We start from the raw sequence: 144,179 nt of genomic DNA, 5'->3' as shown, positions 1-144,179 counted from the left end.
ACAGAACTGAACAACAGAACTTGGTATTTCTAAGTGTTTTCTCTGATTTAGTATGTCCTTACTTGACGGTGTAATTGAAGGCAGATATAGATAATATGAATAAAGTTATTTTATTTCACACAAAGGTAATCTCAGTTACAGAAAGTTTACAGATCTCCCCTTCAGGTGACACTGTCTTCCGCTAAGGTTAGCACAGCCTCAGGTAGGATGTGCCAGTCAGCGCTCCCTTGGCACAGCTGAAAGTAAAGACTCAGCAGAACTGCCTAAAAGTTAGAAATATCGAGCAACACAGTCTCATTTGCACCTGCTTATGATATTTCAAGAAGTCTCAGGAAAAAAATCTTTAATATATTTTTATAATTTAAATGTTACATTTAAAATAGAAAGCTACACAACAGCTTTGGCCAAAAGTCAGGCTGACAGCTGTAGCCAGCTGCCCATGACTGGTGGGTCTCTCCACTCACTCTCAGAGGTGAATACAGTACCCAGAAAGTCAGAATTCCCTAATACTGGACCAAATATAGTTTGACCAGGATGAATGAGATGTGCTAGCGCAAACGATCCCAACCTCCATTTTATATCATGGTTGCTTTAGTCAGCTGGAAGAGGAACAGGGCCTCAGTTAGGGGCTGTAAACAGCACTTCTGAGCCACTTCACTGGCTGAAGGATGTTTCGGGTAGTGCTGCATAATCACGGTCAAGCAGCAGAGTTGAGAAGAGCAGTCATAATATTCAAGTATTTGTTTTCACTATGAATAAGACATAGATGAAATATGCCAAAGTAAAAAAAAAGTAAATAAAAATATTTAGAACAATATCTAGAGGGTACTTATGCTTACACACAAACCAAAGAAAGCACTTTTTCTGATTACTTTGAGAGTACAAATAAAAATGCAAAAAGCTTGGAGTAAGATATAAAAATGCAAAAAGCTTGCAGTAAGATACAAAAATGCAGAGGGAAAAAAAAAACAACACGGAAGTTAAAATAATTTTTAAATGGATTAGGTGACACCAAAGAATTTTTTTTTTTTCTTTAAACCAGAACTAACAAAATGGATGCCGACCCTCAGGCCAAGAGCTGTCCTGCATGTCCCCCAGGGCCCCCACCCTTGCCTACATTTTGCCATCAGACTCGGGCTGTGCCCACCCATGGGGTGGCCAGGCAAAGGGCATGGTGGGCCCAGGGCCAGCAGCAAAGCCCAAGCTGCCATGGCCCCTCTGCTGTTGATGGCCCCTCTGCCATTGGCAGCTCCTCAGCGACATGGCCGTGGCCCACGCAGGGACGCACAGGGTGCCAGCTGCGTGTGGCCTGGGGCTTCCAGGGGAAAGACTGGGTATTCACGGGGATGGGGCAGCCCCAAAGAGGCCCCTGCTCATTGCAGGGCGTTGGACTAGCTGACCTTTAAAGGTCCCTTCCAACCCGAACCATTCTATGATTCTGTAACAGTCCAGTGACCGCCAGCAGCTGCAGGGCTGCCCCGGGCCTTCACGGGTGCCCGAGAACGCAGCACCTGTGGGCTCGGGGAGGTGCTGAGGCGAGAGCCAGGACCGCGCTCCGGGAAGCTCCGTGGGAGCACGGCTATCTCCGCCGAGTGAAAGGGGAGAGGAGGGAGCCGTCCTGCCCGCCGACGCTTGCCCCAGCCCAGCCGCACAACCGCCTCCCGCGGCGACGGGGCAGGGCTGCGCCGGGCGTGCCGCCTCCCCGCCCTCAGGCGCTGGGGCCCCGCCGGCGGCGCGGTAGCCTGTGGCGCAGCGCCCCCCGGCGGCCGCGGCGCTGCAGGGGGCCTGGCGGCGGCGCGAGGCCGGAGGTGGCGGGCTCAGCGCCCCGCGCCGCGGCGGCCCCTCGGCGGAGCGGGCGGCTCCGCTTCCCCTCCGTGGAGAAGTAACGGTGTCCCCGCTGCTGCCTCCCAGGCTGTGCTCACAGGCAGCTTGCGTGTGGGGTACTTAAGTGCGAGCAGTTGCTTTGAATTGTCAGTTTTGTAATGTAGTCGATCTGTAGAGGTGCTTAATAAACCTTTGCCATTTTCTGACTTAGATCACCCTGAGGACTGCTGCTCCCTCAGGCTCGGGAGGCCCCGGTGCCCCGCTCACACCGCTGTCAGTCGGCCATAGAATCATAGAATCGTTTTGGTTGGAAAGGACCTTTAAGATCAAGTCCAACCATTAACCTAGCACTGCCAGGTCCACCACTAAACCATGTCCCTAAGCACCACATCTACATGTCTTTTAAATACCTCCAGGGATGGTGACTCCAGCACTTCCCTGGGCAGCCTGTTCCAATGCTTGACAACCCTTTCTGTGAAGAAATGTTTCCTGATATCCAATCTAAACCTCCCCTGGCGCAACTTGAGGCCGTTTCCTCTCACCCTGTCACTTGTTACTTGGGAGAAGAGACCTACAGCCACCTCGCTGCAGCCTCCTTTCAAGTAGCTGTGGAGAGCAATAAGGTCTCCCCTGAGCCTCCTTTTCTCCAGGCTAAACAACCCCAGTTCCCTCTGCTGCTCCTCATCAGACTTGTTCTCCAGATCCTTCATCAGCTTCATTGCCCTTCTTCGGACTCGCTACAGCACCTCAATGTCTTTCTTGTAGTGAGGGGCCCAAAACTGAACCCAGTATTCGAGGTGTGGCCTCACCAGTGCTGCCTACAGAGACATGATCTCTTCCCTAGTCCAGAGCCACCACATTGACCACAACTTCTCCTGGCTGGGGCCTGTCCCATCCCACACAGTTCTTCAGTGCCGAGCATGAGGGGACACGAGGGTCAGAGACTCTTAACGCTGCTCTGTGTCTGTCTTCCCATCTCTGGAGGCAATAAGTACCTCAGTAATTTTAAATAATGAACATAATAGTGCACTGACCCTGAAGTGCAACTAGCAGGTGTCCCGCTGATCCAGAGATGTAACACTGAGTATTCTTACTTAAATATTTGCTATAAAACACAGTTCATATTTGTCATTATAAATAAACCAAGGGTTTCTGAGAGGCTGAAAATGTGACTTTTGTCAGGGAAAAACAGCCGTCTTGAAGCAAAGTTACTGGTGTGCATTTCTGGTGAAAAAATAACTTTTATCCGATAGGCTATGACCAGTTTCCTCTGTTTTACTGTGGAAAAAGTCATGGCTTACTTTCATGAATATAAAAATTGAGGAGCTGCAGAAAATCAAATAACGAAATTGGGGGACAACTTCTTTTAAAATCTGTGGACTTTACTACATTTTAATCACTACAAAATAAACTTGCCCTTAATCTGTAAACCAGGTCACTTATCAGATGGTAACACTTCTGTAATTATTATGCAAACCCAATACAGGGGCAACTCAAAGGAGAACCATGCAGAAAAAGTTGGGAAAATGAAAAGATGTGATGATATCCCACCTTACACCTACTGAACATTTGAAGGTTAAATTCTCCTTGTGAATGTCAGTCATTTCAGGAGAACAGCGTTACCCCTGAGATTTACTTAGTGTCTGCTGCTTAGCTGTACACGAGCTGCATCAATTGGTCCATTTCATACTGGCAGTCTCTACTTTGTTACTGCACAAATTAACAGCCATTGCTGAAGGCATAGTAAGAAATACATATTCATTACATTTGTTTAAATCAAAGACATTGGCTTTTGGTGCTTATTCCTACCTGAAAATAATGAGTTGTAGTTCTACTACAGCAGACGTTTTGGGGCTGGCTATTACAAAGAAGGATGTCACAATGAGCTGAAATGATTTTACTTGTCAGTCATGATTTTTAAATTTGTTCCTATAGTGTATGCTAAATATATCTACTATATCTTGAGATACCTTTAAAAAATAGATAAAATTTTAGGGAGTTTTCAGCATATGTGAATTGTTAAGCAACATAAGGAATACCTTAAGTGGCAGTAGGCTTATTGATCACTTTTTGCATTCTCCATCCTCATTGTACATCACAGGTTATTATAGTTATGGAATAGGCAAAATGTTGGGAATAAACAAGAAAAGGTGCTAATAAATACAAAATACACTGTATTTTGTGTAGAAACCCAGGCTCTAGAATTCCAGGAAGCTGTTGAGGAAAGTGAAGTATGTCAGGCCTTTTCAAAAGGAAAGAAGCAATAACCCCATTGCCACTGACATCATTGGAGTCATCTATTGAGCCATTAGGGCACTGTCAGCTCTTCCAAAGTGCTCCAGGAATCATACAGAGAACCACAATGTGATGTGACAGAGGAGTCATCAATGGGAGCTTCTCAAACCCACCATGTACTTCTGAGTATAGTCATCCAAGAATAAGCATTAGTTCCTGTTTACTTCATCGAAAGATCCTTTTGCCCACTTCACATAACTTGATTATTGTACTAGTTAGGAGCTGAGGCCGAGGCTGACTCTAATAGTGCAAACAGTGGTCACTCTCCAGCGTGCAGTGGAAGGCTGGTGGTCACAGTAACCATTTGTCCTGCTGCACTAAGAGGCAGCTCTGACATCACATCTGCAAATCATTCAGATAAGTGACTTTGGTTCCACATAAAATAATCTCTTACAACTGTCCAGTTCTGGAATTTATATGTAGTTAGTGTGATAAATGTTAAATGACCTTTTATATATACACAAGAGAGAAGGGATAATCATAGGGTCAATGAAAAATGATAGTGAGGAATAGATATTGGGTGATAGGAAACAGCACATTTGTTGAACAGCTCATTTGTAGCTGTCTGCAGAAAGGAAAGGGAGGGTGAGAGTCTGCCCACGTGTTAGAGATAACAGCAGTATCGGCTATAAAAATTCTAGACGCACTAAAAGCAGATAGAGCTTAAAGTCCAGATAATGTATATCCATAAGTTTTTAGGAGAGGCACATCTGCAGTCCTTTTACCGTCATTTTCAAGAAGTTCACAAGAGATTCCTGAAGATTAAGAAGTAGCAGATTTGAATCCCACATTTTAAAGAGGGCAAAGGACAGGAAACTATGAACTAGCAAATGGAACATTGTTTGTAGAGAAACCTGGACACTGCTTAAGTGATTTGGCTAAAGAACACCTGGAAAGGTTCACTCTGATTAAGGAAAGCTAGAATGGTTTATAATTCATTATATTGCTTGAGGTCTTTAGAGAGATTAATCCCATTGGAGTTCTTCATAGATACAATGGCTGCTGTGAATCAGATACATTACTTTGTATCATGATAATGGGAGTATGGTTAGTGTGAAGCACATACCACAGCTTTTCAATGCTCCAGCTGAAGTTTCTGTGGAGGTGCAAAAAAGGTTAAATGCTAGACAGAGGCTGCTGTTTTCAGTGGTAGACAAGGAGTTAAAAACCAGAGGCTATTAGAATACCTTTTTTCTATGTTTTTTTTTCCATTCTCTTTTTAAAATTCTGTTTTTATGAACATTTGTGAACATTACATTAAATAATTTTTTAAATAAGTATTTTATTCTTCCCTTGGTATTTTTTTACAGCAACACAATGAATCCTACTATCTTTCAGAGCAAAATTAATCTTAATGGCAAAGTCCGCTGACATGGCGATGCATCCCCTTCCAGCCAGAACTGAGAAGTTGGGGCAGGGAGGTGAATACATAGTGAACACACTTGTGCCCCACGCAGACCTTCTGCAAAGCCAGTTCTGCATTTGTTGTTGCTCTCAAGCATGCAGGGTAAAGGAGAGCTGCACCAGGAACAGGTGTTTCTCCACCTGTCCTCCTTGCTGAGGTGAGGTTTTCTGCTAGGCTTTGCCATCTCAAACAGAGGCAATTCTTCAGTGGGACTCTCTTCTTACAGACTTTCCCCCTTCTCTCCTGAGAGTTGTTCTCCAGCCATATCTCGTTCAAGTAATACGTACTGCATTAGGGAGCTATCCCTTTCCACTCTTCTTTCAGGACATCAGTTTTGCTTTCTCCACCAACCCCAGACTTTTGGAAACAGCAGAGGGAGAGGCAGGATACTGCTGTGCAAAGCAGACTTGTCAGGGGAGGCTGCTCTTCTGGTGCATCACAGGTGCACACACAGTCAGATTTTCTAGCCTTACAAGATACTGTGTTCAAGGAGCAAAGAGCAACTAGGATTTCTGGACACTTCCCACCTTCTTGCAGTCTGATTAAACAGGGCTGGCTGCCAATAAAGAAGGAAAACAATTTCCTCATTGAAATTTATTACCACTGTGTATTGGAACTTACTGGAAAATTACTTACTGCTCAGCATTGTCATTAACTCAGCAATAGATTTTCATAAGGTTTCTATTTTCACAGGCTAAGGGCCAAAGTCATCCCAGATGTAACTTCATTAGTGCCAATACAGTGCTCAGCTACACTGAGAATAAATTTGGCCCCATGATTTTAGGATCACTGTGTGTGGGGACTCTTCCGTAGTCCATGTCACTACTTGTGTCAAACCATGAAAAGGACAATCTCTTGGAGTCACCTAACTGTTCTTCAGCAGAGATTTTATTTAAAACTAAACAGCTCAAGGCCAAGTACCTCTCCAGTGACCAAAGCTCCACAGCCGAGAGCACTTTTCCTGGTACAGTGTGAGCCAGGGACAGATGAGGCTGTCATGTAGCTGGGAGAAGGCTGCACAGCCCCGTCGCTATGTCCCCCCATCCCTCCCTCAGGACTAGCACATGGCTAAAGCCTACTCAGATTGTGTGATAATTCACTGTTTCTCAACTTCATATGTGGTAACCACAGTTATATAGAAGGGGTAGAGAGATCAAATAGGTGATCCTAAGAGGAGGAGCGGGATTGAGATGTAGAAATGATTTTGAAGCAGAGCTCTCATAAGGGCAGTCAAGAATATGGAGCACCAAATGTTCCCAGAATTCTCCTTACTGGTAATTTACTGTGTTAAATTTAAATAGCGTATCTTTCAGGCATTGTACAAATGGAAGAAAATCTGATTTGTGTGTCCAGACCAGTGAGGCTTTTTAAAAGTACAATGATGTCTCTGACACTGCACACTACTCTGAGTATCCTCAGGTTAGCCAAGGTTTCATTCAGGTACCTGCCAATGAAAAGAGTGCTGCTAACTTTTTATGAAGAGTTAAATTTCTGAAGCCAGAAACTGCACTCAGTACAGGCCTCAGTACACTCAGTACCCACCATTCCTTCTAATGAGAGCTCGAACGGCTTCTATAAAAACACCATTGATCAGGTATTTCTATCCATAGCTCAGACATGTCTTTCAACACCCTATTGTGCTTTGGTATTACCAGTGATGAGGATAACTTCATACCCATGTTTAGTCAATGCTCACATTGACAAGCAAAGCCAGAAAGCGCTTCCTCAATTTCTCTTCTGAGGCAGTTAAATGATCTCCACACAGTCTTTTAATTTCAGTGTTACACACACATTAACGACATCTATTCACTTCATTAGAGTTTTATGTGTGTGTTTGAACACAGAATCAAGCTCAGATATGGATTTAATTTAATTTCAAAATATTGGTCTTTCTTTCCTTTCCTTTTAAAAATTTGTTCTTTGCCAGAGTTTGTACCAAAACAAGACGTTGGTTTTATCTGTTGCACAAAGGGTTACATTTCACTCTGCACACTCATTTTTGTGTTACTGCTCTGGGCCCCATCTGAGTTTAAATGCTTAAAGTTAAGCAAGTGCTTAAGTATTTTGTGAGGTGCGAGCCTCAGGCCTCAGAGAACTACTGAAGAGACATATAAAGGTTGTTTCTCTTTTAAAGAAAGGTGAGTGAGTGATGCTGAGGTTGTTTAGTGTCATGAAAGAGCTTAGGGCTTATTCCAGGACAGGAACTTTCTGTAGTTAATTTTGAAGACATAAAGTTATGGAGGAAAAAACAAAGAATTATGTAAGAGGAGAAAATATATGTTTGGTTTGGGGATTTTTTTTTCTGTTCTTGTTTTAAGTCCAACATCTGAAGCTGGAAATTCCAGGCAGTTTCTGGAGTAGTTCAGAGGTAGCTTCAGTGCACCATCATGACTGGTGGTAGGTCCATGATGCTGGGACCTCTCTTTCATAGGAGGTTTTCTGCATGCAGTTTACAATGCTAAGCAGATTGGTAGCTTACCCTTGTCTTAGGAGCCTCAGCAGCCTTAGGAGCTGGAAAGACTTCCTGCCTGCTGAGGGTACTATGATCTGTTGCCACCTGGTCCCAATCTCTTGTAGTCTTGAATTCTTATCAGACATTTTCTGGATCAGACTATCCCTCTTCCAGCTTTGCAGCTTACAGGTTAAGGCAGGGAAAAGAACAAAGAGTAAGATGGGGCTAAGGGACATGACAGTGCCCTTCAGGTGGTGACACCTTTCTTGAGGTATCTCTTTCCTTTGGAGATAGGGCATCATGGGACTGGTTCATCCTGTAAAGATTGCTTCTCTGTGTGCTGTGACAGTGACACATCCCTGAAGAACAGGCTAGCAGGCTGGGGGGAGAGTGGGTACCAGGGCTCACTTTGCAAGGGAGAAAACCTTCATGTTTTCTCATTTCTTTCTTTTCAGAATGACAGAGGTGGAACACCCCAGGGAGGTTTCATGGTGTTTCTTTCTCATGAGTTTTAGCACTGGATGGCGTCTGCATTGGCCCCAATAACTGCTTTCCCCCTCTCCTACACATTGTCATAAGACAGCATCTTAGAGGACTTTTCTGTCTGTCCTCACATTCTGTGTCAGAGATGTTTAGTTATGTCCCATTTGATCCATGATTTGTAATTTTTTGCCTCTATCCTCTGTCTTCTCCCTTTTTTTAAAGGTTTATTTTATTTTTTGTGTTTTTCTCAAATGGCCCTTGTTTAAATGTTAAGAGGCTGTTTTCATATTAGTGTGTTTATATTTTCAGCATATGTTTATTTTGCTGCAGAACACTCCAAATGACATGGCAAAAGAAGTGGCAGCTTTTGTAAATAAAGCCATTACAGTAATTATTCTGATTTTTAACTTACAGTGTATTTTTATGTGATTTTTAGAGATGCAAACAAAAAAAAATTCCAGGCCACACTTAATCAAATAAGTATTACTTTGTTTAACTGTATTATCAGCAAGAAAGTCTGGTCTTGGCTCACTGCAAGCTGACTTTCATATTTAACACCAGAGGGTTTCAATTTCAGTCTGCTTTTTTCAGGTAACTACACTCAAATATCCCGGCTTTCACTAAGAATGTAGTAAGACATTCTTTTTGCCTTTTCAACTTCGGTGATTTTAATTACAGAAGGTTTTACTGAGAATATAGCTCCTTTATGATTTGGATCCAGATTGTAACTTCCATGACTTCTATAAAATATTTCCCTCTCCCTAGATCCTTTACCTAGTGTGACTCTCACCTCAGGCTGTCCTGGTGCAGCAAACACTCTCTGCAATGATGTGTTTCCAGTGCTTTGCCCCCTCTGTCCAAAGCATACTGGATCCAGCCCTATTTTTGCAGCAGAGTTCAATGAGTGAAGAATTAATTGAGCTTCTAAGTTTATGAGTTTATATGGAATCAAATACCTTTCAAACTCTTGTTTTAGCTTTCTCTTGCTAGTGCTGGAAAAATGTGCAATGGTACAGCAGTGGGTGTTACACACACTGCAGTTCATTTCAGCAGTATGGCTTCTCAGAGCAGCCACACACTTTGTTTTAATAGAGAAATAAAGAAAAACACAGAGCTAGGAAAGAGCATTCAAGTAAAAGCAGCCCATTCATGTGATGTAGATTTTGTAATGAACATTGCATTGTGTATCCATCAGATTTATGCTCATAAAAGCCCAATGTTATGCTGTATATGAGAACTACCTTTCAGCAGTGTCTTAGTGTAAAGCACTTGTCACTCAAGTATAAAAGTGCTTTCGTTGACCTTTTGCTCTCACGTCCTTTGATGGATTTAGCATCTGTATGGAAGTAAAAAGGCTATTGCAATGATGGTCTCAAAAACCAGCAGAGAAGAAATTCAGCACAAGCATTTGATATACTTTGTGGTTATCCTGCTGTGTAACTTTGAATCCCTGACTACAATATCAGCGTTTTTCTGCTGGTGGCCCAGTGTGCCACCAGCACCTTCTTTCTGTATCATTCTTCTCCCTTTCATTCTTTGTCATCAATTTTTCCATGTCTGGTAGAAAATAATAGACACTCTTTAGCACCGCATCTAGCTATATCTTTCATAGGACTCAGTATATGCAAATTTACTCCTCTACTTACTACCTGAGGCTTTCTCATTTGGACTCAGAGCTGTTCCTCAGAAGAGGTTTATACAGTAATGAAAGACCCTCTTCTTTGCTCTTTCCATTCAGGTTTTCTCCTATAGACTTGACTTCCTTAGGGACCTATTATTAGCATTCTTAACACAAAAATTCTTGTGAATGGGAGATCCATAAGAATGTTATTAAGATCTCATAAGGCAAGAAAAATGTGGCCCCCACTGAAAACTGTACTATTACATGCCTCCTGTGGGAGAAAAGATGGAAATTTTGGTAGTTTCACACATGATCTCACAAAACTACAGGTTTTGGGGTAAAGAGTATTAGGTTTTATGTTAAATTTTGTGTGTAGCCCATTTTTATTTGCTTTGGTTTGGCTTATTTGTCTAAGAAGGATTTTTGTTGCCTAGACCTGTCATAGTAATTTGTGTGGAACATTTCAAGAGGGAAAAAATGAGGTGGTGGCAGCTAGACTTTTTCTTTTGGGACTATTCTATAAAAAGCCACAATGCTTAAAGTGAGCTTAATTATGGCTGTTCTGATACAGCTGAACACAGTTCTCTGCTCAGTGAGGGAGAGCTGGCCACAACTGAGTCTTTCTTAAGAGCAGGGCCCAAATAAAGTCACTTATTGAACTGGAACTAGAGCTGGGATTGTTCTGCAAACAGCCAAGGAAACTATAGGTGCTGGTAAGCCAGCGGGAACATTATCAGGAATAGTATGCCAGTCTAGCTCCAACCCCATAAATTATTTCACAGTGGCAGGAGGTCTGTGGGAGTGTTTATATTTGCTGTCTGACATCCCTCTATTTCATTTTTATGATGTGTGATAGATGGCATGTTTTTATTAAGCAGAGAGCTTTCAGGACAGTTTCCCTCTAGATAAGGAATCGTTAAGCCAGCGAGCAGTGTCCATCCCTTGTGAGCTGCAGCCAGGAGCGCTGGCTGCAGGATTTTCAAGGACTGATTGAAATTTGTTGATGCAGGGGAAAATGAGGAATTTGGAAGAAACAGCAGGGCTCTATACTCCTTAGGCAACATCTGAACAATTAGACTTTAAAAAGTTCCTGCATCCAGACGTAAATCTCTTACCAGTGTGAGCCATGGACGCATGTCCTACCAGTCCTCTTTTTCCTGCCACACATCATGTTTTTTGCAAGAAGGAAAACTGAAGCCCATGTTGGAGCACACCAGCCAATTCCACAGTCAGGGAGTAATATCCCCCACACAGACATCTCTCCTGGTCTAGCCTTGGATCATACAATAGCTACCAAAACCAAGCTCTTCTCATACTGCTGGTAGGCTTCCTATGTCAAAGAGCCATTCACAGACTTGGCAGTGTTTGGCCCAGCTGGGAGCAAGGTCTGTCCAACCAGCCCTGTGGTCCCAGTAGCCCACGGCCTTAAGCTCAACCAGGTCTTCTTGTTCCCCAGGCTCCCACAGGGTTCCCAAAGCACAATGCTGTCGTGAAGGGCTACAGGTCTTTTTACAGGCCTTTCTAAATCAGCTGTAAAGTTGTTTACAAAAATATGGTTAACATACTTTAAATAACTAAAAAATCACTAATTTCTTGAAGAAAAAATTGAAATCCAATTTTTTATGTGCTAAAACATGAATATATCCAATTATATGCCCAAATTATACAGTTGTATGTTGTAGGGAAAAAATAGAACGGAAAGCTGTGAATTGTTTTGCAAGAGAAATATCCAATAAAGAACTCAGTTATTGAAACAACACATTCTTTTGAAAATGTAATAATTAGATGATTGAACTATATTAGATAAGCAATAAGGTCTCAGGAAAAATTTTACTACATAGGAAATTACAGTTTCTCCTTTATAGTCACTCTATATGCTGAGGATTCATAGCTTATTCTGTAAGACATTAATCAATAAATGACAGGCTTTAAAATAGGTTTTTAATTAATGCTCTGTATTTAAACACAAAATAACATGAACATTGAATTTTTTTACATTTACAAGGATGCTATTACAACTGGCAGATGTGAAATTTAACACAGACAAACCACCTCCTGCGAAGATTGCATTTCATTTTATGGCATTCACCGGACAGTTTGCAATTCTCAGTTTGGACTTCTTTCAGCAGTGTTAAAAACCCAGCTCCCGAGCCTGAGTGCCCAAAAACCCCAAACGTGTAAAATCACACCCGTGATCTCTCAGAGCTCATTTTCCACTCCCTCACTGTAAACCCTTAGGGTTTGAAAATGAAACAACTCTCAAGCCTTAAAAGTGAAATTCACATCACCTGCATGAAATCATAATAATCAGGTTTTTTATGGGTGAAGTATGGCAAGGGAGAGGGAGGAAAAAATTACACTACAGAAGTGTGGGGTCAAGTCAGGAGGTCCTACGCAGTCCTTCTCCCTTCCTCTCTCTCTTGCCGCTGCTCCTTTTTCTGGCCTATTGACAGTATCAGCAGCTGCAATTCTTCAACAAGCACGAAAAGCCGGGGCTCCAGGAGCTGCAGACAGCCTACAACCAGGAGCTCTTTCTACAATGCACTGTGGCCTCTGCTGTAGTCTTCCCTGCACAGCTGTCCCCTGGGATCCCATGTATTCATCCTTACCTTGAGACTTGCTTGGTATTAGCTGCCTGATTACTTGAACCATTCAGGTCCTAACACAGAGCTCCTGAAGGTATTAAGAGCTTTGCCAATGAATTTGAGATTTAAACTCAAGGTGGGTCCCTTAAAACAAGCAGGATGATATGAAGTGGCAAAATGACAGTAATTGTGGAAAATCTGGGACTGGTGCTTGACAAAATTGTTGGGATTCACCAGCAATGGTAAGGGCAAACCCAGATTGTCTAAAGTAGCCTCCAACAAACCTTATTAACACAGACCTCCTACAGCAATAGAGTAAAAACTGGACGTTAACAGTACGTATAACAGAGGTGCTATCAGCAATTAAATAAGTAGAAGTTGGTCTATGGGTATAAAAATGTCATGTCTTTATAGGAAAGTATCATTAGATGAAACTGACTGTTGCCATTGCCACAAGGGGCATTGCAAACACTGTAACTAAAATACAGAGATACTTTTTATCTATCTGCAAATGCATGGCTTTCAAACAAGGTATGAACTTCTGAGAGCTGCCTCTGCTATGAGAGAGAAATTGCAGCAAAGCCAAGCAAAAAACCTAGATTATATGTGCATGAATCTCATTTTAGAATACTCCCTAAATGAGACAGCAAGATTTGCAAAGGCTACAACTGATGGTGAAACCCTGCAGAAAGAAATTCAGACTATTAGGATGGGAAGGATTGTACTGGATTGTCAGTCTAGTTTAGCAGGGTGGTGGTTCCTGAATTGTTGTAGAAAACTGTGCTACGAAGAATATGCGAATGTAATCAGGGGATGAAATAAGCTAGAAGTGATGTTTTATAACAGCCTCAGGTGAACAGTGACACTAGGGAAGCAATGTTAAATATATGCCAAAATTCAGGCCAAATGGAGCAACAATGTTCATGATGTAGTACAGGAAAATTGGCCCCTGGGAACAAAGTAACCCTAGATTTGTGTATGTTGGCTGGAAAAAAGTCTCTTAAATCTTTCCTGGACTATTATTCTTGCTTCTCTGAGTTGGCCTTGCCTGAAGAAACTGCAGGTGATTGTGCATACCCAGTTTTGTTTTGCTACATATGTTTTACTTGACCTGGGAGTATTTGAAAGCAGCTATAGGGCACCGGGCATGATTTAAAGTGCTTCATAAAGAAACAGGCTTTTAGATCACAGAATCATAGAATAGTTTTGGTTGGAAAGGACCTTTAAGATAATCAAGCCCAACCATTAACCTAACACTGTCAAGTCCACCACTAAACCATGTCCCTAAGCACCACATCTACTCATCTTTTAAATACCTTCAGGGAAGGTGACTCAGCCACTTCCCTGGGCAGCCTGTTCCAATGCTTGACAACCCTTTTGGTGAAGAAATTTTTCCTGATATCCAATCTAAACGTCCCCTGGTGCAACTTGTGGCCATTTCCTCTCGTCCTATCACTTGTTACCTGGGACAAGAGACCAACACTCACCTCACTACAACCTCCTTTCAGGTAGCTGTACAGAGCGATAAGGTCTCCCCTGAGAGCCTCCTTTTCTCCAGACTAACAAAGCTAGATACATCTTCTCTTTTCCATGACCACCATATGACAGGTTCTTGGGGGAACTATGCCTGAATTATAAAACTTCCATTAAAATAGTTATAGAGTCAGACACTGATCATTGTTTAGCCCTTTGAAGATACAGAAAAGTGTGAAAGCTGGTTCCGCAGATGCCCCCATGGGAGAGCTGTTTCCCTCCAATCACCAGCATTGGTTTTTAGAAGTTTTGGTCTGGACAACGTACTTCCAAGGCCAGGAATTGGTATTGCTGGTGGTCCTTCTGGTTGTACAAGGAGATCATGGCTGAAAGATCAGGAGGACAGTGACATCTCTAAAGCCACAACCATTTAACATGCTTACCCTGGCACTGCTTGGGGTAAGAGGTGAGACTCTGACATAGTGGTATTTCAAGATGTGTTGTGCGTTGTTAGTGCACCCTCATACTGACTTTTAATCGATATCCTGGGAAAACTACCAAATGAAACAATGGTTTTAAAGTCTCAGGGGACTAATATCAAGTGTTGGATTTAGATTTTAATTTTCTGAATTTACATCTTTTTTCCATGTGTTTTTTTCTTCTGTCATTTTTAACAAACACTTGACCCTGTGACAAAATCCCCGGTGCCCAAGTTTCAGTTACATAAAGGATTAGCAGCTAACCTGGATGCTTGCATGACTTGCAACAATTTGAAGGACTGTTGGTGTATTTCCAGTAACTAAAGAGCACATTGCAGAGTTCTGCAACTGATGGTGCTTATCATCAATTTACATTACAGATTTAAATAAGAAAAAGTTAATAGTATCAGAGAGGAATTAACTGAAACATTTTGCACCTAAGTTATCATAAAATCATAGAATGGTTTGAGTTGGAAGGGACCTTAAAGATCATCTAGTTCCAACTCCCCTGCCTTGGGCAGGAACACCTTTCCACTAGACCAGGTTGCTCAAAACCCCATCCAACCTGGCCTTGAACACTTCCAGGGAGGAGGGAAAGAAATTATATTCTTTAATAACCAAATAGAAATATAGCTATCTGTGAAGGTAAAGGAGAGGTTCCAAATCATTTGTAAAAATACCATGAATGCTAAAAAATCAATACAGTCAACAGCTTTTTTCTGTTTAATGTTATCAATAAGATTTAAACTAAAGTTTTCCCACCTGCAGGCTATGAAACAAATTACTATGTGAAACCAGAGTACTGCTGCCTACTCCAGACATTACCAGTATCCGCAGTACCAATTACTCAGTCTTGGACCAAAGGCTCCACAGTTACACATTTCTCATTTCTTCCCTCACAATAGTGTTGCAGAGAGAGTGTGGGGGACCTGCCTCACAGCTGTGCTGTTCTCGTCACCTGTACCTTATTAGAGGAAAAAGGCTCCAGCACTAGATGCCAATATTTTAAGGAATGTAACAGACCTTTCCATCCGCGGGAGTATTTCCTGCTCTGCTTTCTCTGATACAGCCTGTGGTTCAGAGAGAGTCCTGGGTAAAGACTGCATTTGTAATAATTTCTAGCTATATTCCCAATGTAGAAACTTCAACACCTAGCCTCCAACCTAGCTGGAGCAGCTGATGGTCAGTCCATATAGCAATTCTTACATCTTTTCGCAGCTGAAATTTCTGACAATTGGATTTTTAGTTATGGCAGAGTGGGCTTTTTTCTGGTTTTTGTTTAGTACACTTCCATCTCAAAGCCATTGCTGTTTTCCCAGTAACTTGTTTTCTGCTTAGTCTTGCTGCATACTTGGGAAGTTAAGAGAAAGATGTTATAACACTGTTGGCCCCAAATACAGTGGGTCTCATTTTCAGGTATCTTCAAAAGCACATACCCACTCTGGTGACTGCTGGTATCTCCAGAGGATAGCAACACACCAATAATCACACACTGTAGTGTTTTTCACTGCGGAGCCTTATTGAAGGCTGTCTGTGTGGCCCTGCACCCCTTTCCTTGCCCTGCCTGGCACCCTTCAGCCCGTATGCACACTGCATGCCAGTCATGGTGCCAAGCATGGATGCCAATGCATCCTTACCTTGATGCACAGCCAAAGGGGTGAGGCAAGCGCCCTTGGCCGCACTGCTGTGCATCTGTCCATGGGGGCACTTAGGGCTGCAACCTGTCCCAGCAGGTCTGTCAGTTTGGGTCACAGGCTGTCTCGACTGCTCAGGGCTGTCTTGAACACACTCTCTATATGGGGGCATCTGAATGCCTTCACATAGCTCATCTGCTTTTCAGGAACAACTTTTTTTTCCTAATAGTGCTCTTGCAAGATTAAATAAGTGTGAAATAGGCATTTATATGATCGCTGTCTATTAAAGATGTTATCTGCCTGCTGAGCTTCCCTCCCCTGTTTGCTAATGGGAGTCAAGTCCTTCAATTCATGGTGCTAAATTTACTGTATTAATTATATCTCTGTTCCAGTGCTGTCTTCATAATGGGTAATAATTGTATGCTCTGTACACATAGATTTTCCTACAGTACTGTCACAGGTGCGCCTGGGCTGGGATATGAATAAACTCACAGAGGTGACTGAAGACTGAAGTTTCAGCTTTGTATTGCAGCAAGGAATCAGACCACTACTATTTTTTTTTTTTTTTTTAGGAACTTAATTCTTTTTTTGTAAGTTTTTCATAGGCTAAGAAACACAAGTTGCAACAAAAGACAATTTCACACATGGCACATTCCTGTATGAAGTGCACAATGCTTATACTCAATAGATGCTGTACAAGAAAGCTTTACAAAGCTATTACCATTAGAGGTATTCAGGGGAAGGATAATGCTGGTTGATTTTGTTCCCTGCTTTGTTTTTCAAGGGGACAAGCAGGTACTGAATTTCTGTATCACTAAAAACTGTAGGTTTAATATCCAGATCTCTAGGTATTTCAGACAATTGCAAAAGCTGTATCTAAACCTGTTTCTTAGGGTACCATAACTATATAATAATTATCTCCTGTTACTGTTAAAGAAAAATACCAGCATGGTGTGCTCCAAAGCACATGGATGACAGATGCTTGGTCCCCCTGACAGGCACATTAAACCCTCCCTGGAGCCATGTAGGGCTGTTGATCACACTCTGCCAGAGCAAGCCACGGTTTTGCCCACAACTGGACCTGCGTAATTGAGCAGGCTGTGTTACAGACCTGACTCTAATACACTGTTCGTGTGTGTAGACTGTGCATCATACTTTTTACTGCACACGTAACTTGCTTTCTGGAGAGCAGGTTCAGTTAGGATGAATGATCCCTTGATCTTTTTCCTAGCTTGGTTGCTAGTCTAGTAGATCAGTTTATATGTCACTTAACTTGTTTCTTCATTTCTTTGATAGTAGATCAGGGGTCTCAAACCTGACTTCTTCTGGAAACCTGCTGGTAAAAAGTACTGCACAGAACTAGGTGTTCATCTAATTAACATGGGGTATGACATCTGACTTCTTGAAATATACTGGTGAAAACTAGGTGCTTGTATAATTAACATTGCTTATTCAATTTGTACAAATAAAACTAACTATTTGTATTCTATGGCTTACAACTGTTCCCACCCTGGTAGAACTGTAGCATTATTTTTAAATGCTGCAAATCTATTTAAAGATTTTTTTTTCCCTTAACCTGAACCATACTTGCTGAAATGGAAGGATTTCTGGGCTGAATCTTGTATACCAAAGAGAAGTCTGGAGAACAGTTGTTAACATTTTACAACTGAGTTCTGAACTCTTGAAAATATAAGCTTTCTCTCAAGTTTGGCAGGAGAGCATACTCTCTTACTAATCTGGCTTGCAGGTGATGCTGGGCTTATTAAACTCAAACACACTATTTTTTTGAACCTTTTGAGTGGTGCAATGCCTGTGTCTGTTGCTCTGTAGCTATACTTCCCAAGATTTATTTATTCACAGAGATTTCTTTTTCCATTTCAAAAATGTAATGTAACCTACATTTTTAAACGTGCTAAAAGTAGAATTTCAACATGGTATTTAGGGGAGAAAATACATCTTAGAGTAGCTCTGAGTGAGATTTAGAAGTTTAAATTTGTTTAGCCTCTCAAGGGAAGCCGCAGCAGGCTTGTATATTTGCCAAATATATTTGTACGTGAAAGACTACTGTTGTATCTTTTCTCTCGTTGTGTTCTGGGGAGGCTAGGCGTGAGCCTGCTGCAGTACAGACGCTGAACATTTTGGATATGGTATTGTCCAATACCTAATGAAATTTTCAACCTGTCCATATGGACATAATCTGTCGTTCAGGTATACATTTTCCTGTTGGCCAAGAGTCATTAGCAAGAAGTAAATAACAAAACTTCTCATTTGGGAAGCATAAAATCTGTGGATGGTGTCAGAGAGATCAAAAATGGGATTTTTCCAAGTCTCATATCAAAACACTTGGGAGATACTTGGATTAAATATGTGCTTAAGTGATGCAGGCACCAAGGAACCATGCCAGCATGAAGATGAAGTCTCTAAGTCTCCAACAGTGATTCATGGAGCATTAAAGCTGTACTTTGGAGTTTTGTGGCCCCTCTAGCAGACTTATGGTTGAAAGCTAGAGAAAATGGCAAAACAAATAGTGAACAGACAGCAGTGAAATGTAACATATTAATTAAATTATTGAAACGTAACATAATAATATATGTTTCTTTTTTAAGAAGTATGGAGGTTGGCTAATTTTTCTTGGTATTCATGTGGCATTGATTAACTCAAAGAATGATGGGACACACTCTGAAGACTACGTTGTGAAATTTTTGCTTCTACCTACCCTGTCAGTACCTTTTCTCCTCATGTTACTGTTCTGTTTTGCTGCAGCTTTTTTTTATTTGAGAATTTTGGCTCATTTCAATAAGCTGTTTAAGCTCTATGGCAACTGGAGAGGTAGTGAAATGATGAATTCATAAGAAAATCAGGTAATCAAGAAGAGAAAGTAATTTTAAGTCATGCTGCTTAGCAATCTCTGCAGAGCATGATTTAACCTTACTTAACATTTAACAAGAGCTTAATTTACGTAAAAATGATGCAATTAAGGTGCCAGAATGCCTAATAAAAATCCCCGAGGCCTCCTGCAAATCTTGCAGCAAAATCAAAGAATATTAATTTCAACCTTCTTGATCTTTCTGAGGCAAACATTTTTGACTCTTCAGGAAAAACTGAAAACTTATTTAGAAGAAAATACTTCACTTTGTTGAAAACAGTTTCTGTGAAAGTTTTATGTTTCCTTTGAAAATATAAAAGTTTCCATTAAAAATGTGTGAAGTAAAAGCACAATTTATCCAGTTTTCTGCAAGTCCATCTAGAAAAAAAAAACCCCTTAGGGCACAGAATGTCTTTAATTTCCCCTCACAAAACTTCAATGATAGTGTTAAACAGCAAACAACCTTAAATAACTACACATATATTGGCAGATAATTAAGTACTGATCTGCTTTTCAAAATAGTACATCATTTCTTTATGACCTGTTGTATTTTAGAAACCACTATGGATAGGGCTATTTTTCTAACAATGAGCTTACTGCAAGATACAATTATAGTAACAAAATATACATGCCAAAAGTAGATCTACAGATTACTTACGTTGAAAAAGCCCAATAACAGCATACCAATCGTGTAGTTCTCAATCTCTAAATAGCCTAACAGCCCTTTTTTAATACCCCCTTTAAATATTTCAGGGAAACAAAGCTAGGAAGGCAGATAAACTTGGAGGGTGGGGCAAATCTGAAGCCTACTGTACTAATCTCAAAAACATAATGTAAGTAGTTTGTGCAGTGCTGTGTTTTTTAATTATTTTTAAACTGAATTGCCATGTTTCCGCCTTTTTCTACAGCTTACTTTGTACTAACAAAATAGTTTTGTGATCCCACTATGTAGATCCATCACTATCACAGTGAAATGTACTCCAAAATTAAAAGAAGTAGAAAAGGAAATTAGTTTGGAGTGATTTTCTCTGGAAATCTAATGTTCAACAAAAGAAGGCGATTTGCATTTTTTTTTCCAAACATCCCCAGCAGGACAGTATTTCATAAAAATGGAGCTGTTCATTTCAGGCAAATGTCAAGGTACATCTAAGGATCAAAATAAATATTGTCTGTCTTGGTGAGAAATAGGTCTTGGTAAAAACCCCAGAGAGCAGCTGACTCCCTTCTGTGTAGTTCAGGCAGTGGTAGCAGTAAGGCTACCCTTGGACACTGAGTCAATAGCCACTGGATACATTCTCCTGCAATACAATTACGATGATTAAACACTTTTCCCTGTCAATAAGAAGCAGAGAAAAGGAGGCTCTAAGCAGCTTGGAAATTTCCTTAATCCTGTTAAGTGAAGCTCCTTCCTTTAGTCAAACACAATCACATCCCCGGCGGGTTTTTATGATGTAAAGTATCTCAAAGCTTGTTTGTGAATTTTTTGTCCCACAAAATAAAGCAGAAAAGCCATGCACAGAGGGGCAGGCAGGGCAGTGGCTGCCCAGCCAGCTGGACGGGAGGCACGGCAGGAAGTCCAGTAAATGTTTCTAAAGTGAGTTAAGGTATGTCCCTGAAACAGTAATCTCCCCCTTTCATTCAGAAATCCTCACAGGATAAGCTTTGCTGACTGGAGTGGAAAAAAAGGAAAACTTTTTCTTCTTGTAAATACTTAAGCAGAAGGGAAATTTCGCAGGGGAAAATGATCATCGTAAAGGTCATAAATCTTTAAGGAGCTTAGTAATACAAAGCATCTGGAGTGAAAGAATCTTTTAACATCACCTTAGAGAAACTAGAGATCCCAATCCTCAGCCTTCCTGCTCTTCAAGCTCCCTTCCCTCTGACACTGTGAGAAAAATGTGGGAATTATTACATCCTTGCATCATTGCAAAGAAAAACCACCCCATGACGTTCACATGTCTGGCCACACAAGCACATAACAGTCCTGTAAATGGTCCCTGAGTGCGTATAAATCCTGTGAGCCCATGTTCTATCAGCATAGGCTATACATTTCATATCTTTCCAGTCACCTCCATTCTCACTATTGGTTGGTGCATGGTATAAATCACCCTCTCCATTTTCAACAGGAATTTTCTTTTTTTAATGGTCTGACAAATAATGGCAATTAGTTTAGAAGTTAGAAATTAAGTTGGAAATAGCATAAGTGAGTGAAGTGAACTTTAAAACTTACTATGGGTTGCTTTTCTTCCCTCCCTTCCACACACTTTTGTCATCAGAAGCTTTGCATTGGGACTGAATTACCTAGAAGTATATTCCTGGTCCTGCCAAGATGTCCAGACTGGATAAGGATGACCTTATCCTGATTTCACCTTGTGGAATGGCAGAGTTTGCCACTGCCTGCAAGGTCTCATTGACAAAAATAGAAAGGACAGCTGCACCAGTTACAAAGCCTCCTTTTACACTGAAATGTCATCTGTCTGAGTACTGGGGAAAAAAATCAAGTTAGGCTCAAATCTTTCCCAAATGCCAAGTCCCACTCCTCTGATAGCCCCCAGGTTGGAAAGATTCATACATATTCATAGAAAAGTACGGAAAGAATCCATCTAAAGCTGTTCATAAAGTAAGAGATCCCAGGCCTTTTGATGACGTTGAAGGAAATACTTCTCATGCAGATGGGGTCTGCCGGTAAGAGCAAAAAACAGTTTAAATTTTCAGAAGTGATGGACGCTGCTGCAGTTGAATGTCACAGATCTTACAGGCTGCAAAAGGCAATTATAATTTCTCTCTTGTATTATCAAGGTGCCTAGGGACTCCCAGACAAACCATTCGTATTTGTTGTAGTAGATGTTTTGCAGAGGACAGTCTTAGCGCTAGGGCATTCTCAGCTCTGAGAGGAAATGGTTCCTTTTGGGTTGATCTGATCTTCTGCTCCAGCTAGATCTGCACTCATGTCTATGAAACAGTGCTTCTGCTGCAGCAGAGAGGGCTGAGGATGCTCAGGCTGCCTCTCCAGTCTTTCCTTCCAGAGACAAGAGCTGTTACTGGCTTCTACAAGCAACACAGTAATTCCGTACATCTGGAAGTGGAAGAAGCAAACTCATACCTCTGTGTTGCATCATATCCAGGGAAATGGTGCCTGTGGAGGAGAGTCTGTTCTGCTCCTGACTTGCTCCAAATAACAGAGCAGGTGATTCTCTGTTGAAATTAAAGATACATCAGATACAGTTCAAAGGGCTGTCCAAGATCTGGTTCTAGGGGTTTTTTTTAATAATTTGTATGCTTGAAAGGAGAGTAGGCTTATTAAATTCACAGATGACACCAGGCTGGAAGAAACAGCAAGAGTAATGGAGGACAGGACTAAAAGTCAGAATGATCTTGACAAATTAAAAAAGTGTTCTGATAAGAAAAAGATGAAGTTCAGTAAAGACAAGGTACTTAGGTAATCAGGTATAAGCGACCGAACAAACATAGGAGAGAGCATGACTGGCTGGGTAGCATTTTGCAGAGGAGATAGCATAAAGAATCCCAAGTCAAACATAAGTCATGGACCTAAAATGTCATTTCCTGAGCTGTATAAACAAAAGCATTGCCTACAAAACACAGGAATATTTCTTCTCTTATCAGGTTGATGAGTCCTTGGCAGGAGGATTACATGTGATGTGGGGCAGCATATGAGAGTTGCTGGGTTCTGAATTTTAAAACACCGATGCACCTTCCCGGTGTGCATTGTCGTTCGGACCTCCCCAGCTCCTTTAGGGATGCTCGGGCTTCCACTTCTGTCACAGCCACATCCAAGTCATGGCTCTATGCTGACAAAGGTGTCTTTGAAGAATGGGGTAGGAAAGCAGCTGCAGGTTTTTCTGTTTCAACCTCAAAACCCATGTCCCCTATTAAAATAAAGAGGAAATACAAGAGCAGGCAATATATCACATGTTTTTAATAAGGCATGTGAGATTTGAGGCTTAATCATGGGAAATCCCACATTATAAGGGATGTCTGGCAACTCCAGTTACTTTAAGAAAAACGTGGATTATCTGGAAGGAGTCCAAAGGAGGGCAGTAAGAATGATTAGCTGTCTGAAAAGACTGACAGCCAAAAGAAGAGAAGACCGAGTAAGGAGACAGCAATAAGCTTCAAACATGTAAAAAGTTGTTGCTGCAAAGAGGAAGGAAGTAATCTGTTTGCATGTTCATGTTAGATAGGACAAAAAATAAGAGGCTTATGTGTTACTGAGGGAGATTTAGGTTAGGTGTTAGAAAGCATTTCTGAACAGGCAGGGTAGTGAAGCATTGAAATCACATTGCCTGGGTAGTGATTTGGGATACATGGTCCCGATCACTGATCACCAGTGCTGGTTGAGAATGGGCTGCAGAGACTGAGCATGGCCTACAGCAGAAGAACAGCGAGAGCAACCTCGCAGAGTCCTTCTCAGTACTGGAAGTCTTCCCAGTACTGTTTATAAATCTATAAACAGAAGCAGAAAGGGGTAATCGGCTGAGTGACCATTTTGAAGCATTGTCTTGAAAGATTCATTAGCTCTTCAGGCAACAGGAAAATTCCCATAGTGTGTCTTGGAAAGTACAAAACTTCCCTTTAATACTCAATGTTGCTTTCTTTGAAACATTCTCAGTTAGGGAATAGTCTGCACAAAATAAATTACTAAATTCAAGTCAAAGAAAGATCAAATTTTGGCTTTTATTGTCTGCCTTTCTTTACAGATAGGAATCATCTACAGGAACAGGGAGTGCAGTACTGTGCCTTATAACATGGTAAGGAACAGATGGAGCTTGGTATTTTTTATTGCAATGTTGACAATTATATTTTTCTTTAGGTAGTGCCTTGTCCCCGAATCCTTTGTCATGCATCTGTCCCAGAAAAACAAATTTCATGTGAAATGGACAGGCGTGATAACTAACGTTCAGACTACATCAAATATATATATATATACACATTGAATATATATTTATTCTCTTTCTGACATATTCATGACTTTCATATTCGTTAGAGGACTATTTGCTCAATCCAGTTACTGGAGATATTTAAATGTAGACAGGTAAATTTTCTTCAGTCTTTGTATGGTTAGAAATTCTATTTGCATGAAAAACCTTGTGACTCCATACAAAGGTTCTAGGCCCAATTTACCAACAGTTCATGACTCTAAGATTGAAAACCACCGGACTATAAGAATAATATACATTAATCAAGGAAGAACTGTCATGACTATGGTTAACTTATTGTCACGGTTTAATTATACTGCATGATGAAACAGCTATATTAAATAACTTCACTAATGACTAAGCCTTACAGTACAAGCTGTGGTATGATTTTTCTCTAAGATATTAATTTTATCTTAAGACTTGATTTTTTTCTGACATGGAAAATGTTTCTGCACTGATACCTTCATAGGGCAAAATTAATTATGTCTGGGCAATCAGAGATGAGTTTCTGAATTCCTTTGTATTTTATTGTATTCCCTATTTAATATTTGAAGGTACCATGAAAAATTATTTAAATTTCTCACTCTTTCACTGCTTTGCTTTCTTTTGAAGCAATGCACATTTTTCCAGGACCTAATAAAGGAGAAACTGTTCATAAAATATTATTTTTATCGTTTTCCATTTTCTGTATTCAGTCATATAAAGGTGATATCATTACCCTGTGGGGATTGTGGTTTTCCTTTGCAGTGGCACCCCAGAGATAGTATAAGGATGTATTTACATAGCCATTGCCCTCAGAAATGTCATATTATCAAGTTTAACTTACTGAGCAATAAATTCTTACCAGCTTTCAAATCCAAAAGGGGCAGCATGGGAATTACTCTTTATATTACATCTTTAAACGAGTATTTCTTAAATTTTCTAGGTGATAGAAAAATTACAGTAAAGTAGGGAGGGAGGAAAGGGGAAAAGACAATAATCTGACTCGGTGAGAATATTTGAAAAGGCCATTTCTTGTTTCTGGCCTGCTAGCCTTGGGGCACATTTTTCTCTGTTTCACTGCCCAACTTTTACTAGTGCGTCTTCATTTAACACGCACCCAGGGCTAAACAATAAACAGTTTTTCTATCACCCAATGTCCCTTCCCCAAATGAGGAGGGGAATTGGGAAAAGGAAGGAAACTCACGGGTTAGGAGTTAAACAGATTTAATGAAATAAAGAATCCAATAACAGTAACAACACAAAACACACAAAATTATACTTATCTATAGAGCACTTGCAAGTTGCTCCAGGAATAGCAGTCACCAAGAATGAGTAAAAGGGAGGAGAGGACAGAGGAAAGGAGAGGAAAAAGAACCCCCCACTCCTCCCCAGCAGCTTTCCCATTTATAGTGAACCTGACGTTAACATTACAGAACACACCAGTGGGCCACCCTGGGTCAGCTGCCCTGGCTTTAACTGCTAAGGGCCTTGATCACCATACGACAGCTGGCCACAAACAAAATCCCAGTGAAACCAGGACATAGTGCTTTTGAGATGAGGCAAAGAGTCATCCACCTTCGCAATGCAGTTCTCTTTCTGGGTGAAGATAGGACCGAAAACAAATCCGAATAGGAACAAAAACTGTGGGAAAACGCTTTCAGCCAAGTCCTCTGGACTTGCCCCTTCAATTCTCTTTTCTGACACCAGATTCTTCTTCTGACACCAGATGCTTGAGGAAAAGGAACAGTTTGGATCAGCTTCCTCACCCTGTTCCCAACTACTAGTTCAACTTTGACTTATACCTGTTTTTACCTCCATAATAGGTTTTATGCACAGCCCAAATGAAATTGCCCTTTTAGCTTTGATTATTCATGCACATAATCTGTCACTTAGGCAGCCTCTCTCTCTCCCTCTTCTTAGTCAGTGTGACCTAGGGACTGAAAAAGTATTGCTTTTGATGGCATATGTGAACCCCAAATTAAAGGTATTCACAGAATCACAGAATGTTAGGGATTGGAAGGGACCTCGAAAGATCATCTAGTCCAATCCCCCGCCGGAGCAGGATTGCCTAGACCATCTCACACAGGAACGCGTCCAGGCGGGTTTTGAATGTCTCCAGAGAAGGAGACTCCACAACCTCTCTGGGCAGCCTGTTCCAGTGTTCGGTTACCCTCACCGTAAAGAAGTTTTTCCTCATATTTATGTGGAACCTCCTGTGTTCCAGCTTGCACCCATTGCCCCTTGTCCTGTCAAGGGATGTCACTGAGAAGAGTCTGGCTCCATCCTCATGACACTTGCCCTTTACATATTTATAAACATTAATGAGGTCACCCCTCAGTTTCCTCTTCTCTAATCTAAAGAGACCCAGCTCCCTCAGCCTCTCCTTGTAAGGGAGATGTTCCACCCCCTTAATCATCTTTGTGGCTCTGCGCTGGACTCTCTATAGCAGTACCCTATCCTTCTTGAACTGAGGGGCCCAGAACTGGACACAATATTCCAGATGCGGCCTCACCAGGACAGAGTAGAGGGGGAGGAGAACCTCTCTTGACCTGCTAACCACACCCCTTCTAATCCACCCCAGGATGCCATTGGCCTTCTTGGCCACAAGGGCACATTGCTGGCTCATGGTCATCCTGCTGTCCACTACGACCCCGAGGTCCCTTTCCCCTACGCTGCTCTCCAACAGGTCTGTCCCCAACTTGTACTCATACATGGGGTTGTTCTTGCCCAGATGCAGGACTCTACACTTGCCCTTGTTATATTTCATTAAATTTCTCCCCGCCCAACTCTCCAGCCTGTCTAGGTCTCTCTGAATGGCTGCGCAGCCTTCCGGTGCATCAGCCACTCCTCACAGTTTTGTGTCATCAGCGAACTTGCTGACAGTGCACTCTATTCCCTCATCCAAGCCATTAATGAATATATTGAATAGTACTGGTCCCAGTACCGACCCTTGAGGGACTCCGCTAGACACAGGCCTCCAACTGGACTCTGTCCCATTGACCACCACTCTCTGGCTTCTTTCCTTCAGCCAGTTCACAATCCACCTCACTACCCGATCATCCAGACCACACTTCCTCAGTTTAGCTGCGAGGATGCTGTGGGAGACTGTGTCAAACGCTTTACTGAAATCGAGATAGACCACATCCACAGCTTTACCATCATCTATCCACCGGGTTACATCCTCATAAAAGGCTATCAAGTTGGTTAAGCATGACTTCCCCTTGGTGAAGCCATGTTGACTGCCCCTAATGATCCCCTTATCCTTGATGTGCCTAGAGACAGCACCAAGGACAAGTTGTTCCATTACCTTTCCAGGGATGGAGGTGAGGCTGACCGGTCTATAGTTACCCGGATCCTCCTTCTTGCCCTTTTTGAAGACTGGAGCGACATTTGCTTTCCTCCAGTCCTCAGGCACCTCTCCCGATGCCCACGACTTAGCAAAGATGATGGAGAGTGGCCTAGCAATGACTTCCGCCAGCTCCCTCAGCACCCGCGGGTGCATCCCATCAGGGCCCATGGATTTGTGGATGTCCAGATTGCTTAATTGGTCCCTGACCCAGCCCTCATCAACCAAGACAGATTCCTCCTCTATCCTGACTTCTTCTGGGGCCTCAGGGGTCCGGGGCTCCTCAGGACAGCCTCCAGCAGTATAGACAGAGGCAAAGAAGGCATTCAGTAACTCCGCCTTCTTTTTATCCTCTGTCTTCAGGGCCCCCACCTCATTCATCAGTGGGCCTACATTGCCTCTAGTGTTGGCTTTACCTGCAATGTATTTGAAGAAGCCCTTTCTGTTGTCCTTGACCTCTCTTGCAAGGTTTAATTCCAAGGAGGCCTTAGCTTTCCTAGTTGCCTCCCTACATCCTCTGACAACAGACTTATATTCCTCCCAAGTGGCCAGCCCCTCCTTCCGTGATCTGTACACTCTCTTCTTCCACTTGAGTTTGCCCAGCAGTTCCCTGTTTAACCATGCAGGTTTAACAGGGTATTAGTATGGTCCTGTCACTGCCCAGTTCTGGAGTCATTACATTTAAAATTGTGAATAACCAAAAGCCTAGAAATAATCAAATATACTCTACTGTTAAACTATGCTTTCTACATCCTAATAATCCATCATATGTAAATATTTGTAACTACAAGCTGCAGATTCCCATTGCAGCGGCAGGCAAACCTGCAGCCTGGCCAGTGGATGGCAAACATATTTAACTGGAAATCCGTTCTGCCTCTGCTATGTGGCCCCTAGTCTACAATATTTTACAGAATCACAGAATCACAGAATCATTTTGTTTGGAAAGGACCTTTAAGATCATCGAGTCCAACCATTAACCTAACTCTACCAAGTCAACCACTAAACAATATCCCTAAGCACCACATCTGCTCATCTTCTAAACACCTCCAGGGATGGTGACTCCACCATTTCCACGATTTTAGATATCGCTTTCAGTATGTCGCTCCCATCAGAGGTCCTGCTATAAAGCTTCAGCGCCTGTACTGATCAGAAAGGCAGCTCTAATCCACTCATTGGTGGTCCTAGTCCAAGACCTCACTTCTTCTACTCTCAGCAGAGACCCCAAGATCAACACAGTCCATCATCACGACAAACACACTGGCTTCAGATGCATAATGCCATATATATCCCTAGAAGGGAGCTCTGAAGTACCCACAGCAGTGAAAACAGATCAAACCCTTGAGATAAAGGCATGCCAGAATCCTGTACATGAACCAGCTGCTATAAAACAGGTGAAAGATGTCCCCAGTGCTCCTCCTCTCCATCCTACCTGCCCAGGAGGAGGAGATTGAAACCAGCTCCTTCACTCCCTTCTTCACCTCCAGACAGCTGCCACTGCGACAAAGTCAATGTGGGAGGGGAAGTAGCAAATAACCATGTTGGCAGGATTTCTGCAGTTTGACAATAGCATTAGGTATCTTCCCACTCTTTATAATATTTCTCCTTGCTTCGTTCATTTTGATTAGTATATGAAAAGAGCTGAAGGACTCTCTTCCCACAAAATAAAAATACAGAATGATGGAAAAGGAAGTTTAGATGTTTCCTGAAAATCTAGGGGAAAAAAAAAAAAAGAAAATACATTCAAAAGAGGCAGATATTTCGCATTTCTTATTTCTTAATGTTCTAATATATTAAAAAACCAGTCATCTCCAAGACCGTTACTGGTCTGCTCTAAAATAAAGATGGTTTAACAGCTAGGTGCTGTCCTTGGCCAACTGCATCAGGTGACAGTGCACCACCACCATCTACTGATCAACTGCCTGTACTACCAACACAGGCCCCCACTCAGGCCGCTTTGGATTTGCAGAGATTTTAATTCACACATTAAACTTCTTGTACTGAGCCAGTTTGTCACATGTTGCATATGCCTGAAAAGGAGAGCAAGGGCAGCTAAATGCAATAGTCTAGAAGAATCACAGAATCACAGAATCACAGAATCACAGAATGTTAGGGATTGGAAGGGACCTCGAAAGATCATCTAGTCCAATCCCCCTGCCGGAGCAAGATTACCTAGATCATATCACACAGGAACGCATCCAGGCGGGTTTTGAATGTCTCCAGAGAAGGAGACTCCACAACCTCTCTGGGCAGCCTGTTCCAGTGTTCAGTTACCCTCACCGTAAAGAAGTTTTTCCTCATATTTATGTGGAACCTCCTGTGTTCCAGCTTGCACCCATTGCCCCTTGTCCTGTCAAGGGATGTCACTGAGAAGAGTCTGGCTCCATCCTCATGACACTTGCCCTTTACATATTTATAAACATTAATGAGGTCACCCCTCAGTCTCCTCTTCTCTAAGCTAAAGAGACCCAGCTCCCTCAGCCTCTCCTCATAAGGGAGGTGTTCCACCTCCTTAATCATCTTTGTGGCTCTGCGCTGGACTCTCTCTAGCAGTTCCCTGTCCTTCTTGAACTGAGGGGCTCAGAACTGGACACAATATTCCAGATGCAGCCTCACCAGGACAGAGTAGAGGGGGAGGAGAACCTCTCTTGACCTGCTAACCACACCCCTTCTAATCCACCCCAGGATGCCATTGGCCTTCTTGGCCACAAGGGCACATTGCTGGCTCATGGTCATCCTGCTGTCCACTACGACCCCCAGGTCCCTTTCCCCTACGCTGCTCTCCAACAGGTCTGTCCCCAACTTGTACTCATACAGGGGGTTGTTCTTGCCCAGATGCAGGACTCTACACTTGCAACTCTCCAGCCTGTCCAGGTCTCTCTGAATGGCTGCGCAGCCTTCCTGTGTGTCAGCCACTCCTCCCAGTTTGGTGTCATCAGTGAACTTGCTGACAGTGCACTCTATTCCCTCATCCAAGCCATTAATGAATATATTGAATAGTACTGGTCCCAGTACCAACCCTTGCGGGACTCCGCTAGACACAGGCCTCCAACTGGACTCTGTCCCATTGACCACCACTCTCTGGCTTCTTTCCTTCAGCCAGTTCACAATCCACCTCACTACCCGATCATCCAGACCACACTTCCTCAGTTTAGCTGCGAGGATGCTGTGGGAAACTGTGTCAAACGTTTTACTGAAATCAAGATAGACCACATCCACAGCTTTAGCATCATCTATCCACCAGGTTATGTCCTCATAAAAGGCTATCAAGTTGGTTAAGCATGACTTCCCCTTGGTGAAGCCATGTTGACTGCCCCTAATGATCCCCTTATCCTTGATGTGCCTAGAGACAGCACCAAGGACAAGTTGTTCCATTACCATTCCAGGGATGGAGGTGAGGCTGACCGGTCTATAGTTACCCGGATCCTCCTTCTTGCCCTTTTTGAAGACTGGAGCGACATTTGCTTTCCTCCAGTCCTCAGGCACCTCTCCCGTTGCCCACGACTTAGCAAAGATGATGGAGAGTGGCCTAGCAATGACTTCCGCCAGCTCCCTCAGCACCCGCGGGTGCATCCCATCAGGGCCCATGGATTTGTGGATGTCCAGATTGCTTAATTGGTCCCTGACCCAGCCCTCATCAACCAAGACAGACTCCTCCTCTATCCTGACTTCTTCTGGGGCCTCAGGGGTGCGGGGCTCCTCAGGACAGCCTCCAGCAGTATAGACAGAGGCAAAGAAGGCATTCAGTAACTCCGCCTTCTTTTTATCCTCTGTCTCCAGGACCCCCACCTCATTCATCAGTGGGCCTACATTGCCTCTAGTGTTGGCTTTACCTGCAATGTATTTGAAGAAGCCCTTTCTGTTGTCCTTGATCTCTCTTGCAAGGTTTAATTCCAAGGAGGCCTTAGCTTTCCTAGTTGCCTCCCTACATCCTCTGACAACAGACTTATATTCCTCCCAAGTGGCCAGCCCCTCCTTCCGTGATCTGTACACTCTCTTCTTCCACTTGAGTTTGCCCAGCAGTTCCCTGTTTAACCATGTAGGTTTCCTGGTACCCTTATCATGAAACTGAAAAATTTCAGGGAGCAGCTATAGTTTTTTTGGATAATGTTGAGCTAGTGCTGGAAAAAGATACATGTTATTCAAACAGCATTTTGCTTTGACTTACAACTCATGAAAAACTGGTGACAGTAGGGTAGGCAACACTGATTAATTTTGCACTGGAAGGATTAAAAACTCTTTTCTCTTCTTGCACTTTTACTCATGCTAATGAAAATAATCAGAAATATTGTGTAAATGATCCTTGACAATTTCTCCAAGGTATGCAGCTATCTACATCCATTTAAAGAGCTCAGTAATGTAACGCATGACGTTGCATAGGACACGCACTTGATTCTTTGTGCTAAGATCAGAGCATACTCTTTAGGAGAAGCTAATCTGTCGCTTCTCAGTATGTCTTCTTGAATTTTACTGTATAAATTAAAAATTATTTCATGGCAAGGCATTTTCTTAGTTATGAAAGGGCTAAATCAATGTCAAATTTATTTGCTTAAAAAGGATTATTTCGGTTCATATTCTTTATAATATCAGTTGTTATTTTTCTAACTTTTCCGGGTCTCTATGTACTTAGACCAGCTATTCCCTTTTTAAAGAGGCTGCATAGAGTCTTTGCCTCTGTAGCGAATGGAAAAATTTTACTGGAAAGGTTACTGATATTGAAAGTGTGATCTCTCAGCTTTTATTATTTTATTGAGTCCTTTTGGTCTCATACTGCTGTAAACCAAGTTGATGTGAATGAGGATTAGCCTGGTGGAGTCAAAGTTGTGTAGAAGTGAGAGACTATTAACAAGAATCCTGCTGGGTAGTTTGTGCAGTATCTACACCTCTGCAAAGGCATCTATCAAAAACACACAGAGCACAGAATGACACATCTATTCCGTGTTGGTGTCAATGTCTGTGCATTGTGTATGAAGACACAGACTGATGCTCAGAGCCATCCTTTCCACCTCAGGTCCACTGCCTTTTGTTGAAGTGCTCCATATGGCTACCTCTTCAATCCACATATCTTCTTTTGTCTGTGTGGATGGAGTTGTGCCAACTTACAGCAATGGATAACAAGGCATTATGTTCTGTACAAGTGTTACCTCTGTGTTTCACTTTGCTGCGTCTGTCCTCTAACTTAGAGGATAGGTGTTTGAGGCCAGACAGCTTTGATTTACTGTTGAGAGTGCTGTGCACGCCTCTGTCACTGCAGAAACAATAAATAATGTGATAATAACAACTTACTTCCGTTTAATAAGAAAGCAGACACATTACCTAGTGGGATCTCTTGTCTTTGACTGCAACCAAGGGAATTTACAGGTGTTCAGTTGGCCACAGGGGGGCTCTCATATTGTTCCCTACATTCAGTAAGGAATACAACGTGAACAAAGGCCACATATTTCAGATTGGATAAATTCTATCTTTTCCTAGATTACACTCATAGCTTATGAAAAATGAAGTTCTTAAACAAAGCCTTTTCATCAGGCTTAAGGCCAACTGGGACTATTAGATCATTTTACAGAATATGAATCCCTTGTTCCCAACATTTTTGTAGCCAGAACTCCCTGTAGCCGCCTTCTTCACTTTCCCAGTCCCTAGACTTCATCTTTGTCTGTCTGGTCCTTTCCACTTCTGTTTTCCTCCTTGTGCTCTCCCTCGGTTTAATGTCTCTTAATGGCAATAGCAGGGAGGTCATGCTAATTATCCCAGCAGGGTTTATTAGCCTGGACTCCAGTCACTGCCATGCTTTGCCTCTGATGTCGTGACTCTATTCTGAAGCACACCTTAGTGACTGGAAAGTAAGAACATGAGCTGTAAGATTTTACCAATGTGCTTTTGTTTTGTCAAGATGTTTTTGCTGAATGCATAATGTTTTTGTGCCTTTACAAAGTACAGTCTTTTTTAAAGAATTATACTAACTACAGAGACTTTAAAGTGAACAAGGAATGAAAGCCTTTTACTCAGTTAATACTTTTCTTATATATATATATAGGCCTACCAGAGGCATGCACAGATACAGTTGTATGCATACATATATGTATTTGTGTGTCTTGATATAAATCTATGTATGCATTAACAATATGTACATAAAGATTGAAAAAGGACAGTATTCCACAGTGACACTGCAAACACATGAACAAATGCTTTTCATGGAGGGGAAATACAAGAAAAGCATGCTTGAATTGTACAACTTCCATGTTGGTACTACTGGATTTCCATTTTCAATACTTTGTGTGTATCCACATGCATGTGCATGCATACATGGTTAAGCCTAACATTTGAAGAGTTCCAGTTTCCTACAGTCAACATTCCAGTAGTGTTTATGTAGGTTACGACTACCCTGAGTCCTTAATTTTAATGGAAATTGTGTGTCTAAACATTCCTGAGAACACTGTGCCTGACAGTCGGAGATACTGAAGACTTTCAACCCAAAGCCAGCACATCTCAAAAGTAGACTGGCATGCGCTAAGCCAGTCTGAAACAGAGGCAGACAAATTCAGTGCACATTTGGACAGCATAGCTTTTGGTACTACTCTGAGTCACTTTCACACTGAAATAATGTCCCTGCAACCAGGCCAAACACAAGGCTTCCAGAGCACCTCTCACACTCTGGAAGTATGTGATCCAGTTCTGGGCCTGTCTACTTTTCTTGGGCCAAACCCACTGACTTTTATCTTCATTTTCTCAAGCTAGATAAAATCACAGCATCATAAGATACATATAATGAGTTTACATCTCATTTTCTGGGTTTCCCCAGAAAAGTTACATTCATCGTGCTCTGGAAAACATGTTGCAATGGATGTCTTTCAGTTGGCATAATGTTTTCAGTTGAAAGCAGAAACAGCCTGCATCTCAGTTTTTGTGGCACACTGGTTCTGTACTCTTTGATGGCTCTTTGTCAATGAGTGAGCTCAATATATTTTCCTGGTTCCTGTCTCCCATATTGTTCTTTTGCAGTGGACAGGGGTTGTAAGAGAAGCTGAGTAGTTGTTGTGTCCTTGAGCACTGCACTATGGGGATAGCCTGGCTCTTATCTATGGACATTACTCCACAATCGCACTCTCAGCAGTCCCATAAGTTTCTTCCCTCTTGAGGAAAAAAAAAAAAAGAGATTTTTAGATTTCTTATTGGCCTCTACACTGTCTTCCCAACATATGGCCACAAACTGTCTTGCCTTCAGTAGTTTTCTGTGTTGGACGCAGGGGCTGATAATAACAGTTCTTTCTTTTTTTTTTCCTTTACAGAAGGCATACATTCAGCTGGAGGACTGTTCCTGGAGCAGCATAGGGTGTAGGAGTGCTCAGTGAGGGGCTGTGAATATTCTTCAGGAAGCAGCACAGGGTTTGGTGTAAGATTAAACTGGGTAATCCATAACTAGAGCAGGCATATGATGTGTCAGCATGGTGGGAAACACCAACAGATCAGGCAGAGGCTGTAAGCAGAGCTAAAGGGAAGGGCCTGGGAAAGCCAGAGGTTTGCCGCCTTTCCTAGAAGCAGCTGATCCCTGCTTCAGTGACAGCAGCATTTTATTGCTCCCAGGAGTCTGCTCCGATAGGCAACTATCCACTTTGCCTTTCTCAGAGCCAGTCCTGCCCACATCAGTCTTCAAAGTGTTCAGAATGCCAGACACAAAAGCGATTTCACAATGCTTCAGCCCTCATCTCCTGAGGCTTGTGCCTCTTGAGAAGCCTCAGTGTTTTCCAAAGTAATCATGAAACAAGTCTCTCCCAGCCAGTTACATTTATGATGAATTACAATGCTTGGCCTCATTCACTCATGAGACAAACAGTACAGTCCTGCCCATCATTTCAGTATTTCACATTTCACCATGTTTATCTTGCACACAACTTAAGCTCTGTCTTTTACAGATGACGAGTAATTCAGGCAAAACCACCTGCATATGCTCCTTCTCTCATTCATGCTTCTCTCCCTTGGAAATCTGTGGCGGCATCTGTTTCAGCCAGACACTCCTCCAAAAGAATGGGAAGAGATGATTCTCAGATAGCAACTGAGACAATAACCTCTCTCCTATCTTTTTAATGTCATTTAACAAAAATTTCAGAAAATGTTTAATTCTGGTACATTTGTAATCAACAGCACAGATGTCAGGTTTAATTAGCAGTCAGTGATGGCTTCTGTATTTGTGCTTCAGTGGATATGATCTACTGTATGTCAAGTATAACGCAAACTTACAGTAAAAAGTATTGCAGTTCAAATGAACAGACTGTTCAGCCATATCTACAAGCTCTGGACAAATATAGGGATAAAATGTAAAGGAGAGAACAGTGCAGACATGTTTCTGTGCATTTCTAATAAGTATACAGGGAAATACAAGAGAAGATATGCAAAACCTGACTTGAAAAAGTCCTGGCACAAGTGTATAAATATTTGCCAGTATGGTAATTAACTTCTTGGCTGAATCTAGATTACATAATATGTTCAGCCTCAGTGCACTCAGAAAAGAAAAGCAGTGAACCACAAAAAAAGGAAGAGTATTTAAATATAATAATGAAATGCCTTTTAATTTTTTAGTCTCCAGGTGAACCCCTTCATTTTCAATTCTACCATTTGTACTTTAAATGCATAGTGAAAGAGCTGCTATCTCCTTTTCATTAAAGCGAGGACTAAGGTAGCTCTTTCCTAAACTCTGCCATAGAGAACACTGCCATCTCTTCTTCCCCTAGCTGGCAAACACACTTGCATTGTTCATCAGTCCTTTGGTGACCTTCCTCCAACTGGTTTCTGACATTGCCTTCCTTCCTTCCCTGCCAGAAGCACCTTTGACCCTTTGCTTCACATGTACTCTCTCATTTCCATCACTTCCTCCCACTGTGCTATGCACAGAGAATGGGGGTGCTCAGGGTCTTCAGGGGCAACCTGAAAACAGCATGACTGTGACTATCTTTACTTCCCTGCATAACGGTTGCAGGGAAAATCTTAAGGGTCACGGGTTTGGCTTTTGGTTACTTCCAAAATAAGGGGAGATGGCAGGACAAGGAAAAGGCATGAGTATACCAAGATGCTTCCCAAGACAATGAGCTCTGGAAATCATAAGACTCAGAATAATAGCAAGTAAACCATCAGAACCATTTATAAGCATAAATACATGTGAAAAAAACAAGCAGTTTCCACATACTAATATTGTAGAATTTAATACTTATGTATCATATGAAACAACTTGGTAGCAAACTCTTATGTGAGCTTGAAGACATTAATAATGAGCTTGAGTTTAGTGACAGAAGGAAAAAAAAACCAGCTTTGCAATGTGCATCACATTGATTGAGGTGGGAAGGACACTGTTTAGCACTAGCTAATTCAAAGCTGGGCCCTTGGGAGCTAAGAAACTAGTTGCACTTGCTGGCACAGCTGTAGCTGTCTAAGAGATTACTAAACTGTGATGGGATGTGTGTGGCAACCAGATGCAGCAGACCAGTCACTGGAGAAAAATTACATCAATAATTGCCTCAATATTTTGTTTTTAACTAGGTAGATAAAATTAAAATATTCCAAAAATCATTTCCATTAAGGACTGGTGGCATAATATGGTGAAATGAATACCTGAAATATTTTAAAGGTCAAGCTTAGACAGACTCTGGAAGGCTATACTTTACAGAAGTTCCAGGATTACAATATAATTCTCTGTCTTTGTAAATTACCAGTAACTGTGAATTATTTTTAAGCTGCTGCATAACTGCATTTGAAAAAAACCTGATCTTTAACTTTAAAAATGGTAAGTGTCCAGTTCTTATGAAGAAACAACAAATCAAACCAATGCAGCGTTGTCTATTTGAGTCAGCAGGCGTATTGACACCAAACAAAGATAAGGGGTGAATTCCAATCGGTCAAAAACAACCATTCCTCAATTTAGATTAAAGAAGGAAATAGGTTGAAGTAGGAAGGTGGGCATGGATGGGGAGCGACCTGTAGTAACTGAGATCAGGTAAAACTGCTTGAAAAAGACTGTGGAAGTAGGCATGTTTAGGATAAAGTTAAGTTTAGGAAGATAAACTGGGATAAGTATATGAGATAGATAAAACAGATGGGAAGAAAGAGAAAGAAAAAAATGGAAGTGCTGTTTAGAAGTATGGGCAAGAGGTAACAGTAAGCAGTTTTTAAATAATAAAAGAAAAGAAAGGACAAGGTTTTTGAGGAGAAGCTTATAATTTCCAGTTGTAAAGTTGATGTGCTTGAATCCAAAAGGTTGAAGTAACAAAAAAGAAATATAAATGAGATTTTGGTAATGTAGGCAGTAGCTGAAACTGTGAGAATAAGTGAGGTGTCCTGGGTGAGAGGAGGTCTGAGAGCAGAGGTAACAGGCAGATGGGAGGAAGGGAGCCACAGAATTGACACAACTAACTGGAGAACTTTAGTGAAAATCAGTTTTTAAAATCTTGCTAAGATTATGGCTTCTGAGAACAATGTGTGCCAGTTTTGTATTGATTTATAAAGTGGTTTTTTTTTTCTAAAAGACTACAGTCTGTACAGAACTTCTTAATGACAGCTCAAGGCCATTAAGCAAGACGCTCTTGCATTTTATTTTTGCTGACTCAGCGGGAGAGAACAGAAGGAACTGTCATAAGGAGGCAGAGGGAAGCACAGGCACTCACAAACTCCCCAAAGAGACCTGTGCCTGGACAGGTGTTTGTATCTCCTTCAACTTCCAGAAGAGCTGTACTGCTGTGGTGGCATGGTGAGAGACAACTGAGAGCAACGCTGTGATTCAGGGGTGAGGAACTCGGATCTAAACTGCTTTGAGTGTATTTCATCAATGCAGTTAAATAGAGAGTGGAGGCTCTTAAATTTAATCAAAAGCCATTAAGAGCTTTAGGGAAGACAGTGGTTTTAGTAAAGCATCACACCGAAATGACACTGTAGAAAACTGCTGTTTTGCTGGTGTGCTTTTGCCATCCTTTGATGTAGCACAAAGATAGTTCAGTTTATTTAAATCTGACATATTTTTTGTTGTATCATAAGAGTTTTGTGGCAGTTCAGACAATCACATCAGTAGTGTCCAGCAGAGTGTAAATCAAGCCTTCTCCAGAGAAATTGTTAAGTTCTCCTAGCTCATATCCGAATGATAGAGTCATCCCTTCAGCTAATGGAGCCATAAATAACAGAAAAGGGAAAAGAAGGATTTTTGAGCTGAATAACAACTTCCTCTTAATTATAGTCTGTGTTGACCTTATAACAATCCTTAGTATGAATTTTCTCACCTTTTATTATTTTATTGAGAATTTTTTTGATGTTCTTACTAAATCCTTAGTTCTCAGAGCCAGGGGCTCATCAGATACTCTCAGATATTTGTTGTTTGTTTTAAATTGAGCTTTCAGAAATGCAGGAAAAAGATGGAAAACATTACTACCCTAGAGGTTAAAATAAAACCTTGCCAGTCACAAAATGTGCAAAATAATTCCATTTGGGGATGTGAGGAGGTGAGGTGTCTGGTTTTTAATTGGACATTTAGGATTACTGATACTGAAAATCTGAAAGTAATGCAGTAAAGAGTAAGAAAAACAATCTTCTGTGTGGCTGTGCACTTGATGCATTATACATGGTGCTATGTTTTTGGGTATACAAGAACTGAATCTTAAGACCAGGACATGCTTAGCCTCTCAGCATTCAGCAAGACTAAAGTTTTGCATGTTTGTATGAGAGCTGGAGCAGGAACTGGCAGAGGTTAAAAAGAATCATAACTACAGTTCTGTTTTAGAGCATCTGTGGTCAGATACTGAGACCTTGATTTGCTTGTCAGTGTTCTAATTTTGGATTACTTTAATGTTTTGTCTTTCAAAACAGCACTAGTGGGTTCTTGCTTGTTTGTTGTTAGTAAGCTGTCCACAAGGCTATATGCCCTCTCTGGCCTGTCCACTGCTCTTATAAAACTCCTTAGTTTATAAAACAATGATCTGATTGTATCACCATGTGTGGATTTTAGCATCTCCCCATGTTTCACAGAGAGACTTCCAGCTGCTGCACACTTGAATATATTCTGCCCTAACTCAGTGGCTGCAAACTGAAGTATCCATGCCTGGCTTGCCAAGACATGTATTATCACTGGGAAATATCTTGGTACCAGGACTAGCATTTCTGCATTGGACTGGCAGACTAATGTCTGGAAGCCTTTTTCACTGTATGCTTCCACCAAATGTTTTTTCCAGCAGAAGTACGTGTCGGTTCAAAAAAGTGATAGGTTATTGGACAGTATTTCTGAATTTGCATTTTCTCCTCTGGGAAATGCTGAACAGCAGTATATGGAGCATTTTTCTGAAAACCTCTGCCCTAGACTCCTTAGAGTCCTTGGGGTCAGTCCAGACCTTTTCTTACAAGATAGAGTATCATTCAGCTAGTTGTTTCAGTCTTCAGGGAAATACAAACTGTGCCTCAGCTATTCTAAGGAGGCTTTGCAAAAACAGTGTTGACATAGAAAAGTAGTTTTTGATGTAGGAAGCTGCCCAGGGCAGCAATCCACAGGAGCTGCCATTCACCCCAGTAAGGGACAGATGTTTCCTCACAGCTTACCTGTCAATGGGGTTAAGCAGAGCTCACTGCTCCCAGAAGTGGACTTTGGTTTTTGTAGCTACGCACAGGACCAGACTTGCTGCCCTTCCTGCTAAGGTAAGGGCTGGGGTGTGAGGGACAGTGGCCACTTTGAAGGGGAGTATGCGATCTGCTGGTAGTGACAGTCACTACTCTCTCACTTCTTCCCTGGTGCTGCTCTCCCTTTCCATTGCTATCGGCCCTGAGCTTGCTCTTTGCTTTCATGTGTTGTCTCCCTTGGCAGGAGCAGAGGCTGCTCTTTCTGCTAAGAGGGAGAAGGTATCTGGGAAGGAAGACAGTGAGGATCTGTTCATCTTCTGAGCAGATCATGCTGGAGGGAGAGGCACAAGCTCACAGATGCTGATATCTCCTATAGTTCCCAAAAGCTCCACAGACCCCATGCAGTCCTTCCTTCATCCTTCCTTCCCCTGTCCCAAAGCCCACCGACTCCTTGGTCATCCTTTCATCCCTGCTTCAGATCTACCATTGTTTCCTAGTCCTTTCTCAGCTCTGGAGCTTAGCCTCCTAAAACCTTCATTTTGAGTTCAAGACTCCTTCCTAGCCTCTGCTGTGCAACCTCAGGCAATGCTTACAGATCTTTTCTTTAATCTCAGCCTAGTTCTGTTCTGGTAGCTCCCACAAGATAAATATTATTTTATTTAATATAGAAATAGGGCAGTGAAACCTACTTCTGGCTCTAATATTTATTGAAGCCTTGAGCTGGTCCACATCCAGTTGTCTACCAAGGGATTTAGTGTGCAGTCAGATATGAGGATGTATTTCCCACATAACTGTTCCACACTGACTTCCCTATGTAAACAAGTACTTAGGTCTTGCTTAGGCAAACATTTATGAGCATGTATTGGCACTAGTTGACTTTCATATTAATAGCACAGCATGTGTATGTCAATATTGAAATGATCTGAGATCTTCAGGGTAAAAAATATTTATGCCAAAGATAGCATTATGTTTTGGTATCCACTCTCAGCATGGCTACAACTAAAACAACAGTCATACTCAAACACTGCTAGATTTCTGGTAAGGGTAGGAAGTTATTGTTGTCCTTGCCATAAAACTCTGCTTTTCTCTTTGAAAGATCCAGGATGAAATAGCTTCTATATTTTTCATGTGAAATGTTGAATACCACATAATCAGTAGCTGGCTCAGCTTAGCAGGAGCATTGCAAAATAATCTTCAGGGCTTTGTACTCTTGACATTCAGGGTTTTTTTTTTTTAGATTTAGTTTTGTGTGATCTTCCATATGTAAAGTAACTTGTGCACTGGTAAACAAGGACTCTGCTAGAAATGGTAAAAGTACTTCAAACCCATTCTCAAATGCACAGACTGGTGCTACAACCAGAAAGGCTAGATAACAGCTTGCTAGAGATATGTCTTTATTACAAATATTTGCACCTCTTGGTTTACTGAATTCACTTGCTATGTAGGAAATACTGAACTGTTAATCAATTATAATTTGTCATTGGCTGTCTGAGCACTGCTTTCATAATTTACATTTGTGTACATGGAAATAATACCACATGAAAAACTGTACTAGAAGTTGTAAGAGAGAATAGAAAAGAACTAATTAGACCCAATTTTTATGTAAGCATATTCAGCATACCATTCAAAAGTGTCTGTGAAACTACTCATAGAATACTGAAAATTTTAACTATAAGCCTAACCTCAAAGTAAGCCCTATACTCTTCAAGGCACTCTTTGAAGTGAAGAATCTATCTACTAATGATTGGTACAGAGAGCCTGATTAATAGCTAATCATGTTGTAAGTACATTAGTATGCAAGAATTGAATGGTCAACTGTTTGGAAATGTTTGTACAATTTAAAATGTAATTTACATTGTTTGTACAATGTAAAAATGAACAGTGTGTAGCCTCAGTGTGGACTGGACAAATAGGAATTGCTGTAGAAAGGAAAAATTTCCTTTCCCACCTTGGGGTAGGAATAGGTCCAGCCATCTAGTTCCCACTGCGCTATAAGTGCTAGGGCTCAAGTGTTCTTTCAAATAGAAATCACAGAATCACAGAAGGGTTGAGATTGGAAGACTCCTCTGGAGGTGATGTGATCCAACTCCTGCTCAAGCAGGGCCACCCAGAGACGGTGGCCCAGGATTGTGCCCAGATAGCTTTTGAGTATCTCCATGGATAGAGACTCCACAACCTCTCTGGGCAACTGTGCCAGTGCCTCACAGTAAAAAAGTGTTTCCTGATGTTCAGAGGGAACCTCTTGTGTTTCTGTTTGTGCCTGTTGCCTCTGGTCCTGTCACTGGGCACCACTGAGAAAAGCCTGGCTCTGTCCTCTTTGCACCCTCCCTTCATGTGTTTGTATACATTACTAAGATTCCCCTTGAGCCTTCTCTTCTCCAGACTGAATAGACCCAGCTCTCTCAGCCTTTCCTCATAGGACAGATGCTCCAGTCCCTTCATCAACTTCATGACCCTTCGTTGCACTCTCTCCAGTATGTCCAGGTCTCTGTTGTACTGAGGAGCCCAGAACTGGACACAGCACTCCAGGTGTGGCCTCACCAGTGCCAAGTGGAGAGGAAGGATCACTTTCCTTGACTTGCTGGTAATACTTTGTCTAATGCAGCTACAGATACCATTCACCTTCTTTGCTGCAAGGGCACACTGCTGGCTCATGTATGACCAGAGTCAGAGCTGAGCTCTCACTAAAGCCTGACTTAGGTCATGTTATTGTATTAATACTATTTACTGACACCTCTCCTGTGGTGTTTATTCAGGCTGCAGTAAATTGGCTCCTTTTTTTTTTTAAAGGTGTCTAAAGGTGTCAATGGGTATCAGCAAACAAGGCATGAAAGTGCAACTGGAGTATAACTGGTATTTGCTTGTTTGCAGAGGATTTGAATCGAGCTCTAAGGCATGAACTATCCCATGTGTCACAGGGAGTGTTCATCCAGGAATCAATGGCATTACCAGTATGTCAGTGTTAGATACTTCAGTGCTCACGGAAGCACAGGAGAAAAGATCATTTCAAGAGAAGTTATTTGGAGGAATAGCTCAGTTTCATGACATGAATGGGTGCATTTATGAGAATGCTACCATATAATTATGTGTATATATACATAAATTTAGCTTATTCAGGAAGGAGACAAGCCCTGTGTGCCCAGCATAGTCTATAAGTACATCTGGGTTGTAATAAAGAGGGCTAATGCAGGGAGTGTGTGGTATTATATATAGCTTGTGTTTTCAAAATCTGCATAGACTATTTAGGATCAGGTATCCACATCTCACTTAGGTAGGTCAAAATATTTATGGGAATATGATTTAAAAAATACAGGTCTTCTTTTCATCCTCTGCCATGTTATTGTTAGATGGGATACTGTAATATCAAGATCTAGATATTAACTTATACATAATTTGAAAATATGAGATTTGTGAATAACCACTTCCAGAAAAGCCTTTATCCTTTCTTCGTGTCTAACTGGCTTTTATGAAATGGTAGATGTAATATGATGACATCTCTTAGTCATGGAATCCGTATAGATGAGCTATATTTCCCAGACTAAATAAAACCCCAAAACTATGAGACCACCAACCTAATAAAGTTGAATTGTATAACTTTAAGGTTGCTTATTCAAGTTAGGTAGCAAAACAACATAGGAAGGCCAAAGCAGTCTGTAATTCCAATGAGTTGTGGTAGTTCCCAATGCACAGCCACAGGAGAAGGGAAAGTGCTACCTCGAGTGGCCCCAAGCAGTATTCTTTCTTCTTTGATGGAAGAAGGCAATGATGAAAAGTTAACCTTTCATATGCCTGTAGCTTGTAGTATGAATTAGGAAATACCCTTTGCTTGAACTGTAAATACATTGCATAATGGGTCAAGTGAGCAAATGCAGCCAAAACTGAGTCTTGAAACAGACCTTTTGTTTACCAGTGATAAAGCAAAATTTTCTATTTTTGTAAAAGATGATTAAGGGAAGGGCCTATATAAATGGCTTTCTGCTTTCTTAAATGTAACTTCTAGACAAAATTCATTGCAATATCCTATTTCTCACTGTAATACCTAATTTTTTTTTCCAGTCCCAATCATTATGTGTTATCCACTGATGTTGCAAGGACTGTGGTATCTGTTTTCTGTGAAAATAATGCAACTATATTCAGGAAAATGCATATTCCTCTTTGTAACAAATTGCTCTAGCTTTCCTTACAGACAGAAATAGGTTTTATATAAGTTTCTAGCTATGAGCTCATCTTATTCATACTAATTTAAATCCGTGGACATCCAGGGAAAGGGAAATAGGATCTCAAAAAAGATGCTATATGTGTGATTACCACCTGGCCAACCTTCTTTCTTTAGGAAGGAGTCGCCTCACAGTCACTAACAGCCCCTAAACTTTGATCAGTTTTGGTACATGATAACTGTTTAGACATGACATGAGTTTACAATATTGAAATCTTTGTTTTATGATAAGCAGGAGTAAGATCAGATGATCTGTATTTGCTCATTTGGTCTCTTCTGTGAACTGAATAGCCTTTTTGTACCTACTTTTCTTATAGGACTGAGCTTCACAAATAAATCCTCCAAATTCTCAGGAGAAAAAGATAAAGTTGCAACGTCTACATCATATTTATCAACTCTCAGAAAATGTATCTGAACAACTTAACAGCAAAACCAGAGTGAAATATATTGTAATCAATTGGAGTGTCTCTAAAAAGGAATCAGAAAATCAGTTTTAACACTTCTGGGGCACAATAATTTCATAAAATTCATAAAAGGAACAACCTGTAGCTTGTGGTATAGCTACTCTGGTCAAATACTGAAGTGACAAAGTAAACAACTGTAATGCTTTCTAAAAATAAATGTATAACACATTGCATTATTATGGCAGATTTTATTTCAAAATAGACTTTACAAATAAAACCTAAAGTTTTAAGACACCTCTGTGAGAGATTAAACTTTTAGATATACAAACTTCAGTCTTACAGGCAAACTGAAGCATTGGGAGTGTTTGGGAGCAGATCGTGGGAAATCCGTGAGCTGGTGGGGCAGAGGCTTTGCTTTGCACAGCTGTGTAAAGACTTGCCGTAATAGCTGTCTGTAGCAGCAGTCTCTGCGTTAGAGGAAACATGAGGAGTGCCGGTTCTCCCTCCCCTCGGAAGCATAAAGCTCAGCAGAGCCCAGGAAGGGAGGAGTGAGTGCTGTGGCCTTGTATTCTGTCACCACTGGCCTGGAGAAAAGTACACCAAGAGATGCTCTTATGGATGGTGCAAAATATACCAGTGAGAAAGCCCCCCGGGAGACTGTCCCTGCCCTTGCTACAATTTCCACAGTGCCGCTTCTGTCATGCCCTGTACAGTGCAGTGGCGGAGGCCACCACAGAGCTACGTCCTGGGGGATTCTGCGAGCCCGTGGCAGAGCCGTGGCTGACCTCAGCCTTCAAAGCCAGCATTTCAACCCCAAACTTTGCATTTCTTGTGCAGTTTGCAATAGCATTTTTTAAACAATTTTGTATAAAAAACTGTAGATGGATGCATTTTCTGTTGTTCTTTCGTTGTATTTTTTAAAAAACAAACAAACAAACAAACTCCAGGGAACGAGGCCGGCGGGCCATACGCGGCGGCTGGGCCGCGGGGGGCCTTGTGCCTCCGCACGCCTCAGCCGCGCCGTTAGGAGCCACCGCGGCCTTCTTCCCCCCCGTCCCTCGTGCTGGGCTGCGGCTGAAGGCGCGCGAGCCGCCGCGGCGCCACTCGCCTGCCCCCCATCGGCAGCGGGTCTCGCGGGGCAAGGAGGCTCGGCGGGGTCCGGGGAGGCCGCCCAGCAGGCCCCGCTGCTCGCCGGGGAGCCGCCGTCCCTCGCCCAGCGGCGGACCGGGAAGGGCAGGGCGGGGCGGGGCGGGGCGGGGCAGGGGGCGGTGTCCTCCCGGGCCCGCCGCGCGGGGCAGGGGGTGCTGCAAAGGGTTAAGGAGCGGACGGCGGAGCCCGGTTGCCCCTGCCGGGGGAGCGGGGAGAGAAATAAACGGGGGAAAAAAATTAATAAATAAAACCAGACAGGCAGCTGGGGCGGCGGAGCACGCGCGCCTCTCCTTCACCCCGCCTCCGCCGCCCGCCTGGGGGGACAGCGCGGGACGCGGAGGTCGGGGCGTAGCGGCGGGACGACAATGCAGCAGCCGGAGAAAGCAGGAGGGGCAGCGCACGGCAACATGGAGGGAGGCGCGGAGCGGGCCAGCCCCTGATGCGGCTCTTTCTCCTCCTCCTCCTCCGGGCAGCAGCTCCGGCGGCGATTCTCTCCCTGGCGGCGGCTGGCGGCGACGGGTGGAAATGAGCAGGTCGGCGGCGCTTCTCCTCTGCCTGCTGGGCTGCAACGTGTGGAAGGCGGTGACCAAAACCTTAGGGGCGCCCGAGGCGGCTCAAGGTCGGTGCGGAAAGGGCGGCGGGACTGGTCCGCTTTGTGCGGCGGCCCCCGGGGCGGCGGGGGGCTGCATTGTGCGGGCGGCGGCAAACTTGGCGGGGGGGCGCGCCGGGGGTTTGGCGGCGGGCGGTGCGAGACCTCTCCCAGCTTCCACCGCCCGCCGGCTGCGGGGCGCAGCGGGAGAGCCGCCCGCTGCAGCCCCCCCCCAGGTCCGGGGTGGTGAAGGCAGCCCTGCGGCGGAGGCGGGTGCAAGCCCCGCGACTGGGGAGCTTTTGTTAACGGAAGGGGCAGGGGCTGCCGCTGGCCTCATTGTGCTGCCCCCTCTCTCTCTCAGCGCCGCCGAAGCTGTTGCATTGCGTCCTTCTCCCCCGGTTCCCCCTCTCCCCGCCGTGCTCGCTGCAGGGCCCGACGCGGCGGTGAGAGGCAGGCTGAGGGGTACCGGCGGCCGCAGGCCCTGTCCCCGGCTGTGCAGGGCCGCCGAGCTGGGGGTTCGCCCCCTGGGCTGGCGGCGAGGCTCGGCCCGCCGCCCCGGGACGTTTCCGGGCCTCGGCCGGGCCTTTTGTTCGGCGCGGTGGGCTGCCCGCCGGCCGGGCGGGGGCCTGTCACGGCGCTGGGCGGCCGCTGCGCCCCTCGGCAGGCGGGGAGAGACGCTTTCCCGTCTTCCTCCTCCGCTCTTGCCCGAGCGGGAGCAGAAGCTGTAGCGGGGACAGTGCCCGAGCCTCCTGGGAGACCGCGGCGGCTCCCCGGCACCAGGGGCAGCTCCTGGGCCGGGCCGGGGTCCTGCCGTGGGCTGCTCAGCCCTGGTCCTCACAGGTGCCGCGGTGAGGCGTCCCCTCGGCGGCGAGGTGCACCTGCCCTCCAGCCCTCACCCGTGTAGAGACTTGGCGGGGACAGACACTCGCCCGTGCCCAGCTTGCTGTCGGCCTTGCGTTTGGTGGCAGGAGGGCAGCCACTCCATCGGCCTCCTCCCGCCGGGCTCCGACAGGGCTCCTGTGTCAGCATCGCGCCTGCTGGGACTGTGGCTATGTTAGAAAGCAGAAAACTTGTCTACCTAAGGGTACGAAACGTGCTTACGAGGAAACATGTCCTCCCCCATAGTCAGTGTTAGCCTTGTGGCATGTGTTGTCAAGTGGCTAAATGTATCATCTGGGATGAGAGATCGTAATGCCGGCTTAGGTTTTGTGGTGATGGGTCGGCAGCATCCTTTCCCCTGCGGTGGGGTGGAAGCACACCACGCGAAGAGTGCGCTTATGTCCTGTTCTCTAAGCTTTCCTGTCTCACATGTCAGTAAGAATCAGTAAGCGATGCTTGCCACAAGAAGGAAAATGTTAAAAGTAACCTTTTTGAACTCTTCTTTCGTGGTTGTATTTGCGATATACTAAAGATCTGGGGGCCTGTGCTCTGGTACAGAGTATTCAAAAGGTATTGGTATCTTGTAGCAAACCCTACCCCGCTAGGCAATATGACATCGAGTGTACTGTCAGATTCTGGGGGTTTTTTTGAGGACGAAACAATAGCAGTTCTGGAATAAGTACTAAACTATAAGTCAAAGGACAGTAAACTCAGGAGTGTACTGAGTTTATTGGTAAGCGTGCCAGAAAAACAGAACTGTGTTCATCCCTTGAAGCTAGAACTTCAGATACCAAGGTAATATCAAAATCTATTGTAATTTCTGTATCACGTGGAAAATCTTTTATATATGTGATCAAAGTAGCGAAGTATTGGAAAAATTAGTGCCTTTCAACTGCTCTGTCAATCTCATCTTCTACTGTCAAGCTCAATTCATGGTATGTGGAAAGACTTGTCTCTGTAGCTGCTACATCCACATCAAGCCTGATAGCTGATTATTTAGGTAATAGCAGCTATGTCAGTGAGTAGAGAACATTTATATCTAAATAGAATGGTCTAATTTTATCTTCTGTGTAAGAACATCTGAGTTTTCATGGATAGTATAATTTTTCCAAAGTCTATTTATGAGCCCAATCTTTGCCCTTTGGACATGTACATTGGTAAGTGGGTGTGTAGAGCTAATGTCATATTGAAGTGTGTTCTGCTCACTAGCTACCAGCTACTTACCATGAGTCTTTTTTTGAAAGTTTATGCGATGCCAGCTTGTAGCCTTGAATAAGTTCCTAATCATCAGGTGTGGGCATCTTGTGGGGAAAAGAGTTTTGGTACCAGGCACATTCCTTGTTAGTATACAGAGCGCACTAAGTGCTAAATGGTTGTAAAACCTAAACCAACTGTTGTTACCTCCTGTGCTTTTAGCACTGTGGTGATATTTGTAGCTACAGGTGAAGGGCCATTGCCAAAGTTTGGGAATGTTCGTAGATGACTGACTTTCCCCTTGAGGTTGGGGAGAAAGTAGTGAAAAACCAAGGGATTGGAATAAAGGTGGAGGTGAGAAAGCCAGAGGATGCCATCAGAGAGTAATTGCTGCAGCTGCAGTATTTATTTTTGGACAGGTTGCAGGAGACTCGGGCAGAGAGCCCTCCTCATGGTGGGACAGACTAGATGAGACTCAGTTAAGATATTCCATGCCTGTGTTAACAGACCAAATAAATAGGTCTTGGATTTGGAGCATTTAAAGGTGGGATTTGTAGTTGGTGTTCTGGTTAAGGAAGGGATGAGGAGCGATGCTTTGCATCGCACATTTCTCTCTTTTGCGGCTCCCAGCTGTATGTTCAGACAGTCCCAGCTTCAAATTCTGCTCGGCCAGACAGATTACATAATTCATGAATATGGAAAGTCCTGGTAATTAAGCTCTGCATTTAGCACCCTGTTTAGAAAATCGGATGACTTTGGCATGCTGTTACCTTATTTGACTCATTATGCAGATCTGTTGCGGCCTCTGAAGGTCACAGAGGTACCCTCTAAGTTTCAGTAACTCATTTTCTTTAATATGGCAAAATCCATACAGATAAGTTGTTCATTTTTGTCAGTGTTGATGCTTAGAGCCCCAGCAGTGAGGTTGTTAGAAGTCCATGAAGGAACACTTTAGGATTGATGAGGCTTTAGCTACAACTTCTTTCAAATACTTAAAACCCGGCAAGTGTTTCAGATGAGGACTAAATTATGGTTTTGAGGTTTTTTGGTGGGTTTGTTTGTTTTTTAATTGTTCTATCAGGTATTCCAGAATTTAAACTGGTTTGAATGCTGAAATGGATGTGTAGAAATTTTATTGAAACAAAAAAAACCCAACCCTTAAGCTGCATTCCTGTTGGGAATTGGTGATTTGTCTGATGAGTACAGACAAAATACCCAGTGAGTTTTCTGCATATGAACAGATCCCTTTTAAACTTGGGGCGCCTTGACAAGTAGGAAATAAGAGTTATATGAAGAGGTAACACTAACCCAGGGAGAATGTGAGCAAAATCAGTGTAATCTGAGAAGGGGTTAGATTTCTTTGTCGCCTGTAAACTTTACTTTGCAGGAGATGATGAGGGTGATTCATTTGTAGATGCTAGGGAGGATCTTTTGAGATAAATCCTAGAATATTGTGTTGTAGTGCAGAAGTCCAGTACTTCTGCAAAAGAAGTACTTCTTTTTTGCAAAAGAAGTACTTCCAGTACTTCTGGACAAAAGTCCAGACTTTTGTCTGCTGCAGTGAGTATCGGTTTTAATTCATGTCTTCATTGGTCTTCGTATTTTATTAGTTGTTCAAAACAAAGAAGTTATGAATAATAAAATAACATTTGAGTAATAAATAGCACCCTGTTCAAGAACTAGTCTACTAGTAGATGGGTATGCTCAGGATATCACACCTTCGTAATCCCAGAATGAGATCAGGCAGATGCTTTTTTCCCTAATATGATGGTGAATAAAAGTTCAGCTGTTGCTGCTTAGTGAGAATCTTCTCACTAAGTATCTTCTCCTGTGTGCATGGAGGACAGGAGGGTTGATGCTTGAATGCTACTGTTTGGAACTGCCTGCCTGCCTGCAAACAGCCATTATGTTACTTGACATTGTGAAAGCTAATTTCACCACCATTTCAGCTGGACATTTTGTAAAGGCTTCTTTTCTGGACAGCACAATAGCAGCTGTGTGGAGACCCTTGAGTTCTAGGCTTGTTTGTTTGTTTGTTTGTTTTTTTTAAGCCAGTTATCCCGAGCTTGCAGTTTTAGCCATGATGATGAAGTTTAGATGATGCAGAAATAAAGTCTTTCTCCCTTTCGTCTTGCACTGCTGTACTCTCCCTTCACAATCAACTGGAAATTACTAATGACCTTCAAATGCAAACATGTACTTCACCGAGACCACAAATGGACTCATAAGAGTAGAAGCTAAATTGCTGTAAAGCAGTACAAAAGATGTTTTATTTTAGTGGAGGAACAAATTGTTTACTTAGTACTAGATAGTATTGTAAAATCTTAATGAGGATGAGGTATTTGTTGGTTTTATCAGTTTTCAGATCCAGGTAAGCACTAGGTATTTTTTTTTCATGTTTACCTTGAACTACTAATGCCTGCAAGTGCCTAGTAACTGATTTCTGTCAGTCAGATAACAAGTTACCTAGGTGAGCTGAGGGTTTAAAACTGCAGGGTTTTTCTGCTAAACATTTGTGTTCACCTTTAGGCTTGTAATTCCTTGCTGTAGGTAATTCAACTTACCTTAAATAGTATATGTAGGCACTTGTCAAGCAACAGCAAATTCACATGCTGGCTTTCCCTGTGGTCATTTGTCCACTTGTGTCTTGAGACGGTGTTAATTGCCATGTGTTACCTAACACAAAGGTTAAAACGAACTTCTCCCTCCCCCCTCTCTTTTGTCTTTTTTTCTTTAAAGCTCACACTGACACCTCTTACTGCTTGAGACTAGAACATGGTTCATGAAATTTTTAGGGATGGCTGCTTTCTGTGCCAACTTCTGGCCAAGTGAATGGTTTCAAATAGCAGCCCCCTCTCTACGGGAGAGGTTTCTGGTAGCAAGGAAATGCAATTTTACCATATGCTTGTTAATTTAACAGAAGCCTGGGTATATGTATTTGTGTGCTGGGCAGGAAGAAGGATTGTGCTTTTAGGTTTGTTGGAAAAGTTAAGAAATCTATGATAGTTTTGGCACATTGAGCAGAAATGTCACTCTGCCTTCTGTTAGTACAAACTTCGAATTAGTTTTTTATTCTTGTCTTCTGTGGGCAATGACTAGCCACAGTCTTGGTACATGAAGAAAACTGAGAGGAAAACGCATGGCAAGGAAACTCGATGCGTAGGTCGTGGCAGTATAGGTATGCACGGTACCTGGCAGCTTGGTGGTTCAGCTTTAATGGCATTTCTTAACAACCCTATTAAGACAGAATCATATTTGAAAGTGAAAGATTCAATGCACTTATTAAAAGCAACAATAAATTACCATATGTTCACATTCTTATGGCTCTGTATTAACAAATATATACGTATCTTTCCAGTTTCCAATAAAACTAAAGATGGTGTTTGTAAAAAGCACATGTATAGTGTTTATTACCCATGCACAACAAGCCAGATATCACATTATCTTGGCTTATCCAACCCAAGTTTGGCCGTTGGGTAGCAGTATGGTTGGGAATGATGCTTCTTTTCCACGTATCTCAAATTAGTCCTTTTGATCAACACAGTTGTGTCATGTACCCTGAGCTTATAATTTAGGGAGATAGTTATTTTTCCAGACAGCCAAAGGCAAACTAAATTATTTCTCCAAAGTACCTGCAACTTGAAATCCAAGTGTGCACTTTGAGTATTTCTGTTACCTTATACACTGATTACCTTATGCAAGCTGCATTTTTTGTAGGATTAATTTCCTTTTGCTCCAGTATGTATCAGTTCTGCATTGAAGAACTGGTATAAAGAAAGGCAACTTCTGAGAGAACCGCACTGTCGGTATTCTGCCTCTCCCACAGGTCTCAGCAGTTTTACCATTTACCTATCAGGGAGCACAAATAAGGGAGGCGGGAAGCCTGTGTAAAGGGTTGTATTTACTAGAACAAATGGGTGTTATAATACTAAATATAATGCATGCTAATAACAATAAAACATTTGGGATTGGGAAATAACAAAGAGAACTGACTGCTGCTTTTTTTTTTCTTCAGAAATTCCAGAAACATTTTTCTGTAAGCTGGTTTACATTACGTTTTCAGTTAATGTGATATCTGGCTTGTTGTGCATGGGTAATAAACATTATACGTGTGCTTTTTACAAACACCATCTTTAGTTTTATTGGAAACTGGAAAGATACGTATATATTTGTTAATACAGAGCCATAAGAATGTGAACATATGGTAATTTATTGTTGCTTTTAATAAGTGCATTGAATCTTTCACTTTCAAATATGATTCTGTCTTAATATTTTACATAATGGCAAGCCTGAGCCCTTGAAAGTAGTATTTAAGTGTGTTTCAACATAGAGCTACATTTTCATTTCATGTAAAATGTCAATGTTCTGGTTCAGATGTACCTCTGTCACTTTTTTTTCTAGCTTGAAGAGCAACAGATCTTGAGATGATCTGGAGGAAAAATTAATACGTGTACAGTATAGTCTGTAAATTTGGCTCCCTCACTAGTTACTTGGGGGACTGGGTATATTTAAACAGAGCTGCGGTGGATATAAAGTATGTTTTGAATAGAAGCAGTCTCTCCAGACAGGGCACAAAAGTCCCTGGAAATCCAACACTGAAGCTATCTTTTAGTTGTTCCTGCTCTTAGCTTTTGCAGTTCTGTGAGCTGTCACTGTCTGTGCCATGCTGTGGAGGCATACTGGGGAGTGAAATCCTGTCATTACCTATTATCTGTACTTCTCACACACCAGGAGGTGAAGCCTCCCTGTCACTGTGAGTAGGAACCTGCACCATGGAAAACTCTGCTATGCTGCTGTAATGGTTGTTTTTCAGATGGGGAGGCAAGAGCGGGTAACAGTAGAGGGGACCCCACATACACCTTGCTGGGCTTGGAGTGACTCTTGTAGGGGCCAAGCTGAGTCTCTCTGCCCTGTGGGAACCAGGCTTTGAGGAGACACAGAGGCCTGGTTAGCGGGGAGGGGAAGCCAAGGGGAAGCAAGTAGCAGCATCCTTTTCTCCTGGGGACAACAAAGGAGCTGAATCCAAGAACGTGCAAAATGCTTCCAGTTTTCTTAAGTTCTAGCCACAAAATTGCAGAGAACTACCGTACTGCATAGTAAGTGAGAGTAATACAATAGCAGTGTTTAACAGTAAAGGCGAGTTTACCTTGACAGTCAGTAAATGCTGAGATAAATAAGAGGTAGAGGCATAAGGTACTCCTGCTTTGTTAGGAAGAAATTCTTTACTGTGAGGGTGGTGAGACACTGGAACAGGTTGCCCAGAGAAGCTGTGGCTGCCCCCTCTCTGGCAGTGTTCAAGGCCAGGTTGGATGGGGCTTTGAGCAACCTGTTCTAGTGGAAAGGTGTCCCTGCCTGTGGCAGGGGGATTGGAACTAGATGATCTTTAAGGTCCCTTCCAACCAAAACCATTCTATGATATGATTCTGTGAACTCTTAGCTGAAACAACAGACTATTAAATCCTTGATATATAGGCATTTTATTTATTTTTAGAAAAAAAAAATGATCAAGAATTCTATGGCATCCTCAAGTTAAATTCTCTTTTGTCCCTGCCCATGGCAGAGGGGTTGGAACTAGATGATCTTTAAGGTCCCTTCCAAACCAAACCATTCTATAATTCTTTGTGCGGTAATTAACAGAAGTGATAGCAGTGTTGGGAGCTCCCTCTTGTTTCATCCCACCTTTGAGATTGTCATTACTGAAAAAATGGTGTCTTTCATCCTTTATAAGCAAGGGCGTATACTAATACAGCCACAAGTATTTCTCAGATGATGTTGTGAGACTTGCTGATAATAAACCAACAACAAATTAAGGTAAATGCTGGATTTGGACTGCTGCTGGGAGGAAATTAATGTATCAGCAGTTTTGTCCAGCCCTCTTGCTCTCCACCATACCATGAATGGTTGTGCAAAGTGAAAGGTTACGATCCAAACATCTCATCTTTCAGTCTGTACTTGATGTGTGCATGTAATACTTCTCATGCAAGGGATATGTAGTTGTCATCCAGGGCAGGAGGCATCTCACCTAACTCAGGTGTCTGCAGTCTGCAAGTGTCTACATCTTAGCTAGTCATCCACGGTCCTTTTACAGACATGAAGATCTAATCTTTTCAGCTAATGGAGCTGAGTGTTATTCCTGTCACCCGGCATAAGCACATTTGGTCAGATGAATCGTGCTATGAGAATCTCCCCTGACTAGCATGGCAGCATAGACAACGCGGGTTATACTCCCATTTAGTGAGATGAATCCTCCCTCAGATACTGTAACTGGAAGTTTCGTCAGTGCAGTGTTGCCCTCTGGCTCAGCCTTAGAGCTACTGAATATAGACCATGTAATAAGCTATGTGGAGGGACACACACTCGTGCATTACCTGGCTGGGTTATTGTACATTTTTCAAGACTCAAACAAGAGTTATTGTCTATTTACGGTTCTAAACCATTTGTCTTTGTAGCATTATGCCTATGAGCCTAAGTGTTTCTTTCCCAAGAGTAAGTAAACAAAAAGAAAGGTTTAGAAACAGGTAAGGAGGCTTGCAGAGTTGTTTGGGCTTGTCTACGTGTTTTTTCCATGTTTTTAATTAGCTTTGTATTCCCAAGAGTTGATTTATTCTGGATTAAGCTGCATTGTTGCTCTCACTTTTGTCTGTTTTCTCTTACTGGCATTTGTATAGCAATGTGGTAAACCGGATCGAGGAAGTTATCCAACTGAAAACTCCTGTGGGCACCAGTTCAGTCTTCACCTGGATCACTTCCCCAGTTGGATTCATCGGGAATTACACAAATGCTGTTGCTGGTGCAGAGGAAAGGGCTGAGAGGAGCTGATAAGGGAAAACAAGGACTTCATGGCAGCAGTGCCAGTTGATGCAGGATTAAATTGTTTGTAGGTAGAGCACAACATTTAGCAAGTTAATTGTTTTAAAAGTTACTGCTCAAAGGAGATGGCTATTGTCTAAAAATGTGATACCACCCCATTGCTCAAAGAAAAAGCATAAAGACTTTCTTGAAAACTAATTTGTCTACAGTAGATGAAAAAACTGCATTAGAGCAGTGAATACTGACAGATGATTTGAGATGCTTTCAGGTGCAACTGTCTCTGTCTCCATCAGGGCAGGTTTTTGTCCCTGCCTCAGATACTCCACTTCGTACCCTGCACAGTAGTTTAAAAAGAGCTTCATCCACAGTTTCAACTCAAGTGAACTGTGAGATGTAGTGCTCGTGAGTGTTTCTCCCACTTGTAGGGTAACGGTAGGTTAGTACCCGAATCATCTTTTCTCTCCTCTCTGAATGTCCCAAGTGGTTTGAGAGGAAATGATGCACTTTGGCCAATTTAAACACCGAAGAAATGTGGAGGGTGGTACTGGGCACTTAGCATAGCATTCTGGTAGAGTAACTTTTGTCAGCTGCCTGTGAATGTACGATTTGGTATAATTAGTGCATGATGCCTGATAGTGTCTGGTCACTCTTCTCTGAACTGTCTGTCAGCCAGAGCAATTCTCACTTTCCTCCAGATAATTACCTTGCTTCCCTTAGTTACTGTACTTCTTCATTGATGCCTCCTTGATTAGGGTGTCTGCTGAGAGATAAGAAGTTTTCACTGCTTATCCTACCCTTCCTCCTTCTGTCCCTATGTTGGCCCTCTCATATCTTGAAAGGCTTGGAGTGCTTTTGCTGCAGACCGCAGGGAAGTCTGCTAGGGAGCGTTCATGGCCGTTTCTTGTTTCTGTTTGAGTTAGGCAAGCATTGCTAGGGAAATAAATGGGTCCAGGAGCTCTGGAGACAGGACTGATGGTCTGGAGGGGGTGAGGCAGACAAGGGTGGGAACGCGCTGCTGGGCAGCAGGGTGATAAACTTGTCCAGGCGCCGCGTTGTGTTTGCAGAATGGGTGGCATCAGCTCAAGATGGGAGCAACAGTTGCTCTCTCTGTTTCCCTCTGAATTGTGCGCCTGGCAAGTTCTGAAACCTGCTGAGTAGCATGCTGACCTGGACAAATATTACAGTAGTTTAAAAAGCTACTTGTGGTAATAATGTTGACAGACACAGTGAAGCACAGCACTATACTTGTTCTTTCAGCTTTACTGCTAGTACCCAGAGTATTCTTGCAACTCAGCTGATTTCAGCATGTGGTGAGGTCCTGATTTACAGGAGCCAGGAACACAGATGGTTGAAATGAGAGCTGTATTTTTGTTGTTTTGCAGAGTGCCTGTGTGTGGGGACTGTTACTTTTTTTCCCTGCTATTAAAACTTTAATATGAAGAAGCTCGTTTTCTTCAAAAGTTAAAATTTCTTTGTTCTTAGAGGATAGTTATTTCATTTTTTAGTATACTGCTAATTAAAACTTTTTAGAGGTAACTATGGCATTAAACTTACTCGATGTAAATATTGTTGTTAGCAGTCTATGTGAAAATTAAGAATAAGTCCAACTGGCGTCCGGTCACTAGCGGTGTTCCCCAGGGCTCAGTTCTGGGGCTGGTGCTGTTCAATATCTTTATAGATGATCTAGACGTAGGGATTGAGTGCACCTTCAGTAAATTTGCAGATGACACCAAGCTGGGTGGGAGTGTCGATCTGCTGGAGGGTAGGAAAGCCCTACAGAGGGATCTGGACAGGTTAGATAGATGGGCTGAGACCAACAGCATGAGGTTCAACAAGAACAAGTGCCGGGTCTTACACTTTGGCCACAACAACCCCATGCAGCTCTACAGGCTGGGGGAAGAGTGGTTAGAAAGCGGCCCAGCAGAAAGAGACCTGGGGGTGCTGATTGACAGCCGGCTAAACATGAGCCAGCAGTGTGCCCAGGTGGCCAAGAAGGCCAATGGCATCCTGGCCTCTATTAAGAATAGTGTAGCCAGCCGGTCTAGGGAAGTGATCGTCCCTCTGTACTCGGCACTGGTGAGGCCGCATCTTGAGTACTGTGTCCAGTTCTGTGCCCCGCACTTCAAGAAAGATGTTGAGGTGTTGGAGCGAGTCCAGAGGAGGGCCACCAAGCTGGTGAAGGGTCTGGAGGGTCTGACCTATCTACGAGGAACGGCTGAGGGAGCTGGGGTTGTTTAGCCTGGAGAAGAGGAGGCTCAGAGGTGACCTTATTGCAGTCTACAACTACCTGAAGGGAGGTTGTAGTGAAGTGGGAGTCGGCCTCTTCTCCCGGGCAACTAGCGATAGGACAAGAGGACACAGCCTCAAGCTTCACCAGGGGAGGTTCGGGTTGGACATTAGGAAGCATTTCTTCTCAGAAAGGGTTATTAGACATTGGAACGGGCTGCCCAGGGAGGTGGTGGAGTCACCATCTCTGGCTGTGTTTAAGAAAAGACTGGACATGGCACTTAGTGCCATGGTCTAGTTGACAGGGTGGTGTCAGGGCAACGGTTGGACTTGATGATCCCTGAGGTCTCTTCCAACCTGATTGATTCTGTGAATACACTTGCTTCAAGCAGCCTGAAGCAGTAGGAGCAAGAGCTTCTAATAGGATGAATTTCAAGTTTACTTATTACTACAAGCTATTGAGTTATAACTGCGGCAGGCTTTGGAATATTAAACTAGTAGAAGTACTTTAAAAATCAGTTGTTGAAGGAAGAGAACCTGATGTACTAAAATTCTTGTTGAAAACTATTAGATTTTCCAGACATTTAATTAGATAAGGACTTCCTCCTTCAGATCAGATATGAATAGCTATCTGCTCTGTGAAGCTTTACCTCAGCAAAAACTACTTGGCACTCTTTAGCTATGTTCAGAATCTTGATAGAGATCTTGTTTTAATTAGTAATTTTACCTGTGAGTATGTAGTTAATCTTTCATTAACATTCTCCTTTTTTTTTTTTCTTTAAAGCATGATTTACTGTTGTTGCCAAAAGAGCTGAGTGAGCTGTCTCGGCAGATGTTGTCATTAGAAGGGGGATTGAAGCAGTGTCATGTCACAAGCTAACATTCTGCACAGAAAAAATCCTTGGGTTTTGAGGGGTCAGGGTCTAGGTAACAGAGTAGAGCAGTTTTTGTGGTGGTGTCCTAGAAAAGTAATAGTTAGTCCCATGTGCAAGTTAATGCATGCTTTTAACTGAATGCTCCATACTTTCATAAGTTCTTCTGTGGTAAAGAAAAATCAAAAAAGAGTGTATATAAGCTCTCAAGATCAAACTCTTGTAAATAAGTGGTAGCTCTGTAGATTCCTTCAGAGCAACAGAGAATCTTTGTTTGCCGTGGATGATTGCACATGAACAAAAATGCTTTTTAATATCTCATGCATTTGAGTATGAAGTCTTGCATCAATTAGCCACTTAGAATGATCAAGTGTCAACTTCCCTTACCCCTAGCCTAATTGCGTGGTGGAAAATACTAAAGCTCAAATTCTTGCAGCCAAACTCAGGTGTTTCTTCAGTCCAGGTACTATTTAATCCACGTGCCGGTGCCTTACAAAACTGATGATTTTAGCATTTCAAAGAAAGTATGTATTGAATTGGAGGAGAGCAAATTCACAGCAGTGTCTCCCAACCACGATGCTGACTTGGGGCAGAAATTTCATTGCCTCACTGTTACTTTATAAGATTCTGTCTACTACTATACATGTTAACAGCTAGTAGGAATATACTCTAAATAGTACATCATGAAAGAGCTTTGGTACATCTCGGGGCTGGCTATAGACAAACAGTATCTGACAGTATTGGGTTGCAGGGCTGATCGTTGCTTACTTTCTGGTGTGTCTTTGTGGAGATAGTGAAGTGCAGCCTTCCTTACTCCAAATCTTGTTAAAATTCAGAAGAGCTTTTAACAGCCCAAAGGCTTTGAAGGAGATGCATACGTTTGTGAAAAGGAATAGCGCTTTCTCTTGCTGAGTTGCATCTCTAAGTTATTCTTACAGCATCTTGAGGGTATAATAAAAGTTAGTGTTAATAAAAGGACGTATCTTCCTTGGAGAAGAAACACTTGTTACTTACTCTCTAGTCCCAGGATGAGGAAGATACTTCTATTGTGCAGAAGATAAGGTCAGGAGTAAAGAGAAAGTGCAGTGACCAAGACTGCACACTGTCTAGGTCACAGCTGGGAAGTAAACCAAGGTCACACAAGAGTCGGGTCTTAATTCATGCCATTTTTACTTTAATGATTAGGGAGCTTTTAATGAATTTACTGATACTCATCATTGCAGTTTCTTTTTGGACCCTTGTGAAATAATCTTCAGACTTAGTCACCCTTTTCTTGCCATTCCATGTTTTTCTTTGTCACACTTGCATGAGCGTAAAGGGTAAAGCCAGAAAGCTGCCTGGCAATGGGCAGCGCAGTGGTATGTATATATATATTAGAGGGATCTGGACAGGTTAGATAGATGGGCCGAGACCAACAGCATGAGGTTCAACAAGAACAAGTGCCGGGTCTTACACTTCGGCCACAACAACCCCATGCAGCTCTGCAGGCTGGGGGAAGAGTGGTTAGAGAGCGGCCCGGCGGAAAGAGACCTGGGGGTGCTGATCGACAGTCGGCTGAACATGAGCCAGCAGTGTGCCCAGGTGGCCAAGAAGGCCAATGGCATCCTGGCCTCTATTAAGAATAGTGTAGCCAGCCGGTCTAGGGAAGTGATCGTCCCTCTGTACTCGGCACTGGTGAGGCCGCATCTTGAGTACTGTGTCCAGTTCTGTGCCCCGCACTTCAAGAAAGATGTTGAGGTGTTGGAGCGAGTCCAGAGGAGGACCACCAAGCTGGTGAAGGGTCTGGAGGGTCTGACCTATCTATGAGGAACGGCTGAGGGAGCTGGGGTTGTTTAGCCTGGAGAAGAGGAGGCTCAGAGGTGACCTTATTGCGGTCTACGGCTACCTGAAGGGAGGTTGTAGTGAAGTGGGAGTCAGCATCTTCTGCCAGGCAACTAGCGATAGGACAAGAGGACATAGCCTCAAGCTTCACCAGGGGAGGTTCAGGTTGGACATCAGGAAGAATTTCTTCTCAGAAAGGGTTATTAGACGTTGGAACGGGCTGCCCAGGGAGGTGGTGGAGTCACCATCTCTGGCTGTGTTTAAGAAAAGACTGGACATGGCACTTAGTGCCATGGTCTAGTTGACAGGGTGGTGTCAGGGCAATGGTTGGACTCGATGATCCCTGAGGTCTCTTCCAACCTGATTGATTCTGTGATTCTATGTCAGCAGTCTGGGCTTGCTTTTGGCCTCCTGGGAAGGCAGGCAGGCCCACCTGCTACACTGCTGTTTGCATTTGAGGGTAATTTTTTATAAGTAGGTACACAGCCATTTGTCCCCAAAATGGACGGCAAGCTTGGTTTCTGAATATATATATATATATATATATATATATATATATATATATGTAATGAAAGTAAGGAGGGGGGGGGGGGAAAAAAGGGGGGGGAGGGCAAAAAGAAAAAGCATCAAGATGACAGGATGGTATGTTAAAGTTCCTATATAGGAAATGAAGTTTGAATGGGTTCCAGCTACAAGTACTAAGAAGCTTCTTCCTTTTCCCCTTACTCTTACCTCACCTTCCCTTCCCTGTTGAGTTGAGCTTAATTTTTAACTTTATTTCAGTCTGCCAGAAGACCATGTACATTTTCAAAAGCAGTCATGTAAACAAATCTGTATTTCAAACATACTCGCAAGCTTGATATTGCTAGTAACATCAGAATCTCATTTCATGTTCTTGAACAGCAGGAGCATAAAGCACCTCAAATCTAAAGAACTGTTAAAAAGCCAGTATTTGTATGTAGTTACAATGCAGAAAATACCGTAAGAAGCAATTATTTTAGTTCAAAGAGTGAGGCAACACAGATAAATGTTGATTTTGGAGAATTCTGCTGATAACTAATTGAACTTGTGAATAACGTTCTCTGTGCTCCTAGTATAATATTTGGTTTAGCTTTTTTTTTTTTATTTTAAACCCAGACTTAATGACCATGTTTTTATGAGGTAGACATCTATTACATTCACTGGACCTCTTTGCCTGAGGGGGAAATAAAAATATTGTATCTTTTATACCACGTTAAACAGAATAGGGGAGAAGAAAAGAACTTAATGATATGTCCATCGATCCCTTTCCTTGTCATAAATTATTCAGATACTAGTATGATTTGGTTTGTTAGGTTTTAGGGGTTTTTTAAGCCTTGTAAAGAGGAGAACAAATACAAACGTAACTAGGTATTATATCGATGCTAGGTATTACCTTCACACCTTAGTTTATCTCAGTTTGTGTTAATTAGCAAGTTTCTGAGACAAAAGTAGTGAGTCAGTATGATTAGCTTTCCCGAATGACTCTGAAAAACTATGAATGTAGTGTTTACTGGAATCCTCCTGTCTTCTTACTTCTGCTAGAAAACTGGGATGGACACAGTTGCGGGTTGGAGACCTCAGCGCTCGTGCACACATGTGCAGACGTGCACACATGCTTGTCTTGTAAGGGCATATGGTATGAATCAAAGCTTACCTCACAGTAGTAAAACTGTAATGCATTTTCCACCATTTTCAGTTTTGTGTTCATGGCATGATATTCTGTACTTTGAACAACTTACAGTGATTGTCCTTTGTAAATGGTCATTTTTCTATGAAATTAATGTGTTGTCCATGATACTTGGCTTCAATTTTGTCCTTGGATTGTTGTGGCTATTTCACTAATACCAGAAGTTGTGTCGTCTTTTCTGCTCACTTGCTTTGTTCAAAGCAGCTTTGGCTTGCAAACGTATACAGATGTGTTTGTTCTTTCTTGTTCATGGCAACAGATTTGAAATAAACCCTTGCTAGCAGATAGAAGGCATGTGAATTAATTGAGTGTATGAGTATGTGGCTTCCTTGTTCAAGATTTTTAAACAAATTGTTGAGGCCTCTAGTTAAGCATCACTGGCTTCTGGTCTTTATTTCCTGCAGTTTTCATGGTATTTGCATACTATTATCAGGAGTTCTTACAAGTTTCCAACTTTCTCAGACAAAGCGGATTTTAATATTAGACTTTAAAATCATTTACATAAACCTATATTGCTTAGAATTTTTTTCTCTCATTCTAGTAGCTCAAGACAATTCAGCCTTTAGTCTGTGATAGTGCCTTTGATACTCTTAAAAATTATCCGTTATAAAAACACAAATATCCTTAGCATTAAAGTGGAGAGCTGACCTACTTGATATCTTTTTATCTGTGTTAAGATAAGTAGAGTTCCAGAGGTGCTTAAGATACCCTAAAACCTGACCAAATCTTGAATCAGATGTATTTACCCAGGACTGGTGAATTCTGTGTATTTCTGTTTCTTTTTCCCAACTTAGTGGTGCTTTGTGCTAGAGCCTGTGTGATTCTGTATTGATGCTTTGTGACCAAAGGAAAAAAATAGTATTGTACTTCAAGATGATATTACCCTAATGTAAGATAAGACATTGAATTAAAGCCATGATACCTTGTAACAAGAGAATGGGAATTTCGTGGATATTCTTCATACAAGTAAAAGTGTCAGAATAACGTCTTATTCTGCAGGTTACGTTAGTGAAAATCAATACTAGTAGGTTCTTCTCTTTGGTATTGATAGTAGGTTCTTCTCTTTGGTATTGATAGTAGGTCCTTGGTTTCTAACTACTCCCATATTCTCAGTATACCTGTTTGAAACTGGTATGCTGTTGGTTTTCTTTATCAGAAATATAAAGAATCAAATAAAATTATGCATATTTAGGTAACATAAAGTGTCTCTGTTGATCTTTTTGTATAGCTTGTAAACACTCTGATCCATCTCTTCAGAATGTGCCTGGTGGCTGAATCTTCTGCTGCACTTGTCATTTTTGACAAGAGGACTTCTTTTGCCAGCAGCTGTGGTGTAGAAACTGGCCTTGGTGGAGTGGCCAGTAACTTCTTCACACAGTCATGACCACCTTGACTTTCATGAACATGTGTCATCCTAGGCATGCTCCTATGGTTCCCTTAGAGCAAGGAGCACACTCAGGCCAAAGTATGAAGCAGATGAATAGCTCATCAGGGAGTTGTGCTAAGACTCACTTAGTTGTTTCCTGATTCTTGTTTCTGGAGGTTGTCCATCCTTGTGGCGATTCTGGAGACATTTTATGCTTTGTCAGATTCAATTGAACTTGCCTCTGACCAGTGTTTCCACCTGTGCTTTATAAAAGTTGTATTACCTAGGTGTTTACTCATGAATTAGTTATCCCTGCCAACTTGGTAATGTTTCAACCTGTCCTTCCAGTTGCTTGAAATACAGCTGCATTTCAGCTTCTGAAATACTCTCATCCATGTGTTTTGTTCTTCTCCCAGATTCTTATTCCCCATCAGAAGTGATTTGAGAAGGATTTGGTTGAGCAGTGGTTCCTGGAGAGAGATGCTGAATGTGTAGGTGGAATAAGGCATTTTGCTGGCCTTTAACTGCCACGCAGGGATGTGCATAGATGGGGCTGTAGCTAGAACAGTGTGGTTCTGTGTGTATTTTTCCTACTTGAGGGAAGCTTGGTTAGCTTAACAGCTGTGGCAGTATCTCATGGCTACTAACTGTTGTGGTGTTGGCCAGTCCTTTGTATTCTTTTTGACACATTGCATCCATACTTAGAAGGTCTGTCGTGTTGGCTTGCTGCCGACTGAGGAACTGCTGATGTGGCAGAACATAGAGCAGTGAGCAGGCTGTACTCCTCTTCACACTCATCCCAGCCCCGCTCTGCATCCAGATTGTACGGATCTATGCAATAATTAAAATAAAAGGATGATTCTTATGAACATTTTGTGAACTCATTGGGGGAAATGAAAAAACAAAATCATCTTATTGGCTTCTGTTCAGAAGAACGGTGGCTGCTGTGCAGTTGTTTTTGCCTTGCTGCGTGAGCTTGGAACAAATGTCTTATTCTTTTGCTCTCAGTACTTGCAGGAGGCAGATGCTGGGCTTGCGCTGCCTGCCGCCACTGTAACTTCTTGCTTGGCTGTTAGATATCTGTAAATAGCAGTAGTGCGCAAGGGCCCCAGCTTGTGGCTGGGGTTCTGCTGGGCTGTAATCTGACAAGTTGTTGCATTTTTTTCCTTTTTCCATTGCCAGGGAGCTAAATAGCAGAAGTTCTGCTTTGTGACCCCTTCTAATGCTATAAGCTGTGCAGTAGGGAAAGGCAAATAAGGTAGAAACAGAGGAAAAAAGTTCATATGAAAATGCAAGTAGTTGGAAGAGGTAAACAAAATAGAGGTACCCATCTGTGTCTTACTGGCTTTAGCTGCTTGTTCTAAGCTGGTGAGAGAATGTGTCCACCCTCATTTGCCAAACGCTGACATGCTCAGGACTGCTTTAGAGCTACTATCCTGCAACACTGAGTAGGAGCCGGAGGGTAGTTTGCTGTTCATTAGTTTTTGCTGACAGGTGGTGTTGATGAAGTGGATACTTTTAGAGGACGTAAATTTAGTGCAAGGTTATGAAATGGTGGGGTAGCAGTTTATCTGTCTTTAAATGTTAGCTTCTCTATCCACACTGGGTTTCTCTGCTTTAAGGGGGTTTGTATTGCCTAGATAGAGGGGCTTGATGCAGTGATATGTGATGTTTATATGATGGAATAGCCTTTCTCCATAGGTGCAGAAAAGAGGAGCTTATGGGGAAAAGGGCATTTATTTGAAGAATTATAAACATAAGCATTTATTTTCCTCATTCAATTGTGAAAAAGCTTCTGTCCTAGGTATTCCTTTCAAAGACAGTCTCTGATTGCTATGTGGCACTTGTCTTTCAAGTCTTGCAATACTGACCTCGTCGCTGATCTGATTTCACTGTGGCTGGGTTTTAGTGCTATATGTTGGTCTTTACTTTCCGAGCACCTTTAACAAGAAACCAGTGTGTTGTGTGCTTGAAGACTGCCTCAAATGGCTCCTTTTTGATAAGAGTGCTTGAGATTTTACTTTTGTTTGTCCCTTTGTCACTGTAGAGTGCTATTTGGTTCTGTCCTTGTCCTTCCTCTCTGCATGTCTTCTCCCTCTAAGAAATCGTACTGCTCCCTTCAGCCTTACCCGTTACTTCTAAATAGGTCATGTCCGATTCTGCATGCTCTTTTAATTTTGATTTCTCTGTCTGTTTGGTCTCAGTCAGTTCCTGGCTGCCCCATAATTTATTACAAGTGACAGATTTGGAGGAGGAGGTCCTCTGCTGTGTCGTATCTCTGACTATTGTACTGATGGCAGATGATCATGCTGTGACATTCCTCTGCTTGGGTATTTTAAAAAAGTTCCAGGGTGGAGGAACTGACATGCTTTGCAAATTATAAAACCCAAAGGAGTTTAAAGTAACAGCTGCCAAACAGCTTTAACTCTTTACTTTCCATCTTGGTTTATATTATGAGTGAGGAATAAAGTTAATATATTTTTATGAAAAAAAAATTTGGACTGCATTGTGAACTGATGAGAATCAGATGCTAACTTTTTATTGTATGATTCTTTAAAGAGTTAAAACATGATAGCAAGGGTGTTAATCTAGCAAATGTCTTCTGTTCATGTTTTAAACCCAGCATGAACAGACATGGATGTTTTTAATGATAAGACAGATATTTAATCCCAAGAACTATACAGGTTTTATGCCAGAACAAATGCAATTTGTGATTTCTGATTAATTTTCTATTATTATTTTAGAATTATTTCCTCGGGGGCCATTTGTAGTCTTTGAAGCACTTCATAACTTTCGGTAATAGTCTCAAGATTTTGTGTATTACATAAACTTCAGATTTCCTTCCTAGTAATCTGTGTTTATTTGACTTTCTGAAAGCTATTACAGGCACCAGCATTAGCCTGTACTTGATTTTTGGATTACTGATTTTTCTTGTTTTTTAACTTTTTTTTCCCCCCACGTCTTTGGTCTGATAGGTCTATCTTGTCTCCTTTGCTTTCAGCCTGGAGTAGGATGATTTTTAACTGCAGAACTTGGAAAGCAAGTATTTGCTAGCTGAAAGTAAAGGGAGGCTGTCTTATTTCTCCTTTTTGGTGTGCAAAATGATTGCATGTTGTTTTCAGAGTGAGTAGCTTGGTCTACATGGTTGCAGTTGGTGCTTGTATGCAGAACAGAAGTGGGGACTAGGTGAAATTCCTTAGTGTTATATTGTGGATCATACCAAATGGCCCTTCTGCCATCCAATCTGCGAACGTATTACTGCAGAAATTACAGGTGGTGTGCAAGATGTGACCACAACTCTCTTTGTAGATGGAGTGAGATAATGTAGTGCAGCAATATGTTAACTTCTGTATTTGACCTAAGTATGTTTGGAATGCAGTTTTGAATATGAATCGTGAGCCCGATTAAAGTGTAGGAGTATGGAAGTGGAACAGACTGGATTGTCATCTCTATAGAAGGTGCCATGTGAGCTCTTCTTGAATCTGATTGACCTCATCTTAAAACTGAGTTCTGCTTGATTCCACCATTTGTGAATCAGAGGATGTTCAAAGCATTTCACTGTTGTTAGTAATATTATTAATATTGTACTATTCAGTGCAAATTTTTCAATACTTTTTATCTAGAACAGCAATTAAAATAGTTAAGTCATAGCTCATGAGTGATCCAACAGCTTGATCTATCTGGTTGAATTCAGTGAAAGTAGCAGTTGTACAAATGGCCTCATGTTTTGAAAAAAAAACAAAACGAAACAAACTGAAGTGTGAGCACATGGGGTCTCTTCCAACAAGAGATGCTGAAAACCTTTCACAGTACAGAGCCACAAGTGTTCAGAAAAGAAAGCAATTAACTTCTATCCAGTTGGTATTCAGGAGAACTTAGGTAACTGAGCTGTAGTGTTAAGCTAGTCTGAACCTGATAATCCCTCATACTTTCCTTCTCCAGTCTTATCCAAATGAATGTAGCTTGCACATGGTCCCGTTTCTTAGAACGGTAATATTTTAGACCAGCTTGTGAAATAGAAAAACAGCAAACAAGCTTACAGGCATAAAGATTTTATCCATGTCTCAGACAAAGTTCTCTTTCCAGCTTGTGCATACCTGAGTACAATTGCTCTGACTTTAATTTGGTTAAGTTAATATCGAGACAAGTTGAAGGGGGAGGAAAAAGGAAGATTAACATCCATCAAATTTGGGAAAGGAAGGCATTGAAATAGTGGGGGGCTAGGATCACAGAATCACAGAATGGTTGGCAGGAACCTCTGGAAGTCATCTGGTCAAACTCCTACTCAAGCAGGGCCACCTAGAGCCAGTGGCACAGGATTGTGTCAGATGGCTTTTGAATATCTCCACGTATGGAGATATTCAAACAACCTCCCTGGGAGGCCTGTACCAGTGCTCAGTCACCCTCACATTGAAAAAGTGTTTCCTGATGTTGGGAGGGAACCTCCTGTGTTTCAGTTTGTGCCCATTGCCTCTGGTCCTGTCACTGGACACTACTGAGAAAAGCCTGGCTCTGTCGTCTTTACAATGAAGTAGGAAGTGAGGAAAAACTGTGACATATGATATTAGCATAATTATGCCACATTCAAGGCTGTTTTTTCCAGGTTGAACTTGGCTGGAAGGTGCTGCTACTGATAAGAAAGAAAGGGTGGAAAGACTTTTGTGTTTGAAAAACTATCAAACTTCTATTAATTATTCATTCAGTAGAAGAATATCTGTCTTGGAAATCAAGCCTCACATGTTTCCTAAAATTATTAATTCCATACTGGAGCCAAGAAGTTGACAGTATGCCAGGTTATTTTGAGTGGAGTTGTACTGCTTTCATAGCATTTGTTGTTAAAACATGAACAGTAAAGATGCAAGGTAGACTGCCAGAAATTTTGGATGTTTAACAGTTGCCGGTGATCTAAAATGTCTCAAGGACAATGTTTTCACACTGCATCTGTCTATCCAGAGCTCTGGCTATGTAGAATATAATACACAGGGAGTTGTGGTAGTACCCTGCTTGTATGTTTTTTAGTCCCATGTGTGTTGACATCTATATCTTATTTGATAAGCAATTTTATAACATACTCCTTATACTGTTTCCTCTTTACAGGCGAGATATGATCATATTATCCTTCTAGATCTAGCAGAATCAGCTTCAAATGTTGCAGCAGTTAGTGAGAGATTGCTGTTCTACAGTTTGGATAACTTCAGTTTATTTTCACCAAAAACCTGTCAGCAGTAGTGGTGGATGGAGTCACTGCTTGGCTGCTTTTGCACTGATACGGATGAGGTGTGCTCAAGTAATGCTCTGCAGTCCTTCAGCTGTAGGAGTAATAATACGCAGATGAGGGATGGTGCTAGGCAGCTTGGGTATGAGCATCTTCATCTGCTACTGATATTTGTGATTATGCCGTTTCATACACCTTCAGTATCCGTGGTGAGTAGCTGTTATATTGGTATTTGATCCCATTCAAAAGACAGTCTTACTCTTTTGGCTGATCAGAAGTGAAAGTTATTACCTATACAGAAAAGGTTGCTGTTGCTAGCCTGAGCTCACAGCTTTGCAAAGCCACGTGGGGCTGTGTTTATTCTCTTGATGTCAGTTTGTGCCACCTGGCACAGCTCCATTGCGTTCAGTTTTTCCTCCTTTCCCAGAAAGGAGGAAACAGGCGCTTCAGGCCCTGAATAATCATCTAAACATCAGTGTGTGATGACTGGAGATAATAAATGAATTATTAACGTTATTTCTTGTACATATTATGCTTGTTGCTACCTAGATTTTGAACTACAGGTGAACTTGATCAATCACACTTTTTTTTCTCAGGGCATATTAACTTAGTTTTCCTCTAGTACAGATTACTCGCATAAATCATTTTATATGATAGATTGTATCAGCATTTCAGAGTATATCATTGCGTTGTTCTTTGACTTTCAGCTTTCTATGACCTAATGCTGCATCCCACCTAGTACTTGGCAAAACTCTTAGATGTATGTCCCTCAAAAAAAAAAAAAAGGGGGGGGTGAGGGGGGAGGAGGAAAAAAGATGTAAGATTTCTTAATTGAGCTGGTTGCCTGAAGGCCAGACCCTGCCATCCCCAGGTTAATCCATATGACCTGCTGCCTTTCTTCAAGAATTTTGGAAAATATTTTGGATAGTAGCAGGTGCTTCAGCTCCTGAGCGTAGTAGGAATTATTGTCACTGCCTCTGCACAAGAGTAGGAGGTGTAGCTGGAAATTCCCCATCTCACGTGCTAGACATGGAGCTGGGGACTTCTGCAGTCGGTGTCCTGGCTGCTGGATGGCCTGGCATGAGGGGCTTCCCTCAGTGTTACACCCTGTCTTTTCAGTTCTTGAGACTGGACCACCTTTTAAAAGCACTTTTTTTATTATCAGTTGTAAATCCCTAAGACTTGTATTCATGGAAACATCACAGTTCAACCTATTTACAGCATTTATTACTGTAATGCTGTACTTTCAGTTTTTATAAATATGAAGCTAATTGTCATATAGACTTTCCTAAACCTTTTTATCCCAAGATCTTTGTATTCTTTTCCTTACCTTACTGTCCTTCACATTCTGTGGTCTTAGTTACACAGTTCTGCTGTTCTTATGGAGTTGAAATGCTCTTTTCAAAGTTGATTACCAGAAAAGTATGTGCTTGCTTTATGCTCTTGTTCTGTTAATGGCAGTCACAAAATGAACGTCATAATATTTATTTTAAACAACATAAATAACATCCAGCCATATCCCTACCCTCCACTTAGCATATACGTTAATGGTCTTGAAATAAATGGTTTCATGGTGTGTGCAGTAACCCACTAACATAAGAAAGCATCATATTTATTGGGATCACTTTTTAGCAATGTTTGAATCTTAAATTTTACTTGTAATCTTCTATCTAACTTTTAACTTGATAAAGGCTTCAACATGTCTTCAGAATGTGTTTGTGTTTAGACTTCCAGAACTGATGCTTTGGGTTTGGTGGGTTTTTATTGGCTTTTTTTTTTAAGGAAATTGTCTGTCATTTTATACTACTTTTGCTCTTTTATTTTTAAGAGTTGGAAAATGGCTGTGACAAAGAACATTGACTTTTCCAGTTTTGTACAAAGCTGAAATTTTCATAAATAGACTCTTGTAAAAGCTATTTCGGATCTTTCTCTTTAACCTGTTAACATTGCACATAAGCTTCTGTTAATATTGAATGGAATAATAGTGCTGTGCCTCTTAAGCTTATGGAGGCCAAGCCTTACTGTACCTGCAGTAACAATGCTGTTAGTAATGTTTCGTAAGGATTTTGCTTTCCATTTGGCATTGCAAAAGTATTCCTGTGTGATCAAACAAACTAGCCTGTGAATAGATACTTATTTTTACTAGTGGGTTTTTATACACGCTTCTAATAATAACATCTGTAAAGCTTTAATTTTATAGCATTCTTTACAACATGAGGCAACTATATTACGGTATGAATTTGTGTATGTTGGGACCAATAACAAGAATTTCTAAGTTGGAAGCTCATCAGTGGTTAGTTACAAAGGAAGAAACAGATACAAGAGTATTGGTCAATCACAGTGTTTTATGAGCCATCAAAGTGATTCTGTTATGGAAAAAGCAGATGTGGTTGCAGAATGTGTTGGGCGAGTTCTTCGCAGAAAGAGTGTTATTAATGCTGTTGTAAAGACATTGGCAGCACCTTCTCTGAAATTCTGGCTTCTGTTCTGTTTCTTATTTGGGAAAGATTAGTTCAAACATTTTAAGTTGATAAAGAGGATATATCTCAATTAGTGGAGAAAAACCAGAAGGACTTAGCAAAATGAAGGGTGAAATGTGATTGCTCTCTGAAGGTATAGAAAGGACCTGTTTAAGGAAAGAATAACACTTGACAGTTTGGCGATGAGAAAAGTATGCAGGTAAAAGAAGTAGCCATTGAGGAGTGGAGTTCTGGCACAGCAGCCAACTGCGTAGGGATGGAAGATGAGTAATTACCTTTTTAAGATGAAACTTGAAAAGCTTGAGCTTTTTTTATTATATATGTTTCTTGTGGTGACCGAGGCGTAGATTTGACTACCCACAACATTCCTCTATGTCCTTTATTCTAATTTAAAACATTCCTGCTAAGAACAAGTGAAAAGAATAGAAACATAGAAAAGATGTAATAGTACAGTGAAGATACAGCTAAAATATTTTTCCTTTGTTTTTATTTTTTTTTTTTTTTAGTGGAATACCGAAAAAAATCCTCTTCTAAAAATGGCCTGAGGTGACTCAGTATTTAAATAAAAAACTAAAGCCAACACAAGAAGTCGAAAAAGTGACTCTCTAGTTTATTGAGATTTACATTTCCTTTTGTACTTGTATTGCAGTTTATTAGGGATTGTATGTTGGTATTTCTTGATAGTTTCTGTACAGGTTACTCTTTTTTTTTTTTTTTTTTTTTTAAACATAAGTCATTTTTGTCCCTTCTTACTGCAAGTGAACTTGTACTCTGTTGAAAATAGTTACAGTTTTATTCTCAGTGCACATGGAAAGCCATTGATGTGTGGAACAGGGACTGAAAGGAAAAATACTGTAACTACATTTCAGTGCTGATTTGAATGATTGTTGAATATGGAAGAATTCTCTTTCTTGTTTGTGGTGGGTTTGGAGGTTGTTAATCACTAATACAAAACTACCACTGGATAGCAAGAGGAATATGAAAAACAAACCAAACTTGTAAACGCAGCTCCTAATTTTGCGAAAAGTTAAATGGCTGTTAAATGCCTATTCTATGGCTGTGTTCTTCAGCAAACCTGTTTGCAGAACATCAGTCTGTGGGTTTCTTTGTGTGCTCATCTGTAGTGTAAAAGTCTTGGGTGATAAAGTGGCAAAGGTTGAAGCTTTAAATAAACTGTCCAAGTATTCTCAATGCTTGGATAAGAACAGAGAGCTAGTCTAAGTTTAGAGAGCTAACTGATTCAGTATTTAGCTATAGTTTGATGTTATGACCAGCAACCAAGATAATTAAGAATTTTAGAAACATTAGATTTTTTTATGCAAAATGTATAAAGTTTTAATAAAGCTCAGCTCGTTCAGTATACCAGACAAATCGCTTTTGAGAGGAAGTGGTCTGATTTGTTTCAAGAAGCTTTCAATGGTAATTTGTTCTTTACCATTCATAGTGCCAGAGATGGGACCCTGGGACAAGTATTGACTTGGGAACGTTGTATTGCTGAGTTTCAGAGGAGAACAACAGAAATCTCTAGTTTCTGTCTATGGAAAACCATGATCTCAGAAATAGCTAATGTCAGTCTTTCCCTCTGAAATGCTGCACTTTGTCCTGGGAAATACAGTCTACTCTGTGTGCTCCTTTGCCTTTATTTCACATCCACGCTTAAAATTTCATTATATTTTATTTTAGCTCAGTTTTTCTGCATGGTTCTTCGTGGGAATTGTACTTCTGGTATTTTGCAAGAATGCTTTGGATTATGGAATACTCTTCTTCATGAAGTCCCCCACACAGCTAAGTCTGTCCAGGTTTACTGCAAATAACTGTTTAACTATTTTCAATAATATTTAATGTTTTAACTATTTTTTGGCCAAAGAGTGTTCTGTTTCTACATTTGGTTTGACAAAATTGGTTCTTAGTTGAAAGCCAATCCCAAGTGGGTTTTCAATAAAAGTAGATACCAGGAACAAGTCCTTTTTCTGCTGTGTGGCCTTGCATTGTGCCTTGCTTACTGCTCCAGTGTGGTATATACAGTCCACTATGGCTTGCCTGCAAGTTGATCTTTTCCTGGATAGTTCTGTCAAGCAGTTTCCTAGATTTTTGGTTTTTTGAGGAGCTGGGTTGGGTTTTTTTTCTGGTTTCTTCTCTCTCTTTTTCTTCAGAATTTTTTGGACCTCAACAGACCATACAATGTCATCCCATGGCTGCTGTGTCAATCTATGAGAAAGGTAGCTTTTTAACCTAGATCAGTCTGAACTGAGCAGTTCTTTGCCTGGGAAAGATATTTTTTTTTTAATCCTGATAAAATGGATGTGGGAATTATTTCCTAATTATTATATCCAAATAACTCCCTAATGGGGAGTTTCTTGATAACCATGAAGCATCTTAAAGGATATATGTTGTGAGCAACTCTTCTCGTCTCCCAAAATGTATAACTCAGGAAGAGAAATGAATATACTGATATTCTTGCATACATGAAAATCAGGGTACAACTCCACTGTTTTTGACCCTAATCACTCATCTATCTTCTCTACCACCTTTCAGCTGTACTGGGACCACCCCCACCCACTATACCAAGTCAGGGACTCGATCTGGGTTAAAAACAAATCCTCCCCTTCTTAGGTAAGTTTTTCAACTAGGATCTGTTAACCAGCCAATACATGTGAGGAAGTGGAGGGAATTGAAGGCCTACAAAGTTTTTCCCTACAAAACTCTTTAAGTGCAACTGTACCCTGGTGAGTCCCGTATGGAACCACATCTGAAGAAGGTCTCTTCTTGCAGCCACGGGAAAATTTTTTTTCCCCCCATCAGTCCTTTTAAAATTCCTTTATCTAATACAAGGGCTTGACAGACGGAGCCCCATCTGTCATGATACCGTTATCTGTTGTATTTCTAAATTTGCTCTCACTTGTAGTGCTTGTGAGAATACTTTGGCATTGTTCTTCATTGTTCCTTGGGCTGCTTGCAGAGTTATAACCTTGAACAGTGAATTAACTCTTGGGAAACTGCAAGATTTATTACATGATTTTATGTAACACAATACTCTTTCCCCTGTCCTTTACTCTTTCACTTTTGTATATGTGTTATGCCACTTTTTTTTTTTTTTTTTTAATTAGGCTGACTTTGTCGCTTTCTTGCCAATCTGTTGTATCAAGCCAATGCCAAAGGCAAATACCATGTCAGATACAATAGTATCCTGATCTGGTGTGGCAAATCCTGTTTCCATTCTTTAATGAATGTTTTTGTAAAAAGATATCTGTTAGTGTGAAGTCTGTTGTACCTAAATCCAAACCACAGCGAAATACTGCTAATTACTTTGTAAAAATTGTGTATTTTGAGGCTGAGTGTAGATTAAGCAGTGTCTAAAAGCATAAAGGAGTGTATGGCCTTTGGGAGTGTCAATATAATGGTTTAATCAGGTGAATAGGTTTAGTTATTTCAGTAGTCACACTAGTAAATTGCTGAAAACAACAGAAGGTAATGCCGTTTATAGGATCACTGGTTCAAGTTCAGCCCGTATGTATACATGATTCAGGAGTCCCTGATCTGTAAAGTAATATTTGCTACTACCATAGAAAACCACCCAAACTGCCCAAAGGCACATTCTAGTGGTTCAGCCTCATCTCCCAGCTTTGATACTTGGTTTTAGTCAAAGCAGTGACTGAGTTCTGTCACAGAGGATCTATCAGGTGGACTGTACCTACCCTCTGGCTCTGGATAGCCCTAGATTTGTATGGCTAAAACCCATCTCAAACACACAAACAGAAATCAATGGATTAGTCAATTCTTTGCCTTGCTTGTTGTCAGTTAAAGGACACTGTACCCTGCATTCTGGTAGGGGAATAATTGGCAAATGTTTGTTTTGTTGAGGTCAATACAGTCCTATTTTTCAAAAAGTTCACTCAGTAGTGGAGTTGGCTTACTTTTAATATTTTGCATCATTTCTGTTAATATCTTGACAAATGTATAATGACTGGCCGGTTAAGAGGATTATCTGGTTTAAAGTGATTAGTTGAGGAGGTTGATGATAATTCATGCTCCATTGTAGATGTTGCTTTTGCTGTCAAGGTATAACTTACCATGCTTGACAATGACTTATATCGAACTTGACCTCATACACTCCTAGAACTGCCTGGGGGATGCTTTTCTTATTAGGTAGTTTTCTTATCTTGAGAAAAAGCCCTTTTCAAACATCTTCTGGCTCAAGAGGATACAGCCTTCCTCTGGTTCAGTGACTGGAACTGGGATGTCCAGTTGTCTCTTTACCCCAGCAAGTGTGTTCATTTTGTGCACTAACCTGCTGAAGATATATTCACTGGCAAGATGATTAAGATATGTGAAATATGGAAAAGTTGATGTTTAAAGTCACTGAAACAGCTATCATGACTCATAACAGGGACATGAACCTACAGAGTAGACCTGTGAGGACTATTGATACATTTTTATCTGTATAACTCAGCAAAGGTGCCGCCCATCAGATACTGTTTCAGATTCTTCTCTGTCCGATAACCAGAGATGCCAGTTGCAAGTTACTGAAGTTAATAGTCATAACTGTTCATCTGCCCATCCTTGCAACTGTTTGGCTCTTTTGTAGCTCTGGTGGATATACTGTCGATAGTGCAGTGATACTGAGCCCCATCTTGTCTCTTGGTAATATATATGTGCCTAAAGTACAGAAATTGGACTTATATTATAGAATTGACACCAGGGAAGCAATAATTTGAGTAAAATCAAGGAAGAGCTTGACTCTTTGCTGCTTTTTTATGTAAATGATATTGCTAAAAAGTAGGGAAAAAATAGCTTATAGTTGGACATAAAAAGAGAGGAAATAGATCTTTCTATCTGGAAAAACGAAGGAACTTTAGACTGAGTTGGAATCTCATCTGGAACTTCATGAAGGTCATCATGCATCAGTATTCATAGCAGGTTTCCCTCCTTTCCCCTCCTCTACACAAACACACACACACTCTCACACTCACTCACTCTTTTTAGTAACCACCCAGGGCTTGGAAAAAGTAATAACTGGCATTCCTTAATCCAAGATGGAGAGCTCTCCTCGTAGCGCTACTTCCTGTAAAGTTGGAGAATCGCATTCATAGGATCACGAGGCTACTAAAAGGATAAATGTCTTTACTTTAAGTACCTATGAATATTAACATTCTTAATGGAATTTTTCTCTTCCTCCCCAGACATATATTTAGATAGCATGGATAAAGTTAGAGACCCTGTATTCAGACAGCATTGATAAAGTTACAGAGCAAGACACGTGCTGAATGGACAGACCTGCAGACCATCTAGATCTTTCTAACCAAACTTCCTTTAGAGAAAAGAACTGCCTTAATGTTTCATTTCTGTGATGTTCACCCTTTCTGTGGTGTGTATTGCATGATCTGGAGTCCCAGACTGGATGGCATCTGTGTGCTATTGCAGAAGGAACTCGGAATAGTTCTGATACAGCCAAATATGGTGTTCTGTCCATTACGAGTTAATTTGCTAATTAATAAATTGTTAATAACATGCCAATTGGGTTTGTACTTACCTGTTGTCAATACCGTGGAGAAAAAATTGACCAGTTTAAAAAATGGGAAAGTAATCAAATTATACCTCAAAATCCTGTATGCTTTGCTTCCATGTGATAATTGCATCAATGCTGTTTTCCAGTGGTGCATGCTGAGAGGAGGTTTCTGGCCTCAGGAAAAGGAAACTGCACATTCTTTCCTTTTGTCCGTTTATCCAACCCAATGCACAAAGGCAGATGAGGGACAAGGGGTTAAGAGATGCAGTATTCTTGTATGTTGTATACCCAGGAAAAAACATCCCTTCAGTTAAATGTTCATGCAGATCATCAACGATATTTTCTGAAGATTTAAATTTGCTCTTTTTTCACTCAATGTAGCTTTCTCCCCCTCTTCCAAAAGTAGATTGTCTGAAGTCACATGTACTGCGTAGCTTATAAATGCAGACTAGTGTGGTTAGTGAGCCTTTTCTACATTCAGCAAGAAAGTCTAATTGAAGGCATCCATCCAATAACTTTCCTAAATATTTACCAAAATTGTGGAAGTTTTGGTCATTTACCATAATGCTTAAATCAGCTAACAGCCTTAAAAAAGAAACTTTTAAAAGCCCACAAAAAACAAGGTAGTGATCTAAGCCAATTTAAGTTTGCTAAATGTGAAAGATTATATGCAGTGTTTAGAAAAAAATACAATTAAGCAATGTGGGTTTGATTTATGTTATTCTTGGCAGGTAAGTGGTGTTGCTTTTGCATCACCATATTGCCTTTTCACTTGCTTGTATCATGTTGACTTGTGAGCAACCATATTAACTTTACTTGAAAGTGAACATTTCATTGCGCTTTAAGCCCTATTTGTGCAAAACATGCTTTTAATGAGCATGTGCGTTTAACTGTGGCAGATTGAAAACAGGAGGACTCTCACAGTAGAAAAATTCATATTTTGAAAGCTTGCCCACTATTATCCTTTGTTTCTGATACTATGGTAAACTAATGCAGTGTTACAGCTCTGGCTTCTTCTTGTGGTTGGACTTTTTTTTTTTTTTTAGGAGGGAGGGATTGGCTGTAATTAAGGTGATATATCCATTATATTCACATATAGGAACTGTTAAGGTACTTTTACCTTCAGCTAACATTTAATGTGTATGTTTAACTCAAATGTCAAATGAAATTGAGGGCTGAACACAGTCATTATTGAAAAGGTCTTGAGGAGGCATGAGGAATGAAAGCACTCCAAGGAGAAATGGAATCCAATTGATTTTTAGAAAGTGGCTTGATGACGGTAATGTTCTCTGTTAAGCATGGAGGAAAAACAGATTGCTTTTTAAACCAGTTTCCAGGCTGCTTTAGTGTTATGTCTTTTCCATACCACTCTTTCACTGTGTTTTCTCAAAGGACGTCTTTCAGTAAGATCACTCTTTCAAGATGGTTTAGAATAAGATAATTTATTGCAGCACAATTTGAGTGAGGAGTGTTTCTTGCTCTGTAAAATTGTACAGCATCCAGTTTTCTTTCTCTTTTAAACGTAGTGGGCAGCAGGCAAAAAAACATGGTTGCAAGATATGGGACATCTCAACACTATTCTTTTCTAGGTGTAACTAAAAGGAGAGGGAGCATATCAAATGCAGGAGTCCTAATTTGGAGGCAGGCTTGTTTGTTATCAGTATGTTTGTGGATTGATTTAATGAAGATTCTAGGAAAGCTGGAATTGGACCATGTGAAAACTAGAATATCACTTCATCTCATTGCGTCTGTGTATTCTCTTAATAAGGAAATTATTTTCTTTGAGAACTGTGTGGGTTTTATGCATTGCTTTCACCCTCATAGTGGTATCAGTATTGATAACAGGCTGATTAACTGTTTTTAGTGACTTTGTAGTGGTCAGAAAGCAAAGGGAGATAACCACTGAGGGTTAAAGATTGCTTTGTGAAGTTGCTCTAAACTGACAAATAATGGTTTGCTGTCTTTGACATCTGTTAAATAAATGAATACAGCTGAACTTAAGTCAACTAAAGGGAACTCTGCTTTGTTAATCAGTCTCACTTTCCCCTTTGCTTAGCAAGTACTTCTTGGAGAGACAGTTTGACTACAAACTCATTTTTCCAATTGCCACGTGATTTTGCTGCATAAGTCTTCATGTAGGTGCATGGAATGTTTTTCCATATCAATTTTAAGATAGTATGGGCTTGCAAATTGAAGAACCAAAATAAGCATATTGTATTCTTTGCATTGTCGCTGGAGAAATGTTGACCTTCCCTGGAGATGTTGGATTTGAATGCTTCTGGCAGCCTAAAACAGATGATATAAGAACCCCTCATTATGTCTCCAGTGCAGCGTTTTTACACAGTTAGAGCTTTATCTCATAATTGCAGCACCTTTGATGTGCAAAAAAAAAGGAAGTCAGAATAAGATAAAAGATCTGAAAGGCAAGTCAAATGCCACAGAGTAGCAGTCTTGCGTTGAACAGTCCTGTTGCTTTCTTCTGATGATGAAAGCTTCAGAGCCCCTGAGGAGCTGTAGTCATGGGGAACAACTGCAGTAAACCTGGAGGGTTAGCTGAAGACCATTGTGGTACAGTCGTCCTGCTCACAAGCACTGTCTGTCAGCCACTGGTGCATGGTGTCTGGTTGACAAGGGGGAAAGGTGGAGTTCTGCTTCTGGCTTTGTTGCTGTAGGATTTTACATCAAGGTAATTTTTTATCAGTAGGCATGCTGTGTGTGGATGGTGTGAGTCAAGCAGCCACACCACATTGCTGGATCCATCCTGAGGTGTGACATATTTCAATTCTTAAACAGTTTGTGTTCATATGGTACTGAATAAATATTCCTGTTTTAAAGCTACAATACTGAGAACCTTCCAGTCCTCAAAATGCCAGATACAGTAAATTTTTGCTTGCCACTTAAAATTAAATGACCACCAGACTGCCTGGTGCTAAACAAAAGTTTGTCTAAAATTGTAGTATCATTAAGGCCTTTCTGGTCAGGTTTCTTAGCTCTGTATTAATACCATATGATGAAGTATTCTAGCCCTGAAACAAAGCCCATGTGAAGTGGAAACTGTGGTTTCTTGGTTTAACTGCAAGGAGGCTAGTTCTCTCCTTTATGCATCTGAGCCAATACTTCTATTAAAGATGTAATGCGTAAGGAGCGTAATGCATGAAACCCACAAAGTTTTGTAGGAAAATAATCTCCTAATTAAGAGAATACACTGAGACAGTGAAATTAAGTGATATTCTACTTTTCAGATGTTTCAATTCTACCTTGTCTAAGCTGAAGGAAATTATAAACTTCCCATTTAATTGTTTCCTTTTTATTAAATGACTCATCTTACACATTGTTTCCTTCTCTTGCGGGAAAGTATAATTTTAAGATAGGCAATGTGGTAGTATCACTAATAGCTGTAAACTATATGAGGGTGTATACTCATAGGTTGAATTCCTGTGGTGGCCAAGTTTTACTCTGCCTCTGGCACAGAGCGTGACAAAAGGCCTTGGTGTGCAGCAGTGGGCTGTTAGTGCGTGTCCTGCTGTGATGAACCCTTGCCTTCTCCTCCCTGTAACCACAGATGCCAAAGTAACCTTCTTAGAAGGGAAACTGCTACTTTTAAAACACCACCCACAGACTGAATTTTCTACATTGCAAAATCTCAGCAACCTATTATCTGTTTCACTAGCTGTCAAGGTATTGACTGTGAAAGTTTATAATGCAAAATTAAAAACTGTGTATCCTTGTAGACTTGTCAAAAAGCTACAAATCTATTACAAGTGGAAAAAAAGCAACGCATAATTAGATCTCAGTGATCTGCACAGCCCTTCTTTGCCCCCCAACATTTCTTTTTTTTTTTTTTTGTAAAGTGAAAAGAGGCAGCAGCATCTCTGTGCAAAGCTAGCCCAAACCCCAATAGCAACCTGTGTTTTGCTTTGAGGTGCTGTGTAAGTTTATAGGTCTTCCAGTCAAACTAAGCCCTAATGAGAAAGCACTGATCTCCTCAAAGGAGAAGAAAAGTAAAGAGTATTTTTCTTGTCTAGTATGGCCTTGGCTTCAGAATGGCTGTTTCCTTTCGCCTGGTTCTGCAGTGTAACCTGAGGCTCCACGTGCTGCTGAGGCTGATTCATTGCGAAGATTTGTGTAAAGAAATCTTTGTTTCTGTTTATGATAAACCCAGAATAACTCCTTTATTACTGTCTTGATAGTCAGCAAGTCATCCTTGCCCACAAATCGGACAATAACCACTGATCAAAATGAACCCCATCTAAAACATTACCATGTAGAAATCAACTTAGGTTTTTTATGCTGGGGAAGGGGCAAGGTTGTGTGTGTGTGTGTGTGTTTGTTTTAAGGCTGAGTAAGGAGAAGAGCCTCAAACTGTGTCTTTGGGACTTGAGTGTGTTGAGCCCACAAGGTGATAGAAAAGTGGTTCTTGGTTCCCCATCTGCTGCTGGGCCTCTTGGTTTCAGTAACACAAGGAAACCTGTTTTCAGCACTCCCACGTGATGGTTCCTGTGTTGCTGTGGCAGCAAAGCAGAGTGAGAGTTGGCTTCCGAAACAGCACATGAGGGGTTCTGCAGTGAAAAATCAAGGCAGTGATTAGTGCGTCACCAGATTCCTGCTTGTTCTCGCAAGGAGGTTGTCATCTTCAGCCCACTCGCTCCCTTTCGAGCCCTCTTGAGCTAGCTTTGAATAAAAGAGACATTGTGAATGTACTTGCTGGGGAGGCAGTCTCCCCTTCATCACAATGAAGAAATACTTCCATGTGGTCGCCATGCAGTTCACAAAATATCAAGCCCTTATCAATCTCTTTTATTAAAAACTAAAAAAAAGGAAATTAATAGAAACATTTGTTCCCTGCAGTCATCTGGTTCTCTGTTGGTCCCATGTGTCATACTGCAGCATCTCTGCCACACTTCCCTGGAGGAGCAATGTGGGAAAGAGCATGTTGGCTGGAGCTGGACATGCAATGCAGCCAGGCTCCTTGGCATGAGGAGTGTCTGGAACTGAGAAACTTCTCCTGTGTCTGCCCGTGGTCTATTCCCTCAAACCCCAGGAGTGCTTGTCATCCTTTCTTCCTTGTAAAACTTTAGCCAGTCACCTTCCTACCTGACTCTGTCTCCGAGTCTGGGCAGAACCCAGGCTGGAAACTGGAGGGGTCTGGTTGATTGGTGAACTTCACAGCTGGTTTTCCTACATTAAAACTACTATTAAAGTGGTATTCTTGGAATTAAGTTTCATCAGGTGATTTAGGTTTTTTATTATTTTTTAAAGACCAAGTTCTGTGAAGAAAGGACTTTTTTTTTTTTACTAGATGTGAATTGCAAATATGAATGTAGGATTTTTCAGACCAGATATAAGTAAGAATAATTTTAAATGCCCTATTTTGTGTGGTTTTTTGAAGCTCTTTTGTAAACTATGAATTTATTGTGTGTTTTATTTGAAAACACAGGTTGATTAAATCTTCAGATTGTAGTGTATAAGGCTTGAATTACATCTCTATTTATTAATAATCTGTCCTCACTAATGGTGCTTTTGAATCTCTCAAAAGTCCTGGTATAGCAAACCCCAAAATACTGCAAATGAAGCCTATGAGTCTTTAGAACATAGGTATGACAGACAATGCTACTCACACTTGTAATGCTTGACCTTGGTTGACCTTGGTGGTGTTGTCCATGTGCTTGCACCTTAAAAGGCTGCTTTTCTGGGTGCTCATTTATGGTAGTCTGGGAGCCGGACGTGAGTAGGGTGTAGAACCAAACAACTGCCTGGTAAATGCTTTCCATATTCTGTATCATCTCTGGCACTTGCAAGTAAAATCGAGTTAGTGTTAAGAACTAATTATTTTCTTCGTGTGCTGACCATTTGAACAATTCAGAACTAGTTTGTTAGATGTATACAGGCCAGAGCATTCAAAAATAGGAGCCTAACCTTACACTCCAAATGTTACTCGACTTTTTCCCAAAGGTATGCTGGTGACATAGGAGCATGAATCCCTCCCTACAGCCTCTGGAATCATGGAGGTGTATACAGACCGCTCGGGAAACTTCATTTTTCAGACTTGCTAAAACTTGCCATTTCTGAAGTAGCTTAACCTAGAAGTGAGAGAGTCTTGCAGTTGTCCTTTGCAGCACCAGTGAGCATTTCAAATAAAATTCTAGTGGAAAATTTCTGTGTAAAAGATAGCAAAAATTATACTGGCCATGAGGAACATAATTAAACTAATTTAAAAAAAAAATCGTAATCTGTAGTCATCTAACATCGAAAAAAACACAAATATTTTTGGAGTTAAGGTGAGATAGAAAAAGCAGCTATGACATACATTTTGCATTTAAGCATACTATTTTTACTAGTTTTCACTTTAGGTATTGCTTCATATCTGATTGCTGCTGTGTTTCAAAGATGTGTAGATGTCCTTCACTGTCGTTCATTGCTGCAAGTGACAAAACTGTTCCATTTGACTGGGTTTTTTTTTCCATAGAGCAATGTGCAGATCATCTTCTAGCACTTACTTAGCTGCTTAACCTATGGTTTACTTAAGTGTTTGCAAGAGCCATGTTAGATGCCTTTCTCATTGCAACTTGCTCTCGTTTTATCTTGCAAACTGCAGCAAGTGCCCCAAGTGCTGAGTGCTGTCACAGAAGCTATGCCAAAGCTTCAGGGGGGGAGAGGGGTCCGTCATGTGCCTTGCAGTTCTGGCCGGGGTGGGACCCAGATGGTTTACAGCTATTCCAAAACTTGCATCTTGTGGAAAACAAGTTGCAGGAGTCAGAGGAGATGGCAATACTCCTAGGTCTCCTCCCAGCACAGGACTGGGATGAGCTGAAGCAGTGCGTACAGACCCGCGAGCCGAGAAGTTTCCCTGGGTCCCATAGCAGGAGACTGGAGTTGGTGTCTTTGCACAGCCCAGGTGGTTTCAGGGTATGCTGTTGGATAGACCTCCCCACACCCCCTGATACCGCACTGCTGGTTTTGATGCTTTCATGATGCGAGGTCAGTGCTTGTGAGTCACTCTGTGCCTCTGGGGAGAAGGAGAGAGGGACGGAGGGATGGGGAGAGGGCTGTAATATTCCTGCAGTCCCTGAGCACCATCAGAGCACAGTGTGTGGGCAGAGAAGTGTTTCTGCCTCGTAGAGCCTGTCTTGACTGCTGCGAAGGGAGAAGGCAGAGCCCTGGGTTATTTTTTTCCTCCCCTCTCCACCTCACTTCCTTACCAGCTAGCTGACAGCCCTGAGACGCTGGGATGAGGATGGTATCTGTGGGAGGTAAGAGGCCAAAACGACCTGGTGGGCTTGCAGGAGAGTATACGGGCTGCTGAGCAGAGCTGCCCTGTTCTGCGGCCTGGCTCCGCGACAGCACGGCTCGTACAGCCCTCGGACCGAAGCGTCTTGGGATGCAGCAGTAATGTAGTCCTGTGCAAATCAAAGGGAGCAGCCTGAAATACTCAACTTTTTTTTTTTTTTTATGTGTGTCCCAACACTCCCACATCCAGGGGGAGATGATACTTGGCATGTACAAATCCCACGCGCGTAGGAGGATCTTAAACTTGAACAGCCAGCTGCTGTAATAAATAAAACATAGCAAATGATCCCAAAGAGAAAGGGGAAATGGGAGTCAAAAGGCCAAGGTGTTCTGGCCCGAAGCAGATGTTGGCAGTATCTGGGGTGGGCGTGCTGGAAGAGGAACGAGTTTTGCATTATGTCAGTGAAGTGTGTAGGTCCACCTATGGGGGCTGAGGCAGCCCCCCAGCAGAGCCCTAAGGAAGCCCAGCTGCTCTTTGCTGTCTGTGGGCAACATAGCTGTGCGCTGCCTCTGCTGCCTTTCTCCTCGGTCCTGCAGAACTTGGCAGGTAGGGAAAGTGAAGTGATGGGTGTATAAGCGAGCAGAGCCTGTGGCACCATGTAGATGTTATTCTCTTACTACTGCACCAAGGAAAAATTTTCCCTGCATCTTGCTTCTCTTGATACTTTGGATCAATTTTAAGTCAAGTCCAAGTAAGACCAAATTGCAACAGCCAGTCTAGAGCTGATGGGAATTACAGGAATATGATTACAAAGGAAGGAGAGTCCAGTATTCAGGGAGAAAAACGCTTATTTTTTTTAAATACTCCAGCAAGATGGAGGGACAGCATCTGCAGACCTATTATTTTCCCTTAAGCATCTCTCCTCGTTCTCATTTCCTTGTTGCAGTGGATGGAGATTGTCCATCTCTTCCCATGTCTTCCTGTCCCCTCTCATCCTACCCAAGCTGACAGACATGGCAGGTAACTGGGCAGGCTCCCAGCTGTGTTAGCTGTCTTCTGCCTGTGATGTTAAAGTCCATTTACTGCTCCCCGCAACTCAGCCCAAAGGCCTTTCCCCTCACAAGGATACATTCGCTCATCTTTTTTTTATCTAATAGGAGGTGAAAGTCCCACTGAACACGAAACCTTGTGTAGATCCTCTGCAAGCTAACAAATTGTTAGAATAAATTTATTCATAGGCTTTAACTCATGCAAAACCTAGATGCTGCTCTATCTTCATTACATTTTGACCTTGTTACTGCACTATTTTTCTTTCTCTTGAGTTCAGAGCTCCTTTTCCTAAATAGTCTTTGAGTATCTGTTTCTTAAGAAACCCAAACTGAGAAGCAACCCCACTGCCATCTTAATAGACTTACTTCATTATTCAGCAGTAGTTTTTAGCCTTTTTGCTTTTATGCTTCCTATTAAAAATATTTTAAAAATCCAGTAACAGTAAAAATGCCAGTATAACACTGTTAAGCCTCATGGCTTGCTGTTTTAAGGGTTGCTCTTTTTCGGGTGTCATTTGTGAATCTCTTGATGTGATCTGTGGGTTCAAGGGCCTTGTACAGAGCCTCAAAAACACTGCCATGAAAAACAGAATAGACTGCTAGGTGATTGCTTTCCTTGAAAGGGAGTAGGTCAAGTACCCATCTGTTAACTGTTGCAACTGAGTGATATGCACGAGTAATTAGGGCTGCCCCCACAAAATGAGAGGAAGATGCTGCTTTTGTTGTCAGTCTGCTGGAACCTGTGTTTCCTCACCCTATGTGTAGAAGTTCCAGGACTCTGGTGTACCAGGGGGCCTTCCCACTGCTCTAAACTTCATGATTACACCACATTCCAGATATTCAAAATATTGTGCTACATGATTTAGTGGGCTTCTTTTAATTCTGGATTTAATTGATTCGGGAAAAAGGTTTGGTAACTTCAGAACTGAGCTGCTATGCTTGCTGGAATCAGCATGCCTGCCGTCACTGCAGTAAGCGATCTGAAAAGGATGCGTATTTTCAAGAGGACTCTTCTTGGGAGCAAAGTAGCAAGGGTTGCAATGAAGCTGTTGAAAAACGAGCAGTCTTAATTTAAAAAGCAATTTCAAATTTCTGTGCGCTTCTGAAACCTGTTTTTCTCTGCAGATTGGTACAATCTCATGTGAAATTTGGGGTGGGTTGTCACAAACTTTTGCAGAGAGAGCCAAAAGTAAAATCTGTGTGCTTTGTTGTTTGTTTTTTTTTTTAACTGTGGCAGGTCTGCTATTTAAACATATTTTCTATAATTTGCTATGACTGCTACTTAAATAAAGTGAAGTTTAAACAAGACACATTGCTTTAGTGTAAACGCATTTATTTCAGGTTTTTAAATTTAATCATTTGATTGAATTTGTCTCTAGCAGAGCCTTCTCCTTTTTAAAAAAATGTGTATTAGGAAGTGATGGAGTCTTGGAGTGGGAGGACAGCACGGCAAAGGTACCTAAATATGAAGCAAGGTGCTTGACAAACAGCTCTGAAAATTCGTAGCTGAGGCACTAAACACCTCTTGTCATCTTGTCCAAGTTATTTCAGCAGTAGCTTATCAGACCAAAGAGGTGATTTTAAGACAAATGAGACTTCAGCACAAGAGTGGAAAATAACCCAGACCAGGATTCCTGGGTGAGACCATAGGCCTTGAGCACCTTCTTACACTGCGCCAGGAACCTGGGCTGGGGAAGATGCTCTGCATCTGCTCTGCGTGCCAGAGAGGCTTCCTGGCTTGGAATACAGCTGCCTTTCGCAGACCTTTTCCCCGTGCCCTCTGACATAGCCTGGGCACCAGAAGCGAGAGAACTATCAAGGCCAAGGCCACACCTTCAGAGTCCAGGCTTTGTTACGGCTGATGTAACAGGCAGTCCCCAGGGCATTTTGCTAGGAAACCGTTCTAATTTGCGGAAAAGGATAGGCAGGGTGCAAAAGTGGCTTATGGCCCGCAAAGCCATCTGCTCCTACCACTGCCTGTGTTGATGGCAAGTTTAGCACTGCATCCCTAAGTGAATCATGAAATCTCACCCGTTATGCTTCACAGATACTTACTTGATTTTCTTAAAAAGTCCTTTCTACCAAGGGAATTGGAGCAGGGGCCCTAAAAAATACATTTGCTGAGGTTCCTAGTTGAAAAGAGATTTTAAGAAATTCCACCTACCTCACTGCAGTTTTAACATGGCAGTAACAAAAACGAATTTCAAAAGCAGCCTCCAAAGTAGACGGCAATGTTTTATATGTAAGCATACCCATTTAAAAGAACATCAAATGTATTTTATTTGGCTTTGGTACTGCAGGTAACATAAGAATCACCATGTTTTAAATGAGTATCTGTACACTATGAGTGTCTGTGCTTAGCTGAGTGATTATCTTGCATGTTGTATGCTATTTATGATCCCAAGGATTTTGTGGTCCATGTGAATATAACCACAAAATAATTTCAGCCCAATTTTAATATTCATTTAATGGTTAGAAAGATGAACTTAAAGTTCAAATACTAAAAGTTGTTTCATTCACATTAGCTATTAATGATTGTAGCTTGCCCTGCTTTATTTAACTATCCACTCAGATGGGAGTATCTGATTGAATGGTCCAAAGCCGAAGCTAAAATCCTTCTTGCTCACATTGAACATCTTGGCATTAGCATAACTCAGCCATTTCTGGGAGAAACTTGAGTCTGCAGATACGCTGGTTTACGATGCCATTTAAGGCAATTTGATTTTTAATTATTTTGTCTCTCCCACATCCACATGTATGTGGGTAGAGGATGTTAATATGCCTGTACAATTTTGTGGTAGCTACGTTGAATCAGAACTATCACTGTTAGGCTACACTGTGTTGGCTGGTACTGTACGAGAGCAGTGGACCCAAAGTCCTTTTCTCTTTGTAAACGTCTAAGGCAACTCAGCTGATGGTCAGCATCCTTGGAGTAGACATCCAGTTCCTACTGGATGAGTGCTGCTGGATTTCCTAACCTCTCTACTTTGTATGCTCTTTAAAACGAGGCATATTGTGCTCTGCCAGCTGACTGCTAGAAGTCTATATGGTGCTAGTATGGAAGCACAAGGCTGCCTGGGAATTTGGGCTGGCGTTGAGCAATAATAGCAATCTGCTGTCCTTTTACTCTTCCCCTAAGTGGTTTTGTAACCTCAAGAGAACAACTGGTCACTTGGGTTATTACACCAGTTGTTGAAATAAATACATCAGCTTTCCTGTAAAGCGGCTTGCTGTGGGTTGTGAGTGTGTGTATGCACACATACATCCATTGGGTTATGTGGGTTTTTTCCCAGGGCCTAATGCAAAGAGGGGAAAAAAAGTGAAGAGCAATTTTGATTTAGAACATGGGCTCAGCAAAGCAGGAAGAATACTTCATTTTTGTGTAGTGGAATGTTAATTTCCCAAATCCCAGGACATGTTGAAATTATCTGAACTTTAAAATTAAGTGTATAGTAGTTCAGAGAAGTGGATGTTAAATAAAATAATATGTAGCATGAATGATACTGAATGTATTGCTAAAAATTGGTATTTATAGATTTCCTAAAGCTGTTAAATTTCAGAAGGAAAGATGAGGATTCTGTATCTCTATGTATTTACAAGGTGGTTAGCACTCCTGTAGTACTCACTGGAATTGTATTTATGACTAAATATGCTAGCATAGAGTTTAAATTTATTGGCCTGGTTTCTTTAAAATATTGGTTAACTGTTCTATACTGTAGTTTTTCTTAGCAGTTCCTTTGTAAGGGTGAGAACAGAGTTACTTGCAAACAAATGAAAAAAAAGATATTATATCCTTGCATGAAATACTCATTTTCTTAACTTCAAGAAAATATCTGTAATCTTCTTTTTAGAATGGCTTTCAGGGCAGTGATATGGACTGATAGTGTCAAGGAAACTTTTCAGTAAATGCTGTCATTTTTAGTGTGATTAGCTGTACCTTCCTTGTATTTGCAGTTTAATTTAGCATACATATATGTGTGCATGTATGCGAAACATATGTGAACCCTTCATTTCACACAGAATCACACAGAATGTTAGGGATTGGAAGGGACCTCGAAAGATCATCTAGTCCAATCCCCCTGCCGGAGCAGGGTTGCCTAGACCATATCACACAGGAACGCGTCCAGGCGGGTTTTGAACGTTTCCAGAGAAGGAGACTCCACAACCTGTCTGGGCAGCCTGTTCCAGTGTTCGGTCACCCTCACCGTAAAGAAGTTTTTCCTCATATTTATGTGGAACCTCCTGTGTTCCAGCTTGCACCCATTGCCCCTTGTCCTGTCAAGGGATGCCACTGAGAAGAGCCTGGCTCCATCCTCATGACACTTGCCCTTTACATATTTATAAACATTAATGAGGTCACCCCTCAGTCTCCTCTTCTCTAAGCTAAAGAGACCCAGCTCCCTCAGCCTCTCCTCATAAGGGAGATGTTCCACTCCCTTAATCATCTTCGTGGCTCTGCGCTGGACTCTCTCTAGCAGTTCCCTGTCCTTCTTGAACTGAGGGGCCCAGAACTGGACACAATATTCCAGATGCGGCCTCCCCAGGGCAGAGTAGAGGGGGAGGAGAACCTCTCTTGACCTGCTAACCACACCCCTTCTAATACATCCCAGGATGCCATTGGCCTTCTTGGCCACAAGGGCACACTGCTGGCTCATGGTCATCCTGCTGTCCACTAGGACCCCCAGGTCCCTTACCCCTACTCTGCTCTCCAACAGGTCTGTCCCCAACTTGTACTCATACATGGGGTTGTTCTTGCCCAGGTGCAGGACTCTACACTTGCCCTTGTTCTATTTCATTAAATTTCTCCCCGCCCAACTCTCCAGCCTGTCCAGGTCTCTCTGAATGGCTGCGCAGCCTTCTGGTGCGTCAGCCACTCCTCCCAGTTTTGTGTCATCAGCGAACTTGCTGACAGTGCACTCTATTCCCTCATCCGAGTCATTAATGAATATATTGAATAGTACTGGTCCCAGTACCGACCCTTGAGGGACTCCGCTAGACACAGGCCTCCAACTGGACTCTGTCCCATTGACCACCACTCTCTGGCTTCTTTCCTTCAGCCAGTTCACAATCCACCTCACTACCCGATCATCCAGACCACACTTCCTCAGTTTAGCTGTGAGGATGCTGTGGGAGACCGTGTCAAACGCCTTACTGAAATCGAGATAGACCACATACACAGCTTTACCATCATCTATTCACCGGGTAACATCCTCATAAAAGGCTATCAAGTTGGTTAAGCATGACTTCCCCTTGGTGAAGCCATGCTGAGTGCCCCTAATGATCCCCGTATCCTTGATGTGCCTAGAGACAGCACCAAGAACAAGTTGTTCCATCACCTTTCCGGGGATGGAGGTGAGGCTGACCGGTCTATAGTTCCCCGGGTCCTCCTTCTTGCCCTTTTTGAAGACTGGAGCGACATTTGCTTTCCTCCAGTCCTCAGGCACCTCTCCCGTTGCCCACGACTTAGCAAAGATGATGGAGAGTGGCCTAGCAATGACTTCCGCCAGCTCCCTCAGCACCCGCGGGTGCATCCCATCAGGGCCCATGGATTTATGGATGTCCAGATTGCTTAATTGGTCCCTGACCCAGCCCTCATCAACCAAGACAGACTCCTCCTCTATCCTGACTTCTTCTGGGGCCTCAGGGGTGCGGGGCTCCTCAGGACAGCCTCCAGCAGTATAGACAGAGGCAAAGAAGGCATTCAGTAACTCCGCCTTCTTTTTATCCTCTGTCTTCAGGGCCCCCACCTCATTCATCAGTGGGCCTACATTGCCTCTAGTGTTGGCTTTACCTGCAATGTATTTGAAGAAGCCCTTTCTGTTGTCCTTGACCTCTCTTGCAAGGTTTAATTCCACGGAGGCCTTAGCTTTCCTAGTTGCCTCCCTACATCCTCTGACAACAGACTTATATTCCTCCCAAGTGGCCAGCCCCTCCTTCCATGATCTGTACACCCTCTTCTTCCACTTGAGTTTGCCCAGCAGTTCCCTGTTTAGCCATGCAGGTCTCCTGGTACCCTTCCTTGACTTCCTGCCTGTTGGGATGCTCTGATCTTGAGCTCGGAAGAAGCAGTCCTTGAATGCTAACCAACTATCTTGGGCCCCCTTACCTTCTAGTACCCTGTCCCATGGGATTTCCCCTAGCAATTGCTTGAAAAGGCCAAAGTTGGCCCTCCTGAAGTCCAGGGTTGCGATTCTGCTAGCTATTCTGTTCCTGCCACATGAGATCCTGAACTCTACCATCTCATGGTCACTACAACCAAGGCTGCCCTCAACCTTCACCTCTTCAACCAGACCCTCCTTGTTAGTGAGGATAAGATCCAGCAGCGCTCCTCTCCTAGTTGGCTCATCCACCATTTGCATCAGAAAGTTATCATCAATGCACTGGAGGAACCTCCTGGACTGAGGATGGCTGGCTGAGTAGGCCTCCCAGCAAATATCAGGGTAGTTGAAATCCCCCACAACAACCAGGCCCTGTAGTTGAGAGACTGCTCTCAGCTGCCTGTAGAAGGCCTCATCACCCTCCTCATCCTGATCCGGTGGCCTGTAATAGACACCCACAACAGTATCACCCCTGCCAGCCTGCCCCTTAATTCGCACCCACAAACTCTCAACTCGCTCCTGATCCGCCCCTGGACAGAACTCAATACATTCTAGCTGCTCACTCACATAAAGAGCAACTCCACCACCTCTCCTTAGTGGCCTGTCTTTCCTGAACAGGACATAGCCATCCATGACCACATTCCAGTCAAGCGAGGCATCCCACCAAGTCTCTGTAATTGCCACTAGATCATAGCCCCCCGACCGAACACGGATTTCTAACTCCTCCTGTTTATTCCCCATGCTGCGTGCATTGGTGTACAGGCATTTCAGGGAGCGAGCTGAGCACACCGATTTCACCCCAGGGGGATGGGGGGCCTCCTGGTCTGCCTCAACACTAGAGCGTTGCCCCAGTGGTGCAAGCCCAGCTACTACCCCATCCCCCTTCGAATCTAGTTTAAAGCTCTCCGAATGAGCCCTGCTAATTCCTGTCCCAGAACCCTTTTGCCCCTACGACATAAACCTTTCCCATGTATTACCGTCACGCCTGGTGTCTTATACAACCAGCCATTATCAAAGAACCCAAAGCCCTGCCTGTAGCACCAGTCTCGTAGCCAGGCATTAATAGAGAGAATCCTACTATTCCATCCCACGTCATCACCTGAAAATGGAAGGAGGGAGGAGAAAACAACTTGTGCCCCAGACTCTTTCACCAACCGTCCTAGGGCCTTGTAGTCTTTCTTCATCCCCCTCAGACTACGGGATGCAGCTTCTTCCCCACCTGTCTGGAAGATCAGCAGGGGGTAGTAGTCTGTGGCCTTCACCAGGTTGGGGAGTTTCCTGGTGATATCCCTGATTCAGGCTCCAGGCAGGCTGCAGACCTCCCTGTGATGGGGGTCAGCTCTGCATATTGGGCCCTCAGATCCCTTTAGGAAGGAGTCTCCAACCACTAAAACTCTTCTCTTCTTCCTTGTGGAGGAGGTAGCTATACGCCTGTCAGGTTTTTCTGACTGTGGTGGAACCTCTGATATAGGTTGCCTCTCCACCACATCCCTTATTTGCTACCCTTATATTCATCTTAGGCACAACATAATAGAGCATATTTTGCCCTTTCAGAAGTTGATTAGTGGTATTGTATATGTACTTTTTCATTTGCTTCCCAGCAAATTCCCCCAGCGCATCCTGTTAATGCAGCTTCTGAATATAAGTTTAGTGTCTGTATGATTTGGTTATTTAGAAAATCCTTCCTCCTGCTTCCCCTTTAAACATTGCTTGTACGCAGTACATCACTTTCCAAACATAACAGCTGTTTGTTTAAACCAGTATAATACTTTAAATGCTCCCTTAATGCATAGACTAAATGGCCTACAAAATATTCATGTCGCTGTCTCCGCCAAGGAAGCAGAGCGTGCCGCTGGAACGTTTTCAGTTTTGCGTATCTGCTTGTTAATGGGAAAGTGGACGTATTTGTCAAAGTAAGAATGCCAGCAGCCCTTCGTGATAGCGTCACTTTTAAACAGATCTATGTTTTGCAGCACGGGTATAAGAAACAGAAGAGGTAAAATGAAGGAATCTGAGGGATTCTGTGCTGTGGGAGAGAGGTTATGTGGAGTGATGTTTACAGCTAGAAATACCTAAAATGGGTTTATGCAGGAGTGTAAGTAGTATTCTCTTTCTGCTGTTAAATGGACAAACTAGTAAATAATACAAGCATTTGTCAGAGTCCAGTACTTTCTGACTGGGGTCTTTGAGGTAGGCCACACGTGGAGAGTATAATGTTTAATATCAAATGTGCTTATTTGAAGATATTTAACGTTATATGGGATTTTTGATTTAGCACAGTGACACAAAATATACTGAAATCACAATACCTATTTGCACTTAGCAAATAGGAAATACAGCAATGGCGATAACAGTTCAATCACACCACCAATGTGATCCCTGTTGCTGATCTCTATAACATGCTCACCATCATGACGCTGGGCAATACCAGCTGCTGGGAGGGAGTACATGGGTTGGAACCAGCTCAAGCCCATTGCTCTCTTCGAATTTATTTATTTCTTTTGTTAGTTGTTCAGTTTTTATACTCTGTGCTGGGCTGAGCCACATATACGCCCCCTCCCACGCTGGTCTGGGAGACATTCGCACTCTTTTAATGAACTTTTAATGAGAAAGGTTTGATCCACTCAACTGTGGCGTAGCAAGTTGATGCACTCAACTGACATAGCTGTTCATCTAAAACAAAGGCCACCCTCGGGTCCCATTTGTGTTGAGATGAAGTCAGCTCTGGTTGCAGCAGCTGTGGTCAGTCACACCCTGCATTATTCCCTGAGCTTCAGGGCACATCACCCTTGTCCGTGTCCTCTCGGCCTTTTTCCATCGTTTGTTGGCCAATCACAGCATTTTGCCTTGAGATTTATCTCTAAAGAGAACAGATAATTCACCGACTTGTTTGATCGGCCATTTCTGCTGCGGTTCATTGGTTTTCAACACTGTGATTTGTGAACCCCAAGAGTCCTTCAGCAGAGTGTCATCCCCTCCAGGCCCCCCTAGGCAGGCAATTGTACAACCTAAACGAAGATGCTTCCCCAAGTCACTTTCACACATTCCCAAAGCCTGGATCACGGACCTCCAGGTTAAAAACCTTTGTCTCCTAGCTACAGTGATAGTTGTGGGACTGTGACAAGCACCACAGGGAATCAGAGCTGCAAGGTGACCAAGAGATACAAAGGTATGCTCCAGTGCTCTTCTCAGTCATGGAAAGCAATGTTAGCTGGATAAGCAGCATATCAAAACCCTGGTCGTTGTCGCTTTGTGTTTTTATATAAAATGAGTCTGTAAGAAAGATGAATGTTGCAAGTGTAACTATAACTGTACTTTCCAACTATGACTGTGAATTTGTGGAAGAGCCAATAACTTCTAATTTACATAACTGACTTCCAGAGTGGGGGAATAGAAAGTAATTTTTTAAAATTCACAGTTTTACTCTGATTAGACTTTTTTTTTTTCTCATGAAATCTTAACAGCCCTAAAATTAATCCCCTGCCAAGTATGAAGATCACCATGGCTGTTAGGATAATTTAAACTGAAGCAAGTTTTTGTCACTGAGTCAGTTGTTATGCTGCATATATATGCATTCATCACAGCTGAAATACAGTACAGCAGCCTGGTTCAAAAACAGTAATTGAAAAATTAATGGGGTTGGATGAGAAGGCTTCTTCTGCATAACTGAGGTTGGATGAAGGAGTAAACAAAAGGTAATGACAAATGGCCGTGTGTCCAGCTGGGGATGCTGTACAGTGTTAGGATGAAGGGAACTGTAGTGGATCTTATTTTATTTCAAGTCTTCATTCATTGTCTAGAAGAAGACCTGGAGCACAGGTTAATTTTTTTTTTTTTTTTTAGTTATTCCAAATGAGGAAATATAAACATTGTTTTGAAGAGAAAAATCTCAAAAACTTGGAGTTATAATAAATATTTTTGGAGGATAAGAACGTTTCAATATAGGCAAGTTGGAGGATGATTAATCCTAGTGCTGTAGTGAGGAGAAAACAGAAGTCACAGCAACTGGCATGTAGAGATGCTAATAAAAACATGCTTTTTAGGTTCAGGAGGCATCAACAGCAACCTCCTCCCTCCACCCAGACAGAAATGCCTGTAGGGGCTTTTGGGTTTTCAAGAGTGGTTGTAAACATTGCATAGTGCCCGTGCGAAAGTCCTCGCTGCTCCAAATCAAACCCTTCCCTGGCACTGTCACAAGCATCCTGCCTTTATGGAGCCAGGAGATCTTACTGCTGCGGTGCCGGTATTCAGTGGTAGAGGTGCCATAGTCGAGAAGTGGCCAACCTTCAGTTATTTGGGATTAATGCAGAATAAAGGTTAACCGCAACTGTTCATGTCAAATGCTGACCTAACGCTTGTCTAAGTCAGGAGAGGGACAGGCATCCTTCCAAAGTGACCGTAGGGGTGCAGTTACTTGCGGAGGACTCTCAGGCTGTGGTTCGGTGGTACCACTGAGCTGACCTAATTGCCTGTGAACCAGTGGGGTGGTCCCAGTTCCTCTCTTTTCCTTCACCGGTGTTGCACTTGGCCAGAAGACTTCATGCCTTTCCACCCCCACGCCTGCCCATTCTGCTGATTTTGGCCCTTGGGGCTGCGTTGCTTCAGCAGTTCAACCTGATAACCTGGCAACAAGCCATTCATTGTGTTAGGCTGGTGCTGTGCTGGGTCTGTAAATGGAACCAACACAGTGACAGGTCCAAGGAGCAACAGAGCAGCACAAGAGAAGGAGCCGGAGTACACAGCTGGGCTGTGGAGGTGGGAGGGGAAGGGATGCTCTGGTTTTGCCTGGGAGTAGCTGAGCAGCAGTGCTGAGCTTCTAATCACCCTGCAGAGCTCTCTGCTCAGGCAGCTGGGCTGGAGGAATGAGGTTATTACCATGTGTGGCTTCACCTATGCTTAACTTTCCTATCTGCCAGCTGGGGATAACCTTTTCAAGGAATGAAGTGAATATAAATTGTCTATTTAATTATTTGAAAAAAGAGAGCATGTAAGTGCCTAGATAAAATTTTCACGCAAGAATTTGCCTCTGTGCCTGTATTAGCTCACGTCAGTGGGGTACTGAGATGAAAGTGGAAGTCGGCTTACTGCTATGGGTATGTAGAGAGTCACTTGAGTTGGGTTTGTTTGAATCGTTACAGTAGTTTGTTTAAAAAAAGACAAACAACTCAAGTAGAAAGACACTCTTCCAAAGTGACATCTAGCTTTGCTTTCACATCAGGTTTTGGAAATAAGTAGAGATTAAACCTAAGATTAAAGCTACTTGGAAATAAGCAAAAAAAAAAGGGTTTGGCTCCTCCCTGCCCCATTGCATTGTCAGTAGTTCACTTCAATGTGGAAGACATCTGCTTTACGTTGTTTTTATCAGATGCATACTGTTATTAATAGAATTAGGAAAAAGTTGTCCCAAGAAAATGTAACACATCCGTTCATGGCTAAGCAAATCCAAGCTTTCCCTTTCTGCCCTCCTCCAAACTAGACCGGTGATGCAGCAGGTATAAACTTGGCTTAAAATCCCTGCGAGCTGTGCAGCGGCTGAGCTGAATGTGGTATTATCCTCAGAGCTGATGTTGCAAAATCAGCTGCGGTCTTGAGTCAGTGGAGAACTCTAATGCTCAGCAACTGAAAAGTATTGGTGCATTAACTTTTCATTCCATATTGATCTCCAAACAGAGTTTCAAAGAACTCATATGAAAAAAAAGAGAGCTTTAAGCAGGGATTACTTTTTCATGTCTTGTAAAGAATGCATTATGCATGTGGCAAGTTAAACCTTTAAAACTCAACTTCCATCTGCACTCCATAACAGTATCTTTATGTAATTCCACGTCTAAAAGACAAGGTTTGGAAATGAAATTAGTTTGTGTCTTGCACAGTTCCTGTAGAGATCAAAGGCAGACCTGTTAATGCAACTATAGCTATTCATGAGTTTCATAGCCGTGTGAGTTTCAAGTTAATTATAAATGCTTGTTTAATCACTTAACAATAGGGTATCAGAGTCTCATCTGGGCATCATGCATATAGCTCTCACTTTTTTTAATTAAAGCAAATTCCTACCTTTTTTCCCAATAAATTAATTTAGGTGGTAATGCTCTAGGCTCTAGCAGGGCAGGATATTCAAATCCTCTTTTAAAGGTTGGACAGTTGTGTGATTAATGTCTTTATTTTATTATCCTGTAACTGCCCCTCCCTCCCCCTTGAGTATCTGGTTGTGTAGTAGCCTGGTTGTCACTCTGGAGATGGCATAAATTGCTCTAATTCTTATACTAGAATTCCTTTTGTGACATTTTATTAAAATTTGTGTGCATTATCACTAGGAGACAATGTATTTTGAGGTAAACTAATGTATTTATCGTTTTAGTTTTACTTTCCAAATGCTTGGTTTTAATAGATTTTATAGCTGAAGAGGCAAGTAGGGCACCTGTCTTGACCTTCATATCACAGAACCCTGTGATAGGAATTTGAATATTGAGGATTGAGTCTAATTATTTCAGTTAAGCTAAACCATTTCAGTTCTCTGGAAATTAAATTCTTGTGCACTAGAGGAACCAGCCACAGTGCCAGCAATGCCTGAGGCACTTGCAGTGGCAAGGAATGTTAGATGAAAAATGCAGATGAATCAAACTGTGCTGTAGAGAAGGCAAAAAAGCCTCAAGTGCCACCTGAGAGCAGCCTCCTCCACAGCCCCGGATCCTGCTTGTCCACTGAGACGAGGTGAGCATGATGCATTGATCGGGCGTCACAGAGAGGCTTCTCTGCGCCAGCAAAGGGACTGGGCTATGCAGCTCCCGTTGCATCAGATCTCTACTGTTTCTGAGGAAGAGCAAAAGAGAGGAATAAAAGAACTCAGAAATCGCAGTCAGTTGTGCTTTTGGGGGAGAAAGTTCCTTCTTGACTTCTGAGGTGTGAGAGTTAATTATAGTCATCACAGTACAAGTGCTCAGAGCATGCAGAGAACTGTATTGATAGTCTCCCCCGTGACCTGTAAAGCAGAAAAGCGTTTAGCAAATTCAGATTGCAGTGCTAAAAAAAAAAAGCACCACAGACAATCATTTGGGCTGGCTTCATAAATGTTCTAGAATCAAACATTAATTCTGTTAACTCCAGAATTAAACATTAATTGTAAGCCTTAATTAAACAGCTAGAACTAAAATTAAAACTATTTAAAAAAAAAAAAAAAAAAAGAAAAGAAATCTTCCCATGGTTTGTCAGCACAAGTGAATCTGCCACCTAGTAAGCTGTGCTCTTGTTGCTAAGAAGCGACACCTGAATTTCCTTAAGTTCGGTGTACAGCTGTTGGCTCATACTGTACCACTATCAGCAAGACTAAAGGCCCCCGCTGACTTTTTTTTTTTTGCAGTGTCCCTGTTATGCACAGTGATCCAGCCTTCTCTTGCAGTAACTGAAGGGGTCAGGTTCTTCAGGCGGCTGGTCCCAAGGCTGCTTCCCTGTCCCCTGGATTTTAATGTGGCTCTTCTCTGACCCCCTCTGCTTTCTAAATCCTTGAAGTCTGGGCCTGAGAACCAAGCCCTGTTGTGCAATCCTTGCTAGAGATCTGACCAGTGCTGTGGACAGGAGTAAGGATCTTTCTGCTCAATCCCAGGCACTGCAGCAGCCCTGGTATAATCTCGAGAATTGCTGAACAGGTGACACGAAGAAACAGACCTCCTGACAGACCTCCACGTGGCTGGGTTCCCTGGAAATCACCCCAGTTGAGACCTTGGTCACCTGTGGTGGAGGGGAAGGCTGTGTAGCACCACTGGTTTTCCTGTAACGTGGCCCAGAGCCTGTTCTGAACAGAGGTCTTTGCTGTGAATCTTCTACAAGCACACGTAGTTTGCCATTTGAGGTGATACATGTGAACTTACTTTTCAGGTGACCACATCAGTGAAGACCAGAGTCTGTCTGTTTCTGGAGGGATTTTACATAGGTGTTTCCTTTTCTTTTTGTATGAACTTACTCTGCTGCTATTTTGAAGCTTGGTTGTCAGCAGAGCATTCTTGATGCAGTACATTAGAAAGATATGACAATATATAAGTGCTTGAGTTGGCATCTGTGGCTAGAGGCTGGGGAACGCTCTTTTTTTCTAGCAAAATGTTTTCCTTTAGATAAATGAAAATCCTGTTGTTTGGCTGAGGGGTGACCTCGCACAGGGGCCAAAGGTTAAGAGGCAGAAAGGCTTATCCGTTTGGCGTGTAGGATTCAAAACCAGGCATGTTGCCAGTAAGCTCAGTCAGAGCGGAGGGTACAATTGTATTTTAAATAAAGTTCATAATGGCATTTTTTAAATGAGCAGGAAGTTTTCTTTCTCTAATCAAAACCTAGATAATTTAAATATCTCTTTCTTTGGTCATATCCTGACATTGTCCATGGATAGGGGACCCCCAGAGGAAAAGATAAGTGATAACGGCTGCCTGTGTCAGCCCGTTGCCAAAAGAGATCATCTGTCCAGCAGACGTCAGTGGGAGTCTGCCTGACGGAGGGGTGTGTGCACAGAAACCAAATTACAGGATTGGAACCTAAATAAGATTGTAATCTTTGACTTCCAATCTGTGTTGTAACTTTTCTCTGTTTATTTCAGTATTTGAGATCTGACAGTGTGCCATCAGATTGCTCAGGATTTTTCTTCCTATGTAACATTTGGCTTTGTTTTTTTTTTTAAAAAAAAAAAAAAGTTCTTTTCACTTTTCAGGAGTTTGGTTATAGCAGACAGCGCTGATGATACACGTTCTGAAGGAAACCGTTCCCAAACTGGGAGTTCACAGCAATATAAAGAGCAGTTGTGAGTCTGAGAAGAGGGGCTGTGACTGCAGAAATAGTTGTCTTAAGGTTACTTGCATTTCAGAGGAGGCAGTGTGGTTCGTAAAGCAGATGGCACAGGAAGGGTTGCTCAGAGAAAGTTTAGACTTAGTAAAATCTCAAAAATCAGATTAAGACAGATGGAATTCTGGATTGGAATGCTAACATGTAAGGGGGTTTTTTTGTCTTTTTTTTATTTTACTTTCCCAAATTATAACCGTGGAGATGCTGGGGGTTTTTATATAGCTGACAATAAATTTAGTACTAGAAAACTGGGAGGGAGTTACACTTTAAGCAGCTGTTTCCGCTGTAACTGGTAGTTTTGGTTTGTGCTTGTTTGAAAAACAAGTAAGATGTGATTGCTGAAAGAAGACAAAGGAATATAACTATAAGAAAAGAGATTTAGGCCAGACTTGCTTGAGCATACACACACAGCAGCCTTGATCTCTTTGTGTAATGTAACCCTGTATTTGCCATTTTCCCAATTTGCTTTGGGATTCTTGAAGCCTGAGTTGCAGGGTTTCCCAGATGGCTTGCACTATCTAACGTTTGTGCATGGCCCATTCCTAGCTGCACTTTCACATGGGGACACACAGTCTTTTTGCCCACCCAGACAGGATATCTTTGTCCATGGCTTATCTCCTGGAAATTAACAGTTAACATAAGTAGCTCTTGCTTTGGACATGAAATATTCCTGTAGGAATATGATGGCAGGGCATGTGCTAGTGGTGCAGGCAAATTACCCTGGCTTTACCTGTGCCCACCTGCATGGCACTGCGAGCCAACAGGGAACCACGTGCCAGACAGCCCAGGTCTGACAGAGTCACATTCACACCACCCTGGTCAGGAGCCAGGTGTATTAGACAGGGCTGTAGGCTCAGGCATAGCCTCTCCTGAGTGTGGCTGGCCTGTCTGGGGAGGTGAGAGAGATCCCAGCTGCCCTGGGTGAATTCATCAGCCTGGCCTCTCTCACCTCAGCCATCTCTGCTTTGCTCTGTGGTGAGGAAACATCAGCACTGTGCACCTTTATGTCCCCTTCCTTCCTCCAGGACCTCACTGGTAGCACAGAGCAAAGCTCTTTCAGAACTTAGTAATTCAATAGTCCCACTGTAGTAAATAACAGAAAGCACAACAGTATCACAAATCTGTGGAAGAATGGGGCACGCTTCTCTTTAGCAGTTCATGTTCTCGGAGTTCACTTTCTGCAGTGCTTTCGGTTCCCCACCTCCATCGTGTTCCCCACTTACTGCAGATGTCCTTCCTTCTGAGTCCATGTGCCTCCAATTCTGTATGAGCTCCTTGCCGCGGTAGGCTGTAAAACTCAAGAATAACGTATCTGCTTTATCCCCACTGTTTTGCTGAGAGAACCAACTAAAGTTTGCCAGATATTATAGAGACTCTATTCCTTAGCTAATAATGAGTCTTCTAAGCAGCTTTTTCTAATTAAATACTTATTTTAGTGTACCTGATGCTTCGGTCTAAGACCTCCCTATTAATTTGAGGTCAGACTGATCTTGGATCACTTGCTGTCCTTACTCTGCTCTCTTCTTTCCCTTCTTCAGGCCTCCTGTTCTTTAAAAAGTGCCTGAATATCTCCTGACAATTCTGAAACTTACTGTATAGCTTTAAGTTTTCCTAGTCGTCTCTATAGATTGTTTCAGAGGAGGTTTTCTTAAACAATTTCTCTCCAAATTAAAGCTTGTAGTCATTCTGTTGCTGTGGAAATTCCTGTGATAATGCACGTTTAGTGTTCATGACTTCACTGCTGCATTAGATAAGAAGAAAAAGGAGCTGTTGCGTGGGAGAAAGCCCTGAATTAAGCAAGTTGTATACATTTCACACGTTATGTCAGGGAAGATAACACATGAAAAGGAATTAGAGTTATTCAGGCTGCTAGGATTTTCTCTGGCTTCTGAGGAAAAAAAACAGTCTAAATATTAAAAAGGAGGAGAAAAAAATCCCAGTGTGTGATCTAGGAACTGTGGTTTGGAACAGCAGTTCCAGTCTGTTGCCTTTCAGGACATCAGTCTTCCATCTTGGGTGATAGCCTTCATTGTTTCCCTTTGGAAAGAGGATTTTGGAAACCCTTATCCTTCCTTATCAGAAAGAGAGAAGGATGTGGAGAGAAGCCCTTATATAGCTATGGAGTGAAGGACAAAGGAATTTCCTACTGGAGATACCCATGGCTAGCTCTTGTTTGGGAAGAGAGAGATGGATTTGTGTATACAGGAAAATTGTTGTTTATCAGTCTTTGTCTCTTGATCAGTTATAGTAGTAGTTTCTATTTCAGAAGTTTGGATGTCTATTTAGGAATTAAATAGATTTGATACTTCTGTTGTTTTCTTATCCTCTTCCTTGATTAGTATTTAATATTCCAGAGCTCCTTCATTCCTTCTTATGTGTGGTTGTTTTAGAAAAGGCTAAACTTTCATGTTACTGAAATTCCTAACCACAATGTTCAGCTTGTCCTGTTTCCTTGCTTTTTCTTTAATGCATGACCCATTATTCTTAACCGCATCTGTTCTTTAGCATTCTTTGCTAGGCAATTCAAAGTGGGAAACATTAGCAGCACAGCTATCTGGCTTTGGATCTAAGCGTATTGTTCCTGCACATTTTGAAAATAAAAACTTATATTGCTTTTTGCCCTCACGTTTGTAAATACATGTACAGTTTGTAAATACGTAAACACATATGCATTCCTCCTTTCATTAATGTTGCTGCCTTTCACATGCACAAGATTTCCCAAGTTGCTTGGTGGTCAAGGGAAGGTTTCTAAGGAGGCATTCTGTACGTGCACACCAGAGTGTATGGACGCTGTTTTTCAATATGCGTTGTTTTCTTTGACTACTAAATGCAAAACTGGGAACAAGTCCAGAATCTTTTAATAGCTAGAATGTGTTTCAGGCTGATCCCTTCTAAACTGGCATCCTCCATTGCCAAGTTCTAAAGTGAGGGCTGCGATGATGATGAATTTCTCTAACAGGGTTTTTGTTCAGGGCTGCCTGATAGTAATATTTTCTGTACTGTGGGATTCAGACAGAAGGTCTCCGCTCATAAAAGGGCCTGATATCTTTCTGGGTGAAATGCCCCTAGGACAGAGGTGCTGATATTTTTGTATTAGATTCTGACATCCTTTTAAAGTTCTACATTGCTACAGTATGTTTCTCAGCATACTCAATTGTGTTATTTCACCATCGAAATTCACAACAGAGATTTTGTTAAGTTCTTTGTTGTTCTGCTTGGTGTTATGTCTTGCTGGCTCAGGGCTTACACCAAAAAGTTCTTAAAATCTCAACGCACAGTAGTAATAAAACAGAACTGTACCACCAATACTGTTCTGTAGAAATCAATGTATTGTTTTTAAATATATGTGAAAAGGAGGTCATGCTCTCTTTTCTGGGCAGCACATGAAGGAATGAGTTGCACGTGGAGTGTGAGCATCTTGCTTGTTAGCAGCTGAATTCCCCTGACACAAAAAGGGAGTTTGCAAATACCATCTACTACGTTGGGGAATGGAGAGAGCCCAAGTAGGGGACTTCATGCAAGAACAACAGAATTTCCAAATATGAGAGAGAGAACGAGAGAAAGGGGAGAGTGGGAGAGAAGAGAAAAGAAGGAGGTAGGTACTCATTCATGAGAACAAGGGGACTGTAAGCGAAAAATTCCAGAGTGGCTTGGTGGAGGCATTGCGCTGTTGCTGGGTCTTTTCAACACAGCGTTGCATTTAAGTCATTGTTATTGAAGAAAGGCAACAGCTGCTACTTTAGAGCATGAGGCAGAGGAACTATTGGAGGGGCAGAAAAATAATCATAGATATAGAGGAATGCCTTCCAGAGGGACTGTCTTGCACAAGCCACTCCACTTTATGTAACACAAGCCTGCTGACACAATGCACGGTTTAGTCAGAGGAGTGCCACGGAGTGGACAAATATCATACATCTGGAAACATTTAAACAAGCAATTAGTTTCTGGAAAAATGGCAAATTACTCAAGGAAAATGTAGTCCATTGTGTTAGCTTCTGACTGCATGTCTACAAGATGTATGATTCTCCTGACTGCCTTAACCATCGCTTCTTTGCTTCTCATACCCGCCAGTTGTATGTGGGGACAGGTAACATGGTCGTGTCAGGGCTGGCAAGCAGATATCCCTAGGGGCTGTGACATTTTTGCCCCTTTGGAAAAAGAGCCAGCGAACAGGGAGGCAGGGGGGAAGTGTTCCTCTCTTCCTCACGCTAGCGCTCTGCTTCCCACCTGGTCATCCTGTGCCTTGAGGACAAGGACCTGGTCCTGTAGGATCTCACCATCTTGGTTGGACATCACCAGGGACATCCTGTGCCAGCTGGGGCAATCTCTCCCACCAAGGTTCAAAATCTGACTGTAACACAGCCCACTTCATTGCCCACTTTCTTCCTGGGCTTCCAGCACAGCAGATTTCCTCTGTCCCTTTGCTACACAAAGAGAGAAAGGGGTGAGGGTGTAGAGCCCACTTCCAACCTTTCCCTCTCCCACTGCTGGTGGAGAAGGCTGGCTGGAGCAGAGGCACAGCCAGGCCAGGGACGTTACAGTGAGTTACAGTGCCGTGCTATCTGTGGCTAATAAGTGATGTTTGATAGCATGTGCATTTAGAGTTATGATGCTACTGTGAGATTGACGTGTTGCCCATCAAAGGGAATAGTGCCTGCCCCTGGTGATGTTCTGCCCAGCTGCATGTGGGTCATAGGTGTAATGTAGATGCCTCCACAGCTGGAGTTCACAGTAGGGCAATAATTCAGGACCTGGTCTGGCTTGTGGCAGAAACTGCAGTGTCTCTAGAGTGACGGCCCGAAATAGAGAACTGCAGTCCAAGCCAAGAGTGCCAGAGGTTAGCAATGAGCCCTGTGTCTTTTTGTCATTGGTGTGCTAGCATGTTCTCACTGCTGCCTCCTGCAGAAGCTTTTTGGATGATAATTGCTGTGGTTGTTTGTCATTACAGAAGTAACGCTGAAGGTCCATGTAAGTGATGCCAGCACACATCAGCCAGTAACTGAAGCCTTCATTGAGATTTTTACCAACCAGATCTCCATTGCATCTGGAACCTCAGGAGCAGATGGCACTGCCTTCCTCAAGTTTCAGTATAAGTTGGGCAATCAGCTGATAGTGACTGCTAGTAAACATGCCTATGTGCCAAATTCTGCACCATGGAAACCTGTAAGATTGCCTGGTAAGAGATCTTTATTTTTGTTCTGAGGTAAGATTTTTGCATCTAAAGGAAGTTACACGGTTCTGTATGATGTGTTTTAATGCCTGCAATCCTGGGTGGGAGGAAGAACTTCTGTGCATTTCAAAAACAGCAAGGTCTCTTCCTCAGTTAAGCTGTGGCATCAGGGCTGTGCAGAGATTCGTTCTGCTCCTGGCTGTCCTTGAGACAGTACTACATCAGTTTTCAAACAACTGTTGGTGCTCTTACAGCTCCACAAAATATATAAATCTATTCCAGATCTTTTTCTTTATGGGAACTCTGTTCTCAAGTGCTTTGTTTCAGCAGATGTGATGTACTTGGTCGTTTCTCTCCCAACAACTGTTGCACCAGAGGCTGTAGTGTACAAAAAAAAGTCCTGGCCTTTCTGTTCTTGGCCATGTCCATAGGACAGTTTTAATCTGCAGTTATGTTATCCAGATGTAAGGATTTTTTTCTAACTTAATTAGTTTCTTCCTCAGGGAAACAAATATAGCAATAATACATGCATGTTAGTTTTTGTCAGAATGCTTCAAAATTTTGTGGGAAGTGGGAGACTTTACATTAGTTATACAGGAGGGGAAACTGAGTCATGAAGACTGCTTCTGTACTGCTAAATAGAACAGATTGAGGGTGGCTTTCAGACCTTGGGAAGTGACATCCAGATGAAGGCTATATCCCCGGTTTTCGTCTGCCTTTTCTCTAATCCCCAGCCACAATTAGGGTCCAAAGAGTTTGGGAAAGGTCCCACGCTTGTATTATACTCAGACCACACCTAAATACCACCTCAGATTTGATAATTAGCCCAGGCCGAAGCCATGCCATGTTTTAAGTGCACTAATATTTAAATAGTATAAGTGATCACAGGGCAGTGCTCAGTCCCATGCCTTGGCTCCATTTTATTTATTAATATCAACATAGCCAGAGGGACTGTGTGACTTGATGCAAGGTCAAGCAACAAATGCATTTTCAGATGGGGAAAGTAACTTGAATTTCTTCAAACCCAGAATTATGCTTTAGGCATTTCAACATGCTGTTTACTTATCTGCATTCGTTTGCTCCAAATAAGATACACTGACTTCTTCCACATTTCCTCTACCATAGTCTGCCATGTTTTCCAGCTACTTAATGAAGCTATGGTGAAGACGAAGCCAGGCTCTTAGGTGCATAGTGAAAGAATAAGAAGCAACTAAAATAAGTTGCAGCAAGGAGAGTTTCAAATAAATAAAAGGGAACCATTCTTTACAGCAGCAGTAGTCAAAGAATGGACAAGGTTGCCCAGAAAGGTTGTGAAATCTCCATCTTTACAGATACTCAAAACTCAACTGAACACCTCCCTGCTCGGTTGAAGCAGGTGACCTCCAGAGGTCCCTTCCAACCATAACTGTTCTGTGACGCTGTTTAGAAATTTCCTTTATGTTTGGTTTTTTTTCTGTTTAAATAAGATGAAGTGCAGCTTCCTCAGCATATTAATGTACTTCCTTAAGACACAATCATATATGATTAAAGTATGCAATAACCTTTTCTTGCCTGAACCTTTTCTTGCCTTGTGTCTCATCTCTTTCTGACTCATACCCTAGATCTTTTGAATGCAACATACTCTTCCATGGCCTGGAGTTTGTTTGGTTAGGTTTTTTTGCTTGTTGCTTTTTCTTAAATATTGATTTTGAAAGAGGGGAATCAAACATGGCATTATTGTTTTGGTAAGTCATTGAAGTTTAAAGAGCAGTAATTGTATACAGTTTCCACAAATTATTTCTTTCCACGGCTGAAATGTGATCTTAACTCAGAAAACAGATTCCTTTCACCTCTGATCTTCCCCCATTGAAACTGGTAGATAGTTTGTCATTGATTTAATTGGGAGTAGAATCCTTTCTTTTGCTTTCGGTACCTTGAACTTAATCCTTTCTTTGATTAAAGAAACAACAAGTTACAACTTGATACACCCCATGTAGATTTAATAGGGTTGTTCTTTGAATTGCTCCTTAAAGGAGATGTGATATAAAAGTTGAGGCCCAAGACTTAGGCTGTTATTTTTTGTGTTGACTAAGATGCCTATAGTCTTTAAAAAACTCCCCAATAACTGTTTGTATTTAAATGCCTGTCATGTTTGTAACCAGCACAGTACAGAAGTTCTGAAGACCATGGAAGTTTTGTTGTTGTTATTTTTAACCTGGGTTGAATGATGGGGAACAGACAGCATATTTAAATCTTGTTTTTTTTGCAGTGTGCACTCTGGGTACATGCATACAGTGGGATCCTCGTTTCCTGAAAATGCCTTTTAACAGTCCTAGTAGCTGTCCCCCCACAGAGCAGACAGGCTGTTCTGAGCATCATTCCACCCACGGCAGTGGTTTAAGCTAATGTGCTGTCCTGTGTGCTGTGGTAAATGAAGTACGGACACACTTACTTCAAACATCTCAATATGGAAATTATAACCACAAGCGGGGAGTAGGTTTGAAAGCTATAGGGTGGTAATGTTTAAAGTGCTGTAACAGGACTTTGCTGAAGGATCAGGATTCTTCCATCACAGTCAATGCATTAGTTATAATCTGATGCTGAAATGCTGTGCAGCCACTGAACTCATGATATTATTGTAATAGCTTTAAGGACTAAGCATTGAGGGTTTTCTGTTCTCATAATTCAGCAGACATGAACTTTTCTTATATTAACCAAAATAATTACTAGCTCTTTACCACTTAAGCAGGAGGATTATTTATTTACATAGTGATAAATGGTAGGAGGAAAAGATTAAGATCTCTTTTTCCATTAAACTATTTATCAGCATAGCCACGACTCCACTTATTAACAGTTCATTAATTTAACATCACTTGAGTTGTTGAAGTGTTCGTGATAGAAGATTTGCTCATCTATCTATTCTTGGCTATGCATAGATTTTTCTTTGTAAATAATTTGGAAGAAAATAAATTTGTGACTGTTAGTCCATATTTAAGAGGATGTTTTGGAGCAGGGTGTGCAATGAAGAGAGGGAAGTTGCTGAGGCAGCACAGTTCAGACTAGGTGGTAGGGTCAGTCAAAGCAAACCACGGTGTTCGCTGTGGTGAAATGTAGTTCTAGGGGCAGAGGATGCTCGTGGTATTTCTGGGAGAGGAGAGCTCATCTGGAAAGCAGTGACTCTGCAGAAGACATGTGAGTCATGGTAGAGGAACTGTTGAAAATAACCTCCCAGTGCAGCCCTGCAAGACAGAGGAATAGTCTGATCTTTAGCTGTAAAATAAGGTACAGACTGAGAAGGCCGAGTATAGTATTTCAGAACTTGTCCTTGGTGCGGCCACTCTGGGAAATGTGTGTCCAGTTCTGGATCCACACTTCAAGAAGAATGTTTAAAACTGCAGGGTTATGTCAGGAGTGATTAAAAGATTGGAAAATATGGCGTACAGGGAAAGACTTGGAAGTGCTTAATTTATTTTGGTCACCAGAGAGAAAGTTCATGAGGTAATTTGATCTAGTCCATCAGTACCCACATACAGAACAGGAAACAGGTAAGAGAATTCTTCTGTCTAGCGGGCTTGTATAAAAAGAAGATCAAATGGTTGGAAGTCTAACCTCAACAAATTTTGATGGGTAAAAAGGCACAAAGTTTAACTGCCCTCATAATTATTTACTAGAACATTGATGTCATGGTGTAGTCTTCACCTTTAAAAGAAAATTGGGTAGTTTTCCTACAACAGGTGTCCTAGTTTAAGCACAGCTATCTGAAGCAGAAATTAATTCAGGGAAGGCTGTAGTTTTACAGGAGTAAGACTGGATCATCACAGTCATCCTTCTGGCCTTAAACACTATGACTTTCTGCCTTTGTTATGCTGAGAAAAGATTGTGCAGAAAAGCCCAGGGGAAGTTTAGAGGTTATATATGTATTATCATATGGCATATATGGAAGAAGATATTGGCATGGTTTATTGTATTGAGCTCCCCAGGGTGTCTAAATTATTTTAGCTTTCTTCATACAAATTAAGTTATTGGAGTAAAACAAATTTTGTAATTGTGGCCTTAGTGCTACTTACACTAGGCATTCTTACTTCTGTTGCCTGATGTGTACATCTGTTTCACATGTAGAGCACTGGAAAGAAAACTCTCAGCTGTACTTACAATAACATGTTTGGGTTTTTTTTATTTGTTTGTTTGTTTGTTTTAATGTTCATATATGTTTTTAAGACCATCTTTTAGATGGTGGTTCTTATCAGTGTATTTCTCCTAGTTTCTTCTCCTTTCTCCTGTATTTCTCCAAAACACTACAATTTCTGATCTTTAAAAAGAGAATAGATTTCTTAAACCAAAAATAGTGTGCAGTGTCCCTATTTGTTTCTTACATTTATATGGTCTCTTGGATTAAGCAATACATATTAATTTAGAGGAATTTATGAAGCTCCAGAAAATCAGAAGAGCGTGCGCTGTTCTTCTGTTAATTGGTTCTGGAAATGCCTTCCTCAGCTTGTGGGCACTTCAGAATGGGATGAGTACTTTCCAGGTACAAATGTGGGATGCTGCCCAGTTACCAAAAATTACAAGTCTGCATTAATCTCCTGCTCTTCTTCTGTCTTTGAAAGCCATGCATGGACTGCAGGCAGATATACTTCTGTTTTCACAGGTGCAGGACTTAGGTGTGTTCAGTGGTGAATTCTGTACGTATTTCTGGTCTTTTGGGTCTGAAGAACTGGGCATGAAATTATATCATGTTCTTTGCTCTCCAAACATGTGTGTGCATACAGACACAGCCCCCTCTAAGGAATGTCAATACCCAGTGGCAGAGGAGGCCCTTGCAGACAGGTTTCTTGCAGCAAATATCATTTATCTGTCCCCTTTCGCACCATGTGGTAGAATGACAGTAGTTCTACTATACATGGCACTTCTGTAGGGTAGGTGGTGACTCAGTAAGGACATGCTGTATTTTAAAGCAAATTATTCACTTATTCATCATACTTTGCCTTTCTGTATGACTTTTTATGTAAGCATCTCAAAGTATTTAAAAGTTAAGTTTCATTAAAATCTTCCTGAGGTAAGAAGTATAACTGTTTTGCAGAAAAAAATAACTCGGTCACACTGAGTTAGTGTTTTGCTCCTCTTTATGTAATGACAAGTCTTTCTGCGGAGCTGAGAATTATAACCTGAAACTCTTTCCACTGCACTCTTCTGTACTTTGAGCTACTGTGCATGACTTCATCAGAGTCAAAGCATAGAATATGTTGTTTAGTTCAATAATAATTACCCTGGCAATTTAATTATTCGGTTTAGAAAATGTATGTGGTTTCTGTCATGTATACATTATGATTTTATTAGTTTGAGTGGCCTGCTTTTGCAAAAATGTAGAAGAAAGTAAGGGCTATTGTGGTTGTGTTATGTTTATAAGAATTCAAATATATCCCACTTAAACCACTTCTCTCCCACAGTGTTCTCTTCACTGAGTCTCGGCCTTCTTCCTGAACGCTCAGCTACTCTCATGGTCTATGATGATGTAGTCCAGATAGTCTCAGGATTTCAAGGTATGCTGGTTTTTGGAAGTCAGAATTGAAATTCGAGTGACACTTTAAACAAGAAGTGTGGCAGCCCAGTACTTTCTGAACTCTGCCCCATGGGTGAGACTGGTATTTCATGGGGAATTCTTCTGAGTTCCCCCAGGAATGCTCCTGTGTAGGATGGTTTTACTGAATTGATTAGTAGTTAAATTCATCCCTAACTGCTGTGACTAGGGAAATCGAGTTACTGGGTAATAAACACGTTTGGACTTTAGTGGGCTGTTTTAGAGCTAGAGATTAAATTTATTTTGCTGTTAGATGCTTTTTCATCTAGCCTCATCTAACCGTTGTTGCAGTAAACATTTGCTGATGTTCTGATTGTCTAAGAATTTTCTCTGGTTTTATTTTATTGCTTCCTACTGTGAATGCCTGAGAAATTTAGGGCATAGAAAATTTGAAAATTTTTCATATCTGCATTATTGTGTACCATATATAAACTTGCTTTTCTCAGTTACTTCCCATGGAGCCCTTATCAGACTGCCTGAAACCCAGATACTACAGGATGAAACCCACTGTATTAGAAGAATATAGTTTGAATCACCTTTTCGTAAGGCCAAACACAAGTTAAAGCAACTGTATGAGTCAGAGGAACACTGTGTTTTCTGAATTGCACAGTAAAGAATAAAATGTTCATCTGACTTGGGGATCTGATGTAACTTAGCCCAGTTGATGTGATAGCTGAGGTAAGTCTGTTAACAAAAGAACAGAAGTTTTTAAAGATACCTTGATGAGCCAAAACAGGGGGACATCCTTCCTGTGAGCACTCTTAGTGTCCATAAACTGTGTCTTATTCACGTGTATTGTGCTTACCATGATTTTAAACTCTACCAGATAGTTAATAAACGGGAATACTACCTTCAATAATATTCCAAGATAACCTTGTTTTATCGGAGGGAATATAATACAGTTGTGCCTTCCTGACATCTTTTTTTTACAATTAGAAACCATCTAGCCACAATAGGCTTTTCATTAATGTTAGCACTAGGTATGGCTGGAGCTGAAAAAACACTAAACAAGTTAGGTAGCTGATGGAACGCTCAGAAGGAGCTGGAGAACAGCACAGCTGCCGTACGTATATTCTGCAATTTGAGAGCTGACATTATCTAATGGGATAAATTAGATGGACAGTGAATTGTGTTAAACCACAAGGGATTCTATCAGACAAAACGTGAAACGTTGTTTACCAACAGTATTCTATGAGCATGGTATATTAAATACTCTTATTCTTATGCAAATGTGCTAATATTATGCAGTTAACTTAAAAAGAACAATCTTTTCATGTTACAGCTTCCTTTCTCCAAAAAAAAAACAGGGGATGTTTAACAGCTGAGTGACACTCATAAATATTTTCCACATAATCTTGCTCCCTTCACTGAATTGAACCAGAGTGTTCCCAATATATTTAAATTAGAATAATATAACTGGTTCTGCTGATATAGCAGAGAAAGAGGATAAAGAAAGAAAATGGGACCCATAGTATTCTAAGAGCTGGAATTTGAACTCTCAGTCTTGCACAGTAAAAACTATTTTATGGGACCAGCCTACGATTCTTTTCTTGGGCATTCTCCTGTGATGAAACCAAAATGAAAGACAGCCTAGACATTGTACCAGCATTTGAATGGAGCCACTCTAGTCTCCATAAAAAATCCTTGCGACCTACTTTTTCTCTGTTACTTCTCCAGTTTATTTCCCAATGACTTTGAGCTGCTTCAGAAGAGCTGATCAGGAGTTAGCTTAGTGCAAAAACAAGAGCAAAACAGAACTCATTATACCAGGAACAGACTGGGAACACTGGTGTTTGAAGCACCAGTCAAAGGGAAAGAAAGGCCTGTCTAGTACAATAAGTTACCAGTTGCTTTTGAATAATCAATCAAGCAAATGACAACTTATGCAATTGAGAATTTTGTCTGAGTTGATGCAGCCAGCTTCATTTTCATGATGGCATTGCAGTCTGCTGCTGCTCTGTCAGTAATTGCAAGGGATGGAGCTTGCCAGCCACTGGGTCATTTAAGTTATTTAGTACTGGCACAGTGACAGGCTGTGGTGGGTTGACCCTGGCTGGATGCCAGGTGCCCACCAAAGCTGCTCTGTCACACCCCTCCTCAACCGGACAGGGGAGAGAAAATATAATGAAAGGCTCGTGGGTTAAGGACAGGGAGGGATCACTCACCAATTGCCATCATGGGCAAAACAGACTAGACTTGGGGGAATTAGTTTAATTTATTACCAGTCAAATCAGAGTAGGGTAATGAGAAATAAAACCAAACCTTAAAACACCTTTCCCCCACCCCTCCCTTCTTCCCAGGCTCAACTCACTCCTGATTTCTCCACCTCCTCCCCTCCAGTGACGCAGGGGGACAGGGAATGGGGATTGTGGTCAATTCATCACACGTTGTCTCTGCTTCTCCTCCCTCCTCAGGGGGAGGACTCCTCACACTCTTCCCCTGCTCCAGCATGGGGTCCCTCCCACGGAAGACAGTTCTCCATGAACTTCTCCAATGTGAGTCCTTCCCATGGCCTGCAGTTCTTCACAAACTGCTCCAGCGTAGGTCCCTTCACAGGGTGCAGTCCTTCAGGAACAGACTGCTCTAGCATGGGTCCCCCACAGGGTCACAAGTCCCACCAGCAAACCTGCTCCAGTGGGGATTCCTCTCTCCATGGGGCCACAGGTCCTGCCAGGAGCCTGCTCCAGCGCAGGCTTCTCACGGAGTCACAGCCTCCTTCGGGTGCATCCACCTGCTCTGGCATGGGGTGCTCTACGGGCTGCAGGTGAATATCTGCTCCACCATGGACCTCCACGGGCTGCAGGTGAATATCTGCTCCACCATGGACCTCCACGGGCTGCAGGGGGACAGCCTGACTCACCGTGGTCTTCACAACGGTTTGCAGGGGAATCTCTGCTCTGGCGCCTGGAGCACCTCGTCCACCTCCTTCTGCACTGACCTTGGTGTCTGCAGAGTTGTTTCTCTCACGTATTCTCAATCCTCTCTTCAGCTGCAGTTGTGCAGGTTCCCCCCCGCCTTCTTAAATACGCTATCCCAGAGGTGCTGCCACCGTCGCTGATGGGCTCAGCCATGGCCAGTGGCGGGTCTGTCTTGGAGCCGGCTGGCCTGGGCTCTGTCAGACATAGGGGAAGCTTCTAGCAGCTTCTCACAGAAGTCACCTCCGTAGCCCCCCCACTACCAAAACCTTGCCACATGAACCCAATACACGAGCTGAACCTCAGTGTTCAGTGAATGGGAGCTGTATGAGTACCCTCTATGTGCCTCAGACATATGAGCAATCAGAGCATGAATTGATTATACTTCAGATGTTACTTCATAAACTGAAGCTCAGATACTGGTATGGTGCCACATGTCACACATCCACCATAGCAGGAGATGCCTTACAGGAACTCTTTGAGATGGTTACATCTTCAGGTGTGTGCTGGCAAACTGGAGCTGACTGCATTTGAATCATGGCCAGTGTGTTGGCAAGGGGATGTTTAAAGTAGATAAGATCAGTGCTCAGAAGTCCTTCCCCTCACAGCACTCACCAAGTGGAGAGAGCTGACATGCCAATTTTGTACTTGAATGCGTTTGGGTTTTGTTTGGTTTTATAAGTCAAAACTCAATATCTTCAATAACAGAAGCAATAATAATAATAATCTATGCCCAGTGACAAATGTTGACTTGTTGAAAAACACTCTGAGTCTGGTCAGCAAAAGTCTTTCTCTCTGTTTTACTACTTCCAATTCCCTCAATAAGTCTGTTCCCAAACATAAGCCCAGACATGCTCCATGACCTCTGCTAAAGGAGTACATTGGCTTATCTTCTAAGCAAGGTGGTGAGAGAAGGCAAAAATGTTGGTAGCTGCCTCCCTTACAAAGCTTTCACTGGTAGCTCCTGATCTTCTGCCCCTTTGAAGTCTCTTGCCGGGTTTGGGGAGACCCAGCTGAGGAGCTGAGGGGAGAGTCAGGCAGAGTGGCAGGTTTCAGGTGAATATCAATATCAAGGAGTTTGTTAATCTAGGGTGTGAATTAACTGCTCTGCACTGATTTCTTGTATGTATGTGCACTGCCTACAGAGGAAGCTGTTTCTTCCACCTTAAAACTTGCATCTGAGTTGATTGCTGTGCAGGTTTCTTGCCAGGTTTGGGGCTCGGCCATAGGAACACTTTGCGTTGCCTGTAGGATTCAAGACACCGAGGTTGGTTTTCTGAGTCTGCCCTGTCTGGTTAAAATTTGGCAGCTTATGGCTCTCTCAGTGCTACCAAACAATCAATTTTTTAAGAAAACCCCACAGCCTCCCCATGAACTACTGTGTTACAGACTCAACAACAGTTACTTTGGTTTTAATTCTTAATTAGCTGGGATCTTGGAAATATAATACCAGTTCTTGGCAACTTGAATAACTCATCTTAACCAGAGATTTAGACTGCAGAAAATTCTACAATATTACATTGCACTGTTAGTGATAATCCTAATGCTGGTTTCTTTGTTGTGGGTTTTTTTCCTGTTTTGTTACTGTGGAGGCTTATCTCTATGGGCCATAAGAGCCAGCTCAGCAGCGCAGTCAGGGGTTCCTGCAGGCTTGAGCAGATCTGTCCCTGAGGTACAGCAAACTACTACAGTGTTGCAGAGCACTCGGGAGATAAATCTTCCGTGAGTTCATTGCAGTCAATTTATTTAACCTTTTACGTTGTTTTCCATTTAAGCCTAGAAATTTAGTAAGGGAGATTTCTTCCCGTTTCACACAGATGTTGTTTAATTACTATCTTAAACACTTAAGGATACTGCCAGTCTTGAGAGCCTGCTCTAAATAGTTAAATGTTTCAGAAATTAAAAAAAGAAAAGTAGTTTTATAGCTTTTTCTTGCAGAATTACCGAAGAAATGACAGCTAAACAATGATCAGCTCTTTGGAAATACTTGCCCGCCTACGTAGCAATTTTTATTGGCCAATACAAAGTTTGTTCTGTGGAATTTTATGCTTTCTCATAGCTAGAGCTCATGCTTGAAAATAATGCAAGAAAAGATTCCAGTCTCCTGGTTAATGACATTGGTAGTTACAAAGCTTAAGAGTTGTGAGTCTAGCTCTTTAATCTTTTTTGCAGTGAGGTTACATGTAACCTACAAGTGCTGCTGGAGACTAATAGGGGAGAAGCAGCAAAATTGTTTTGAGTCGACATCTTTGAACCGTGTAGTCAAATGTGAATTAAGAAAAAAACCTGCTTGCCTCTTGATTTTGTGCTGTGTAGAGAGTGTTCTGTGAGTATTCAAAATGAGCTCTGGAGGGTACAATAGCTTTTGATTTAAAAATTAATTTGCATGTTGCACAAAAACTTGCAGATGGAGTCTCACTGTGTGTTGCTAAACAGTGTTAATGGTGAGCATCCATTGAAAAAGACTATTGACTTTATAAACTGGGATTTAAATGAGACATGAAATGCCATAGTACATGAAACAGTCATAAATCATGTTGCAGCAAAGGACCTTCAATTAACACCTAGTGATCTTGAAAAAAACACTGAAACTGTACAAGATAGAGGAAAAAAGAGAAATCTTACATGCCAAGTAATCTGGCTCTGTTTAGATGTGTTCTTTGTGTGGGAAAATATGGAAACTCTTTTCACCCAAGCGTTGTCAAGTGAATCTTTTCATCCAGTGATTTAAATAAAAAGTGACTATTATCTCAGTACTAGAGACAGTTAATGTGGCCAAAGCTTTGTAAAAATTAAATACAGAAATTACACAAGTTAATTGAGACTACAGGTAAAATTGTCTCATAGAAAATCACTTTGAAGAGTATAAACTACATTTATCTTGCTATTTCAGGAGAAACAACATTTAAACAAATGTGGTGAACTGGATATTTTTCTAAGCTTTCACATGCCCTACCTCTGAACTCAGTTTTAGTTTCAGTTATATTCATTAAAAGAAGCATGTAATGAAATTGGAGGTGGTCCAGGGTAATAACATAGTCAGAAAAGCTTCTGACATTAGGTGCCTTCACAATTTTACTCTGTGATACTTGTGGAAGAAATAATGGCAACTGCAAAATAAATGTAAAAATACTGTTTTTCCTCCTCTTTCATAATAGCCTTCTGATGTCTCTCAAGCTGTTGCAATTTATAGTGAAAAAAAAGCTGTAAATGTGCTTCCATAAATATGAACATCTAAATATTCTGCCCACCTTGGATATAAAGTCACTTTTAATTTTTTTAGGTGCACGGACTCAGCCACAAGTTCACTTTCAGAGAAGATCTGTGAAATTACCAGAGAACACTAGCTACAGTGATTTGACAGCATATCTGACTGCAGCCAGTTCACCCTGGGAAGTGGACAGTTTTCCTTATTTGCAGGGATTAGATGGAAACGGAACAGGTAACCCACTGCTTCGGTTTTGCTCTGATTTCATGTTGGTCTGGGGATCAACTTTTGACTGTATCATTTTTTCCATTTCCATTCCAGCAAACATTCTTTAAAATTTGGGTGACATGATAGGTTCAACTGCCCTACCAAAATGCTGTTCCAACAACCAAGAGAGCAAGGTCTGCTATCCCTTAAATGCGGCCACTGAATAGCAGAGATGAAGACTCCTTGGCCTTGGGAGATCAGAAAAGTTTGTTACACCTGTAGTTTAGAGCTAAATCTCCAAATGTGTCACACATGCAAGAATGGAGATTAACCTGAAGGGACAAAAGAGAATTTAACTTGAGGATGCCATAGAATTCTTGATCATTTTTTTTTCTAAAAATAAATAAAATGCCTATATATCAAGGATTTAATAGTCTGTTGTTTCAGCTAAGATTTCATAGAATCATATCATAGAATGGTTTTGGTTGGAAGGGACCTTAAAGATCATCTAGTTCCAATCCCCCTGCCACAAGCAGGGACACCTTTCCACTAGACCAAGTTCCTCAAAGCCCCATCCAACCTGGCCTTAAACACTGCCAGGGAGGGGGCATCCACAGCTTCTCTGGGCAACCTGGTCCAGTGTCTCACCACCCTCACAGTAAAGAATTTCTTCCTAATATCTAATCTAAGTCTACCCTCTTTCAGTTTAAAACCATTCCCCCTCATCCTATCACTACATGCCCTTGTAAAAAGTCCCTCTTCAGCTTTCCTGTAGGCCCCCTTCAGGTACTGGAAAGCTGCTATAAGGTCTCCCCAGAGCCTTCTCTTCCTCAGGCTGAACAGCCCCAACTCTCTCAGCCTGTCTTCATAGGAGAGGTGCTCCAGCCCTCTGATCATCTTTGTGGCCCTCCTCTGGACTCACTCCAACAGGTCCATGTCCTTCTTATGTTGGGGGCCCCAGAGCTGGACGCAGTACTCCAGGTGGGGTCTCACAAGAGCGGAGTAGAGGGTTGTTTCAATGGCTTTGTTAATACTTTTGAATCTAGCTTCAGCCAAAAATGTGCAAGTTCATCTAGCACCAAAGGGAAAACAATGAAAATTCATAGTAGAAACACAAACAAAATTCAAAGCTGTAATACATTTTTATGACTGCAACTGCCTGTTACTCTTCTTCCACTTCTCATTTAGTCTTGATTGAAATAATTGGCATTGTGTAGGCTAGAGAAAAATGGAAGAATTAGACACAGAAGTCTTCAAATTCCTAAAATGCTGGTGTGAAAAGGAGAATAATGTTTTCTCTGTGTCCGTATTGGGTTAGAAAGCAAGCAGGGACTTGCAGTGCAGCAAGAGAGATTCAGACTAGTGATCAGGAGAACCTTGCTATGGTGAGAGGATAGTTTAAGCTGTAGAATCAATTGCTTGAGGGTGTTGGACAGAGTTAGACAATCACATGTGAGGGTGGCATAGGCGTAGCTGAGCCTGCTTTGAAGCAGGCCCTCCCTGCTGTTTCTCAGGATGCATTTACCTGTGATGCATTGATCTAGCTGACTTTTAAAGCTAGGTCATGTGTGTGAACGGTATGTACTGAGCCTGCTAGCTTTTCCTTTAAGAAAAAAAAAGGCAAAATAAATTTCCCTTTCCCTTTGTACAAATCTGAATATCTCCTTTTCTATTACAATTATAAATGTCTCTGCTACCTTGCTCCAATCCTTCTGTCTTCTCCAGTGAGTACATCTCATCCTATCTCATTCTATCTCTGTCATTTCCCTATTCTCATCTTCAACCTTCAGTTTTCTCTGGCTCTTCATACTCAGACATGATCAAATATCTCTTTATCTTTTTTAAAAGGAAGGAATGCACTTGATCTCACTCACCTATCTACTTCCTCATCTCCTTTCTTTTTATCTCTAAACCCACTGAACAAACTGTTGACAATGTGTGGGATTCCTCTCTCCCAAATCTTTCCTTAATAGTCTGCAACCCAACTTCCCACCCTTGTATTTATTTAGTGGAAACAGGTCTTTCCAAGATTTCAGATGATCACCTCTCATGGGAACTACAAAACTGGGACATCATCTTTCTCCTGTTTTACCTCCTAGCCTCTTACTAAACAGATGAAAGCACCCTTGGTTTTTCAGTCTTCTGTACACTTGCACGACGCTAACTTTTCTACTTGAGCATGGGGGCCCTGGATTTGACTTTTATTAGCCTTCAAGTAAAAGTATATCACAAAAGACCGACATGAGCTGTAACGAAATGCAGTTTAAGAAACTGAGAAGGTCCTTGTTGTCTGAATACTGTGTAGTGTCCAGTATGGTATAATACAGACTATAAATACAATATATTTGTATATGCATTATAGTACAGGTGAAATGTCCTCTGTTTTTAGTAGAAGTTTCTCCTGCTGTGGAAACATTAAACTTTAAAATCCTAAACTTGGATTGGCATCCTTTTCTTCATCTCTAAGCAACTTGGTGAAGTTTTCACCTGAAAATCTCTTGAAGGAATAAAAAATGAGATCACGTCCTGCTGGGGATTTTTTAATATTTCTGTACTCAAGAGGAAAAGAAAAATATGTACAAATTTTAGAATTCTAAAAAAAACCTTTAGCATTAATTTGAATGGGAAATCTTGGAGTGTTCCTGAGCACTGCCCCTTCTCCCCTCTCTCCCACCTCTCCTCCCCACCAATTACTTCTCTGTTCTTTCACAGTTTATTTACATGTCTGTAGAGTTTTGGAGAGCTCCTCCCATTTGTGGCAATAAGCTCAGTTCTCGGGCTAGTATTTATCCAGAGTGACTTCACAGTTGTTTTAACTAAAACCTATTCTATGGGAGTTCAACAGTTTTCACAAAATCCCAGCTGGGTGTTAAAGTAGTAATATAGAGCAGTGAAAATTCATTGCATGAATCAGCACCTTCCAAACATAAAAATTCGAAGAATTTAGCTGCAAGGAGTGACAAGCCTGTATAGTGTTAGCTTCTTGTTTGCGTTGATCGCCAATTGGAGAGCAGTAGGATGGTTTCACAGAATCTTGTCCTTTTAACCAAACTAAACAAAGCTTTCCATCGTCTGCAGAAGTGGACAAAGCTGGCAAGTAACCATTACTCCTGCTGATTTTGTAGGCTGTTTGTTTCTTTATAAAAGAGTCAAATCTAAGTCACAGTGGATTTTCCTCTGATTATTTTTAGAGCTCTTTACAGGTCACCAGATGTCAAAAATGACAAGAAATAAATGAAAGCTGACATTTATTGAAGTCCATTCCCATTTAATCTGTGCGTGTGCTTATCAGTTTTATAGCATGTGAGAGTTTCATAAGCATTGATTTTAATTTACATTCACAACAGAAAAGAGAAAAATTTCTCTTTTTAATGAGCATTTACATACTGTTCAAGGTGGCAAACTGAAGGGTTGTTTCTTCTTGCCAAAGGTCAGTGGATTTCAGAAATTTCTTCATGTTCAAATATAACTTGTTCAGCCCAGTACTGAGCAAAGTGTCAGTATATCTTAAGTAAAAAAGATCCAGTGTTTCACCATCAGAATGCCTTTTCTGGGGCTGAAAACACATTTTTACAGATATTAGGCAGATATGCTTTATCAAGACAGTAATGAAAGAAAAATTCAAAACTTTCAATATCTAAAAATAAATAAAATATAAAACAATTTAATCTAAATGTTTCTAAAATCTGAAGTTATACCTTTTGTCATTAGGAATTTGTATATGCCAGAACGTGGTCAGGTTATGATACTTAGCAACAGGAATTTATTTCTCTGATACCAGCCTGAGAAACTTAGTGGCCCAAGTCCAGTGACCTGGGGACAAGCATCAGTCTGACAGAAGTTATAGGTGCATGGCAGAGGCAGTGGATTGAACAATCAGGAATAAAGAAACAACTTTTTCCCCCCACCAATTCCCGCCTCTACCTCTCTGTTTTATGTTCTAAGGCTCTAAGGGGATAATATTGTGCACCATTGGAGCCTATAATCTACAAATGCTTGGATAGGCTGACAACCTTCGCCTACGCCCTAGCTGAATTTCCAAACCTTATTTTTCTGTTTGTTTTTTTTTTCTCTCAGTTAGCTCTGTGGCTCTCTCATATGGCTGTCTTCACAGTGCCTGTTTTCTCAGCACCTTAATCCCTCTGGAAGATATGCTCCTGCCTCTCCGTTCACAGGAGATGAAAGCAGCGTGTATGCCCCTTGCGCATCAGCTGTGCAACAGTGACACTCGCCTTGAAATCTGGGGAAAATGTGCATCAGAGCAGATGCTGTAGTAAATAAGCCACATGCAAAGTTACTTCTGGTTATTTTCTGTGTCTTCAGTTTGACATCTCTTGCAAAATTAAAAAAAATTAAAATTCTGAGTTTTGTCTCTTTTTTCCCTTCCCTTTGCCACTTCCCCCCTGCCCCTTTCCTGATGATGTCTTAACTTTGGTGAGACAGCGAATTTAATAAAGGCCATTCCTTGAGACTTACTCACTGTTAAGAGAAATCATAAAGGTCTTAATGCTTTCCCACCAGTCCCTCAAATGTACTCATCATGATGAACACTGTTGCTGAGATACGGCATATTCCGGAGAACCCCTTATTGTGCCTTAGTGTTGCAGGTGGCATGCTGCTGGTGGATGCGAGCTTGTGCTGATGTAAGGCACCAGGATTACAGGGGGGGCAGCACCCCGCTCTCTGCCATCCAGGCACCCCTGTTGCTTCTCTCAGGTTAGCCCCACAGCAGGATGAGCAGCTGCACAACCCCCGGAGCCAGCACGAAGGAGGCGGCAGGGCTGCTGCCTGGGTGGCTCAAGCCCTGTGCAAAACTGGAAGCTCCATCTCTTCCAATTTAAACTACTATTGCTATTGCTTTGAGCTCCAGATCTCCTTGGTTTTAAACCTCAAGCTTTTTTCCCCCTGAATACATATTTATATCTGTGGTATTTTTCCCTGTCATTGATTCATTTGGTTAAATGTTTGAAGGGTTATAACGCTTTTTAAAATTGTGTTGCCATGAACTAACATCCATTGTCATGCAGTTTAAACATAAATAGTTATTATCTTACATAAATAAGAAGATAACACTGTGTATCCTAATAATCCATTTAGCTTGGTTTATTTCAGTGAAAGGCCAAAGCAAATACATCCTGGCATTCTTAAACATATGACTGATCATCCTTGCAGTGTCACTGCATGTTTGGGTGTTTGTTAGTTATAATATGGGCATGCAAGGCTAAAATAAAGGCTTGTGAGGTAATTTTTTTTGCCATGATTATGGCTGTGATACTTGTATATATTTGTTTAAGATTGATGAGAAAATATATGCAAGAGATTTTTGCATTGTAGTTTTCTTCTTCAGAATTTTCCAAAATCAAGTGAAAAATACAGAAGCATATACGTCTTTCTTGTTGTGAATTTTGTAAGGCAGGGAGGATTACTACTACCAGCCTGTAAGAAATATGTTGGTGCAGTACTGCGGTGTTGAACCACACAGGTGTATCTTAAATTCTGGGAAATTACGTAGTTAGAATGTTCATTCGTTCTCTTGGTAGGAAACAGCACTAGGTATGATCTCACCCCTGTCACTGCGGTCAGCGTTCATCTCCTCAACAGCGATGGGACTCCAATCCCCGTGAATGGCCCCATCTATGTAACAGTGCCTCTGCCAACAAACAGTAACTTGAAGCACAATGCGCACGTTCCAGCATGGAGGTTTGACCAAAAATTTGGTAGGTAACGTCTAATGGTGATTCCCTGTATGGCTTCATTTGTCTGACACTGTCTCACCGCATTTATTATGTTACTATATTAAGGTCTTCATGGGAGTGTACAGAAGTCTGTTTTCTGTCTGAAAGGAGAGAAGACTGAGTTTTATTGATAAGTAATATATAGTGTATATGCAAATATGCTTGAGTAGCATTGTGTGCCGCTTCTAGGCAAAATTTTTTTGTGAACGTAACATTTTGCAACGATTACATATTTTATGTAAAAACTACCTTGAAAGAACTTGATTTCACCCAGAGACAGAAGCAGAGAGATGTATTTTCTGCGGCATTGAAGTGGAAGTCTGGAGAAATGGAAGCTAGCCTTATCTTTGCCACCAGCCAGCTCTCTGACCTTTGGTCCATCTTTTGGCTCTAGCTCAGTTTCCTGCCTGTCAGACAGGAAACATAATACTGGCTTCTTTTCTAAATCCCTTTGAGATTGACTAATACTATCAAGAAGGAAAGTACGTGTAAATGATTTAAAAAAAAAAATCTGCAAGCAAAATTCATTAAATACTTCGAAAGGACAGAATGACTAGTCAATGTAAGCTGTAAAATGCGCTCAGTTTTTTACATTGCAGGATAACGTTTGCTATTGTGAACAGGAATTTTTCCAGAAATGTGGTTTAGGCTCTCTGTTTTTGTTTTGGTTTGTTTCTTCATTACTAGCTGGTGTACCATGCTGGCCGCCTTTACACTTTCAAAGTGTAAAGGAGTAAGGGGTGCGTAAGTCTTGTCCTGGTGATTCCCCTTCAGTTACTGCACTGTGCCTTCTGAAGTAGGTACCAGATGGTTGTTAAGAAAAAAAAATGAAAAAAGAAGAATGGAAGGTGAGAAAGGTGGAGGCTGTGAGGAAGAGAGGAAGAAAAAGGAGCCAGAAATGTGGGTCTGTATAGACAGTTGGTGGGGTTTTGTCCCTGCAAGGCAATGTTTTGAGTCAGTTTGTGATCACAACCAGAAGTAGAGCAATGAGCATGAAACCAGCATGTTGGAGGAAGAGAGGGGAGCGGGGAAGAGAGAGGTGAAGGGGGAAATAGTGTTTTTACTTCCTTCCTGCCTCTGTTTTCTGAAAAAGGTGATGTATTTTCAAACAGCAAGCCTGTAAATCTTTTGTCAGAAATTGACTGTATTACAGAGTAAAGCAGTAGGATTTAATGAAGAATGAATTTGAGTAGGATATAAAATTGAATAGCAGAAAAAAGAGTGCAATATATGGATTCGGGGTTTCCCTTAACTGTGGAAACAGCACTTTTCTTGTGGTGCCCGGGCAGTAAGTTTCACTACAGCCACCTTGAAACTGATTTTGATTTGTGATTCTAGAAACTATTTTTTTTCCCTTGTTCAAAAAAAGTCGGGGAAGACCGACTCACTTTTACTTTCTCCACAAGAAGCAGTCCATCCCCAGTCCTTCCTGTCAGCTGTGTATAGCTGCAGCCCGCTTCATTGCTAGCTACTCACTGCTAGTAAAATGGTTCTGATTTTGATTATGGAGCTTTCTCATTTATGGCCAAATTTCCATGCCCCTGCAACGGGGCTACAAAAGCTCTCTCTTAGTATGGAATATGGTTTTTACTTTTGTATATAAAGAGCTAGTTACTCTATTGTGTGCAGTATATATTAGTATAGATCAATACGTGTTAGTTAATTAGTGTTGCGGGCTTTAGACTCCCAATCCCGAGACAAGTCCAGCCTTGTTTGCTTCGTGACAAACTGCCGGAGCACTTGTGTTATTGGGAGGGGAAGGCATGAGAACCACTAAACAAAATGCATCTTTGTCAGGCCTCTCAGCTTCACAAAGCCATGGAGAGGAAGGTATTGAAGACGTTATGCTTAGGCTCCAGCTCACACTTCAGCTGAAGTAAGCATCTTTCCGTGCAACCAAAGATGTTGAACAAAGATTCATTTAAGCCCTGACTGTAGCATGCCAGTTCTAGCAGAATTTTGGCCACATCCCAACCAATTTAAATTAGAGCAGCCTAATTTAATAAGTAGAGCAGCCACTTTATCTTGCGCGGGCTACATTGACATCCTAAGGGCTGTCAAACTAGCCATCTGTAGCTTGAACATGGTGGTACCCTGTCATTCCCCATCCCTGTTGTGCTTGGACTGTGAAAGGAAGAGGATGGATGATGACTGGGATGGCTCCATGCTGGAGATATCCTTAACTGGCAAATAGGTTGTTGTAACCCATTTGCACTGCCAGATCAGTGCCTTGTCAGGACAGGACCTCTAACCTCATTATTCTGATTTTGTCTTTCATTTCGGGAGCTGCTGTTTTCAGTGCTAGTTATGTTGCGGTCCCTCCTTAATAGACTTTCAGTGGCTTAAATTTTCACATTTGTATCTGAAAATTGAGTAAATGCCAGAGGTGGAAAACTATGACTGTATTACCAGGCAATAACGCAGCGCTTCTCTCTAGCGTATTAGCAGTACAGTGGGCACTTGTTCATGCAAGCCATTGTTTTTGTTTAGCATCCATGTGGTTGTCATCATTACTGCATGAAGTATAATTTCTGCTCTAAAAAGCAGAAATACTTTTCACTTCTAGCGGAGGGAGTGGAGAAGGGACAGAAATACTGAAAATATGTTTTAATCCTTAGAATCTCATACATTTTGCTGAGCTCATGATGTACTAATATAAACCCAGTGGCATCTGATTGGAAGTGCAGAGATTGTCACACATTACTACAGAAATTAGGCATATTTGTGTATTATGGCAGCCAAAAATAATTAATGGCTTTTTAGGATGTTTACCATAAACAATCTGTGTTTTCATGACCACAGTTTCTGTCCTTGAGAGAGAGCTGGAGAGAGAAGGGGGAGAAGCAGCACAGTCTACTTAAGGCTGAGGGTGGCTCCATTGACACTGATGAAACACACAGCCAGAAAAAGCAGGCTGACATCAAAATAAGGCAATCTGCTGTAGCTATTATATAGTGTTCCAAATGAGATTTTTCATTACAAAACAAACTTACTGCCTTGCGTGCACAGCAAGCAAATTAAAGCAGTAATAGCTTTTTGAATAATTAATAAAATGAAGAGCAGCTATCTATGCCCTGGAGAAGTTTTAGGGTAGATGAATACGTCCAACTTTGTTCTTGTGTTGGAGATGCACTCCACCACCTTTCTCTGCAGCATTTCTTAGTGTTGGTAATAATAAGCACAGATGCACTGATGTAATGGAGATGCATACACTAAAACGCAACTTAATCATTCTGTGCTGTTGGCATACCCGTATCTCTTGTGTTTCACACTACTGTGGGAAACTGGTTTTATTTCATAGTACACACTTAAAGGTTTGAACATGAAGAGATATGGATTCTCATTTTTATAATCAGGACTGCTCAGTGGGGTTTTGGGGGTTGGTTTTTTTTTTTTCCCCAAGTGCTGTCTTGTTTGTCTCAAAATCTGAAGAGGCTGAAAAACTTTTTTTTTTCTTTATCTGTAAACAAGTTGGGATCATGACTTCCTCCCTGTGTATTTGCCTTGATGTCAGTAGGATTTACAGCAATATAATTAATCTTTCTATTCTTGGACACCAAATTTCGGTTCAAAACTTCTTTCTAGCTTTGTCCTCTTCAGTCAGAAATGAATACTACAGATCCCAGTAGAAATGAAACTTTGTACCTCCTGTGTCATTTCCAGCTCCTGCCAGCTGGAATGAATAACACAGCACTTGCTCAGCTGTATTCTCCTCAGCCCCCATTTAAATGGTTTATGCTTTATGTTAAGGTGTCTGTTTTTCATTGGATTGAGTGAACAAAATTGTAAGACCAGCGTGCTCCATTTTAAGTCCTCAGTTTCATCCCATATGATCTGGAGCATTATGTTGCACCTAGACCTCTAGAGCTGTATGAAGGACTTTAAAATATTACCAAATATTCCAGAGTGTGTAATATGGAAATGGGATTTATTCTTCAGTGACAATATCAATGCATCTGCCAGTTTATTAAGCCCACCAAATAAAAGGAAAATATTTTCAACACTGTTTTCAACCTTGTGTGGTGAAGGACTCTGGAGTGAAGGGGTTAAACCTCCACCCTTTTGTTCCTCCTCCTTAAAATGTGTTATTTTAAATGTGTAAATGAAGTTCAGAGTACTGTTTCTCTGTTATTCCTCCTCCCTGAACACTTGGTGTACATCTTTGACGTGACCTTGTTGTCTTTAAATTACGAGCTTCTTCGCAGAGGAGGATGTTTCCTCAGTGCCTGAAATCTCAACCGTGTATTAATGTAAAGTGACGGCAGAATATGAAGAAGAGTATCTTGGGGAACTCTTTTTATAGCTTTATAAAGCACAATACTTTATGTACTCTGCTGTGCTTGGTCAGTGCTTTCTGACTGCACTTAATGCCATAATAGATTTCTAAATACATTTGAAAATCTAGTACTTATTTTTTCTGGCTTCAGTGGTAAAATTTCCATTGATTTTTTGTAGAGTCAGAATTTCCTGATGTTCCTTCCTCAGCAAAATGAAGATGATATTTTCTGTGCTCAAAAGAAGTCGTGAGGATATACTTACGTATAAACAGTATTGGTGCCTACTTGAACTTGACTGCAATGTGGGTTTGGTGTATTTCATGGAGGTGAAATGATGCTTGTTTTTTGTTCATAGTGCTTACAGGGGGAGAGCGACGGCTACTGTCAGGCAGAACATGTAAGCGGGTTACTGTGCATCTACCTGTCTAGTTCACTGCACATTATTTGTAAATAAGACGATTTGTAAAAGTCTCTGATTTAAGCTTCCCATGTGGTGGCAATGATAATCTGCCCAAAGAAAAGCTTGACTTGTGTTTTCATAGTTTAAAAGTAAAACTTATTCCTTTTTGTTGTTAATTTGATTAACTTCTGATTGCCACCACATTCATACACTGCATGACAGACAGAAAATAATCATTTAACATAAACTTTTGCAGTCTGTTGTTTGGTCTGACACTGGGTATGTGCACATGCCTCTGAACTTGGGTAGGTGGCCTGCACTTGGACTACACGCAGCTGTACACATGGCCTGGGACTTCACGCGCTTCTCCATGGTTTTATTGGGTTTTCTATGTGTGAGAAATGGACATGTTCAGGAAAACACATTCCCTGCCCCCAAAAGTTTGAATTTAATATAATCAGACCCAGAACATTTGGTTCTAGATCAGATTCACTGGTAATATGGAGATTTATTTGCAAATTGCAAGGAGAAAACCAAGCCTCCATGAAGTTCATAGTTACACTATTTCTGTAGTTTACAAGGTCCTTGACAATTTGATTTTGACTTCTTTTTTCATCTCAGCTGTGAAGGTTAAATTATTCTTAAAGACTAAATACACTGATGAATACAGATTTTTAACTAACTGCTCTCAAAGAATTTCATATTTTGTGTGTTGCCATAGAAATGGCAGTTACCAAACCCAGCTTTTTACCATGTACGATGTCTACATAATAGGTGCAGATATAATTGCAGAGTAGTAGACAGACCTCAGCATTGAAAGGAAAAGCAGCTCTTCCTCCAGTACTTCACAGTGTAGCTCACTGAGGTATGTTCTCACTATCATGATTCCTCTGGAGAGGTGTAGTAGATCACAGGAGGCAGTTGTGCTTGTTTATCAATATGTATGTTTTTTTAAAAATGGATGTTGTGGCTTACACACGTGAAAATGATGTGGATTGTTTGATCCTCTCCTCACCTCATATACCATCTGAGTTGCATTTGTGGCAAAGCAGACATGGTATGGCATGGTGGTGGAACTTAAGAGGACGTTGAAGGAATCAGGTTGGTGCCAAAGTGTAGTGATGTATGCAAATAATTTAATATTATGTAGTCAAGGAAATAAAACTGGAAACAAATAGTATGGCTTCTGGCAGCAGGTTTTAATAACGGGACTCTCTGTTGTATCACGTAGATGGCCCTGTAGCTCCACCTACAGCAGGCATGCAGTAGAAGGTGGGAAGAGGTGGACATCAAAATTTCAGAAGTGGAGAAAAGACTGTTGTGCTTGTGCAACTGCTTGAGTTGGAGTGGACTTGGAGATTGGTGGAAATACAGGCAGGAGTGCATAAAGCAGGAGCGTGAAGTGTCTGGGTGGGGCTGGAAGAGGCTGAGGAGGACCTGGGACAACCTTGTTCTGCGGCCTTGGGATGACAGATCAAATCCCAGTGTGCATCTGATTCTGCTTCCAGCTTGAAAAATAGAAACTGAATGTGAGTGTGATGTGAGGCTGAATGAAGGAAAAGGCATGCAGTGTTTTGAATTGCCTTGTGCTTTTATTACTTGTTCTAATAATTTTGTCAATAACTGACTGAATGTGATTAATACTGTGATAAAGCGAATATTAAAGGCAGTATCTTTCACGTACACTAGTAACTAGGGATGGTGGTCCAGCAAGCATAACTAAGCTTTCCCTTTTGAAATATAATTATTAACCAGTAAATATGTATGGAAGTAATTTTCTTTATTAAGTCTCTTCTGTTCTGGCATTCTGGAAGGAAATGCTGAGGGACCAAAGCACTGCAAGCGGTTCCCTGGACAACGTGCCCTGCCTTCTGCCCAGACATAATTAAAATTATTAAATAATGAAAACTGCTGTGTTCTTTTGTTAAACAATTGACAGGTGATTTAAGGGGAAAAATGAGTAGACATGGCAAAAACTACAGAGCTTCTCAGACATTAGTAATAAATTGAACCATTAGACTTCCTTGCAAAAATCTTCTTCAGTGTATGATGTTAAAAGCATTTCCCTTACAGTACCCCACATCATGGTGGTGCTGTTAGAACAGTAGCAGGATTTAGCCCTGGAAAGCTTGTGTAACCAATTCTGTTAGAGTGGAAGAATAATGAAAGTATTGAACTCAGAGCAGGGACGGTTATTTTTTGATGTTGCCTAGCAACTCCAAAAACAAAATTGTAATATTAACTTAAATACTATGAATTTTTAAACCCGTGTGTATTGCAGGGAGGAGGAAAGTAATCTCCACCAATATTCAAGAAGGGATTTTCAACTTCCAATTTCAGTGGCTTTTAGCTTTTTAGAAAATGAACAAACGTAAAACCAAAAAACATACCCTGCACCAATTGCAGATTAGAGGTGATTTTCAGTTGGAAGAAGAAATCTGATAAGCAGCTTTCAGCTGGTAGAATGAAAAGCTACAATTTACGTATGTCAGAACATGCTTTAGGGAGTTATTTTCACAAACTTGCCCTTGATTAACTCTCCATAATAACATTGCCATTTGAAGTGTCTAAATCAATTATTTCTAGAAACACTGTTAGTATGATTTGAATATCCTTTGCTGTCCCACACTCTGATAACAACCTGCGTCATTCCTTTTGACACGTATATCTCCATTTAACTGTGAATCTCTGCTGAAGTGGAGCAATCGTACAAGACATTGTAGACATCACAGAAGAGATCTGTGCTGAAAGAAAAGCAGTTCTTATTAAGCAATATTTATTTAAAACACCTATGCTATTAAGTAGTGCAGTTAAAAGTATCTTTCTTTTCTTTCCAAAACTCTTTTGTCCAGGGAAGATAATCTTGTGAATAAAAATAAATTCATGTAATGGGATTATACTTAATTTGCTCTCTGGCTAATTAAATCCTCTTATTTGTCAAACCTATTGAATGGAAATAATTCATGCTGTAAATAGCACAATTTTGGTTCCCTGCTTGAGTGGGATTGGATGATCCTATTGCCAGTTAAAAGAAACAAAATAAAAAGCAAACAGTATTTGAACAATGGAAGAGTTTCCTACCAAAAGCTCACATGTAAAAGTAATTTATGGAAAAAAACACGATAGCTACCATGTATTTAAACACTAGCAATATTTAGACTTTATGACAATCCTTAGGAGAAGCTGCTGGCTACAGCACACTCCTCTGACGGTCATTTACCAGAACTGTTTTGATCAGTGATAGGAAGAATACACCATCAAAGTCAGCCGAAGTCACTGGAGCAGTAATGATGTGGGAGGCTCTGAAATGGTCAGCATGGAAAGTTAAACCTGAAGTCAGCAGTGTTATACATCCTCATAGAGAGCCGAGCTCTGTGCTGGGCTGCCAGCGTGCAAACTCCCCTCACAGCCAGCACACACGAGGGGCGTTTGTCTCCTTTCTTCTTGACTTTAACAGGAGTCGCACGCGTCTCTCTCGAGCAGATGGCCTGGTGTGACAGCCCTGCCTGTACGAAGCGTGGTCCTGCCTCACATAAGCCAGGAGGAAGTTTGCCGTTTGCTTGAGCTGGAGCAGCATGGGATTGTCAGCATGCACGGTCACACACATGGAAGCCAGAGAGGCATATGATTCCCTGGATTTCACTCCAGCTTAATTTAAAATAATAAGGTCTAGCTTTAAAATATGGAAGTAATGTCTTTTTCAGAGGCATCGTGCATTTAGACTACAAAAGGAGATCCACTCGTGCTGCCTGGGTCCAACAAGCTGTCACGTTGAATAGTGAGTGTCTTTGAAGAAAATAGGACGTCTCTTTTCTGGGCAGACTGGCTGTACGTGCAGTGACCTGATAGTGCAGGAAAATAGTCTAGAGTAGCTGTTCTGTAATGGCTTTTCTGCACTAGCTGCCCATCTGGACACTCTCCTTGCTGAAAGTGCCATTTTTCAATCTGATATAGAAGTAAACTAAATTAAAGTACAAAAAGGCATTTTTCATGCAGAATGTGTGTTGAAACGGAGATTTAATGTGCAAACCTTTTGCTGTTAAATTTACTCGTGATAACCCCCTCTTGCTCCCATTGGCAAGTCCTAAAAGCTACCTGAGATAAATAACTGTGTTCATCAGAATCAAAGTTGCTGCAAAATATTAAGATGCTTCTCTCTAGCAGAATTTATTTCTCCTGCTCTGCTGAAATCTTCAGCTTGTCTCTGGTATTTGGGTATTTTTGCAGCCAGATGGAGCTCAGCTTTCTTTATCTGATTGTTTTTTGATTTGTATTTCTCTTAAAGTACTCTCATTTTTATGTTCTTTGTAGTGTTAATGCTGGTAGTTCTCTTACTTTGCTTTTAAGTTACATATACAAAGGAGTGCTGGGTAGCTGTTTTATAAGCTTTTTAAGAAGAAATTTGTTAAATGACACCATTTATTCCAAAAAGTCACTAACACTAAATATAATTTTGGTGAGGAAAGAGTTAAGAAACTTCTTGGTTCTTCCCCTGCCATTAGTTTGAGCCAGGAGACAGCTCCCCTGACTTGAATCCTGGATCAGCATGTTGGCTTCACTGAGCAGTAATAGAGGAAAAAGAGGAAGAGAAATGTAAAAAAGATCTATAAGCAAGAATGTCGCTATATATGGAAGTTTTCCATGAAGCACCAGACACTCTTTAAGACTTAATGGCAAATTGGCCCAAATCATGCAGTGCTTACAAACTATACTGAACTTGCTGCTTCTGCTCCAAAGATGCATTGACATGTTTTCTTTGGAACTACACAATCAGTCTTGAACAAAAATGATCAGTTCCATTACATTCAGTTATTTGTACTGCTTTTTATTTATAATCCTGTATTGCTTGTTACTTAACAGTCATTGCACATCATGTATAAAACTTAATAAGCAGTGAAGCTAGTTGATTGTGCTGACTTGGGCGGGGGGAGGAAGTAGATGTTATAGGATATTTTGAGAATAACATATTAAATTATCGTAACAGCCATGCAGGGAGGGAGGTAAGACCTCTCTTCCCTCCTAAATCCTTCTGCTTAGTTCTGCAGTTGTAATCCTGCCTGCACAGAAAAAAACGAATGCTGCTTGTCCTTACTCCATTTGCAGGCTAGTGGATAGGAAAGGACAGAAAAATGGCAGTTCTTTACTCATTGGCCCTCAGTCTTCTCCCTTGCTTACAAGAGCAAGTACATGAGGACGCAGAGGGTGATTAGCTGCATTTTTAGAACAGGAAAACATCTTGTTTTCCGCTGCAAGGAAGAATCTGGGATGGGTTAAGGAATTCATTCTCGAGCTGTACAGCAATGAACTCTTGCTCACTCAAGGCAGCTTGAAACGCTAGGAGCATAGCCAGTAAGTACAACGCGATTGGGTTTTGCTCGGTAGAAGGTCCAACATTAGTCATTACAGGAGGGTATTGCATGTAGGGAACTACAAGAACACGGCTTGGTGTTTAATAATAGTTGAAAAGCAACCAGGATATTAGAACCTATAAAGAATGAAATACGAGAGAGACCTGGAAACGCCCTGATGGATTTGCAGAATACTGAAGGCACATCAGTTCCCTCTAGTAATACCATGTTGGCTTTTGGCTATTTGATCACATAAGAAACAATACAGGACTTTGTGTTTCAGCTGTTTCCACTCAAACTTGTTTTGCCACTGCTGTTGTGAAGGATGGTGTTCTTTATTCTCTTCATCCCACCATGCAGGAGGATGCTCTATTAGTGGACTATTGGTAAGAGATAGTGGAAGTATAAGAGGCGAGTTTATCACCAAAGTGTTGGACCAGAAAAGTATTAAAAAAGGTAGCTGATGAGACTGTGTGCCTGTGGTTCCCAGGAACCTGCACTTGGTGGGTCCTGAGGAAGGAACTTGGGACAGTACCATTTAAAAAGTAATTATTTTCTACCTGTCATCACATACTAATGTGTAGGGTACGGTCAACAAAAGCTTCATCGCTCTTGTTTAAAGATGACCAATATTGGATATATCTGTAACGCTTTTGAAATTCTTAACTGCCCATAACAGAGAGAGGGAATTACATTTTTCCCCAGTGTTATACAGACCAATACATTTCCTTGAGTGTATCCAGTGGTTAGCAAAAACAGGTGACCGAAATGAGCAGAAGACAAGCATGAAACCTGACTGACCTTGTGCAGCAGAGTCTTATTGTTTGCTTCCATTGCAAATACAGGGATTCCTTTCGTTGCTAAAATATAGGCAATCTGAGCTGCTGCTTGTTTGGCAGGATGGCACCTGAGCTCTGCTCGCCCCGATAAGAGAGCAGCCTCTGTTAGCTTCTTGATCGCTGCATTATGCAAGCAGGGTATTACTGAGCAAAAAGGCTTTTAAAGAGGCATTAGGAGGATTGTCTTCATTAGAATGCAGTGTAATGTGAACAAGGCAGGCTGGACACAAGTTCCCCCTAGTGAGGGAATCAATAATAGCTTCTGCTCAAGGAGATGTCTATAAAAATAGACTGCCAAGGTAATGAACTTTGCTAAATTGCATATGTATATGTTCTGCCTTTGTGTGAATTTGAAAGGCTTAGAGACGGTAAGAGAAGTATGGGAACCACGATGAATTCATCACCTGGGTCCTTCCATTCTTTTTTTTTAATCATCACTTTTATATCTCTTTTAGTCTTAAAATTTTGTTTCACGTAGTTGCGTATTTGAATAGTTGGTGCATATTCTCATTGTCCAAACCTTGCAGAAAGAAAATGACAAAGTTTAAGCTTACAGGAGTTTTCTTACCAAACGGCATTTTAGACACAAAATAGAAGCAGTTTTTGACCCTATGGACTGTTTTTCACCGTGTGGTTCAGGGCTATCAGGATGACATCTTCCCCAAAAGTGCATGGATAGAAAGTCTGAAGGGATAGTGGCTGTCTTAGAGGAGAAAATTAATCTATTTTTCCTAGTTTTTCCAGAAACTTCACACATAACTGTGGACAATTCAGTTCTGTTCTTCCTGATGTTTCCCTAAAAGAGGTAAACTAAAGGCTACATCAAGGTGTTCTAATACAACAGTTATGGATGCCGTATGTGCAAATCTGTGTACACAGATTTTGGTCCTGTGAATCAAAGTTACTGTGAATCAAAATTACTGTGAATCAGAATTACTTGTCTTGTGTGACTTTCTTTATGAAATAACAGATTATTGCTACCCTATACAGACTGGAAATGGTACTTGGGAAACTGAAAATTACATCAGTAATTCCTTTCCCCTGTCGCCCACAAACTCAGTTTTGTTGCAAATACAGAGTCACTATCTGGCAATAATAGTCACCTAGATCTAGAAATCCTCTCAAACGTGTATTTTTCTAAACATGCAGTTGGTTTCAGAAAGTGCAATTACTTAGAGAAGACTTAGCTGAAAGTAAAAATCACTGAAAAGAAAATTGGCCTGGTTTAAGCCAAACCAGGACAACTTTTCACTATATTCAGATGGGTTTGTTAGTAGCCAGAGATGGTGGACTTTTAAGGGTGTAGTTACATAGGAAAAATCAGTAGTGGAGAGGAAATAAATACTCAGAAAAGCCATTCTCATATGTTCAGGGTTTGCACAGATGGATAATCTAAGGAACACAGAGGAAATCATCAGGATCTCAGTGGTATTTAAAACACCAAAACACCAGCATAATCTCTTCTGCGTGTTCTGCCCTCACTGCTAAGTGTTCAGACGACTGTCATCCACAAATGCTCGTGCTTAGTCCTGAGCCACGTCTGATGAAAAGCACCGTTTTGGGCATTACATGCAGGAGACTATTTAAAGGAAAGGGAATCACAAGTATAAGATGCATCTTGCCTTTAAAGTGAGCATGTGAAGCTGAGTAAGGGAAATGCAGCGTTCTGTACTCCCTGTGCACTGAAATACAGAGCTGTGCTACAGAAGTGCAGAGGGGTTTATCCCTTCTCTGTACACAGATCAGCCGTACTGGTAGTGGTCACCAAAATGTGTGAAGAACCTCCTTAGTGAGTTAATGCCCTCTCTTACTGCACCCACTGGAGATGCCAAGCCAGGACTGCAGCTTCAGGAAACACTGCGTAGCGGCAGGGGTGGCTTCCCAGCGACTGCTCTCAGTGTCCAGGCCAGCAATTCTGTGTTTCTTTCAAAGCGAATAAATATGGGAGCAGTCTACAAGCCCTACCGGACATTTAATATACCAGAAACTAAGGTGAAGTTTTTCTCCTACAGCCCCAGAACCAGAGGTGTTAATGAATTACAAAAAGGCATACAGCTGATTCAGTTGTAAAGGTTTTTCATAGCCCAATTCTTGCAACAGAATTTGTCTTCTGAAAGTAGAACAGCTCTCAACTAGTGCAGATTGTCCATCTGGACTACTTAAGAGTTACGTGAACTTAAACACATTGCTTTAAAATAGTCAGTCTTATTTATTCTGAAATAATCATTTGATAATTCTAAAAAATCTATTACATTCCCTTTGAGAAACATGTTTTAAAAAACTCATCATCCATTACCAAACTATTCCTGGATGTATACACATTCTGAATGACTAACGTTGCTGAATCAAAGTGATGGTGCAACCGAATTCTACATTTGTTGGCAGTAACATTCATAAGCTTGTTTTCTGTATAGAAAAACCAACATTTGAAGGAAGTATTTTCTTCAGACTTCTAGAGGTTGACAGCCAGAGCTGATAGAAAGGTGGTGTGCAGAACTCACGTGTGGTCTGGAAGATGTGATGTCTCTGGAAATACTGTTTTTAAGCGGGCTGTCAACATATAATCAGCTTCAGGAATATCCTTCTTCAAAAAAAGGGGAATCTAATATGACAATGATTATCTTCTTTTAACCCTTTTTGAAGATTTATTAGTTTTATTTAATCTTAAATGTTTTTTGTGTGCAAAGCTTCTGAGAAGGCCACAGGGATGACTGCTTGTGGGAGCTCTCAAATGCCAGTGACAAAAAGGCACGAGCTCCCACTTCACAGCAGTGCACACAACCCCTACAGCCCACTGACAGGTTGTGTTACTGCTTGCTTTTCCACTTGTTTGCAGAGGAAGGTGTGAGTATGTCTGTAACACCTTCCTACAACCTTTACATTTACAGGGACATGGCTGAAGAGTAGTTTGGGCCTTGTACAACAAGAAGGAAATCAGTTGACTTGGACTTACATTGCACCTCAGCTGGGCTACTGGGTTGCAGCTATGTCACCTACTGTCCCAGGTAAGATGGCATTGAATTTTATTGATATTCGCAGCATTGAGTAATTATTTTTTCATATATAATGTTTATATTTTTCAGAATTACCTCATCTGAGATGCCACAGCTTGATCAATAATGGATTAGTAGAAAACAGAAATCTGAAAGTAAAGGGCTAAAATCTTTTGGGGATTGTGGGGGGCAACTCTTGTGCTCAAAAACTCCAAGTCATTTCAATGGGAAACTTTTTAAAGTGTTCCTGCGTTGATGCATTTATGCCTGGTAGAACCATTGATAGAAAATGAGGGGAATTATAACATCAATGTATTGGTGTTCCAGCAGGTAGAAAAATATGTGCTGGGAAGTTTCTGTACAGAAACTCCCAAAGAAATGGATCCACCTAAGACCAACATAATCCTGGGTTATACATTTACTAGTGGATTGATTGAATGTTACATTTTTTTTCTTTTACATAGAAGGTGCCCATTTTGCCCTGACTTATGCTTTGCATCATCTTGGTGACTGATTAATTTACACCGCGAGTATCTTGGTGTAGAACTTCTAGGAAGTGTATTAGCAGAGTGGCATTAGTAGATGAGCTGACTGGTTGCCATCTGCAAGCCTCTTGGCATAACTTGGCATAACATAAATAATCACTTTGAACTAGGTATTGGATGTACTTCTGGGCCTGTGGAGATTATTAATGTTGCAGCTTGCTCTTCCTTTTTTCTGCCTGTGACTGCCTCAGATTTCTTAGTATTAGTTCTTCAGCCACCAATGATCAGAGATATCTCTGTGTATAAAAGAGCCAATCAATCCAACAAAAAACCTCCTCCTCTTACAGATTTTGTTTATTAGGTTTTCTGGGTGAAAACCAAATACAGTAGAAATTAAAACATTCTTGCCTTGGCTGTGCAAGCTAAATAAACTATAGCTAACCAACAAAACAAACTCTTAACATGAGGACTGTTTTTAGAGTCTGCTTGTTTATGCCATGAAGTTGTTTCATGATATGCAAGCTTTTTGTTTGAGGTTATATTAATTGAAACTGCTGGAATATTCAGCTGATTCATTGCTGACCAGAGTTTAGAGGCAGGTGCAGATCTGAATAAGCTATGACATTGAATTTAATGGAATTTTACAAAATAATTGTACCTTAAGAAAAAGCAACTGCTCTGAGCCGAACATTTCCCAGTATAGCTCTGTCTCAGACTGCAAGGAAGTTACACTAGTCATGAAACTGTGCCTGTAACTCTAACAGAAAAAGGCTTATTTGTCCTTGCAGTTTAACTTAACTTGTATGGCAGAATTTCTACTTGTATTTTCGTTTTCCTTCTTTCTGAGGGCTAGATCTGGGTTCCTAAAAGTTTGTTGCAATAGGAACAACATTTTCATGAAAAATTCAAGTGATTTATCTCTCCTTTTTGCTTAATGTCCTGAAGCAACAGTATCAATCAATTATGTAAAGGTAGTGGCAGAACAGAATGTATAAATATTTAGATTTCCCAAATGGAATATACTTGATGTTATTTTTAAGAAGGTTAATGTCTTTTTGCTTATTTTGTATCCTCATTGAATCTTTTTGATTTCTTATCTCAAAAAAATGGACAAAAATGAGCTTTGTATTCCTAGCAGTGGCTCTACAGACCACTTAAGATCCACAGATGAGGTTTTGCAAACCTCATAATCTAGAACCTTAAGGTTGGCCCAGTTTGCTGTCCTTCACAGTACATGCATGTTACTCTGTGAGCTGGTGCTGTACCTCCTTGCCTGCAGATGAAAATTGGGGCCTTTATTTCAAAATCATGATGAGGATTTTACAAACCAACAGGGTTACACATGCATAAGTGTGAACAGATGCTGTCCACATGCGTGCATTCCTTCATATGTTAGAACATTTACTAAGCATTATTGAAACGTGGAGTTACAACACTGTTTCACTAGTGGCCTGTTTTTTAAAGCTACTGAAGATCTGCTTGGCTTGGCTTGATCTAGACTTCAGAGCACCAACACATCACAGAATCACAGAATCACAGAATGTTAGGGATTGGAAGGGACCTCGAAGGATCATCTAGTCCAATCCCCCTGCCGGGGTAGGGGCAGATTCATCTTCCAATGAATCCTGTACTGCACTGTATGTACTGTTTAGTGCAAAGCAGCACAAATGCTGTTAAAGAGAAGCTGTTGGCCACAGTGCTGCTACATGCATTACAGTGCTGGAAGATGCTACAATGGCTTTTCTCCAGTGATGAGAGCTTTGGTGCACTGTGTCAGCATCAGGATTTGGAAGGCAGCATTCACTGGTGCATGCTCCCATTGAAGGTAACTGCTTTTCCACAGAATGATCTATTTGGACTTGCAGTCATGAACACCAGCACATGCTTTCTGCACAACTTGCTCCCTTCTCCAGAGATGGTCTGCTCAATGGGCACCAGGGCTATGAGCGGCAGTGTTGCTCACTTAGCACCCTGATAACAAGGGAGGATGTCCCTCTCTCTGTTTAAGTGTTGTTCCTCTTCCTGTTTGCAGGTTGTTACAGGTCTGAATTCTCTTTTCTGGCCTTCCAGGTCCCGTTGTAACACACGACATTACCAGCTATCACACAATGTTTCTTTTGGCAATTTTAGGAGGGATGGCACTCATACTTCTAGTCTTGCTATGTCTGCTTTTGTATTATTGCAGGTAAGATTCACCATCCTGGTTACTTAGTTTATGTTGGAAATACAGGGTGTTTTGTGCTCATGAAATTAAAAGCTTTTGTATTGAAACATTTTTACTTTTGGAGGGAATAAAAAAAGCAAGCAAGTACTTGAAGAAGAAAGAAACAGTGAGATCAAATTTCATATGTTCCTGCTAAAATGCAGCATATACAATCCCTGCCTTTGGCAGGATGGTAGTTGAATGAATCACACACACCTGTACCTGTGTTTTCCTTGTAAGATGTTCTGAAACCTCCTATCAAACATGGGCATAGGTCCAAGATCTCTGTCATTGTACCTGTTATGCATTTGCAAGTGATCTTTCTATTAGTCTTATATTAAAATGAATGTTAAACTTTTATCAGCAAGTGTATATTAATGAGAGAGTTTGTATTTGCCTCCTACAGACATTTGCTCCAATTTGTAATTGGTGCTTGAGTTATTTCCCAATTGACATTAATTATTCTTTAATTTTATCTTCACTGCTGGGATAAGCTTTTAATTGTTAGGTTATGCAATAAAAGCTCAATTCCCCTAATACTAATCACTGATTAAAAATCTCCCATTAAGACACACTTGCTGCTCTTGTTTCTGTGTACGTCAGTCATATATGTGTAACTTCTTTTGTTACTGGCTTCTATAGAAGAAAATGTTTAAGACCACGTCAGCATCATAAGAAACTGCAACTTCCCACAGCACTGGACGCTTCTAAGAAGGATCAAGCAACCTCAATGTCCCATATAAATTTAATATTTTCACGTCGCGAGTCAGAATTTCCCGGCGGGCTGTCCATTGCTAGCAATGGACACACCGAAAACTCAGGTGCAAAGGAATTAATCAGTGCTGTCCACATGGAGATGGTATCGCCTAGTGGAGAAGCAGATATGCATACACCTATGCTCAAACACTCCTTCAGTACTTCCCAGGAGTTTAGCTCCCGAGAGGAACTGCTCTCTGACAAGCAGAAAGACAAGAGCAGAATTTCCTTGGATGACCTGACTCCCAGCGGGTCTCTAAGAAAAGACTACCACAAATCAGCAGATAGTTTTCCTTTAAAGACAAGAAAATCTACAGAAACAGCTGAAGGCTATGAGTCCCCTATCAAAGATGAGTATAGGAGAAGTTACAATGCTATGCTGTCTCAGCCTTTATTTGAAAAGCAAGAGAGAGAAATTCAAGTATCTATGAACCATATTGCTACTGGAAGTAAATACAATATTCAGGAACAAATCTACCCCACACCTCCAGCCCCTGAAAAAGAGCTGCTGGACTGCAGACCTACTGATTGTATGATGTCTCGTTCAGTTGACCACCTTGAAAGACCAACATCTTTCCCTCGACCAGGTCAGTTAATCTGCTGCAATTCTGTTGACCAAGTCAATGACAGTGTTTACAGAAAAGTTTTGCCTGCATTGGTCATCCCAGGTCATTACATGAAATTGCCAGAACACAGTTTTGTTAGCCAGCCACTGGTTGTCCCAGCTGACCAGCAGATTGATATAGAAAGACTTCAGGCTGAGCTTCCTAACCCTCATGCACGGCTTTTTCCACACCCCCCACAACAGCTGCAACCCCAACAGTTAGCATCCCAAGCAATATCTCAGCAACATTTGCAAGATGCAGGTGCAGCTGAGTGGAGTCAACAAAATGCTTCCATGTCTGAATCTATTTCCATTCCTGCCTCACTTAATGATGCATCCTTGGCTCAAATGAATAGCGAAGTGCAGCTTCTTACAGAAAAGGCTTTGATGGAATTAGGAGGTGGAAAGCCATTGCCTCATCCTCGAGCGTGGTTTGTTTCTCTAGATGGACGTTCAAATGCTCATGTTAGACACTCATACATCGATCTCCAAAGAGCTGGTAGGAATGGGAGTAATGATGCCAGTTTGGACTCTGGTGTTGACATGAACGAACCAAAATCGGCCCGAAAGGGAAGAGACCATCTGTCTGCGCCACAGAGTCACCCACCAGTGCAAGAGCACCAGCAGAGAGAGCAGAAGGTTTCAGATAGCACAGCTTACACACAACTTGTGTACTTAGATGATATGGACCAAAGTGGCAGCGAGAGTGGAACAGCAGTTTGTAGCCCTGAGGACAATGCTCTACGATGCCTACTAGAAGGCACTAGTAAGAGAAGCGGTGTGCAGCTGCCCAGCCTGCAGGAGGAAACAAGAACTGTGGATACCAAACCAGAGCCATTAACTAGTCCTGAACGCGGAACATCAGTTCAAGATGATGAGGAGGATGAGGAGGATGAGGAAGATGACCAAGGTGAAGATAAGAAGAGTCCTTGGCAGAAACGAGAGGAAAGACCACTAATGACTTTCAATCTAAAGTGAGCTATTGTGAAAATCCACCATTCAGTGGAGTATAAAATTGCCAAATATTCTTTCTGTGGAAGTGCTTGATTTTTTATTTCTTTTTGTTGTTGTTGTTGTGGAGAGAAAAGAAAAAAAACAAACTGTGGTGAGCAACATTTGAAAGAACTTAAATGCATTACTGTGTAAATGTTAGAAAAGAATTCAAATCATTCCTCTGATTTAACGGCTGCCTCCAGTGAGATAACTGAACAAAGAGTGTGATTGTTGTTCTATATACTTGATATTGGTCATCCAGGATGTTGAAAATACTGACAAATTGTTTTGGTTGGTTTTTGACCTCACTCTCCTTACGAATGGGAGCTGGTAAAGCTTTTGTTTTGTAGGCCAATTTTGTGTTGATAACGCTACTGAAAGTATCTTAAAAACAAGAGTTTGACACATGGTGTCCAAAATTGAGCATTATCTCAATGAAAGGCTATGCGTTGCTGCTTTTAGTAATATTTTGCTTATACTATGCTTTTCTTAATTTTACAAGTTGGTTGTAAACATTTTATGTCCTCTATTATAAACTACTCAGCAATTTATTTTAATGTAAAACTGCAGGAAACTTGAGTAGCATCCCTTAGCATTGAAGCCTTTTTATGAAACCAAACTGAACTTTGTGTCGACTAAGATTCCTCCAATTCTCGTCCCATTTACTCAAAGTGCCTTTTTTACACTAACAATGAACAGTCCCTTCTTTTGCTAACTCCTTTTAATTGACCCCATTTGGGATTTTATAAACTTCTGAACTTCTACCTTTTATCTTAAGCTGCATGCCAAGAGTCCCATTTTGTGCTGAGCATTTCTCATTTCAGTACAGTGTATTCTGTAGCTATCATGTATATAGTGGATTCTGTTTAGCCAGGATAGACTTAGAAGACATTTTAAAGGGCCCAGAGTAGCTAAGAAGATAGTTTCATTGACTGTATATATTGTTAGTTTCCTCTGGAATCATATGAGCTAATCATGCTTGTATAAAATGGACTATAGACCGAGCAAGTGGACTGAATGTGTCTAGAAAAATTTTGAAAAAAAAAAAAAAAAATAATGTACTATCCAAAAGTGCCAGAATGACTCTTCTGTGCTTTCTCCATACAGAGCTGCTTGGTTATCCAAAAATTATAATTGAAAATAAACTGCAAAAAAAATCTTTGTGGATTTTTTCCTCTGTTGATGGTTATCACATTCTTTTATGTTACTTAATAAGAAAAATACTTCTGTTTCACTTTTGCTGTGCATATTTATGCTTGTGTGACTTAATAACACACTTTCTTATGCAGTTCTCATGAACTTCAGTCAATACTGACATTTAGACCCCTTTTCAGAAAAGCATCCTCCCTGTCTCGATAAATACATAACTATTTGCTTAAGTATCACTGAAGAGTTTGGAAATGAAATCCTGGTACCACCAGAATTCTCTATGGAGTCAGGCTTCCTGTGGGACCAGTTTTCTTTCTGAGATTTCTGTGGGTACTAACACTTATTGCACACTTCTTCATGAATTGGGTTTAAAGAAGGGAAAGTATGTGACTTCAACTCTTATGGAATCCTTTGTATACATTCAGTTTATCATGTTTCATTCAATTATTTTTACACAGCATTAGCAGCAGTCATGCTTAATAAAATTAATTATTATGTAATTGCTAAAGTTATTAGAGAAAGTATTATATAGTTCCTATTTAATTTTTAATAATAAGCCCTGACTCGGATTCATTGCTCTTTTTTTCAGTAGATTTCAAGGTTTTCTTAGGAGGCCAGTGTTGTAATTTCCGTTTTACTGAATGTCTTACGTGGGAGTGTGGGCTCGAGCCAGGAACTGAAGAATCACAATTTCCTAGTTCCCAGGCCAGTGCTCCTCTCCATCCACAAAGCCACATTGTTTCTGGTTTGCTTTGATTCATGTTTGGAAGTGGTATATGTCGTAAAAGAAATCTCAAATAATATTTGTGGAGTGCATTGAATATTGAGATCACCATTTAGCAGTAAGTTCTTTTACTCATCCCATGCGTTCCAGGTCCTTTCCTGTTCTGTTTAGGAATTTTGCTGCTGACCACATGTGAACTGGCTCTGGGGTTTGGGTTACTTATTGTCAGTCTGTGGAAGGTCACTGAACAGAAAAATACTACTTTAAAGGAATAGTATTTATCAGATGTCAGTAAGTGCTGGTAATACAGTGTCACTTATTAATCAGAACGCTGCATCACGTAAACATTCTGGTTAATTTCTGCGTACTAGAATTATTGTGCTATTTGTTTTCAACTTTCTGTTGTCTTAAATATGTCCTTTTTAATTACATTCTTTTTGAGATTCCTTTGCAGTTTCCATCATTATTATCTTGTAAAGTGAGATTGTTGCTATTAAATTGCAGTGGTTTGTTTCTTTAATTGTGTTGGTTTTATGTTCAAAACACATAGTTTGATGGTTTGATAATTTGTGGTCCTAATACAGCAAATATATTTGAACAAACCCAATGTGGGCATTTTGCAAATCTTCTTTAAAATAGCATTTTTTAATTGCTGTGATATCACCAGCCATGTAATAGTTTGATTTTGCAGAATATATAGTTTATGCAATGTAATTCTCAGTATATCCAACACATCTGAGCCACGTGTTAAATGAAATTGGAACAGAGTAACACAGATCAGATGATGAATTGAGATTAGAGCATGTCCATTGTACACACTTTGCCTAATCTTACAGTCCAGTGACAAGTTCTGTGTTTTAATTTTCAAAAACATACTGAGGAAGATACTTCGGTAAAATATGAAGAAATTTTGTTGCTTATATTTTGCAGTTGCACAGTGAAGCAAGTACCAATAAAGCTTATAAAACATAGAGAACAAAGTATAACTTGAATAGGTCTTGGCATCAGCAGCTCCAAGTGATCTTAGT

The 144,179-nt window shown here is 41.5% G+C and overlaps 1 protein-coding gene across 1 annotated transcript; it reads left to right on the top strand.

Moving 5' to 3' along the window:
- Positions 1-45,854: 45,854 nt before the first annotated feature.
- Positions 45,855-143,527, top strand: FAM171A1 (family with sequence similarity 171 member A1). Its single transcript, XM_068405346.1, has 8 exons — positions 45,855-46,346; positions 104,534-104,761; positions 110,185-110,277; positions 116,514-116,672; positions 122,186-122,362; positions 136,133-136,249; positions 138,793-138,907; positions 139,568-143,527. Exons 1-8 carry the CDS (start codon positions 46,253-46,255, stop codon positions 141,261-141,263), a joined length of 2,679 nt encoding a protein of 892 aa, XP_068261447.1. The 5' UTR covers positions 45,855-46,252; the 3' UTR covers positions 141,264-143,527.
- Positions 143,528-144,179: the final 652 nt, after the last annotated feature.

The sequence above is a fragment of the Nyctibius grandis genome, chromosome 7, assembly GCF_013368605.1.
Source record: "Nyctibius grandis isolate bNycGra1 chromosome 7, bNycGra1.pri, whole genome shotgun sequence".
Lineage (NCBI taxonomy): Eukaryota > Metazoa > Chordata > Aves > Nyctibiiformes > Nyctibiidae > Nyctibius > Nyctibius grandis.
Note: the sequence above shows the minus strand (reverse complement) of the source record. Positions and strands in the feature narration are given on the sequence as shown.

Bases quoted from the DNA above. Each gene is read 5' to 3' on its own strand.
- FAM171A1 (XM_068405346.1), top strand. From the start codon at position 46,253: ATGAGCAGGTCGGCGGCGCTTCTCCTCTGCCTGCTGGGCTGCAACGTG. The intron at 110,278-116,513 runs GTATGCTGGTTT...TAATTTTTTTAG, and splicing joins GATAGTCTCAGGATTTCAAG to GTGCACGGACTCAGCCACAA. The intron at 116,673-122,185 runs GTAACCCACTGC...TTCTCTTGGTAG, and splicing joins ATTAGATGGAAACGGAACAG to GAAACAGCACTAGGTATGAT.